This window comes from Ptychodera flava, chromosome 11, assembly GCF_041260155.1.
Source record: "Ptychodera flava strain L36383 chromosome 11, AS_Pfla_20210202, whole genome shotgun sequence".
In the NCBI taxonomy this organism is placed as follows: Eukaryota; Metazoa; Hemichordata; class Enteropneusta; family Ptychoderidae; genus Ptychodera; species Ptychodera flava.
In genome coordinates, this window is record NC_091938.1 from 23,017,051 (window position 1) to 23,149,904 (window position 132,854).

Sequence of the window (132,854 nt, forward strand, 5' to 3'; positions counted from 1 at the left end):
ACAAGCCGTATTTCATTATCAATATCTATAATAAGAAAAAAAGCGTTCAGTTGTACACCACCTTATCATATAAAGGCATAACTAAATCGTATATTGATGTCACCTAAATACATATTAACAGAACCTGATGACATATTGACACCACCTCATAATGTAAAGGCGCCTTTTATCATATATCAACATAACTTTTCCATATATTGATAATTTTTTTACAATATGTGCTTAGAATACTTAATCAGATATTGGCATCACTTAATTATATATTGACACAACCTTATCATATAGAGGCATTACTTACTCATATATCGATATCAGCTCATTATATATTAACAGTACCACATTTTGACATTACTTTATAATATAAAGGCGTCATATAATCATATATCAATATTACGTAATCATATATTTACATTTCCTTACAGTATAAAGGTAATATCTAATCATATATTCCTGTCAAGTATTTATATATTGACACTACGTAAACAAGTAAAGGCGTTTCATAATCATATATTTACTGTATAACAAAGATAGTACCTAAACATTGACAGTACCTAACCATATAAAAAGTTTCCAAATAACATGTTGATATTACTCTATAAAATAAATGTGACACTTAAAATATATATTGATGTAACGTAAGAATAGATTGGCATTGTCTTATAATATGATGAAGTCATCCCATCACATACAGCAAAGAAACCCAAGAAGGCATAACGGCATTCCATAGAAAACAATGACTGAGCCTTTGTTGAATTCAAATCTACAATACTACTGAATTCATCTGGCAAGCGTGTTAATCCAAAATAATATCAGTCAAAAGTACAGCATCATTCTCATAAAACAATCAAAACATCTCTGCTAAAACATGATAAAATTCATCGCCAAAATAGCCTGTATAATATACCGTAATTAAGGAGATAATTTCAATCAGTGGGCTGACCATGCATCCATTCCGAACACCAATGGGGCAAAAAAAAAATTATGTTTATACACCATTACAAGCACGCAATATTTGACATTCTCCTTTACAGCATGCAACATTTTAAACATGTTATCTTTATTACTTTTTTCAAAAGCACACAGATAAAATTCTGCTAAAAGCATGGGAAATTCAGTTGTGAATTTTCAGATAATACATTTCTCGGAAAGTCAAACTTAAGCTTTCAAGAACCGCTCTTTACAAACCACTTAACCAAACTAAACCTTCAAAATATTTAATTCATAGTGCACAAAATGTACATTTCAAATAGCTAAAAACCTATCATACCGTACCAAAACCACTGATGTGAAAAGTTCGTGTTTTTTTTCAAAAGAGTATTTAAGAATCCATTATTCACTCTCTATCCGGCGTCTTATTCTTACTGTCGTAGGTATTTTATTTCAAACACGAAACATCCACGTTCTGACCCGGTGCCGGGCAGCTCATCACATAAGAAGGCATCGAATGCTCGAATGCAACGTGAAATCGATCAATCATTTACTGTCAAAAACACCACATATTTGTCAGACAAAGTCAAATTGGAACGTGATGTAATGACATTTTGTGACACACCTGAATAAGAGTTTGCATTCGCATGAATATTAATAACTTTATGCAGGGTGGCCTGATTGTGTTGAACGACAGTAACAATTCACTACTATGTACAGATTAAGCAAAGAAGTAATTAGCGACTGAAACATTTGCCCAAACTTTTCTCACACGGAGCCTTTAGCCAGAATTTTCTTTCGAAGTAAAGAATAAAATACCTCGGGTGACAGAGAAATGTTTAATACTAGAGGAACGGATTACCAAAACCTTATTCGAAATTATCATTTTATATTGCTATCCATTTGTTTCTGGATCCCAATGATAACTCTACGTTAAAATACCAAATTTTCGATTTCGCTCTCAACAAGAAGATTGACTCCACAAGCCTTAATCAGCATTCTCCTTTTAAGCTCAAGTACATTTAACTAGTTCTCTATTATCTTTGCACTGACCGTCGTTTGTAAGGTACCAATGGCCCCATGTCTGCGCTCGTCCAATTTTGGCGTCAACTCCTACGATGTAGTTGTTTTGGATGACTATGGGCTTTGTAATCTCACGCAGTGTTGTATTCTTGTACCAAAGACCTGACACAAAATGTTTAAGAGGCAATGTTTTAACTTTCACGTGAGTCTTTTGTATAACCCTTTCAAGGATTAACATTTCGGAGTTGGGACCAGTCATCATGGCAGATCCGTTAACCTGTGTTTCCATGTACGCTCCAAATTTTCTGAACATGTCCAACCATACCCTTTTACCCGATGCAGTTGTATTTATGTATATGAATCCCATGGAAATCCCTCCTTCACCTAAGCTGTTTGGTGTCGACACTAAGTCAAAGCCTTGGCATTTGCTGATTAACGGAAGAGCGTCATCAAACCATACTGCATCAGATTCAATGACAGTGACAGGAATATTTCTCTGAAGTAAAACAACTACCAGCCATGTCCTCAAGAGAACGAACCGATAGTAACGAATCTCTCCGAAATACAACTTGAAACCTGTTTCAAAAGGTAGGAGTAACGATTGAATTTCGATGTTCAGTTTGGATAAACCATCCATTGCATCCTGATCTGTCGCTAGGAAGACAACCCGAGGCAACACTCCCATGCATTTGACGTTACATGCCCAGCTCTTGGTGAGGTTTAAGTAACCACGATTAAAGAATTGTAGGGTGACGAAGCCATACTGCTCGGCTATCTTCCTCGAAAGATGAACTAACGTAGAAACGAATTCCGACTGATCGAACAAGGTTTGATTGCCGATCACAAGTCTGTCCTCTGTAACCTGCTGCCTGTTTCCCGTCTGTTCAGCCTCCATTACGTTGAGTTTGTCCTCGCTACGGACTGTTGAGGATGTTGTCATATGATTATATGTTGATGAACCAAGTGAACGACCAGTGTGGTTACTAGTACTCTCACTGTTCAACAGCTGCGACGGTGTCTCATCATCAGCAGAATGTGTCTGCATCTGATCGCTCTTCGACAGACCATCACGATTTAAGTACATGTATGTACGATCTTCATCGGTAAGAAACAATTTTTCAGAAACTTCGTTTGTCGGCATATGATCGCTCTTCGATAGATGATTACGGTGTAAATATGTTTGATCTTCATCAGGAGGCAACAGTTTTGCAAAAACGTCGTCGAGTGAGGGTAGTCGATAAAGGAAAACAACTAGCATAAATACCATGAAATATTTTAACGTGCGGCGGAATATCATATTTGTGTTGATACTTGCTTAATCAACAAGCGTCTAGTGACGTTTTAGGTAATATGAGTCGGTCCTCCGATTGGTGTGACCACGATTGTACACGCAGGGGTTTAAACCCCGGGCACAAAAGACCTCCTACCTTATTAGAGATTCATAAGCAAATTGAGTGACAACTGGTAAAAGCTCAGCTTGCTGCTCCGTGGAAATCGCCGTAAACCAGCCTCAACTAAGCCATATTGAGGTTTTGAAACGGGGACGTCTGTTTTTTATAAACATGTCGGCCATTTAACTATCTATACTATGATACAGTTTTTCGAAAGAAAGGAAGGTTTTTCCTCGAAAATCGGCCGTAGACCATTGTTTAGCGTTGTTGGAAACGGCTTTTTCAAATATATGTCAATTAGTCTGCAAAGCGCAGAAGTGTAAATCGGTGCTTCGCAGGGTAATTGTTCCACTGTAGGTTACATTCATCGAATCAGCCCGCAAATTATTTTGGTGCCAGATTTGCTCTTGACAAAGGGGGTATTAACCAGTTGTACTCCCGGGTGGTACTGTCACGGAAAATATATACCCAAGCATGTTCTCAAAATCCCGGAAAAGCTGGAGTTTTTTGTTCATCGACTCTAGGCCCGTGAAAACACATGTCCAGTGCTACCAAAGGGCCAGGAGGTGCTATCAGTCATATGAGTACAAAAATTATTTAACGTCCATAAATGCAGATATTGTTAGTTTTATATTTGAAAAAAATTCATAGTTGTATCATAGACTACCATGTACAGTGAATCAACCTTTTCGGTGAAATTCCAAAAATCTAATTTCTTAAACACATATGCACTTGTAATCATCCTATTCTAATCAAGTACAAGTATGTCAATTTTCTATGTATGCACAAGTATATCAAGTTTGGCATTGGAAAAACACAATATTCAGAAACTTGTCATGGACTCCAAAGTATAATGAATCAACATTTTCAGTAGAATTTCAAAATCAAATTTCTTGTACACATAACATGCACTGGTAACATTCCTATTATAATCAAGTACCATTATGTTAATTATTCAAATTTTATACGCATATGTGCACATGTATAGCAAATTTTTCATTGGAAAAAATATATTCACAGTTTTATCATGGACTCTCATGTCTAGTTTATGAACATTTTCGGTGAAATTTAAATTTTTATATACATAATTATGTGTTTGCAGCTTTACTCAAGCAGTGGGGGTGTTATTAAGTCAGTAAGTATACAAATATGTAAGTAGCTGAAATAAAAATACAAAACTTCTTTGACTGCTGTGATTGTATAACCACTTTATATAGGAAGTGCAATTGTCTCTGGTCAAGTCCTTGTAGCTATATAAGCAAAACTGTGAAAGCTCAGATATGCAAATTACAAATTAGTTGACATGAAAATGCGAAATGACTCTCAATATTGTTTTAACCTGGTATTATCAATATACATAGTATGTTTTGTCAACTTTGATCAAATCCCGGTATATATCCCTAATTAGGAAAGTTCATTAAATATGCAAATTTGGAATAGGGTGAAGTAAAAATGTTAAATAACTTTCAATAATTATGTATCATAGTATGTTTAATTTACATAGCAAGTTCCGTCAACTTTGGTGGAGTCAATTCAGATATATATCCCTAATGAGGAAAGTTCATTAAATATGCAAACTGAGCTTGCTAATTTTGTTTTCTCTTAAGGGCGCGGGGTTATTTTCCTCTTCATCGCGATACATCGTATACCGAATGTGAAAAGTTATTGTTGTGGAATGAATCTATTCCGGACCAGAGTTTAACCGGACCAGAGTTTAACTCCCAGAAATAATACCATACATACATTTGAACGTCATTCGAACATTTGGATATTGCTCTTGGAAGTAGAACAAGAATTGCACAAACTAACGAAAATACCTGTCAAATACACTAAAGAAGCCTTAAAGGTATACAATCACCTGTAATCTAAATATGCCCATATATGGTAAAAGGGGCGTTCCTTGGTATTAAAAATGCCCATGTGAGGGCGCTGTTTTTAACAAGCGGTCACCCGCTTAAAATCTGCAATTGGTCAGATTTTCTCCTTCCATGGTAACTGTGGTAAAATTGGAACAGGTGACAGTATACCTTTAAAGGGAGAAGGTCGTCGAAACTGCGACTGTGTCTTTTCTTATTTATAAACAATGTATTTAATGAACAATATCTAAATACATCACGTCAACATAGCTGCAACATTCATTATATCTACTTTATAATAAGCATGTTTTAATTTTCATCAATAAATATACATTGGACACGGTGTTTGCAATGCCTTATGGGTCCCATGTTGTCATATTATGAATTGACAATTATAGGGAAAAAACTGAAACTTTCAAGACAATTTTCATTGTTTTGGTCCAGAAGATAAGTGCATTTTGTTCTCCTTCTCCCGTCCCCCAACCTATGGTTGTTAAAATACTACAATCAAGCTTACATCACGACGTATTGTGAATGATTTTAATGTTTTATCAAATGATTCTTGCCGGATTATGTCCAGTCGTGTTGACAGAACGCCAAACATTTCGACACACATAATTATAAGAATGTAGAATAAGGAGCTGCCAAATGATGGAAAACATCAACAGTTACAGGTAATATAGCTTCTAATTCGTAATTCATGTAAAAAATTGAAATAAAAATTAACCATGGGATATGTGCGTTTTGTTTCCTTTAGTTTCTCTTGTACGTCCGACATTAATATTAGCCTGTAATTTCTTGATAGAGTGTCTCGAAAATCGCCCTCGATATTTTAGTATTGGCTTGAAAATTCCATGGATTGAGAAGTGTCTGCAGCATAATTACTTCCGAATAAAAAATGTCATGTCATGCCGACATCTGCGGCGGATTGAAAATTAGCATATAATACTTGTAAATTGAAAAGAAATATTTCACTGTATCAGTAACTATCGCATAGCAACACACAGGTATAACAAAAAAAACAAAACCAAAAGCAAAAACTAATCCATAACAAATCGCAGCATACCTACTCACCACAAAGAAATGTCACTAAAGCAATTAAAAAATACAATTTTATTTGTATGCTAAAGTCTATTTAAATTGAAAAAAAATAATTCTATTTCCTATTTTCAATATAAGCGTATGATTTCCAAATCAGCATAATGATACTTGATAGCAGATTGCGGCCAACGCGATGTCTTGTTAATTCATCAGCCAGACGTAAATTGAAAACAGTAAATACTGACTAATTATTTCCAAGTTGGTGCAGGTGCAATGATATGCTGCTTTGCTAACGCAGGCATCAAAGGCGGTGCTTCGCAGGGTAATTGTTCCACTGTAGGTTACATTCATCGAATCAGCCCGCAAATTATTTTGGTGCCAGATTTGCTCTTGACAAAGGGGGTTATAAACCAGATTGTACTCCCGGGTGGTACTGTCACGGAAAATATATACCCAAGCATGTTCTCAAAATCCCGGAAAAGCTGGAGTTTTTTGTTCATCGACTCTAGGCCCGTGAAAACACGTGTCCAGCGCTACCAAAGGGCCAGGAGGTGCTATCAGTCATATGAGTACAAAAATTATTTAATGTCCATAAATGCAGATATTGTTAGTTTTATATTTGAAAAAAATTCATAGTTCTATCATGGACTACCATGTACATTGAATCAACCTTTTCGGTGAAATTCCAAAAATCTAATTTTTTGAACACATATGCACTTGTAACCATCCTATTCTAATCAAGTACAATTATGTCAATTTTCCAATGTCTATGTATGCACAAGTATATCAAGTTTGGCATTGAAAAACCACAATATTCAGAAACTTGTCATAGACTCCAAAGTATAATGAATCAACATTTTCAGTGAAATTCCAAAATCAAATTTCTTGTACACATAACATGCACTGGTAACATTCCTATTATAATCAAGTACAATCGTGTTAATTATCCAAGTTTTATACGAGTATATGCACAAGTATAAAAAATTTTTCATTGGAAAAAATATATTCACAGTTTTATCATGGACTCCCATGTCTAGTTTATGAACATTCTCGGTGAAATTCAATTTTTTAAATACATAATTTTGTGTTTGCAGCTTTACTCAAGCAGTGGTGGGGGGTGTTATGTCATGAAATTTTTATCATCTTAGAAGGGGACCATCACATTTTTGGTGCAATGGGTAGGGGAGTTCAGTTATTTTGACTGATGCACGGAAAGAAATTGCCGGCCCACCCCGGCCATAATAACTGAACGCTCCCTTAGCTCCATGCAAGAACCAACTGCGCAGAAATTGGGTGAAATATTGGCTGTCTATCGTATGCTAATAAGGCCAAAGTAATTAAATTCTTTGTTTAGTGTCCCCACCCGCCTAGGTTTTCAAGGTTTTCATGAAAAACACACAGTGTATTTGAATAGGAAATTTTAGGACATAACCGCTTAGCTTTTCTGAACTAAAATTTTTATACAATTTTTTATTTGATGCAATCAAATTACATTGTGTTAATTTTCTTTTGTGTGGTTTCCCATTTTGAGTGGACGCAAAACAAATAATTTTAATTACTTTGGCCTAAGTATAACTTTCAGCTTGAGCGGAGGTATAGAAATTTGCATAATTCAATAGGCTGCAGATCCTCGTTCTTAATGTAAACAAGCAATATGCCGGAATACACGTCGTTCGAGCGACTTGGTCGTGAAAATGGGCTCGAAAGCTCACAAATGTGATTATTTAATGCGAAATTGAACAAGCTATGAGGTAATGTACACTTTTGAGAGTAATTTCATCGTATCTATGCATGATAGAAATAAATACTAATTGACAACTGAATTCGTACGTTGCCATGATGGTTTATACCTCTCAGCTGTGTGCTATTTTTAGGCTGTGACCCGAAACACACTGATACAGGTCTTGAACAAAAATAATACTTGTTGTGTCAAACCACTTGCTATTGAACAAGGCTTGTGACAAGTTTCGTGAATTTCTGACAGTGCGCCAATATTTGCGGCATGATTTCACGATGCCATGTATTCGCTGTTAGGCCGCGTTCAAAAAAATGGATAGGGGGGGGGGGGGGCTGGAGGAATCGCGATTGAAATCTTATTTTTTTTCAGATCCCCCCCAATACCCTCGAAAATTTTCAAGTCCCCCTCAATACCCTCACAAATTTTCAAGTCCCCCCAAAAAAATTACCATATAGCCGCATATTTAATAGGAATGCACGCAGAGAAATAAAAACATGTAATGTGTCGTTCTGCTCGCAAATGTTCAACACTACCTCTTATCAGCAGGTTGTGGAGCCATATACCTAGGGCAAGTTCTGAAATTCTTAAATTGATTCATTTTTAAATGCATCAGTGAACTTTTTGGATTTTTCAGTCTAAGCCGACTTGAGTTTATCCAACTCTGGCCAGTCCATAATGGCACCAGCTGAAAATCACACAAAATGACAATCATGAGAGAGCATGAAAATTGTGTATTCCTAGCTACGTTTAACCAAATTGTGAAAAAATGAACACAGTGACCTACCGATTTTTTTTTTCAAAAGTGCAAGACATATACAACTTAGATGCCACTTATAAAATGTTTTACACAATTGACAATACTGGAAGGTTAAAATATTCCATGAAATTAATGTTTTAATCTCAGAAATTTTGGGTGTAATAATGGCAAATTTGATAAAAAAATAAAAGATTCCATTTAGTCACACATTTTTCCATTTAAATTAGAGTCTTTACTGTTCAAAGGTTTACTTTTGTGTTATTGGTACAATGAGATGTGAAAATTTCATTCACTGCATGAACTTGAAATGAATGGTTTTATATATTGATTTTAAGTGATTTCAGAAAAATGATTTTTCATCGTACATTTGTATAAGATCAAGTATGGTGACCCCATCTTTTTTCTCTAATATTTGATTGTTCTCATATGCCAGAATTCAAAAATCCATAAGTAACTGTTAGTCCCCTAGTCTTCTATGTGTTGCTCTCTTGCTGGATCTTGTGTACAAGTAGATGTATGTTTCACTGTCAATTGAGTGTCCTATGACCGAAACTCTTCTTAAACTACATCAGAGTCAGAGCTACATGTATCACTGTCACTGCCAGTATGTAGTAGCAGGGCAGTAGTTGTATTAACTTTTTATTTTGACAATATTTTTGTTCAGTTTATACAATTGTGTTCTTTTTCTACTCCCTACAGAATGTTGAGCTATCCAGTATTCAGCTTGCCAACACAGCCTACGTGTACCGTGCATTTGCATCATTCAATTATCACCAATATTTAGACAAACGGGCTTTGTTGATAAACTGAATATTGTGTTTTTCAGCAGCATGCTGTAGAGAGACACCAAGAAACTGTGTATGACACATTGCATAGAAATATTGAAAAATTATCAACACTTGTAGCTCCTTCCCATTACAAGGCCAACTTGTTCTACGAAAATTTAATGGCATTCATACATTTTTAGACTTTTTCGAGATTAAAGACATAAAATATGACAAAACGGTTCTAGATTTTGTTTAATTATTACAAACATTAGAACCATTGGACGACATCAAAAGGTTGGGAGTCAAAATATTTTCAGGTCCCCGCTATAGGCAGAGCAAAACTTTCAAGTCCCCCCCTCGACTACCCCAAAAATTTTCGAATCCCCTTAAATTCCTCCAGCCCCCCTTTTTTTGAACGCGGCCTTACCGTTCAAGGCCGATCGTACAGCCCAGTGTACGCGTGTACAGCGTACAACGCTATGGCACTGAGTTAATACGGCGAAACTCGGTCAACATTGACGAGTTGAAACACGGTAAATGAACAGTGATATACTACCCGTTACCAGTGAAAAGGAAAACTGTGACAAATCACGGTCACTCAAATCCACTCTTACAACGATACTATTATCTTGAAAGGCTGAGGGGTCAGTAAACCTAGACGTGGGAATGTCCGACCACCACATCCTGCATCGACTACAAACAGACACTGACAGTTGACAATGACCGCCGGAATACAAGAGAAGTCGGCCAGTACAGTATGCACCCAAGTAGAATATATGCTCCATAATAGTGTTTCTTTTTTTGAAGTCTCACTTAAGTTATATACTAAAGCGATCTAAATTTCGTTCATGAGATGAGCGTAATGTTTGCAAACTTCACAGATCACAGTTCAACGCACGTATGATATACACACATTAGGTAAAATTAAAGATGGCGGTGTATCGCGATCGTGGTAGCGAGTTTTGCAGCCTTCGTCATAGTTACACTTGAAGTTCGTTAAAAAGTCATAGGAGATGGTGAAGCAACTTAGTTAGGAGTCATCAAGCCATGAATTTTACTGAAGAAATGGCACAATGTTTGCCTGAACTTTAATTCGGTACGCGCGCGACCTGCAGAAGCACTGAGACAGACCGTACACGTTTCATCTGTTCCCTATGGCCACAGTGGAGTTAAATTCTTCGAAAATCTTGAATTTGGGAGAAAAGAGAAGCCAGAAATCGGGCGATTTGCATACAGTTGCATAAATTAACACTTCTTTTTCACGTAACTTACGACTGCTTGACAAGCTAAAACCATAGGGAACAGATGAAACGACCCTGGGGTGGGGAGGAGGGTTTTTTGTGCAACGGTTTACCTTATTTGATTTTATTAATTTTGACTGTGATATTTCAAATAAAGAGTTCGACTCCACACCGTCTGACTGCTTTATATATTACCGACAAGTCCTTATCTCCTTTCAAACTTGTGTATACACCACTGTAATTGCTCCGAAAACATTGCCAACTTGCTAATTCGCTGTCGGTATCAGCGGATTAAGTGATTGAGTCAACACCACAGCCGTCCCACACGCATTTTAATGCGTGTGGGACGGCTGTGGTGTTGACTCAATCACTTAATCCGCTGATACCGACAGCGGATTAGCAAGTTGGCAATGTTTTTCGGAGCAATTACAGTGGTATGTACACTGGTTGAAGAGGAGATAAGGAATTGTAGGTATTGAAAACACAGTCAGACGGTGTGGAGTCGAACTCTTTATTTGAAATATCACAGTCAAAATTAATAAAATCAAATAAGGTCAACCGTTGCACACAAAACCTCCTCCCCACCCCAGGGTCCTTTCATCTGTTCCCTATGCTAAAACGTGAACCCAACCAATATTTTAATCTTGGGTTAACAAATTAGTAAAAATTGGATGAATATTTGCAAAAAAAGTGATTTTGAGCAAATACGCTGTGTTAGGTGCAGCGCCCTCTGTACAGCCGTGAAGGTTCTGGCAGATCAGGTTTGACTGTGATGTCTTCGCTAGGTGCCGTAGGAATTTCCATGCACGATGCCTTTGTTTTGTTTCCCAAGATGTATTTTGTGCGTGTTTATTATTAAACTCTGATAATAGTTATCAACAACAGTAGAGCTATTCAACAGTGCACAAGTCAACTTCGAACTCCAGGTTTTCTTTCAACATCCACATTGCACTTGAGGCTTGCCCTACCTTGGCAAAATTACACCTGGAACCCATCATATTCATTCACCTGGTACTGCTATGACAAACACAGACTTGTCAAAGCAAATCGCTTCTGCTTCTCTGGATACATTTGTACACCGGAACAGGGTTTTTCGTTCGGACTTTGGAAAAAACACAAACCGGCAGTTTGTCGCAAAGGTAACTTGATTTTCAAATATGTTCAACTAGTTAAAAACATATGTAATGTCAAAAGATCACCTGACGTTTCAATGGTTGTATGTCTTCTGTGTAAGCAGTATTTATCTCAATCGATTAATTATGCTGACAGAAATTAGTTATTGACTGTGGTTATTGAAATTGTTTGTAGTTACCAGAAAAGTACGGTCATTTTGGTCTTTCACATGATCATCATCGTCAGTATAAGAGCTCAATAAACACGATTGGAACTAATTTGGAATAATTGGATTATCATATTTTTCAAATTTCTCAAAAATTTTCGGTACCCTTTAGCTGAATGTCTCAATATTACAAATTACTCAAAAAACAAGTGTGCATCGTAAGAAAATAGCAGATGAGCTTACATTTGCAGATTTTAAAGACATTACTTCAACATCCAATTAGTTCCAATCGCGTTAATAATAGACTTACGAACAAACAAATCTGTTCAGAAACATGAAAAAGGGCACACATTAGAACTAGCTTTCCGATAGCCTCAAGTCCGACGAGATAAAAAACTTTCAAGATCAGTGTTTTCTCTGCATGTTCACTGAAGTGGGCAATTTCTGCCCCATTCATCAAAATTAGGGGGCAAACTTGACATTTGAGGGGGCAGTATTTTTAATGCTTACTAATGACATTAAACAACATATCCTATCAAAACATGAACATAAAATGGCACTAGTATCCATGGAGACCGAAGCACAACTATGTCCTTTACTGTGTTTTCTTTTCGATGCGTACACTCCACGTTATGCACACGTCACCAAAATTGAATGACAGGCGATATTTTGTCTTTTCTGGGGGAATATTCTGAATAGAAATAACAGCAAATTCACAGTTCACTACACTATGCGTTTGAGTCACCATCATATGGGCGTATTTGCTTGTTGTGTTTTGTGCGCGATTTTCGCGCTGTCAGTAACTTTTAAAGGGCAGAAAGTGGCTCGAAATGCGCAATTTGCGCAATCGCGCAGTCGAGAGAAAACCCTGCAAGATTCGTTCAAATTTACAAAAAAGGTAATTTCCACCTTTGTTAAGCGCAATACGTTTTATAAGTTACTCACCGATCTGTATGTCCACTTGTAGCCTCCAAGGACCTGTACACCCTGACTATGAAAGTTTTTTTTTAATACTCCTGGTTGGATACGCTTCCGTGAGTTTCAAAAACGTCGATGCCTAGAGAATACTGTTTTCAACTACTAAGGCAACCCAGTAAGTCAAGCCTGCAGGTCAGGGATAGCGGTTTGGATCATACCATATTTCATAGCGAATTCGTTAACGTAGTACTGTAAACGAATACATGCAAGGCAAACGGCGATTGGTTGTTATACAAGAACTGTTTCTACCATATCATAATTGTGTCCAATGGAAATAAAAGAAATAAGCCCTTTCTGCGAGAGAAGAAAGGAAATGTTTTTAGGTGAAATGAGCCTCGGGATCAGATATTCGGACCATCAAAACCTTACAGTTTACCTTTGGCCTATATACATACACTAGGTGGGAGCCCCATTTTTAAGCTTGCGGAGTTCAATACATACACCACTGTAGTCACCAAGACCTCAGTAAATTACAAACCAAACAATTTTTGGTTGCAAGACAAAAGTCCGATTCTTAAAATAATATGGCCGGCACAGTGGAAATTTTGTCTTAGTAGGAAGAAAGAAGGCGCTGATTGCCCAGATCGTGATGACATCATCATCTCTTTGAACTTGACAGGTACGAAGCCACTGTCGTCAATTGGCAGTCCAGCAACTTCTATATGTTGTTTTTTGAAGTGAAGAAAAATATTACCAAAGCCTGTAGCAGTTGTCAACAATAATTGACGAGTAGGAGGATGATTTTGGTGTCAATAGGTGATCATTTGACTTTTCAATGCTAAAAAATCGTCTATACTGACATTCCAAGAACAACCCGAATTTTCCTCCTAATTATAACACTTAATGAGTTGGTTTTTTTCACTTTTTTCTTAGGTTTGTCAATCGCATGTTCTTGTTAGTTGCATTGTTCACATTAAAAACAAAAACACAAAAGTCATCAAAACGCACTACTATCCTCTAAAATATTTTCTTTTCGTCCAAGATAAAAGTCCTCTAAGTAGCTTAGACTAGTCGGACTGGACAACAAAACATTATGATTCTTTTACATTACAAAAGAGGTCATTACCATCTACGTTAAGAGCAATGACTATGATTTTTTTAAGTCACTCGCCAATCTGTTTGTCCATTTGTAGCCTCCTTGACGTGTACAACCTGACCATGAAGATATGCTTTGTACACATTGCTGGATACGCTTCCGTGAGTTCACAAATATCAACGCCCTGTAGAATACTGCTTTCAAAAAGTCATGCGAACACATCAAGTTTGCAAGGGGGTCAAGGGTACTGGTTAGGACAATACCGAATTTCAGAGCAAATTCAATACCCGTCACTATAAATGCACTCGTGCAAGGGAAACGGCAATTGGTTGTTTATACAATAACTCTTTCCATCCACGCATGAGAGTTTTGACCAATGGAAATAAGATATAAGGCCTTTCTCCGAGAGAAGAGAGAAATTTGGAATGTGCCTCGGGAACAGGTAGCCGTACTATCAATCAGAGTATTCTTTCGGCCAACATAAATACAAGTGGGGGCCCTGTGGCGTAAACGCAGTTTTCACCTGCTAATTAAGTTTTGTGAATTTTATTATTCCCTTCAGAAATTACTCAGTCTTTGCGGCCATTTTTAAATCCAGATATCAATAAAGGGCTGATTTGTTTCTGTACAATTAGAATTTGCACGGTTGTTAGTCCCTACTTTATCGGATTTTGAAAGAAAGTGATTGGAACTTTGCTGTAGGAAAGTAACAAAAGTTTAGTATTTCATTTTTGAGGCGCAAAGTACCTTTAAAGTAATTAGACTATGAATTTTGATAATAAGATTGTCATATGTATGAAAGGTATTACATCTCCTCCATGCTTTGTGGCAAAGTTTCACCAGTTTTTGTGTGTGATTTTTTCAAAGTCCGAACGACCCACCCAAGGTGAAAAAACTCCCTAATTAAATACCAAGGCTTCTGTACACCTGCTCAAAGTCTGTGGGCGAATAAATATGAAAACATAAAAATTGAAGTACTGAACATCAGAATACCGTCGCACTAAGTGGTAGGCTGTTTTGTAGATCATGAAGTGAACGCCTTGGCCAGCCAGCAACTGGGTAACTGCTCTAACTCTTCTGTAAATCACAAACCAAACAACTTTTGGTTGCAAAACAAAAATGCAAGTTTTGAAACCTCTGAAAATAATATGGCCGGCATCGTGAAAACTTAATCTTGGGTAAAAACAAGTTCTCTTTGAAATATCACAGGTACGAAACCATTGTTGTCAGTTTGGAGTCCAGCAACTTCATTAGTTGCTGTTGAAGTGAAGAAAAATTTCACTCGAACTTGTAGCTGCAGATGGGTTCATGGCTAACAATATATTAAAAGATTGTCAATTTATGCTTCACCGAATGCCACCACGCATTGACCAACATAGGGTTAAGCCAGGGATTAAACCGAGCGACTGTTAGAGAACGCTGCTCAATGTGTAGGTGGTCAATGTCCGAAGGTTTCCTTACTACCACTATGTTCAAGTTTAGTAGCGATATATTTCTGACACGCTCATAAAATTCGGTATAATGGGGTTTAAAGGGGGTTTCTGAGTTATAGATGTTGATGGCGCGAAATCAACGGGTTGCAGGTAAAATAAGAAGTCAGTATTAAAGTAGAAGTCACTTCGGCAACAAACAATGGATTCCCAATTTTTTCCAAAACATTTTAAACTTATTTAAGCTCATTTGTCGACTCTTTGTGTAAATACAATATTCGTGTTTTATTTTTTGTGAAGATTTAAAATTACCCATGGACTTAACACAGGATGATGCCATTTTGAATTTCAATTATCAGCAAAAAGATTTTTATTCTTACTTGAAAAGAGAATGGTTGAGAATTTCCCCGAAGAACGTTTGAACGTTTCTGTCACTTTCAATGCGCGGACTACCTTAATGAGACAAGGTAGAGAAAAGACAAGAAAACAGAGTTATCTTAACAATGAAACATCTGTTTCGTTCACTACATCCACTTGTGAATAATAAGGATACAGCTATAATGTTTGGTAAGATATTCAAGAAGAATCTTTTAGTCTTTTTAATTTTGTGAAGAACTTGAGAGAACTAGGGAATAACGTTCTGTTTCATTTGTCCTGTTGTCGTTGCATACCAGTCGGAGACATGCGGCCATAACTTGTCCAATAACATATACTGATTTTCATCTCCGTCGTCTTCTTAGACTTCTTAAATCCTACGCAGTCTGTTCATTAATTCCTCCTCCATTTCCCTTTCTTCAATTTCCTCCTCCAACGCGTCACTGTCAATTTAAGAAATAATGGAGTATTTTCTGTATTAGAAGACGGTCAACCGCATATACCTATGAGCGCGGGGCAAACTGTAGAATATTGCACCAACGGCAAAATTTGTTTGGAAACAAACTTGTAGCAGCGAAAATCACTTGTCATGTCAACAGACCACTTGATGTTTCAATTATCGTGTGCCTTTTTGTGTGAGCAGTGTTTGTCTCAATCTATTAATTAAATATATACTGAGATAAATTTTAGATTGACCATCTTATAAACATTGTATGTACTCACATAATCTCATCTACAACGTCCTCGCGCATGCCCGGGACTTCGTTCCTGGTTTGACCGTAAGCTTTCACCTCACCTCGCCTTCTCCGCCAACCTTCAGAGTCGCTTATAAGCAAGCTCAGCGTTAAAGCCAAGCAGAAAAGTAACGTCATTCTGGTCTTTCCCATCGTCATCAGCAGTGTACCATACCAATAGCTCTATCAAAGATCTTTGGAAAAACAAATCTGTTCAGAGACACAAAAAGCAAGGCACACATTAGGACGGGCCTTCGATCGCCTTATCGAACTGTTAATTGCAATTAAGGGACAAGGTAGTGTTGTAAAGTATACAGTCATGTTTCCTCTAAAATTGAGAAAGAAAACCAAAAACATACAACTTTAAATCGTTTATTGAGACACATGTATAGTGCATCTTTCTCTACTTAACAGATCATTTCTTCTGAAGCAGTTTGACTCCAAGGCCACAACCAAAGATATCACATGAGAACAGCCTGGGAATGGGAAGCGAGTCTGTGCCGACCCCGAGGTCATTTCACATGGTAACGACGGACCTACAGAACTCGACAATGAAAGGTTGATAAAAGAGGCAAGAATGCTAACCTACTCGATGAATCGCCTTTAACTTTACGTTTTCTTAAACGCAAGCGATAAGGTCACCATCATGGCGTACTACAGAATTCACTTTAGGGACTGCTAAGTTTCTGCAGCCGGGGGCGGTGGGCAGCCGGGGGCGGTGGATTCATAGGGGTGTCACCCTCTTTTTGACTTTTGTGATGGGATGGTCCCAATAGTCCCCATATTCTTGAAATGCTCAATAGCGGTGTGTTTTTTTGAATTGCAAGATGGCATCATATTTGCCTAAAATACATCGAACCAACCACGAATTTCATCATTCAGTTTCATTTTTCGGCGCGCCCTTTGTATGCTTTAGGCGCGTAACTGGAATATATATATATATATTATATATATATATATATATATATATATATATATATATATATATATATATATATATATATATATATATATATAATATATATATATATATATCGGCGCGCCCTAAGGGCGTAACTGGAAAATCACCATAGTAGCCACAAATTTCATCATTCAGTCACAGTTTTCGACGTGCCCTTTGCTCAGAGAAACAGAGTCGCAACGCTTGCATGCCTTTTGTTCCATGGTCGTATCTCTAGACTATTGGCTTTTCATTTAAAATGAGCTTCAAAGGTGTTAAACTTTTTGGAGGCTTTGTTTGTGGTCACGCGTGGTTTGTGGTTGATAATTACACGAGATTATGCGAAAAATACGACGAGATGGCATCGTACTGCCAGTCGCGTAGCAACCATAATTACTTTGTGAGCTCTCAGGCCAGAAACACTGCTTCACGCCAATCAAAACATAACACGCCAGCAGTTTCATAAACATGTCCTTCCTTGACGCACGTGTAAAAGACGGTATGACTGACCGTGAACCATTACATTACAGATACCTGGATGTTTGCAAATTTAAAGTCTGTTTTGTCAAAGTGCACCAACTTTTTGTTTTACCTTTGTCGCGGGTAGGGTCACCCTGTTTTCGAAAGTTGGAATGAGGCGGTCAGCCAGTTTTGGACGTCGGCAAAAAATAATCCACCAAGCATCCCCAGGCTGAACATACTGACAAGTCCCTTCGAATTTAGTTTCCTAGGAGAGCGAATTAGCGCAGAATAAAAACGCCAGTGCTATGACACCAAGCTTTGAATAGTAACTTGCATTCCGCCATTAGAATGCATTAAAGGGCCAGTATGTTTTTTTCGCTGTTTTTGTTTTGTTTGACAATCACATTTTCGTCTTCTACTTCATAAGAACATAACACCTACTCTGCAGTCCCAGAACTGAACTTCGACACGTGTAGAAAACACATAGTGTTTCAATTTGAATTCTAGTCAGGGCCAGAATTCACTTGTGGACAATAACAGCTAGCAGTCAACCCATGTACTGGCAGAGTACATGTTGATCTCATCTTGCTTTTGGAAATAAAACAAGAAACTCTTGACTTGCCGCGGACACTGTTGATCTCACCTTGCTTTTGGGAATAAAACAAGAAACTGTAGACGACTTTATAAACAAAAATAGAGAAAAAGTTATCAAACGGCACAGCTATCCTCTAAAATATGTTTTTTTGTCGAAGACAAGAATAAATCCACTCTGGGGAGCTTAGACAAATCTGACAACAACAACAACAACGACGACGACGACGACGACGACAAAACATGAAGATTCTTCTAATTTACAAATAAACGACTTCATTTCGAATTTTGACAAGCGCAATGATTTTAAAAGTCACTCACCGATCTGTATGTCCACTTCTAGTCCCCGCGACGTGTACACCCTAAGTATCAAGATTTGCTCTTAACTCCTGCCTGGATACGCTTCTGTGAGTTTCACAGACGTCAACGCCTTAAAATACTGCTTTCAAAAAGACAAGCGAATAATTCAAGCAGGTCATTCGGACAATACCACTTTTCAGAGCAAATTCAATACCTGTCATTGTCAATGCATCATGCTAGGGAAACGGTGATTGGTTATTCATAAAATAAGTCTTTCCACCGAATCAGAATGGCGTCCAATGGAAATAAAGAATAGGTTTTTCTCCAAGAGAATAGAAAAGTGTTTCGGTGCAATGTCCTCGGCGACCGAAATTAGAACCATCACGGTTTTACAGTGTACAGTGGCCTACATACCAATGGGCGAGGCGTCTTTTGATTTTTGTGGAGTAAATAAGGTTTTCACCGGGTTAGTTTTGTGAAAATCGGGATTTTTTTTCCCCTTAGAGATAATACAGGTATTTCGGCTATTTTGAATTGAAGATATCGATAATGGGGTTTCTCTAGTCCTAATTCCGTATAATTTGCATGATGAGCCCTGATTTTTATTGGATTTCGAAGGCGAGTGGTCGAGCAAAAGTTTAAGTCTTTCATTTTGACGGCAGAAATCACCTCACTAGACTTTGAACTTTAATGATAAAATTGTCATAAATATCATCGGTACTCTATTACTCAGACTATTACACTCCTATGCTTCGCGAAAAATAACTTCACCGATTTGTATATGTGTTTTTTTTTCAGTCCGAACGACCCTCCAAAGGTGTACAAACTCCCTAATTCAATACATACACCACTGTGGTCAACAAGATGTCTGTAAATTAGGAATCAAACAGCTTTCGGTTGTAAAACAAAAATGCAAAATTTGAAAATTGTGAAAATCTAACGATCGGCATCGTAAACTTTTGATAACATCAAGTTGCTGATTGGCCTGATCTTGATGACACATCCTCTCTTTGAAACATCACAGCTATACGAAGCCCTTGTTGTCAATTTGCAGTCCTGCAACTTCTATAATTGTTGAATTCCTGAAGTGAAGAAAACTTTCACCAACGCCTGTAGCTCCTGCTGGTCTGTCCACCTGCTGTTAGAGGGCGCTGTATATACTTTGGTGTTTCCGGTAATTCTCCTCTGTACCACAATTTTCAACGTTAGTGAAGTTTAAGTAAGTTTCTGACACGCGCATAAAACTCGATATAAAGGGTTTAAAAGGGGATTTCTCTGTTCACAAGTTTGTTTTTATTGTTAATGGGAGACGTTTAATACCATTTACAGTATCATGATGGAGATCGTTTACATTCCAGGTTACATCATATTTAGACAGTGTACATGACCATGAGCGAACGACAGTATAAGGAAGTGTCATGTAATAAGTTTGTGGTTCCGCTAATCATTTTGTGTAGAACGTTTGGGATCAGAGGTTATTGATGTTGTTATTGATATTTATGATAAGGGAAACTGATGACACTCATTGTTGTTCTTTACATTAGCCTCCTCTGAGTTCACCATGAAAATATTGAGCCCCCCCCCCCAAAAAAACCCCGCTTATAACCATGATTACATACGGCCTAGAGGGTCTAGAGGTATCAAACTGTGGTGTTTACAAAGAAGTTCTGATTTCTCGCAAACAAATGCAAATGATACATCCATACAATCAATAGCTATTTACTCGTCAGCAAGCAGTTGTCTACAATAATTGACATGTAGAAGAAATGATAAATAAATAAATAAATAAATATTTTATTTTTCACTAATTTTTTTTCTATACTGACATTCCTATAAAGAAACGTTACCTGAATTTTCCACCTAATTACAATTGAATTGTCTCATTCTCCCTTGCAACCTTGCAAAATGTACGAGAAAGCAAGTTTTCAGTTTCACCTTCGTCACTTGAATAAAAAAAAAACATTCCGGCAATATGTAATGTGTGTCATACGAAAATATCAAAGTTATATATCATTGTTTCACTAAACCAACGGGATGCGTGTGTATAGGAAGTCATTATAGGCCTATAAAGGGAGAAGACGTCCCGAGGACAGACATTTCGATTCTAACATTTTTACAAACCGTTTTTGATATGTCCCTTATCATGCTTATGTAGTCTTATTTGCAGGCTCTAAGAGTAACAAAATTTTAGCTGTTTTGTTTTTGTGAAAATAGAAAAATAATTTTACCTCGGAGTTAACACAACAATGATGGTCATTTTGAATTTCAATTATCGGCATATAGTTAATTTGTTCCTACGGTAGCAAACTTTGAACAATGATCCCTGATTTTCATTCTGAATTTCAAGAAAGAATAGTTGAAAGTGTCATTGAGGAAAGTTTGGGTGTAAGTTTAATTCTGTCACTTTCGAGGCTTGGAATACTGTCACCTGTAATCTAAATATCCCTATATATGGTCAAAGGGGTCATCCTTGGACTCAAAATGCCCATGTAAGGGCGCTGTTTTTAAAAGCGCCACCACCCGCTTAAAATCTGTGATTGGTTAGATTTTCTCTTTCCATGGTAACTGTGGTAAAATTGGAACAGGTGACAGTATACCTTTGATGAGACAACGTATAGAACAGACAAGAAAAGGAAGTTTACTTAATAATGAAACATCAATATACTTTAGGCAAGTCTGAGCACTAGCCGATATTTTTCGTTCAGCACATACAGCTTGTGAATTACAAAGATACAATCATAAAGTTTAGTAAGATATTTTAATAGAAATGTTTAGTTGTTCACTTTTGTGAAGAGTTTGAGAGAACGAGAGAATAAGATTTTGTTACTCTTGTCATGTTGTCTTGTATTACCTGTCGGGCCGTGCTGCGATAACTTGTCCAATCCAATTACATGTACGTACTGAAGTTAATCTCCATCGTCTTCCAAGGCACCTGCAGTCCTACGCATTCTGTTGAATAATTTCTCCTCCATTTATTTTTCTTTAATTATTCCGTCATTCAACTCGTCACCGCAAAATAGTGGAGTACTTTCTGTGTTAGAGGACGGTCAACCACACGTATTTACGCAAGACGAATTCCGGAAGATTGTGTTAATGGCAGGGTTTATTAGGAAAGAAACTATAAGCAGAGAACAACATATGCAACATGTCAAAAGACTTGACGTTCCAATCGTCGGGTATCTATCGTGTGAGCAGTATTTGTCCCAATCGATTAATTACTCTGGCAGAAATTTTTGATTGGTTATGCTAATCAATTTGTATTCACATAATCTTATCAGCAACTACATTGCGACTACCCTTGACTTCGTTGCTAGTATTAACTTTAAAAGTACGTCGCCGTCGACTTCCCTGCTAACCTTCAGAGTCGCTTATCAGCAAACCCAACGTCATAGTCAAACACAAAAGTAAGGTCATTTTGGTCTTTCCAAACATCATCGTCAACAGTGTACCAAACCAGTAGCTCTATTATAGATATATGGAGGAACAAATCCGTGCAGAGACGTGAAAAGCAAGTTTGTAGAGTTAATAAATTTGTTTACCGGCTTAGGTTTGTCAAAATCGGGAATTTTATTTTTCCCTTAGATATAACACAGCGATGGTGGCTATTTTGAATTTCAGATATCGATAAAAGAGTAATTTATATCTCCACTACCAATTTGAGCCCCGGTTTTTATATCAAATTTTGAAAAAGAGTGGTTGAAAGTGCGCTTGAGGAAAGTTTGAGCAAAAGTTTAAGTGTTTCATTCTCGAGACGCAAATGACTTCAATTAAACTTTGAACTTTAAGAGGAAAATTGTCCTAAATATGATAGGTACTCACTCTGTTATTTAGAGGAATAGAGATGCACGGTCAGAGTTCAGAACTTTACATTGATTGTATGCAGCACTCAGCTTTATGCTGTTATTCTAGGTATTAAAGAAGAGGTCAAAATATAATTCACACATATCGTTTTTTATAGAATGGCCATACAGAAGAATTGATTATTCTGATCAAATTTCAAAAATGTAAAAAAAATCAACAATCATACCAAATTACGATTTTTAAGTTATAATGTCTTGATGTAAAGTCTAAAAAATCAAGTATTACACAGAAAAAAAAGATAATGAATCAGTACAGCAAACACATCAGACACACACAAAATAATTAGTCAAACATCAAGCATGAAAACACGAAGCACTTTTGCAATACATCAGAATTATTTATGTGACGTTATCGATCATTTTCATTTATTTATTTACTTGACTTGGTGTCTCAGAATACTGGAATTCAAACGCAGTGAATGATAGTGTAAACTATTGTATTATTACAAATTCTGAAAATTCAATGTGCTGCTTCATTTATTGCTCTACAACATCAAAGATGATAAAGATATGATGATCTTGTAACCAGACATGTAACATCTCCGACATGCACTGCATTGTAGATTGGTATTATGACTTTCAAAAGGTGTCGTATGAGAACTTTTCTGGAAAATGTAGCTCTGAGGCCAAATAAGATTTGTTTCAGGTCATTGATATTTGCCAGGCGTAGGACGATGATCCGTGTTTTTTTTTGTTTTTTTTTCCAGACATTTGTTGGGGAGGGGATGAGACTGTTGCCGGAATAATTATTGTATTTCTCCATCGACTGAAGAATGCTTCCCTCTCCTCTGAGAAGTGTATGTTACGAATCAAAATAGTTGGTGAATGTCTGATATATTTTATGTGACCTGTCGGTCATGCGCGCAAGTGATGCACCCTAATGGTGTTTTCTCTCGTTGTCCGAATACAAGTTTCCATATTCCTGTACTATACCTTCACTGATTTTGATCATAATTGCCCGGTATCTATACTCATTGAGCTGCATTATTTTCCATCTGTACAAACTGGATGTAAAAAACAAACAAAACGAAACACTGATATAGAGTCCTGGATAGGAAATAGAATTGCTTTCACAATATCCAAAGCACTTGCTGGAAAGATATTTAGACTGAAAACATTGCCAAGACATTTGAGAACATGAATGAAACACAGCAGTCATGATCAACTGATATGGCTGACAAAACGAGCTTCAATTTTAAAAAAAAATAATATGCAGTCCGCCAAGGAGGAACTTTTCTACTTGTCAGAAACAAGTTGGTTGATTGGCCACTGAGACCATAGTGGCATCGTCAACTCTTCGAAACATCACATTGCCACTAAATTCAATATGCAGGCCTGCAACTTGTTACTTGTAATCTGTCAAGAACCTCTATGTCTTTATGGGTTCTTAATGACGACGACGACGACGACGACGACGACAACAACAACAACAACAACAACAACAACAACACTGCCCTCCAGCATTCTTCATAGACTGAAAGATCTGTCGCTGGAGGGCGAGAGTAGAGAGCGCCCTCGGGCGATAGATATTTCAGTCTATATTCATCAGAGTGAAATATAATATATAGCGCTGTAAAGTTTAAGATTCGGCTTTGTCCCGAACTTTTCTCTCGATCAAATCTTCAGAATTTTCAATGTTTTTCATTCACGCGAAAATCAGACAACGCTCGATATGTGTATTAACATGCGGAGATAAAGGCCTAGAAGCAAATTATGCCGGTTTTAATTTTCAGGGGCAGCCAACTGGCCAATTTTGAGTTTACATACAAAATATACAATTCTTATATAACGTATCTTGAATAAATCAAAATTTTAAAGTTAGTGTGAACTCTGCTTGCGACGTCCTCCCGCTGCGATCTGAATTATTTTGCGTCGCTCAACTAGATGACTCTCTTCACCTCCCACCAGGAAATCTCACTGCTTCCCCTAAAACACGGTCCCTCTGTCACCGGCGACAGAGGGCCTCTGTCACTGGTGATAGAGGGACCGCGCCGAAAACAAACTATCTGTCGCACTGTCGCCCACGAGACTCCCACATTATACCCGTTTCATAAGCTAGGCACTTCACCGCCCTCTCTTTGCCACCACGCACTGACGACTACAACGCATTTTCACTGTATGTACCCGCCACCATGTTTCGAATATCCATGCCGAAAAAACCGCGCCAGTAAAAATCTACGGTGAGCATTGCTATTTATCACCAGATCATCGGCAGTCGAATGGGGCCAAAAGGCTGAGCTTCGTTGGAACGGAGATATACCATGAATAAGTGATTCCGTAGTTAATCTTTACGGCCCTGATACGGCTTTTGCGGCCCGAGGTCGTCACGGTACGGCGGAAGGGCCCGAGCGTGTGAGGGCCCGTACGCCGTACGACCAAGGGCCGCAAAAGTCGTATCAGGGCCGTAAAGATTTTATCATATACATTATGAAATGGTAAATATGTAGGCCTAGTTTACATAATATTTAACATTGGTTGGGAGATAAAAATGCGTGCGATATCAAAAATTCATCGCGATTTGTGTCAGTTTTTCAGAAATACGATAGCCGCTTCCCGTCGCGGATTGACATACATAATGACGTAATTTGTTTACCTGCAGAATTCTAGAAAGTGCAAAGCAACATCCGTTCTGTACGTGACCAACAGGGTGCGTTTGGGCGTACCGTTCTCGTCAGGAGAACATCCGACGAGGGCGAGCTTCCGATGGCTGTTCTTGTTCTTGACGACCAAACGACACGGCCTCGCTTTGGCTGAACTTGGTACAAATGTAATTATAGCCACGGCAACAGACAACTGTCACGAAGGAGATTCTGTTTCTACAGTGGTAGGCCTAGCGCTATATTTTAATCATCGTTCATACACAAGCTTTGCCCCACAGTTGCGAGTGGAGTGATACATACCGGCCGCCGCGTACTATGCATATAATTAGATATTATTCCCTAATATTTTTCTTCGTTCAGCGAAGGAAAATACGAGTGACGTAATGACCGTGTCACCACGAGTCGGAGACGAGTGGTGACACGGTCATTACGTCACGAGTATTTTCCGAGCTGAACGAAGAAAAATATCAGGGAATAATATACTTATCACATGCACAAGCCAAGAATTCGTTATTTTTTGCAAAATAAAATAAGTTTTCCATGACGATTCCGTGTTTAAACTTTTGAACTACTTTAGGAATAAATATCAGTACGCCGTGCACAAGTTGTCGATCATTTCCAGTCGTCCGTCGTGTGCGTTAGCGCTCACGTTCGTTCGTGTGTGGAGCAAATGACAGCTCTCGGTCTACACGTAGGCAAAGTAGGCAAAGTTATACTCTATTTCAAAGATAGCATAGTCCTAGAATTTTATCACAGACGAAGATACGCTATTTTTCGGGAACAAATATCGACTGAATCTCGACGGCGCGAACACTGTAAACGTCGCGCCTGACCCTGTTTGCAATGCGTACGGAACCCACGGTATACGCGACCAGCTTCAAGTTCGTTGTTTCCGCAAATTATTCACGTAATTCCTTCGGAATATACAGGCGGTACACTCTTGTGTTTACATTGTTCGGATTAGTAATGTCGTAGTCTGTGAAAATATCGATTTCATTACATGACTTTTGATCGTGGGAGAAACATCGGCCGCCATGTTGTTTGTGTACATATTTACGAGCACAAAGAAGATCGACAAAAAAAAGGTCCGACGCACCAAAATTGATGACATAGACGCGGGTTGTCGTGACGTAGAATGACCAGAGAATAAATCCCGTATTTTTTGTTCGGAGACGACAAACTTGGCTTGTGCATGTGATAATAATTATTATATGCATAGTACGCGGCGGCCGGTACGTATCACTCCACTCGCAACTGTGCTTTGCCCAAATATTTCGTTGAAGACGTTCGTTGTATTTGTACAATAGTTTACTCTCGAAAATTTTCGACAACACTCCAACACGAAAAGCATCACATGTTTGGAAAGATCAAACTTGTAATAATAATTCACCTATCTCGACTTGTATCCCGAGACGTTTTTCATACGATAGCAACATAGCACTAACATTTTCATTTTCGCGCGGCTGGCTTCCGCCATCTTGTTCTCGTCTGCTCCCGGTACAGACCAGGGTTGTGTTCTCTACGTTCTCGGAACGAAGATCGGCTATTTCCGGAAATGTACCGAAGAGAATCGAGCTCGCTCGGCATATCCCAGTAGGCCTACCGTTCTTGTGTTGAGAACAGTGCGCCCAAACGCACCCACAGAGATCAAGGCTGAAATCGAGGTGTTAGAAGGGCAAAAGCGTGTTGTCAGTTTCTGGTAACTTATACTGAACAGGCACGCACTTAGTATAAACAGGATTTCACCAGAATTTAGAAATAAAAGACGATGTCACCTGCGCGGCTCCACTGTCGCCACGTGCAACTACGATATGAGCGAGCAGACGTTTTCCTACAATCTCCACCGCAGAGTTCTTATCGGCGTGTCTTTCCCACAATTCCTTGCGCTGTCGCCGATTATTAGCGTACGCGCGATAAGAACTCTGGTTCGAGAGTAGTTTTCCTAATCTCACGCTGGCTTTGTGTACGAATGGAACGTTTGCGGATAGCAACACGCGTAGTAACCAGAATCGAAATAGTTCAGAAATGCACGCGATTGCCCATATTTGGGCACCGGGCCTGGGCGTGATACGTAAAAAAAATGCACGGATCTGAGGGCGCTTTCTCCCATAGCTTTACACAGGCACGTGAATGGGGGTATATGATAAAGGATGTTGACGACCGACAATCGCAAACATGCTACGGAGCAACCCAGGAAACGAGAGATATGCCATACCCTGACGGAAAATTCAAAAAAAACGTCGTTTCCTCCCAGAAGATCTATTATTGCTACTTCCTGTTTCGGTTTCAGGCTGTCCATTGTCAATTTCTTCAAACGATACTCGATGGAATCAAGCATCTTCTGCACTGTTTTCTTTTCATTTCATGTTGTCGGACTGTCTGAGATCAACGCAGCGGACAGTATACTTCAAATGAAACATTTCTGGATGAATGAAACAATTATTCAGTCCAGTTCAAAAGGGTCTTTTTAGACGTTCCGCATATTAGCTGCAATTATTGTAACCTTGGTTGGCCGTGGGGCTTGGGCTTCTATCGTGCTGCTCGCCTGCCCTTGGTTAGGGCAAGGCGCGAGCCGCACGACAGAAGCCCAAGCCCAAAGGCCAACCTAGGCTACAATTATTGCAGCTATCTGCATATATACATGAATGATTGCTCTTTCATGTAGTGAGTTTTCGAAGCTTTCTATTGGATAGCGTGCTGGTTCTAGCCAGACTTTATACCAGAACCTGCGGTTACTCGCAGCTCCGCCGCAAGTGGCACAAGACCACTAATTTACTTCCTGGTTCGTTACCCGACGAAGATCGTCCGGGTTAAAATACTGAAAATAGTGCCAATCTGTCCAAATCAAGAGCTTTGATAAAGTTTTAAAGGTTAGACCATGAGCTTATGGTGTTTTAGTGAGAGCAGCATGAACTCCATTCAAAAATCACATCAGCTTTGCAGACAGTGGTATGATTGAACTGAAATCTGTTGAGTTGTGAGACCCACTTTATTTGTATCAATTGGCCTTGAATTTTGCAAAATCATCACTGGGGGCGCTATTTTGACCTCTAGCTCAAAATTTCCGTGGACTTGCCCACACGAAATTTTGATCAGTGTACAAGCTAAAGCTGATTATACACCTGTCAATGGGATTTGGGCCGCTGAATGTTCTAAAGTAGGAAAATTTAACTCAACGCTACCATGGTCGCCTATGGGAAGTGAATTAGTGATCTTGTGCCAAGTGGTGCACTTCGTGCGCCCACAGACAAATAGTATGGAGACTTGAAACCTTGCATGCCATTTGTTCCATGGTCGTCTCGGTAGACTTGGCTTTTCATATTAAAATGAGCTTCAAAGGCGTTAAACTTTTTGGAGGCTTTGTTTGTGGTTGATGATTACACGAGATTATGCGAAAAATACGACGAGATGGCATCGTACTGCCAGTCGCGTAGCAACCATAGTTACTTTGTGAGCTCTCAGGCCAGAAACACTGCTTCACGCCAATCAAAACATAACACGCCAGCAGTTTCATAAACATGTCCTTCTTTGACGCACGTGTAAAAGACGGTATGACTGACCGTAAACCATTGAGTAAGGGAGCATTCGTTATTTACGGGGAGGGGGCGGCGGTGGAAATCAGGGGGGTTGACTTTTACAAAACCGCTTTTTAGGGGGGTCAAATTTTACAATCAATGATTGAAGGGGGGTCAAATTTTACAAAGGTTTGAATTGAGTTATGGAAAACAAAATTGACTTTGGAATTTCACCGAAATGTTGCTTGTGTAACCGATGTTTCGAGGCGACAGAATAATAACCGACCGAAGCTCAGCCAAATTTATTTCTCTAATTGGAGTCTCTAATGGACTTATCGTATGGCTTTAGAGGTAAACATAGCTCAAAACCGTGGCTTATCAATTTGGTAAGCAATTTACTTCACCAAATTGATAGTGGCAATCCTACAATTGGAATTTTTATAGACTTTACAAAGGCTTTCGACACAATAGATCATGGAATTTTACTTTCAAAGCTGGAGCATTATGGGATAAGAGGAAAGCCCCTTAACTGGTTTGCAGACTATTTACAAAATCGCACTCAGTTTGTATGACTGTGCTGATGGTATCAATTCTGAAAATATGCCAATCATTTGTGGTGTTCCACAGGGTTCGACACTTGGCCCAACATTGTTCTTAGTTTATATATAAATGATTTGCCAAACGCATCTAACTACTTTGATTTCCGTCTCTTTGCGGACGATAGTAATATTTTTCACACATTTCCAGATAAGACAAGAACAATAGACCTTTCCATTGTCAATGATCATTTCAAGGAAGTCGTTCTATGGTGTGATGCAAATAAGCTGACTATAAATATAGGGAAAACAAACTACATAATTTTTCATGGCAAACGCAAAGTTATTTTCACATCGGGTGCTCTTATGATTCGAGATCAAGTTGTAAATGAGACTGAAAAAGCCTCCTTTGTTGGTGTAATCTTGGAAAAACACTTATCATGGAAAGACCATATCGATTATGTAGAGAATTGTGTTCGTAAGAAATCTGGAAATTTACTCAAATTAAGAAATGTAGTATCCCAGCACATTCTTGTTTTACTTTATAAATCTTTCATTCAACCAAACATTATGTATGGTTTAGAAGCATGGGGAAGTACTTATTCTTCCTATCTACAGACCATTTTAAATGTACAGAAAATGTGTGTACGTATTATGACATATTCTGGCTTCAGAGATCCGTCATCTCCATTGTTTAAGGAACTTTGTGTTCTCGACATTTATAAGCTTCATAAACTTGGCATAGGAAGTTTTGTTTTCGATTTGTACAATGGGAACCTTCCGCATCATCCTAGTAAATATTTACAGTTGATTGAACATGGCAGAAATACAAGATTTAATCAATATGGAAATGTATCTATTCCCAAAAAATGCTCACAGCTGCAGGTCAATTTTCTATTAAATATGTAGGTGCAAAGCTATGGAATAAATTACCAATACATTTGAAAACCCTTACATCGAAATATCGGTTCAGGAAAGGTCTGAGACAATACCTTGTTGATAAAATGTAATTTATTCACCATAATACCTTGGCAATTTCTTGAAAACTTGATTACGCTGCTCATGTATCCCTTCTTTTCTTGTGTGTTTTAAATTTATCATGTAAAGAATCTGTTAGCCCTCAGTATTGTATTACGTGCAAAATAATATTTGAGGTGGAGCCAAACTTGACGAGCGAAAAGCTACTTTTTGGACTCCAAAATTGCCATTTCAGTGTTGTGCTTTGTAGTTCGGATAATTATAAGTAATTTAAGTATATATATATATATATATATATATATATATATATATATATATATATATATATATATATATATATATATATATATATATATATATATATATATATATATATATATATATATATATATATATATATATATATATATATATATATATATATATATATATATATATATATTGCTTCAATGGCAATAAACATGAATGAATGAATGACAATACATAAACTGAATGGACTTATCGATTCCTGTTTAATTGGAAGATTTTGGCTTATATTTTTACCTACTGCTGGAGACAGTTTTGTCTGCGGGAAAGATGTAAGCACAGCCGACATATTTCTGATTGTGCTAATGCACCGACTGCAGCAGTTCGGGCTTTCGAAACGCTTCTTGATGAATGGACAGCGTCCCCTAGCCTCTAACTATTATGACTGGATGAAGAGCCGAGAGACGTGCGCAAAGGTGCTACCAACATTTGATTTCCAGTCACAACAGTCTCCCGCTGTCTGACATGGCCATCTCTCTTACAAACTGTTAAATCAAGGTTACACCATAGCAAGACTTGTCTCTACATTCAAACGCTTTTTTGGCAGGTATCGCAAGCTGGTAGATAAATACAATACCTGTCTTCGGCAAATGATTTCTGATGGCATCGGTGACATTGGCCTTAGTTGGTGACCACTACCTATCTGACTTACAGATTGATATATGGCGGGTGCCACATGTGGGGCAGGATGCGCTTACTATTTTCGAAACACCTGACATCACTTCTTGGTCTTCTGGCCAGAGGTACATATATCTTTCTTTCATGAATATGACTTTGATGTGTACCGTCTATTTACTGTCTGTTCTGTGCTGTTTTGTGTCTATGTTTACAACTATTGTCTTACGAATTCTGACCTAATGTCATTGGATTATGGATTGGTATGATTGTGATTATTTTATTAGCCTTAAAACCGGATCACCGAATTCGAATATGTATCATCTTTTTAGTAATACCATATTACCGAACAATCGGTGACATTTCGTGGCCAAACAATAGGCCTATATGTATGTCGAATAGACATATCGACATATATGTTTATTGCTAAAATGTCATTTTCCTTTCTATCAAGTACTTCTAAAGGAAATGCCAAGGCGTATATGCTGTGGCCATTTAATTATTTCATTTATTCCGTTTGAATTTTACGAATACGTATATCAGTTGGTCCAGACATGTGAGTTAAGGGACTGGACAGAAATATCATAAGGATGGGCCGTTGTTTCCTTTTGGGTGGGTCGCAATTTTCGCCCAAGCATTTTTGAAAGGTCATGAAATTTCACGCATGCCTTTGGGGGGTCATCGTTTTTGCGCACCTCTCGCAACTATAAGCAGACAAGATGTGACTGACATAGTGTTTGTCTCAAGATTGCCTAATCACAATACAGTGGAATCTATCTGGTAAACTAATAACAATTTCTTCCTACAAAACAAGCTATATCTATACATGTACATATGTTTTATAATTTATGTAACGTAATTTGTTTGAAGTTAGAGGTTAAAAATACATGCAGGGCTTTCATTAAAGTTTTGATCAACAGGCGAAAAAGAAATATCAAGAGGCTAGTGTTGCAGTGACCATAGACAGTCTCCCCCTCTACTGTCCATGCAGTGATTTACAGTCACTGCGGGCGATGACCAAAGGTCAATCGGCAGCAGGGGGAAGAGCTCGAGAGAAGGGATGTGCCCTCCTCTCGAAAGGGGTCCTTGAGATTTGGTGTTTTTAGAGACTATTTTGAGCCCTTCTGTACACGTTTTGAAACACTTTAAGGATTTTCATAAGTTAGTTTTATGTTAGATTTTAGAGTAATTTTGAAGCTTTCTGATTGGTGGTGAGTTTTAGAAGCTATCTTAACTTTACAATTGGTACAATCCAAAAACTCTGTAATTGAAAGTGAGTTGGTAAAATCAGTCTGAGCCCAGTTCCTCTTGCTGCGTGATTGCAACACAGATTACATTGATTTTAATACTTAGCCAGCTACACATTACACACAGGAACACATTCACAAAAAGACATATTTACTCAGTGTTTAAAATAATTTTTTCTTTCTTTTCTGCTATTGTCTTAATTCATACATTTTTATCATAATCATTAAAATCGTTTCCAATTTCTTCATGTATCAGCTGTAAGGTTTTTCTAGAGCAGTTATTTCCTACCGCAATTTTGCTACGTTGTCTTCGCTTTGGATTCCTATATCTAAAATACTTCTGATACTAAAAATCAAAAATTAACAAAATACGCATGCAATTGATCGTACTCATAGTTTATTAATTTCTTCATAAAAACACAAGATACTACAAATTACGGCAAACGAAATCCAATCCTGTATGGCCGATGAAGATCGGCTTTGCTCGTTCATGTAATCGTAACAACGTTGAAAATTTCAGCGAATCAGAGTAGCCGATACATGTCGGGGTGTAAATGAACAAGACTATTGCCTAATCGTTTATGAAAGTGGGTAAAAGAAGCGATCTGGGCATAATTTCAACCGGCGGTCGTCCTGCTTTCAAGCGCCGAAAATTCGCCGCCTGACGACTTTAAATGAAAGCCCTGACATGTGTGTGTACACTCGAAACCTGATTTTTGTATTTCATAGACAATGTTCATTCACAGTATATGGTAGTGTATGAAGAAACTATGAACATATTTCCAATATAAAACTAGGAATATCTGTGCATTTATAGACGTTTTTATGCACTTGGTAATAATAGGGTGGTTACAAGTACATATGAGTACAAGAAATTTGAATTTGGAATTTCACCGAAATGTTGATTAACTATACATTGTAGTCTATGAGGAAACTATGAATAAGTTTTTTCCAGTACAAAAGGAGCTAAATCTGTGTATTTATAGACGCACTATTATTGATAATAATTAGACTAGGGTGGTTACAAGTGCATGAGTGTGCAAGAAATTTGATTTTGAAATTTCATCGAAATGTTGATTCACTATACATCGTAGTCTAAGAGAAAAGTATGAATAATTTGTCTCAATACAAAAGTAGCTAAATCTGTGTATTCATAGAAGCTTGATTTATGTACTTGATCAGACTAGGGCGGTTACAAGTGCATGTGTGTGTGTGGAAGAAATTTAATTTTGGAATTTCACCAAAATGTTGATTCACAATACATTGCAGTCTATGAGGAAACTTTGAATAATATTTTACGATACAAAACTAGCTAAATCTGTTCTTTTAAAAATGTTTGACAATTGTTATAAATGTACTTGATGAGAATTGGGTGTTTGACAGAGTACCAGGTAAATGTGAACAACAAACAAGATATTTGAATTTTCCCAAAGTGATTAATTGTAGGGGTCTAGAAGTATTCTTTGATTCTTTGAAAGTTCAAAGGTCAAATGAGAAATTATATGTCAATTAAGATATCAATTATATGGACTGTGACACGCAGAAGAAGGGTTACTGATTTTTGCGCATGAAAGTTGTCGAGGGTCACTCGTTTTCTTGCAAATGATTTTGAAGGTTCACCATTGTCATTTTAAAAACACCGCCCCTACTCTGTAATTTCTGTACAGTCCCTAATGCAAGTGATAGTGTGAATTCGGTATTTCGGCTTTTAGCCTCATAGAATTATCTTTTGGCAGAATTCCGCATTGGATTTGGCGGGGATTTGGCAGAGGCGTTTATTTGTTGCTATGAGATTCGTTGACAACGTGGCAATAAGTTTATGTCAGAATGCACATAATGTTGAAATATGTCTCAATGTTAAGGATTTATACAATTTTATGTTACGAGAGTCTTGCTGGTGACGGTATCTGCGTTCGCATAGTCGTTATTTGTAGTTTCTTTGCGGATGGTTTTACTTGAAGCTATTTCAAAATTTAAATTTGATTAGTCACAACATCAGCCAGTTAGGGCTTGTATTGTACAAGTAATACTGTGGATGCCATGCGTCCGGCATCTTTCCCTCCGGCCTTCAACCAAACCTTATAATATAAAATTTGCAGTTGTCGGGGAATACTATTTTTTGCCGTCACATATTGAGGAATCTGCCAACAAATTTTCGATAATGATGTCGGATTATCATTAATTTTGAAGATTAGCATTATTGTGGTATAAGGTTACCATAAACGTCACTACGCGCAATTTTATTTTACAATTAATGACGTAATCGTAGCTCACATGTCGCCAACAATTTACTGTTGCGAAACAGACATTCAGCCACAATGTACGCGTGCAAGCTACGTCATCGCATAATGACGAAAGCTTGCGACAAACATTAATGTGTTTTCACTAAAATTTAATACTATCTGTTGTCAAAGTATCTCTCCGCATCACCGCTGCAACATCATCTTGCTTCGATCGACAAGATGCAGTCCCGCGGCTCTAAACTCCTGTCACGTGTAAGCACGATCGCGAAATGATCAGTGTACTCTTTATAGGGAACGAGCACAATTAACGGCAAGGAATGAACAGAAAATGAGGTGGCGCACAGAAAAACTATTTGTTCAACTGTCAAGAGGGAGCCTTTGAAGTTTCATAATCCAGAGAGTACCATGAGACGGGACTTGAAATATTCACTAAATTCATACTGATAAATCGCACTGTAGGCCTATGGGCAGAAAAATATTCTTTGATAAACCAGTTTCTTAAGGTTACCTAACGGGACAGCCGTGTTTTAATGACTGGTGATCATAAATAGTTTGTGCATGTAAGCACTCTTATGTTGACAAAGTGTAGGCATGAGAAACGACGAAAAGAGTTGAATATCATGGTTCTACTGAAAAGGTAGACAAGGGGCTGGGGAAAATCGTAATCTAGCATATAAGCTTACAGGGCTTTCATTTAGAGCCGTCAGGCGGCGATTTTTCGGCGCTTGAAAGCAGGACGACCGCCGGTTGAAATTATACCCAGATCGCTTCTTTTACCTACTTTCATAAACGATAAGGTAATAGTCTTTCTAAAAACTGAAAAGAAAACATAACAAACGCGATGAACTGTGCGAGTAGATGACATACTCTATTCTCGCTGAGTTACTTCCGGGTTTATCGCTCAACTCCTTGCTCAACTCGGGTCTCATGCTTGTCCTCCGTGTATCAAATCATGAGATGTACAATCTATGTATTGTTTTCGCTGAAATTTTCAACGCAGTCAATTAGTATAGCTTTTCAGAAAAGCATCGTGAAGGCATCGTCAATATTATGTAGTGTTACGATTACATGAACGAGCAAAGCCGATCTTCATCGGCCGTACAGGATTGTATTTTGTTTGCCGTAATTTGTAGTATCTTGTGTTTTTATGAAGAAATCAATAAACTATGAGAACGCTCAATTAAATGCGTATTTTGTTAATTTTTGATTTTTTTAGTATCAGAAGTATTTCAGATATAGGAATCAAAAGCGAGGACAATATGGCGAAATTGCGGTAGGAAATTACTGCTCTAGAAAAAATTTACAGCTGATACATGAAGAAATTGGAAACGATTTTAATGATTATGATAACAATGTATGGATTAAGACAATAGCAGAAAAGAAACAAATATTATTTTAAACACTGAGTAAATATGTCTTTTTGTGAATGTGTTCCTGTGTGTAATGTGTAGCTGGCTAAGTATTAAAATCAATGTAATCTGTGTTGCAATCACACAGCAAAAGCAACTGCACTGATTTTACCAACTCACTTTTGTACCAATTGTAAAGTTAAGATAGCTTCTAAAACTCACCACCAATCAGAAAGCTTCAAAATTACTCTAAAATCTAACAAAAACGTACTTATGAAAATCCTTAAAGTGTTCAAAACGTGTACAGAAGGGCTCAAAATAGCCTCTAAAAACTCCAAATCTCGAGGACCCCCTATCGAGAGGAGAGCACATCCCCTCTCGCAAGCTCTTCCCCTGCTGCCGATTGACCTTTGGTTATCGCCCGCAGTGACTGTAGATCACTGCATGGGCAGTAGAGGGGGGAAACTGTCTATGGTCACTGCAACACTAGCCTCTTGATATTTCTTTTTCGCCTGTTGATCAAAACTTTAATGAAAGCCCTGACATATAACTAATTTTGTACTGAATTTCTTAATGTGTTGCCCATACACTCCAATGTATAAAACAACGATATTTTTGCTGAAATTTCACTATATAAATTACTTCTAATTTATCTTATTCTAGGTTAAATTTACAGCAATTGTTTAACATTCAAATGCACAGATTCAGTTAGTTTTACATTTAAATCAATGTGGGAAAGGAGATGTGGTGACAGCTGTTAGATTCATTTAGCAAATTATATTTAATCACATGTTAAAAAATATGTCTAATGTGTGAGGTAAGGCTTCTTTTTATTGAGTAATTACCTAACACCGAGAATGTCGACAAACTCTAAGCGAATATTCACTATTTACCGTTACATGATGTTGCTAAGATTAAAGTAATCTAGCAAATGTAACTAGTTTTGTACTGAATTTCTTTATAGGTTGCCCTACACTCCAATGTATAACACATCGATATTTTTGCTGAAATTTCACGATACAAATCACTTCTTATCGTCTTATTCTAGGTTTAATTTACAGCAATTGTCTTACATTCAAATGCACAGATTCAGTTAGTTTTACATGAAACATGTAAATTCAATGAAGGAAAGGAGATGTGGTGACAGCTGTTAGAATCTTTTCGCAAATAAAATGTTAAAAAATATTACTAGTGTGTGAGGATATGCTTATTTTTATTGACCTTTTACCGAAAACCGAGGATGTCATGCGCCCTTTGCTCACCTCGTCGATAAACTCGCAGCGAAATTTGACTTTTTAGCGTTATACGCTGTAGCTAAGATTAAAGTAATCTAGCACATGTAACTAGTTTTTACTGAATTTCTGTAAAGGTTGCCCAAACACTCCAATGCATAACACATCGATATTTTTTGATGAAATTTCAATATAAAAATCACTTCTTATCACCTTATTCTTGGTTGAATATACACCAATTGTCCAATATTCAAATGCATAGATTCAGTTAGTTTTACATCTAAACTCAATGTGGGAAAGGAAATGTGGTAACAGATGTTCGACTCTTTTCGCAAATAATCTTAATCACATGTTAAAATATATTACTAGTGTGTGAGGATAGGCTTATTTTTATTGACTAATTACCTGACTCCTGGTGAAAACTGACTATTTAACCTGATATGATGTAGGTAAGATGTACGTAGTTTGGCTAAATGTCAGTTCCACAAAAGTGAATGGATACGTGTTGAAAAATGTGTGTTGAAAGTATTAACAAAAATGGGAACTCAATGCCATGGTTTAAGACGCTTAGCGTATCGTACAATTTCATATCGTTTCATGCACTTTTGTCAACTTTGAACAAGCATTATGATTTGGAAAGAATGAGACCCCCACATGACTTGCGCATGGACCTCTTTTAAACTCCAGCGTATACAACCTGATATGACCAATCGGACGAGCACCATCCCTGTTAACTTCGCGTGTGTCATAATAGCTTAAACGTCATTCGACACTTGTTGAAGCAGGTATCAACACAAAAATGATATTCCACCGTACGTTAAAGTGCTTCGTAGTCTTCATAATAGCTGTTGTCCTTATCGACTATCCTCACTCTACGACGTTTTTGCAAAACTGTTGCCTCGCGATGAAGATCATACATATTTACAACGTAATCAATTATCGAACAGCGATCCGATGCCGAAAAACGACGTTTCTGAAAAACTGCTGCCTCCCGATGAAGATCATACGTACATGTACTTAAATCGTGATCGTCTGTCCAAGAGCGAACAGATGCCGACATATTCTACTGATGATGAGACACCATCGCAGCTGTTGAAAAGTGAGAGTACTAGTAACCACACAGATCGTTCGCTTGGTTCATCAACATCTCATCACAAGGCAACATCCTCAACTGTCCGTAACGAGGACAAATCCGATGTAATGGAGGCTGAACAGACGGGAAACAGGCAGCAGGTTACAGAGGACAGACTTGTGATCGGCAATCAAACCTTGTTCGATCAGTCGGAATTCGTTTCTACGTTAGTTCATCTTTCAAGGAAGATAGCCAAGCAGTATGGCTTCGTCACCCTACAATTCCTTAATCGTGGTTACTTAAACCTTACCATGAGTTGGGCATGTAACGTCAAGTGCATGGGAGTGTTGCCTCGGGTTCTCTTCATAGCAACGGACCAGGATGCAATGGATGGTCTATCCAAACTGAACATCGATATTCAAGTGTTACTCCTACCTTTCGAAACAGGTTTCAAGTTGTATTTCGGAGAGATTCGTTACTATCGGTTTGTTCTCTTGAGGACATGGCTTGTAGTTGTTTTACTTCAGAGAAATATTCCTGTCACCGTCATTGAATCTGATGCAGCATGGTTCGATGACGCTCTTCCGTTTATAAGCAAATGCCAAGGCTTTGACTTCGTGTCGACATCAAACAGCTTAGTTGAAGGAGGGATTTCTACGGGATTCATATACATTAATACTACTGCATCGGGTAAAAGGGTATGGTTAGATATGTTCAGGAAATTTGGAGCGTACATGAAAACACAGGTTAACGAATCTGCCATGATGAGTAGTACCCACTCCGAAATGATAACCCTTGAAAGGGTTATACAAAAGACTCACGTGAAAGTTAAAACATTGCCTCTTAAACATTTTGTGTCAGGTCTTTGGTACAAGAATGCAACACTGCGTGAGATTACAAAACCCATAGTCATCCAAAACAACTACATCGTAGGAGTTGACGCCAAATTGGGCGAGCGCAGACATGGGGCCATTGGTACCTAACAACGACGGTCAGTGCAAAGATAATAGAGAACTACTTAAATGTATTTGAGCTTAAAAGGAGAATGCTGATTAAAGCTTGTGGAGTCAATCTTCTTGTTGAGAGTGAAATCGAAAATTTGGTCTTTTAATGTAGAGTTTTCATTGGGCTCCAAAAAAAATGGATAGTGATATAAAATGATAATTTCGAATAAGGTCACCCGAGGTATTTTATTCTTTATTTCGAAAGAGAATTCTGGCTAAAGGTTCCGTGTGAGAAAAGTTTGAGCAAATATCTCAGTCGCTAAGTACGTATAATACGTTTGCTTAATCTGTACATAGTAGTAATTTGTTGCTGTCGTTCAACACAATCAGGCCACCCAGCCAAAAGATATTTACATTCATGCGAATGCAAACCCTCATTTAGGTGTGTCACAAAATGGCAATACGTCACTTTCCTATGTGACTTTGTCTGACAAATATGTAGTGTTTTTGAGAGTAAATCATCGGTCGATATCACGTTTGTGAAGACCTCAAAGTGGTCCTCTACTTCAAAGTGGTCCCCGTGGTAATAATTGAACTTAATTTTTATGCGGTCCAGGGATTTTACATTCATATATTTGCATAAGGTTGTTGATTATGCCAATACTAATCTGTTATTTTGGTCCTTTTTGATATATGCACTCTCTTTTATTACTTTTTCAAAATTTCGATGCATTTTACCATGCGAAATCCAGCCCAAACTGCACGTCAACTTTTTCACCTGGTTAGGGTGTCTCATATTGGCATCATGGGAGTTTGCGCTGCAAACGGTCAAGTCCTGGTACCCAACCGATCACTGTACGGATATGCGGATGTCCATGCCTACTGTTACGTGCAGAGAAAACGAACAAAAAGGGTGAACTCAGCAGTTTCCGTTTAAACAAAATTTATTACGAAAATAAATCTAATTGCTAAGTCAGGGATAGAGTACAAGCTTTAAAAGTGTACAGACTACTTATCTCAGCTGGGACGGCGAAGCTCCAGTCTCAGAGTTGTAACAGTCAGTTGGGTGAATGAACAGTCCTTTGGCTTACAGGCTTGAAGTTGCACAAAGTCCACAGTATAAATCCAGCGTTGGCAGTGAAGGTCTTGAAAAGTCTTGAGAATGACTACTGCTGGGTTTCCAAACACATGTAGTAACACACAAGAGGCACGATCCCAAAAGTCTGACTGGAAGTTGTGCACGTCCCTTTTATACCCATGTGCTTACATAAAGGCATATAAGAACAATCTAGAACTTTAATTGACATGCTAATTACTGTTCTAAAGTTATCTCTCCTACACAACTAATTAACTTTCCAGAACATTCCAAACATGACTAATTGAATTCAAGGTTGTGAGGTCATTAAGGGCAGTGACCTTGAGAATGTTCTAGACTAATTGAACTCAGGTCATGATGAGTGTGGGGAAAATGACCTACATAACACACCCCCTCTTCAAAAAAGAAAATTTTTCAAAGAAAAATCTTTCTTTTACAAATGAGATTTAAAAGTGTGAACAACAATAAACTCTAAATACGAGAGAGACAGTCTGTAATTAAATTGTCTCTGCCTTTGATATGTCTAATGTCAAGATTAAACTCCTGTAACATTAAACTCCATCTCAGCAATCTCTGAGTTTTGCCTTTTAATTTCTGCAGAAAAACAAGAGGGTTGTGATCAATATAAACCACTATTGGCTGATTTGAAGAAGTAACATAAACTTCAAAATGCTGTAAAGCTAATATCAAAGAGAAACACTCTTTTTCTTTTTCAATTGTAGAGTAGTTTCTCTGGGATTTGTTAAATTTGCGTGAAAAATAGCAAACAGGATGATCTATACCATGACTATCCTCTTGCAAGTTGGTATTGGAAAACTTGAAATGGCACTGAATTTGGCATAAAGTATGCATGGCAAAGTCCAGTTATTTTTATTGAGTTCTATAAAGTCATTGTTCGGCAAATACTTGGCTTCCTCTTGGAGATATTCCGTTTTCGCTGGATTCAGTCTGTCTGGATGTTGTTCCACTGGATTACTGTCGCAGACTTTTGTCCTCGTTGGAATATCTTGGAGCAAATGTTCATGGATTGGTTCTTTCAGCTGTTGTTGTTCTGGCTGGAGGTGTGCCAACTTTGTAGACTCCAGATTCTCCAGGATTTCTGAGTTCTGAAGCTTACCGAGCCCAGCTTTGAGTTTAGAGTATTTTCACTCAAGTCAGTTTCAGTATCACTATCTTCATAATGGTTTGAACTGACTGCACTGACAGGCTTTGTTTTAGTAGGATTATCCCTATCCAAATATGGCTTAAGCATATTTATGTGACATAGCTGTTTTTGTTTTCGCCTGTCAGGTGTTATTATGATGTAATTTAAATCGCTCAATTTTTTATCAATTAGATATGGCCCAAAGTAACGAGCATGGAGTGGTTTGCCAGGAACCGGAAGTAGAACAAGAACTTTTTGACCTGGTTCAAACTTCCGTTTTGAGGTGCTTTTATCATATTTGATTTTCATTGACTGCTGAGATGACTCAAGATTTTCTCTGGCTAATTCACATGCTTTAGAGAGTTTTGTACGAAAATCTGACACATATTGCAAAATATTCAGACAATCATCATCGTCTGATAGGAATTTCTCTTTAACGAGCTTAAGTTGGCCACGGACTGTATGTCCAAATACAAGCTCAAATGGGCTAAAACCAAGAGACTCTTGAATTGACTCTCTAACAGCAAAGAGCAGAAAATGAATTCCTTCATCCCACTGCTTCTCTGTGTCAAAACAGTAGGTCCTAATCATTCAAAGTTTGATGAAATCGCTCAAGAGCACCCTGACTTTCTGGATGATAGGCGGATGACCTATACTGTTTAATGCCTAGCTGATCCATTACTTGTTGAAAAATACCAGACATAAAGTTGGAGCCTTGATCGGACTGGACACATTTAGGGAGGCCGAATAAAGTGAAAAATTTGACTAAAGCTCTCACTATAGTCTTCGCCTTTATATTTCTCAGTGGTATGGCTTCGGGGAACCGAGTTGATGTACACATAATTGTCAACATGTACTTATTTCCTGATCTTGTTTTTGGTAGGGGCCCAACACAGTCTATTAGTATCCTACTAAATGGTTCTTGAAATGCAGGAATTGGCTGTAAAGGGGCCTTTGGAATGGTCTGATTTGGCTTTTCTACCATTTGACATGTGTGACAAGTTTTACAGAAATGTGCTACATCCTGCCTGAGATTAGGCCAATAAAAGTGAATGAGAATTTTATGATAAGTTTTCCTGACTCCTAAATGACCAGCCCAGGGGGTTTCATGGGCTAGGCGCAATATTTCATCACGGTAGGGCTTTGGAACCACAATTTGATGTTTTATAGCCCAATCGTCATCAACCAAAACGTCTGGAGGTCTCCATTTACGCATGAGAATACCAGATTTTGTATAATAGGAAACAGAGCTGCCTGAAATTTTATCTTCATCATCTACCCTGTCAAACAAAGACAAAATATCTTGGTCTTTGTGTTGTTCTGCAATGAGATTTGATCTAGAAAATGTCTGACTTTGGTTAGCAGAAGTTTTACTGGAAGTTTCAAATCCACGAGGGATAACGGAATGCTCCGTGTCAAACACCTGACTGAGAAAGTCAACATCTGTGACATTATTTTTGAGAGTATTTTGATTCTCGGAAGTTTTCTTTGACATGACTCGAGTAATAGCACATGAAGGGAAAAGGCCGGGAATGTCTTCCTCTATTGGCTCTGGATTTTGATCTAAACTAGGATTATCAGTCACAAGTGGATTAGTAATGACCTTGTCCCCAGCAAGGTCGTTTCCAAGAAGAAGGTGAATCCCTTCAAAAGGCAAAAAAGGCCCAATACCTAAAGTCACAGGTCCAGAAACAAAGTCCGAAGACAAATAGACATTATGGAGAGGAACAGGAATAAAGTCATTGCAATCTACTCCCTTAATAAGAACTTTAGAAACTGAAAATGACTTTTCAGAAAACAGCAGGGTATCTGTCAACAAAAGAGACTGGAAAGTATCTCTTAAAATTTTGACAGGGACAGGGGAAGAGAAATCACTAGAAAAGTGATATAAAACCATCATGAATAAATTGTTTCGAAAATACCCATAATGCTATCTTGAGAAGAATTGACCTTGACCTCATTAATTGGGGATGAGAGGGATTTAACCTCAGAAAATGTGTTGCACACATTATTAGACTCTAATTGAGTTGATGAAGAAATAAAGCCGGTGGGCTTAGATCCACTTTGACCACTTTGACCTTCACGTTTTCTTTTCAATTTGAAACAATCTGACATTAAATGGCCGTCTTTCTTACAATAATTACAAGAAAGTGTACCGAACTGTTTGTCAGAAGGAGATTGAGACTTGGGATCTGATGATGTGGGAGTGTTACTTGAATTTTGTGAACTGTTGTCCTTTGATTTCCTACTCTCCTTTGAGAAATTCTTGGATGAAAAGGAGGAGTTAAATTTCCCTGCATTGTTTCTGTATGAAAAGGACTGGGATGGTTTGCTGAGAAATGAAGATTTGTGGGTCAATGAATAATCATCGGCCAAACGTGCAGCAACCTCCAATGTATCTGCCTTTTGTTCATTGATAAACGTCTTGATGTCACTCCGGATGCACCTTTTAAATTCCTCAATCAAAACAAGCTGTCGTAATTTTTCATAATTCTGACTGACCATTTCAGAAGAACACCAACGATCAAACAGTTGTTCTATTGTTCGAGCAAATTCAACATAGGTTTGATCCTTCGCCTTCTCACAATCCCTAAATTTCTGATGGTAAGCTTCAGGCACCAATTCATAGCCCTTGAGAATTAATTCCTTTACAGAATCATAATCTGAAGCCTGCTCTACTGACAACTGAATGTAAAATTTACCCACCAAAGCACTCTGCAAAAGCATAGACCAGGACTCCTTAGGCCAATTCAGACTCCGAGCAATTTTCTCCAAATGAAGGAAATATTTATCAACATCCTTTTCTTGGAAAGGGAGAACTAACCTGAAATGCTTAGTTATGTCAAAACTGTCTGAAGGGAAGAATTTTCCTGACTGTCCAAGCTCTAAACGTCTCATTTCTAACTGTAGTCGATGTTCTTCTAATTCTCTTTCCTTTTCTTTTTCCTCTCTTTCTTTCTCCCTTTGTCTTTCTTCCATTTGCAACTGTTCCTTTTCTAATTCCAATTTCTTAAGCTCCAAATCTGCCTGTATTTCTAATGCTAATTTTTTGAGTTCGAAGGAAGACTCAGGCTCATAATAATTAATGGCAGACTCCTCAAAATGGCCAGAATTAACTAAATGTTTTGCAATCTTGAACTGTATTTCTCACTTGCGCATAGATCTTTTAACTTCTACTTTAAGGAAATCGGCCAGTGCGATGAGGTTGTCTTTTTTGAGGGACTCAAATGCGTCCTGATAAAGGTCATCCATAAATTCGTCTGGCTTGAATTCCGCCATGATTGAATTTCGCTGAGTTCACAGTATACAGTAGTTTTGAAAAGGCAGGCAAAATGTCGTCAAACGGCTCAAAATATTCGTCTCCCGGACGAGCCCCCAATTTTGTTACGTGCAGAGAAAACGAACAAAAAGGGTGAACTCAGCAGTTTCCGTTTAAACAAAATTTATTACGAAAATAAATCTAATTGCTAAGTCAAGGATAGAGTACAAGCTTTAAAAGTGTACAGACTACTTATCTCAGCTGGGACGGCGAAGCTCCAGTCTCAGAGTTGTAACAGTCAGTCGGATGAATGAACAGTCCTTTGGCTTGCAGGCTTGAAGTTGCACAAGTCCACTGTATAAATCCAGCGTTGGCAGTGAAGGTCTTGAAAAGTCTTGAGAATGACTACTGCTGGGTTTCCAAACACATGTAGTAACACACAAGAGACACGATCCCAAAAGTCTGACTGGAAGCTGTGCACGTCCCTTTTATACCCATGTGCTTACATAAAGGCATATAAGAACAATCTAGAACTTTAATTGACATGCTAATTACTGTTCTAAAGTTATCTCTCTTACACAACTAATTAACTTTCCAGAACATTCCAAACATGACTAATTGAATTCAAGGTTGTGAGGTCATTAAGGGCAGTGACCTTGAGAATGTTCTAGACTAATTGAACTCAGGTCATGATGAGTGTGGGGAAAATGACCTACATAAAACTACCAGTTTAAACCCCACCTTAACCAATATCTGAGTGAGTACCAGCTCAAACAGTCATTAATTTCAACCTTGTTGCTCGACGTTATATTTCATACTCGCACACAGGCGTTCTGTTTACTGGGTAGTTTGTATATGTGCAGTTTATGCTACGTTCCCGATGTACTGTTCCGCAGCCTTATCACCTACGGAACAGAACGTCGGAACGTAGCATAAACCACACTTATACAATTACAAACTACCCAGTAAACAGAGTGCCTGTGTGCGAGTACTGATTGTCTTCATCAAAAATGAAATTACACTGAGTGAACTTGCACAGAAACATCTCACAATGATGACCCTGCGTACGATGTTGTGTGTTTTCGGCGTTATATAACGCAGATCTGGAACTGCTGTACCTCTCTCGGTGGCAGGGGGGGGGAGGTACTTGTTCAGAGAGGTGATAGGGACGTGCGGCCGCAGGTATAAAACCCAGGACCCATTTTAGACCTAAACTCGTTATTTTAGGACCCATTTTAGATCTTTATGACCTTTGACCCAGGTCAAAAGTCATAGCGTCAAAGCCTACTACTGTAAGCTTATACTGCATGCAGAGCTATGTTGTTGCTGGCCAAGCCATGATTCCGAAAAACATGAGGAAATACTAAAACATTTTGTGAAAGAAAATCCCTTTCACTCTTACCAAATTTTGGTCCAGCTACTACAAATTATCAGTTATCTGCAGTTACAGTCTGACTGGTCATTTTTTTTTTGAAATTACAATTCACAACACTGCTTGAAAACAAATAATACCTACTGTATTAGCATGGAGTTTTGCCTGTATTTAAGCTGAAGAGTGCATATACAGATGAATACAGTCAATAATCCATTGTTTGTATTCAGCAAGCGTGTATTCATGTGGATTCACATGAATTCACGTGTATTATTCTATAATACATTCGAACCCACAACATACGGCATCAGTCGCCTAGCTGAGAGGCCACAGACAGAACCACTCGGCTAAATGTCCACTCCCAAAAAAGAGTGGTTCAATAGCCGGCTAAGTTATTACATTTTTCTGACTGAGACCGCTCAACACGTTGTAGAGTTCGTGAAGCACTCACGCACGCATGCTCACTATCATACATCGCACATACACTCGTCTGTAAAGCAACACTACTTCATATGGCCATGGTCGACCTGTCTGTCATGAATAATACTAGGAGCAGTAGAGCCACTTTGTTGGGCATTTTCTATTGGGCAAAATCTGCCATATGTAGAGTTCTGACAAATCAGCGACAATGTTTTAGAACAAATTCCATATTTTCTTTGGCTTAAGCCAGAGGGTCTCTTTAATGGTTCCCCTGCCACAGAAAATATATCGATGCTTATAGAGTGCAGCTCAGAACTCTGCTAGCGAGACGAGAACAGATTGTTGAAATTTGTTTTTGTGTGGCACTCAAAAATCAACCCAATTTTAGACCTTGGTTTATGGTGGAATTGATCCCCCAATTTTGGACCAAGTTGCTGAAATACCCGTCCCTTTGGGCGGCGCGTATACATATTGGCAAGTAATGGATGTTACCCCCTGACCCGTCTTTGCCAACTTAGATTTGTTTTACCTGTCCGTGGTATTTTTGGGGAAAGGGTTTTAAACACACTTTGTAATGAATTTATGATGATAGCTGAAGAATATAAATATACTCCAACACCCGACCCTGGCCCACGGGCCCACTAAGCCCCAGGGCTGTATCGTGCACGCATAGGAAAGGAATTTAGCTGCATAGAGTAGCCCATGGGCCGCGGCCGGCTTTTTCGGTCGTTTTGACTCAGTACAACACGACAGGAAAGGTCGACGCACTGCTATTGGTAATTGTACAGTTGTGGTGAGGGAGCCGTTATTGTTTGCGGCGTTGGAGTCTGAGGCTCTCTATTGTTTTACGGGCTGTGAGAATCTCCCTGGCTTTATTGGACGTGTTTAGTTACCCCCCTCCCTAATAATTACACTTTGATGCCTAAAAGTAAGATGAATGTTTCTAGAAACCCGCACTGGCCAACTCACAGGTGCTTTGAATTGCCAGTGTGGTATAAACAAAGAGATACGCCGCTATTTGTTGGCCATGTGTCACTTGTGATTGGAAATGAAATTCATAATTTTTCTATATGAATAAAGAGTGATCTGTACGGATTAGTTGCATGGCTGCCTAAGTGAGATATAACAGTACGATAGGGTTGTTGGGTGTTACCTTATATGATCTCATGTTGTCCTCCTCAGTAATTTTGAATTTTTGTCAGGCATTTCATGCCCTAATAAAAATTATTTAATTACATATCAGGACTAATGTAAATGTATATTGAACACTTCAAGGTTCTGTTGGTAAACCCTAAACATTTTTTAGCATTTTCAATGAATTCAAATGAATTATTAGAATTTTACTGAATGTGAGATTCTGGCAACACATACTTGAAAATGCAAATTAAAAAAATACAAAATTAGAGACCTACCAATTCTAATAATTTAATTTAATTTTTATTGTAGGCTGGAGTATCATGGGATGAGATCACAGAAGACGGGAAATGGTATGTATAATTTTGTCTATAAAATATTTGAAAAATCTCACTAAGACAGTGTGTATATATTGTCACCTTATCATTGAACATAACAATGCTGTATTTCTTGTTAAAATTATTTACTAACTTTATCTCACAGGAATGATGGAAATCAAGAAGATGGGCAAGCTGCAGAAAGTGTGACATCAGGTCTCATTTAAAAAGATATTGGTACATAGTGAATAGTTGTGTTTGATGTTGAGTAATTTTTAGAGGTTATTACCCAATATCGCCTGTTCCTGTGTCGTATCAGCATGAGTGTCATTTGTGCTGCGTCAGACACGAGACGAAGTCGAGTGTCTGACGCAGCACAAATGACACGAATGCTGATACGACACAAGGAACAGGCGATATGTGGTAATAACCGATTTATCATATACCCATGCCCATAATTTTAGGGATTTTCTACTAATAGAACGAAAAACCTTAAATTTTGAGGCTTTACTTTATTACGCCTTGCGCATAAATATCAGAATGTTTATGTGAACAGGCTTCATTCATAAAGTATACGACCAAGATGTCAACATCACGCGCGATATCGCTGCAAGTCGTCCATATCTCAATGAAACCCAAGAAGAAAGACAACGGGATACAAAAATCGTCATACAGAAGGAACATTTTAAGGTGCAATATGCTATTACAATAGACATCAAATTAGGTCCAATAATAGTTATCATGCAAGGTAAACTATGAAATTTACCAGGTCCAAGGAACATATAGATGATGACAAAGGCAATGGGGCCATCTTGAACCACGAAATAGTGGTGGTACCAGGTGTCCGGAATGGGTAAGCGTACCCTGCCAGCTAGCTGCACCCGTCAAGATTGACCAAAAGCGACAAATTCATTGTTATTTGGTGAATTCACCAAATTACTTTTGTGAGTCAAAATTTGGTATGCTGTCACTCATCATTTGAGAAACAGACAGGTCATATTTGGATACAACATCTCCGTATCTACCGTAGAACTTCTTAAATGATTTCACTAATCTACTTTCTGAGAATCCTTGCCTCACTAACTTTTGAGCTAATAGGCTGTGTCTAACTCGAAAGTCTTCATATGAATGGCATGCTCTACTGTATCTGAGGAGTTGTGAAATATACACACCATAAGCTGGAGATGATGGTATATTGCTCGACAAAAAGGGAAAGTTTATGATTTCAAAATTGAAATCGTCTCTTTTGTCATACAGCTTAGTATATAGTGTATTATGTCTAATTTCAAACAATACATCTAGGTATGATGCCAGTGTAACCGTTCAAAAACTGCTCAGCTTTAAATCTATCCTGATTTCGATCGTTGTATGGCACGGAGCTCGCGCTGAGAGGGGACGCCATTTTGTTAGTTTACCTTTAGAGTTGCCATGTCAACAGTCGTCGCGCGCGCGACATCGCTGTCACTACCTGTTCGGTGGAGACCATGCACAGTGCCGGCGTCGTGCGAACGGCAGAATGTTTGCTAGAACTTGACCAAAAAAATACCATAGGAAAACATTTCAAGACTCAACGTGATATTTCCGTATTTTGCAACCAGAAATACCCGTGTTCCTCGAAGCCCTTCAAGTTTTTACGTCGGCGACATCGCTTAGCAGGCGGGGAGCGGCAACCATTTTGTTGTTTACGTTGTTTACCAACAAACTGCTAATGTTGTTCGGGAAAACTCTAAAACTGATGACGTTCATCGTGCATATCTCGACGTTTACCGTGAAATATCACCCCGACGGCTGATATTTTACGGTGAACGTCACTAGGATGTAGCAATATGGGCATGGGTATATGATAAAACAATATATATCTAGTGTGAGAGCACTGTGATATTTATCGTGATAAACCATCAGCAGAAGTGTAAAACAATGCTGCTGTTGATTGACTTAGTGCCAATGCTCATTGTTCAAATCGTGAACATCAAATACTCAATAACCGCAGCACCACCATTGTAGTACTTGGTGCACTAGTGCTCCTAGGGATGGAGATGTGAATTAGTTCAAATGAAAATGTCAGTTTTCAAAATATGATAATGAGGTAAAAAAATGTGGTACAAAACAAAGAAAATCCAGCAAATGCTAAAACTCTGTAACCGCAGTCTAGATTTTGTTGAAACTGTATGCAGGATGTTTATGGTGAATTTCGTCAGTATTGCGGTGAAATTTTTAATTTTTTTTGAGGGGCCATTTTTCCTGATTTGGTCAATTTTCCTCTTAAAGCACTTGTCTATAGCCTTGAACACTGGTATGCATGATCCTAGGGTTGGTCTGTGTCAGATTTTCGAAGTTGTGGTGAAATTCTCATTTGTGTATTTTGCAGAAATGTTTTCCCATTTTTTGTTAAAAAATGTTTTTGTCTTAACGTCCTTGTTGGATTGCTTTGAAACTTAATACTCTTGACCCTAGGATTGTTTTGTATTAGATTTCTTAAATTGTGGTGAAATTTTCAATTTTTGTATTTTTTTTTCATTTTTGGGCAATTCCTTTTTGTTGGGTCCAAAATAATTTTCTTTGAATAAATGTTCTGATTGCTTTGAAACTTGTTTTGTATGAATCTAGAGGCAACCTTGGTTGAGTATCTTCAAATTTTGGTGAATATTTTCATATACGCATTTTTTGCACAACTTTTCCCATGTTTGGCCAAAAATCATTTTCACTAAAATCCCTCTTCCGATTGCTATAAAACTTTGTATGCATGTGTCACAAAAAGTTATTCTCCACAAAGCACAGTAAGACTGTATCGACCATTAGGTAATGTGCTTTCATTTTTGTGAAATTGATGCCCTTTATCTCATTTTTCCGGTTATTGAAAGTAGTTATTTTACTTTATAAAGAAAAACTGTTCTTGTGCTTTACTCTACTGTTAAAATGTATGTACAGTCAAATAATTTTTTTGGCTAAATAATGCTTAACATCTATTTGTGTGTGTGTATAAGATTGAGTTTATAAGTCAGAGTAACTAGGATTATTCTACATTTCTACTGATTTATCAAACATTTGGCATTGTATTGAAAAAATACATATGACTCCAAAATGTCCATAAAGGTGTCCACAGAAAATCCGCTTGAATATATTCTCCATCCGCTATGTTCAGTTTCTTTTTATGTAAATAAAAGAATGTGTTGACTTGAAAAATGTAGTATGCCGGCTGTGAAGTATCAGGTGATAATAGGACTATAGAACACTTCATTGATTTTGTTCAACCTTTAGTATTGAATAAAGAAAATCAGTTTGACTCCAAAAGTGTCCTTTTGAACTCAGAGTGGTCCCCGGGAAATTCGAAATTCGAATGATTGTACACACTGTCTGCTTTATTCATTTTCTTTTGCGACATGAAGCAATGTTCTAACTTGAAAAATGTAACATGCGACCTGTGAAGTATCAGGTATTAATAGTACTGTAGTACACTTCCTTTGATTTTTGTCAACTTTTAGTTTTGAATAAAGAAAATCAGTTTGACTCCAAAAGTGTCCTTTTGACCTCAAAGTGGTCCCCGGGAAATTTGAATGATTATACACTATGTCTGCTTTATTCAACTTCTTTTGCGTTTTGTCAACTTTTAGCATTGAATAAAGAAATTTAGTTTGACTCCAAAAGTGTCCTTTTGACCTCAAAGTGGTCCACAAGACTTGGGATGATTTTACACTTTCTCTGCTGTATTCAACATCGTTTATGTTAAAGAAAGAATGTTTTGATTTTAAATTGAATATGCGACCTGTGAAAGTATCAGGTATTAATAAGACAAGAGTACACTTCCTTTTTCGTCCAACTTTTAGTATTAACACGATTGGAACTAATTGGGATGATCGGATGAAGAAGTAATGTCTTTTAATCTACAAATGTAATCTCATCTGCTTTTCTTTTTACATTACATACTTGTTTTTATGAGTAATTTGCAATAATTCAACATTCAGCTAAACGGCACCTTACACTTTTGAGAAATTTGAAAAATTTAAAACTCCAATCATCCCAAAATAGTTCCAATCGTGTTTATTTAATAAAGAAAATCAGTTTGACTTCAAAAGTGTCCTCTTGACTTCAAAGGTGTCCCCTGAAAATTAGGATAATTTTACTCTCCGTCTGCTGTATTCAACTTCTTTTAGGTAATGTATTACAATCGCGTCACTTTCTATGGTAGGTATTGGATATCTTTGTAAAAATATATAAAGAAAAATAGCCCCTAAAAATTGGCCTCGAGCCCTATTCAGGTGTATTTCATATTCGTAGCACAATGCTGAGGCGTATAGATCGCATTCGTGTCAAGGGATTTCGCTTCAGAACCGCTGCTAATCTGTTCATTGACGTTTTCCGTAGTTTATTACGACACCAATCAGTTTTTTTACTTACCTCGCAAAATAATGAAACAGCTTAGTCTTTGAATTAATGAATATGTACCTACTTTATCTCTGACTATCTATGACTCATCTCCTACTTCTGTTAATTATGTCGAATGTGGCAACATCTAATTTCAGCCGTTTTTAAGAGCCGTCGACTGTTTCTGCTCGGTTCTGAACTTTGCCAGATCCAAAGTATTCAATACGTTTTACGCGAGAGGGCAAACGCTGCAGAGTTCGTGGACGTCGGCTCACGGGAAAATTGTTGAAAATACATCTTTATATTATCGAGGTAGCTAGCAGAAGTAGACAACGGGTCGTGAACCGACCAGTGTCATAGTACCGGTCGAAATAAACTACCACAAATGTCTATGGGCTGGCTTGTGGCGATGAATTTTGACCGCGGACGCGATTGATACGCCACAGCACTGCTGCAAATTGTATTTCATATCCGTTTATGTATTTAAGAGCAGCAATTAGAATGACTGCCAAATGTCGATATGACTTCAAATGAGTCATTTTATAGATAAGTCATGATTGATATGGACACTAGCCCTTCCCATTGTTAATTCTGTGGTTAGCCCTTATTTTGTACATTTTTTCCCAACTTTAGGTATTAAATACTAAAAGGGCAGCTGATATTACATCAGAAACGTCCATGTGACAACAAAAGCACCCATTATACGGTAGGTGTCGTCAGACTTGAGTTTAACCCCCTATCTTCCCGGACATTAAGGATAGGGACCACTTTGAAGTCGGGGACCACATTGAGGTCTTCACACACGTTGCATTCGAGCACTCGATGCCTCCTTATGTGATGAGCTGCCCGGCACCGGGTCAGAACGTGGATGTTTTGTGTTTGAAATAAAATACCCTACGACATTAAGAATAAGACGCCGGATAGAGAGTGAATGATGGGTTCTTAAATACTCTTTTTGAAAAAACACACGAACTTTTCACAACAGTGGTTTTGGTACGGTATGATAGGTTTTTATATATATATATACATTTTGTGTAGTATGAATTTGAATTTTAATATTTTGGAGGTTTAGTTTGGTTAAGTGGTCTGTAAAGAGCGGTTCTTGAAAGCTTAAGTTTGACTTTCCGAGAAATGTATTATCTGAAAATTCACAACTGAATTTCCCATGCTTTTAGCAGAATTTTATCTGTGTGCTTTTGAAAAGAGTTATAAAGGTAAAATGTTTAAAATGTTGCATGCTGTAAAGAAGAATGTCAAATGTTGCGTGCTTGTAATGGTGTATAAAAATAACATTTTCCTTGCCCCATTATATTGGTGTTCGGAATGGATGCATGGTCAGCCCACTGATTGGAATAATCTCGTTAATTACGGTATATTATACCGGCTATTTTGGCGATGAATTTTATCATGTTTTAGCAGTGATGTTTTGATTGTTTTATGAGGATGATGCTGTACTTTTGATCAAATCCCGGAATATATCCCTAATTAGGAAAGTTCATTATGCAAATTTGGAATAGGTTGAAGTAAAAATAGTAAATAACTTTCAATAATGTTGTATCATAATATGTTTAATTTACATAGCAAGTTTCGTCAACTTTGGTGGAGTCAATTCAGATATATATCCCTTATGAGTAAAGTTCACTAAATATGCAAATTGAGCTTGCTAATTTTTTTTACTCTTAAGGGCGCGGGTTATTTCCATCACAACTGTACATGCAATACGAGCAGATCTCTATTAAATTCCTCTCCAGAGGAATAGCAATAGCAAACACGGTCAACCGTAGGCGTATGTGTGTAGAATATTATTCGCGTGGAGACCATTAAATTAATTTAACTCCGTTCGAAAGAAAGTTAACTTGAAAAAAGAGTTCAGACAGCATGAGACTGTGGTGGTTTGAAGTCGAATGTGGATGGCACTATTGTGCACATCTCTGGGCTCTTCATCTTGTCATAATAGTCCCAGGCTAGGGGGCGCTGTCCATTCGTCCAGAAGCGTTTTGCCAGCCCGCACGGCTTCAGTCGGTGCATTAGAACAATGGGAAATATGTCGGCTGCGTTGATATATTTTCCGCAGAGAAAACTGTCTCCTGCAGGAGATAAATAAACGAAAATCTTCAAATTAAACTAGGAATCGGTAGGTCCATACAGTTTATGTATTGAAAGGAGCACTTGAATCGGAAGGTTTTAAACCTGAAAATTTTCTTCAAATTTCCTTAGTGTAATTTTCAACCATTTTTATTATTAATTGTCAAGAATCAATATCAAAGGTCTCCGTTCAAAAATAATGACTAGAGAAATAAACAACTTAAAAAGCTAGCGATACCTTAAATCAAAAGTGAACACTGTGTTGACTTAAAAAGGGATATAAAAACTTGTCTTTCTTAAAAACAAAACGCTACAAATTTCAATTGGAAATGGGTGAATACAAGCAGCAGAAGAGAGTATTTTACCTTAAAAGTTTTAGCGTCCCAAATACTATTCCCGAGGCACACTACCATTACAGGTATAGCCGTTGTATGTTCTGATGTTTTTCAGCATTTTTTCCTAGAACAGCGCCAGTACTTCTCCCATAAGCATATCAAAACATAAAATCTTAAGAACGTCGAAATGTAAAGTATTTTCCTCTTCATCGCAATACATCGTATACCGAATGTGAAAAGTTATTGTTTTGGAAAGAATCTAGTCCGGACCAGAGTTTAACTGGACCAGAGTTTAACTCCCAGAAATAATACCATACATACATTTGAACGTCATTCGAACATTTGGATATTGCTCTCTGAAGTAGAACTAGAATTGCACAAACTAACGAAAATACCTGTTTAATACACTAGAGAATATATACAATCACCTGTAATCTAAATATGCCCATATATGGTAAAAGGGGCGTTCCTTGGTATTTAAAATGCCCATGTGAGGGCGCTGTTTTTAAAAAGCGGCCACCTGCTAAAAATCTGTGATTGGTCAGATTTTCTCTTTCCATGGTAACTGTGGTACAATTGAAACAGGTGACAGTATACCTTTAAAGGGAGAAGGTCGTCGAAACTGCGACTGTCTTTTCTTATTTACAAACAATGTATTTAATGAACGATATCTAAATGCATCACGTCAACATAGCTGCAACATTCAAATGTTATCATCTACTTTATAATAAGCATGTAATAAGCATGTTTTAATTTTCATCAATAAATATACATTGGATACGGTGTTTGCAATGTCTTATGTCTTCTTGCACGTGAAAGGAGTTTGGTGCCGCGGGGCTGCATCTTGTCGAGGCAGACTCGGACGACGAGGCAGCCGTGATGCGGAGAGATAATTTGACAACAGATGGTGTTAAATTTTAGTGAATACACGTTACTGTTTGCCGTAATCTTTCATCATTATGCGATGACGTGGCTTACACACGTACATTTTGGCTGAATGTCTGTTTCGCAACAGTAACAGGTTGAGAGCTACGATTCTGTCATTTATTTTACAATAAAATTGTCCGTAGTGAAATTTATCGTAATCTTACACGACAGTAATCCTAATCTTCAAATGATAATCCAACTTCACTCGCGAACATTTGTTGGCGGATTCATAAACATGTGACGGCTAAAAATAGTATTCCCCGTTTAAGATACTGCAAATTTTAATTAAAGGGTTTCTTTTTCTAGCAATTGTGCTTACATGTGCTGGTATGTAGATATGCCAAATAATAATAGACATATAAGACGATCTTGACCGACATGTACTTCAATTCCTACAACTAGTCTCTTCGAATCTTTATTTTAGCATTTACAGCATGTGTGGTACATTTTAAGGCCACTCATTTGTTAGAATATTAAACCTAATAATTTAAATGCGGAGTAATCTGGGAAATGTGACTCTAGTCTCACATGTTGAAATAAATTCGGTTCCAACTTTTGCTATCGATCGAATGTTCGATATGTACAATCAGGTTATCCATTGAAAATGACGACCCCTGCGGAACTAAAGCTCCCAAAACGTGCCCGCTGCCAATTTATTGTGAAGTGGGCGACTGATGCCGTATGTTGTGAGTTCATACCCGATTGAAAACCTGTCGTATTTTCTACCCTGGGTTGATAGCTGTGCTGGTGGACAGAATTGTCCCCGAGACTATCTTTCGCCCAGTTTAAGCGATGTATTCATTGCTTCGCTTCCATTAAGTTTGTGTGTGCGATTTGTGATAGTAATCGTACGTGTACAACGTGTGGAGCGGTCGCAGTCAGAAAAAGGTAACAACTTAGCCGGTTATTGAACCACTCTCTTTTGAGAGTGGGGATTTAGCCGAGCAGTTCTGTCTGTTGCCTCTCGCTAGGTGACTGATACCGTATGTTGTGAGTTCAAACCCGATTGAAAATAAGCCGTATTTCATTATCAATATCTATAATAAGAAAAAAAGCGTTCAGTTGTACACCACCTTATCATATAAAGGCATAACTAAATCGTATATTGATGTCACCTAAATACATATTAACAGTACCTGATGACATATTGACACCACCTCATAATATAAAGGCGCCTTTTATCATATATCAACATAACTTATCCATATATTGATAATTTTTTTACAATATGTGCTTAGAATACTTAATCAGATATTGGCATCACTTAATTATATATTGACACAACCTTATCATATAGAGGCATTACTTACTCATATATCGATATCAGCTCATTATATATTAACAGTACCACATTTTGACATTACTTTATAATATAAAGGCGTCATATAATCATATATCAATATTACGTAATCATATATTTACATTTCCTTACAGTATAAAGGTAATATCTAATCATATATTCCTGTCAAGTATTTATATATTGACACTACATAAATAAGTAAAGGCGTTTCATAATCATATATTACTGTATAACAAAGATAGTACCTAAACATTGACAGTACCTAACCATATAAAATGTTTCCAAATAACATGTTGATATTACTCTATAAAATAAATGTGACACTTAAAATATATATTGATGTAACGTAAGAATAGATTGGCATTGTCTTATAAATATGATGAAGTCATCCCATCACATACAGCAAAGAAACCCAAGAAGGCATAACGGCATTCCATAGAAAACAATGACTGAGCCTTTGTTGAATTCAAATCTACAATACTACTGAATCAATCTGGCAAGCGTTTTAATCCAAAATAATATCATTCAAAAGTACAGCATCATTCTAATAAAACAAAACATCTCTGCTAAAACAGGATAAAATTCATCTCCAAAATAGCCGGTATAATGTACCGTAATTAACGAGATAATTCCAATCAGTGGGCTGACCATGCATCCATTCCGAACACCAATGGGGCAAGAAAAATATTCTGTTTATACACCATTACAAGCACGCAATATTTGACATTCTCCTTTACAGCATGCAACATTTTAAACATTTTATCTTTATTACTTTTTCAAAGCCACAGATAAAATTCTGCTAAAAGCATGGGAAATTCAGTTGTGAATTTTCAGATAATACATTCTCGGAAAGTCAAACTTAAGCTTTCAAGAACCGCTCTTTACAGACCACTTAACCAAACTAAACCTTCAAAATATTTAATTCATAGTGCACAAAATGTACATTTCAAATACCTAAAAACCTATCATACCGTACCAAAACCACTGATGTGAAAAGTTCGCGTTTTTTTTCAAAAGAGTATTTAAGAATCCATTATTCACTCTCTATCCGGCGTCTTATTCTTACTGTCGTAGGTATTTTATTTCAAACACGAAACATCCACGTTCTGACCCGGTGCCGGGCAGCTCATCACATAAGAAGGCATCGAATGCTCGAATGCAACGTGAAATCGATCAATCATTTACTGTCAAAAACACCACATATTTGTCAGACAAAGTCAAATTGGAACGTGATGTAATGACATTTTGTGACACACCTGAATAAGAGTTTGCATTCGCATGAATATTAATAACTTTATGCAGGGTGGCCTGATTGTGTTGAACGACAGTAACAATTTACTACTATGTACAGATTAAGCAAAGACGTAATTAGCGACTGAAACATTTGCTCAAACTTTTCTCACACGGAGCCTTTAGCCGGAATTTTCTTTCGAATTAAAGAATAAAATACCTCGGGTGACAGAGAAATGTTTAATACTAGAGGAACGGATTACCAAAACCTTATTCGAAATTATCATTTTATATTGCTATCCATTTGTTTCTGGATCCCAATGATAACTCTACGTTAAAATACCAAATTTTCGATTTCGCTCTCAACAAGAAGATTGACTCCACAAGCCTTAATCAGCATTCTCCTTTTAAGCTCAAGTACATTTAACTAGTTCTCTATTATCTTTGCACTGACCGTCGTTTGTAAGGTACCAATGGCCCCATGTCTGCGCTCGTCCAATTTTGGCGTCAACTCCTACGATGTAGTTGTTTTGGATGACTATGGGCTTTGTAATCTCACGCAGTGTTGTATTCTTGTACCAAAGACCTGACACAAAATGTTTAAGAGGCAATGTTTTAACTTTCACGTGAGTCTTTTGTATAACCCTTTCAAGGATTAACATTTCGGAGTTGGGACCAGTCATCATGGCAGATCCGTTAACCTGTGTTTCCATGTACGCTCCAAATTTTCTGAACATGTCCAACCATACCCTTTTACCCGATGCAGTTGTATTTATGTATATGAATCCCGTGGAAATCCCTCCTTCACCTAAGCTGTTTGGTGTCGACACTAAGTCAAAACCTTTGCATTTGCTGATTAACGGAAGAGCGTCATCAAACCATACTGCATCAGATTCAATGACAGTGACAGGAATATTTCTCTGAAGTAAAACAACTACCAGCCATGTCCTCAAGAGAACGAACCGATAGTAACGAATCTCTCCGAAATACAACTTGAAACCTGTTTCAAAAGGTAGGAGTAACGATTGAATTTCGATGTTCAGTTTGGATAAACCATCCATTGCATCCTGATCTGTCGCTAGGAAGAGAACCCGAGGCAACACTCCCATGCATTTGACGTTACATGCCCAGCTCTTGGTGAGGTTTAAGTAACCACGATTGAGGAATTGTAGGGTGACGAAGCCATACTGCTCGGCTATCTTCCTTGAAAGATGTACTAACGTAGAAACGAATTCCGACTGATCGAACAAGGTTTGATTGCCGATCACAAGTCTGTCCTCTGTAACCTGCTGCCTGTTTCCCGTCTGTTCAGCCTCCTTTACGTTGGGTTTGTCCTTGCTACGGACTGTTGAGGATGTTGTCATATGATTATATGTTGATGAACCAAGTGAACGACCAGTGTGGTTACTAGTACTCTCACTGTTCAACAGCTGCGACGGTGTCTCATCATCAGCAGAATGTGTCTGCATCTGATCGCTCTTCGACAGACCATCACGATTTAAGTACATGTATGTACGATCTTCATCGGTAAGAAACAATTTTTCAGAAACTTCGTTTGTCGGCATATGATCGCTCTTCGATAGATGATTACGGTGTAAATGTGTTTGATCTTCATCAGGAGGCAACAGTTTTGCAAAAACGTGGTAGAGTGAGGGTAGTCGATAAAGGAAAACAACTAGCATAAATACTATGAATATTTTAACGTGCGGCGGAATATCATATTTGTGTTGATACTTGCTTAATCAACAAGCGTCTAGTGACGTTTTAGGTAATATGAGTCGGTCCTCCGATTGGTGTGACCACGATTGTACACGCAGGGGTTTAAACCCCGGGCACAAAAGACCTCCTACCTTATTAGAGATTCATAAGCAAATTGAGTGACAACTGGTAAAAGCTCAGCTTGCTGCTCCGTGGAAATCGCCGTAAACCAGCCTCAACTAAGCCATATTGAGGTTTTGAAACGGGGACGTCTGTTTTTTATAAACATGTCGGCCATTTAACTATCTATACTATGATACAGTTTTTCGAAAGAAAGGAAGATTTTCCTCGAAAATCGGCCGTAGACCATTGTTTAGCGTTGTTGGAAACGGCTGTTGCCTTTTTCAAATATATGTCAATCAGTCTGCGAAGCGCAGAAGTGTAAATCGGTGCTTCGCAGGGTAATTGTTCCACTGTAGGTTACATTCATCGAATCAGCCCGCAAATTATTTTGGTGCCAGATTTGCTCTTGACAAAGGGGGTGATAAACCAGGTGGTACTCCCGGGTGGTACTGTCACGGAAAATATATACCCAAGCATGTTCTCAAAATCCCGGAAAAGCTGGAGTTTTTTGTTCATCGACTCTAGGCCCGTGAAAACACATGTCCAGTGCTACCAAAGGGCCAGGAGGTGCTATCAGTCAATTATGAGTACAAAAATTATTTAACGTCCATAAATGCAGATATTGTTAGTTTTATATTTGAAAAAAATTCATAGTTGTATCATAGACTACCATGTACAGTGAATCAACCTTTTCGGTGAAATTCCAAAAATCTAATTTCTTAAACACATATGCACTTGTAATCATCCTATTCTAATCAAGTACAAGTATGTCAATTTTCTATGTATGCACAAGTATATCAAGTTTGGCATTGGAAAAACACAATATTCAGAAACTTGTCATGGACTCCAAAGTATAATGAATCAACATTTTCAGTAAAATTTCAAAATCAAATTTCTTGTACACATAACATGCACTGGTAACATTCCTATTATAATCAAGTACCATTATGTTAATTATTCAAATTTTATACGCATATGTGCACATGTATAGCAAATTTTTCATTGGAAAAAATATATTCACAGTTTTATCATGGACTCTCATGTCTAGTTTATGAACATTTTCGGTGAAATTTAAATTTTTATATACATAATTATGTGTTTGCAGCTTTACTCAAGCAGTGGGGGTGTTATTAAGTCAGTAAGTATACAAATATGTAAGTAGCTGAAATAAAAATACAAAACTTCTTTGACTGCTGTGATTGTATAACCACTTTATATAGGAAGTGCAATTGTCTCTGGTCAAGTCCTTGTAGCTATATAAGCAAAACTGTGAAAGCTCAGATATGCAAATTACAAATTAGTTGACATGAAAATGCGAAATGACTCTCAATATTGTTTTAACCTGGTATTATCAATATACATAGTATGTTTTGTCAACTTTGATCAAATCCCGGTATATATCCCTAATTAGGAAAGTTCATTAAATATGCAAATTTGGAATAGGGTGAAGTAAAAATGTTAAATAACTTTCAATAATTATGTATCATAGTATGTTTAATTTACATAGCAAGTTCCGTCAACTTTGGTGGAGTCAATTCAGATATATATCCCTAATGAGGAAAGTTCATTAAATATGCAAACTGAGCTTGCTAATTTTGTTTTCTCTTAAGGGCGCGGGGTTATTTTCCTCTTCATCGCGATACATCGTATACCGAATGTCAAAAGTTATTGTCGTGGAATGAATCTAGTCCGGACCAGAGTTTAACCGGACCAGAGTTTAACTCCCAGAAATAATACCATACATACATTTGAACGTCATTCGAACATTTGGATATTGCTCTTGGAAGTAGAACAAGAATTGCACAAACTAACGAAAATACCTGTCAAATACACTAAAGAAGCCTTAAAGGTATACAATCACCTGTAATCTAAATATGCCCATATATGGTAAAAGGGGCGTTCCTTGGTATTAAAAATGCCCATGTGAGGGCGCTGTTTTTAACAAGCGGTCACCCGCTTAAAATCTGCAATTGGTCAGATTTTCTCCTTCCATGGTAACTGTGGTAAAATTGGAACAGGTGACAGTATACCTTTAAAGGGAGAAGGTCGTCGAAACTGCGACTGTGTCTTTTCTTATTTATAAACAATGTATTTAATGAACAATATCTAAATACATCACGTCAACATAGCTGCAACATTCATTATATCTACTTTATAATAAGCATGTTTTAATTTTCATCAATAAATATACATTGGACACGGTGTTTGCAATGCCTTATGGGTCCCATGTTGTCATATTATGAATTGACAATTATAGGGAAAAAACTGAAACTTTCAAGACAATTTTCATTGTTTTGGTCCAGAAGATAAGTGCATTTTGTTCTCCTTCTCCCGTCCCCCAACCTATGGTTGTTAAAATACTACAATCAAGCTTACATCACGACGTATTGTGAATGATTTTAATGTTATTATCAAATGAATTCTTGGCCGGATTATGTCCAGTCGTGTTGACAGAACGCCAAACATTTCGACACACATAATTATAAGAATGTAGAATAAGGAGCTGCCAAATGATGGAAAACATCAACAGTTACAGGTAATATAGCTTCTAATTCGTAATTCATGTAAAAAATTGAAATAAAAATTAACCATGGGATATGTGCGTTTTGTTTCCTTTAGTTTCTCTTGTACGTCCGACATTAATATTAGCCTGTAATTTCTTGATAGAGTGTCTCGAAAATCGCCCTTGATATTTTAGTATTGGCTTGAAAATTCCATGGATTGGGAAGTGTCTGCAGCATAATTACTTCCGATAAAAAATGTCATGTCATCTGCGGCGGATTGAAAATTAGCATATAATACTTGTAATTGAAAAGAAATATTTCACTGTATCAGTAACTATCGCATAGCAACACACAGGTATAACAAAAAAAACAAAACCAAAAGCAAAAACTAATCCATAACAAATCGCAGCATACCTACTCACCACAAAGAAATGTCACTAAAGCAATTAAAAAATACAATTTTATTTGTATGCTAAAGTCTATTTAAATTGAAAAAAAATAATTCTATTTCCTATTTTCAATATAAGCGTATGATTTCCAAATCAGCATAATGATACTTGATAGCAGATTGCGGCCAACGCGATGTCTTGTTAATTCATCAGCCAGACGTAAATTGAAAATAGTAAATACTGACTATTTCCTATTTCCAAGTTGGTGCAGGTGCAATGATATGCTGCGTTGCTAACGCAGACATCAAAGGCGGTGCTACGCAGGGTAATTGTTCCACTGTAGGTTACATTCATCGAATCAGCCCGCAAATTATTTTGGTGCCAGATTTGCTCTTGACAAAGGGGGTTATAAGCCAGATTGTACTCCCGGGTAGTACTGTCACGGAAAATATATACCCAAGCATGTTCTCAAAATCCCGGAAAAGCTGGAGTTTTTTGTGTCCAGCGCTACCAAAGGGCCAGGAGGTACTATCAGTCATATGAGTACAAAAATTATTTATGCAGATATTGTTAGTTTTATATTTGAAAAAAAAATTGTTCATTGTTTTCTCATAGACTACCATGTATGGTAGAATCAATATTGTCGATGAAATTCCAAAATCCCATTTTTTGAACACATATGCACTTGTAACCATCATATTCTAATAAGTAAAATTATGTCAATTATAGCCAACGTCTATATATGCCCGAGTAAAGTATAATTGGCATTGAAAAGAAAAAATATTCAGAGTTTTGTCATAGATTCCCATGTTTAGTCTGTGAACATTTTCAGTGAAATTCCAAAATCAAATTTCTTGTACACATAACATGCACTGGTAACATTCCTATTATAATCAAGTACAATCGTGTTAATTATCCAAGTTTTATACGAGTATATGCACAAGTATAAAAAATTTTTCATTGGAAAAAATATATTCACAGTTTTATCATGGACTCCCATGTCTAGTTTATGAACATTCTCGGTGAAATTCAATTTTTTAAATACATAATTTTGTGTTTGCAGCTTTACTCAAGCAGTGGTGGGGGGTGTTATGTCATGAAATTTTTATCATCTTAGAAGGGGACCATCACATTTTTGGTGCAATGGGTAGGGGAGTTCAGTTATTTTGACTGATGCACGGAAAGAAATTGCCGGCCCACCCCGGCCATAATAACTGAACGCTCCCTTAGCTCCATGCAAGAACCAACTGCGCAGAAATTGGGTGAAATATTGGCTGTCTATCGTATGCTAATAAGGCCAAAGTAATTAAATTCTTTGTTTAGTGTCCCCACCCGCCTAGGTTTTCAAGGTTTTCATGAAAAACACACAGTGTATTTGAATAGGAAATTTTAGGACATAACCGCTTAGCTTTTCTGAACTAAAATTTTTATACAATTTTTTATTTGATGCAATCAAATTACATTGTGTTAATTTTCTTTTGTGTGGTTTCCCATTTTGAGTGGACGCAAAACAAATAATTTTAATTACTTTGGCCTAAGTATAACTTTCAGCTTGAGCGGAGGTATAGAAATTTGCATAATTCAATAGGCTGCAGATCCTCGTTCTTAATGTAAACAAGCAATATGCCGGAATACACGTCGTTCGAGCGACTTGGTCGTGAAAATGGGCTCGAAAGCTCACAAATATGATTATTTAATGCGAATAGAACAAGCTATGAGGTAATGTACACTTTTGAGAGTAATTTCATCGTATCTATGCATGATAGAAATAAATACTAATTGACAACTGAATTCGTACGTTGCCATGATGGTTTATACCTCTCAGCTGTGTGCTATTTTTAGGCTGTGACCCGAAACACACTGATACAGGTCTTGAACAAAAATAATACTTGTTGTGAATTTCTGACAGTGCGCCAATATTTGCGGCATGATTTCACGATGCCATGTATGCGCTATTAGGTCGCGTTCAAAAAATGGATGGGGGGGGGGGGGGCTGGAGAATCGCGATTGAAATCTTATTTTTTTTCAGATCCCCACTCAATACCCTCGAAAATTTTCAAGTCCCCCTCAATACCCTCACAAATTTTCAAGTCCCCCCAAAAAAATTACCATATAGCCGCATATTTAATAGGAATGCACGCAGAGAAATAAAAACATGTAATGTGTCGTTCTGCTCGCAAATGTTCAACACTACCTCTTATCAGCAGGTTGTGGAGCCATATACCTAGGGCAAGTTCTGAAATTCTTAAATTGATTCATTTTTAAATGCATCAGTGAACTTTTTGGATTTTTCAGTCTAAGCCGACTTGAGTTTATCCAACTCTGGCCAGTCCAATGGCACCAGCTGAAAATCACACAAAATGACAATCATGAGAGAGCATGAAAATTGTGTATTCCTAGCTACGTTTAACCAAATTGTGAAAAAATGAGCACAGTGACCTACCGATTTTTTTTTTCAAAAGTGCAAGACATATACAACTTAGATGCCACTTATAAAATGTTTTACACAATTGACAATACTGGAAGGTTAAAATATTCCATGAAATTAATGTTTTAATCTCAGAAATTTTGGGTGTAATAATGGCAAATTTGATAAAAAATAAAAGATTCCATTTAGTCACACATTTTTCCATTTAAATTAGAGTCTTTACTGTTCAAAGGTTTACTTTTGTGTTATTGGTACAATGAGATGTGAAAATTTCATTCACTGCATGAACTTGAAATGAATGGTTTTATATATTGATTTTAAGTGATTTCAGAAAAATGATTTTTCATCGTACATTTGTATAAGATCAAGTATGGTGACCCCATCTTTTTTCTCTAATATTTGATTGTTCTCATATGCCAGAATTCAAAAATCCATAAGTAACTGTTAGTCCCCTAGTCTTCTATGTGTTGCTCTCTTGCTGGATCTTGTGTACAAGTACATGTATGTTTCACTGTCAATTGAGTGTCCTATGACCGAAACTCTTCTTAAACTACATCAGAGTCAGAGCTACATGTATCACTGTCACTGCCAGTATGTAGTAGCAGGGCAGTAGTTGTATTAACTTTTTATTTTGACAATATTTTTGTTCAGTTTATACAATTGTGTTCTTGTTCTACTCCCTACAGAATGTTGAGCTATCCAGTATTGAGCTTGCCAACACAGCCTACATGTACCGTGCATTTGCATCATTCAATTATCACCAATATTTAGACAAACGGGCTTTGTTGACAAACTGAATATTGTGTTTTTCAGCAGCATGCTGTAGAGAGACACCAAGAAACTGTGTTTGACACATTGCATAGAAATATTGAAAAATTATCAACAGTTGTAGCTCCTGCCCCATTACAAGGCCAACTTGTTCTACGAAAATTTAATGGCATTCATACATTTTTAGACTTTTTCGAGATTAAAGACATAAAATATGACAAAACGGTTCTAGATTTTGTTTAATTATTACTAACATTAGAACCATTGGACGACATCAAAAGGTTGGGAGTCAAAATATTTTCAGGTCCCCCTATAGGCAGAGCAAAACTTTCAAGTCCCCCCCTCGACTACCCCAAAAATTTTCGAATCCCCCCTTGAATTCCTCCAGCCCCCCCCCCCACTTTTTTTTTGAACGCGGCCTTACCGTTCAAGGCCGATCGTACAGCCCAGTGTACGCATGTACAGCGTACAACGCTATGACACTGAGTTTATACGGCGAAACTCGGTCAACATTGATGAGTTGAAACATGATAAATGAACAGTGATATACTACCCGTTACCAGTGAAAAGGAAAACTGTGACAAATCACGGTCACTCAAATCCACTCTTACAACGATACTATTATCTTGAAAGGCTGAGGGGTCAGTAAAACCAGACGTGGGAATGTCCGACCACCACATCCTGCATCGACTCCAAACAGACTACTGACAGTTGACAATGACCTAATACAAGAGAAGTCGGCCAGTACAGTATGCACCCAAGTAGAATATATGCTCCATAATAGTGTTTCTTTTTTTGAAGTCTCACTTAAGTTATATACTAAAGCGATCTAAATTTCGTTCATGAGATGAGCGTAATGTTTGCAAACTTCACAGATCACAGTTCAACGCACGTATGATATACACACATTAGGTAAAATTAAAGATGGCGGTGTATCGCGATCGTGGTAGCGAGTTTTGCAGCCTTCGTCATAGTTACACTTGAAGTTCGTTAAAAAGTCATAGGAGATGGTGAAGCAACTTAGTTAGGAGTCATCAAGCCATGAATTTTACTGAAGAAATGGCATAATGTTAGCCTGAACTTTAATTCGGTACGCGCGCGACCTGCAGAAGCACAGCACTGAGGCAGACCGTACACGTTTCATCTGTTCCCTATGGCCACAGTGGAGTTAAATTCTTCGAAAATCTTGAATTTGGGAGAAAAGAGAAGCCAGGAAATCGGGCGATTTGCATACAGTTGCATAAATTAACACTTCTTTTTCACGTAACTTACGACTGCTTGACAAGCTAAAACCATAGGGAACAGATGAAATGACCCTGGGTGGGGAGGAGGGTTTTTTGTGCAACGGTTTACCTTATTTGATTTTATTAATTTTGACTGTGATATTTCAAATAAAGAGTTCGACTCCACACCGTCTGACTGCTTTATATATTACCGACAAGTCCTTATCTCCTTTCAAACTTGTGTATACACCACTGTAATTGCTCCGAAAACATTGCCAACTTGCTAATTCGCTGTCGGTATCAGCGGATTAAGTGATTGAGTCAACACCACAGCCGTCCCACACGTTAATGCGTGTGGGACGGCTGTGGTGTTGACTCAATCACTTAATCCGCTGATACCGACAGCGGATTAGCAAGTTGGCAATGTTTTCGGAGCAATTACAGTGGTATGTACACTGGTTGAAGAGGAGATAAGGACTTGTAGGTATTGAAAACACAGTCAGACAGTTTGGAGTCGAAAGCTGTATTTGAAATATCACAGTCAAAATTAATAAAATCAAATAAGGTAAACCGTTGCACAAAAAAACCTACTCCCCACCCCAGGGTCCTTTCATCTGTTCCCTATGCTAAAACGTGAACCAACCAATATTTTAATCTTGGGTTAACAAATTAGTAAAAATTGGATGAATATTTGCAAAAAAAGTGATTTTGAGCAAATACGCTGTGTTAGGTGCAGCGCCCTCTTACTGCCACTTGAATCACTCTTCTTAAGGGTGAGGTTCTGGCCGATCAGTTTTGACTGTGATGTCTTCGCTAGGTGCCGTAGGAATTTTCATGAACGTGCCTTTGTTTTTGTTTCCCAAGATGTATTTTGTGCGTGTTTATTATTAAACTCTGATAATAGTTATCAACAACAGTAGAGCTATTCAACAGTGCAAAGTCAACTTCGAACTCAAGGTTTTCTTTCAACATCCACATTGCACTTGAGGCTTGCCCTACCTTGGCAAAATTACACCTGGAACCCATCATATTCATTCACCTGGTACTGCTATGACAAACACAGACTTGTCAAAGCAAATCGCTTCTGCTTCTCTGGATACATTTGTACACCGGAACAGGGTTTTTCGTTCGGACTTTGGAAAAAACACAAACCGGCAGTTTGTCGCAAAGGTAACTTGATTTTCAAATATGTTCAACTAGTTAAAAACATATGTAATGTCAAAAGATCACCTGACGTTTCAATGGTTGTATGTCTTCTGTGTAAGCAGTATTTATCTCAATCGATTAATTATGCTGACAGAAATTAGTTATTGACTGTGGTTATAGAAATTGTTTGTAGTTAACAGAAAAGTACGGTCATTTTGGTCTTTCACATGATCATCATCGTCAGTATAAGAGCTCAATAAACACGATTGGAACTAATTTGGAATAATTGGATTATCATATTTTTCAAATTTCTCAAAAATGTTTGGTACCCTTTAGCTGAATGTCTCAATATTACAAATTACTCATAAAAACAAGTGTGCATCGTAAGAAAATAGCAGATGAGCTTACATTTGCAGATTTTAAAGACATTACTTCAACATCCAATTAGTTCCAATCGCGTTAATAATAGACTTACGAACAAACAAATCTGTTAAGAAACATGAAAAAGGGCACACATTAGAACTAGCTTACCGATAGCCTCAAGTCCGACGAGATAAAAAACTTTCAAGATCAGTGTTTTCTCTGCATGTTCACTGAAGTGGGCAATTTCTGCCCCATTCATCAAAATTAGGAGGCAAACTTGACATTTGAGGGGGGCAGTATTTTAATGCTTACTAATGATATTAAACAACATATCCTATCAAAACATGAACATAAAATGGCACTAGTATCCATGGAGACCGAAGCACAACTATGTCCTTTACTATGTTTTCTTTTCGATGCGTACACTCCACGTTATGCACACGTCACCAAAATTGAATGACAGGCGATATTTTGTCTTTTCTGGGGAATATTCTGAATAGAAATAACAGCAAATTCACCGTTCACTACACTATGCGTTTGAGTCACCATCATATGGGCGTATTTGCTTGTTGCCATTTTTGTTAAGCGCACTACGTTTTATAAGTTACTCATCGATCTGTATGTCCACTTGTAGCCTCCAAGGACGTGTACACACTGACTATGAAAGTTTGCTTAGTACTCCGAGTTGGATACGCTTCCGTGAGTTTCAAAAACGTCAATGCCCAGACAATACTGTTTTCAACTGGGCATCTCAATAAAACAAGCCTGCAGGTCAGGGAGGGCGGTTCGGATCATACCATATTTCATTGCGAATTCGTAAACGTAGTACTGTCAATGAACACATGCAAGGCAAACGGCGATTGGTTGTTATACAAGAACTGTTTCTACCATTGTGTCCAATGGAAATAAAAAATGAGTCCTTTCTCCGAGAGAAGAAAGGAAATGTTTTTAGGTGAAATGAGCCTCGGGTCAGATATTCGGACCATCAAAACCTTACAGTTTACCTTTGGCCTATATACATACCACTAGGTGGGAGCCCCATTTTTAAGCTTGCATTAAAATAATGCGTGTGGGACGGCTGTGGTGTTGACTCAATCACTTAATCCGCTGATATCGACAGCGGATTAGCAATTTGGAAATGTTTTCGGAGCAATTACAGTGGTATGTACACTGGTTGAAGAGGAGATAAGGAATTGTAGGTATTGAAAACACAGTCAGACGGTGTGGAGTCGAACTCTTTATTTGAAATATCACAGTCAAAATTAATAAAATCAAATAAGGTAAACCGTTGCACAAAAAACCCTCCTCCCCACCCCAGGGTCGTTTCATCTGTTTGCCAAGCTAAAACGTGAACCCAACCAATATTTTAATCTTGGGTTAACAAATTAGTAAAAATTGGATGAATATTTGCAAAAAAAAAGTGATTTTGAGCAAAATACGCTGCGTTAGGTGCAGCGCCCTCTTACAGCCACCTGAATCACTCTTCTTAAGGGTGAGGTTCCGGCCGATCAGTTTTGACTGTGATGTCTTCGCTAGGTGCCGTAGGAATTTTCATGAACGATGCCTTTCTTTTTGTTTCCCAAGATGTATTTTGTGCGTGTTTATTATTAAACTCTGATAATAGTTATCAACAACAGTAGAGCTATTCAACAGTGCAAAGTCAACTTCGAACTCAAGGTTTTCTTTCAACATCCACATTGCACTTGAGGCTTGCCCTACCTTGGCAAAATTACACCTGGAACCCATCATATTCATTCACCTGGTACTGCTATGACAAACACAGACTTGTCAAAGCAAATCGCTTCTGCTTCTCTGGATACATTTGTACACCGGGACAGGGTTTTTCGTTCGGACTTTGGAAAAAAAACACAAACCGGCAGTTTGTCGCAAAGGTAACTTGATTTTCAAATATGTTCAACTAGTTAAAAACATATGTAATGTCAAAAGATCACCTGACGTTTCAATGGTTGTATGTCTTCTGTGTAAGCAGTATTTATCTCAATCGATTAATTATGCTGACAGAAATTAGTTATTGACTGTGGTTATAGAAATTGTTTGTAGTTAACAGAAAAGTACGGTCATTTTGGTCTTTCACATGATCATCATCGTCAGTATAAGAGCTCAATAAACACGATTGGAACTAATTTGGATAATTGGATTATCATATTTTTCAAATTTCTCAAAATGTTTGGTACCCTTTAGCTGAATGTCTCAATATTACAAATTACTCATAAAAACAAGTGTACATCGTAAGAAAATAGCAGATGAGCTTACATTTGCAGATTTTAAAGACATTACTTCAACATCCAATTAGTTCCAATCGCGTTAATAATAGACTTACGAACAAACAAATCTGTTAAGAAACATGAAAAAGGGCACACATTAGAACTAGCTTACCGATAGCCTCAAGTCCGACGAGATAAAAAACTTTCAAGATCAGTGTTTCTCTGCATGTTCACTGAAGTGGGCAATTTCTGCCCCATTCATCAAAATTAGGAGGCAAACTTGACATTTGAGGGGGGCAGTATTTTTAATGCTTACTAATGATATTAAACAACATATCCTATCAAACATGAACATAAAATGGCACTAGTATCCATGGAGACCGAAGCACAACTATGTCCTTTACTATGTTTTCTTTTCGATGCGTACACTCCACGTTATGCACACGTCACCAAAATTGAATGACAGGCGATATTTTGTCTTTTCTGGGGGAATATTCTGAATAGAAATAACAGCAAATTCACCGTTCACTACACTATGCGTTTGAGTCACATCATATGGGCGTATTTGCTTGTTGCCATTTTTGTTAAGCGCACTACGTTTTATAAGTTACTCATCGATCTGTATGTCCACTTGCAGCCTCCAAGGACGTGTACACCCTGACTATGAAAGTTTGCTTAGTACACCTAGTTGGATACGCTTCCGTGAGTTTCAAAAACGTCAATGCCCAGACAATACTGTTTTCAACTGGGCATCTCAATAAAACAAGCCTGCAGGTCAGGGAGGCGGTTCGGATCATACCATATTTCATTGCGAATTCGTTAACGTAGTACTGTCAATGAACACATGCAAGGCAAACGGCGATTGGTTGTTATACAAGAACTGTTTCTACCATTGTGTCCAATGGAAATAAAAAATGAGTCCTTTCTCCGAGAGAAGAAAGGAAATGTTTTTAGGTGAAATGAGCCTCGGGATCAGATATTCGGACCATCAAAACCTTACAGTTTACCTTTGGCCTATATACATACCACTAGGTGGGAGCCCCATTTTTAAGCTTGCAGAGTTCAATACATACACCACTGTAGTCACCAAGACCTCAGTATATTACAAACAAAACAATTTTGGTTGAAGGACAAAAGTCCGATTCTCAAAATAATATGGCCGGCACAGTGGACATTTTGTCTTGGGAAGAAAGAAGGCGCTGATAGCCCAGATTGTGATGACATCATCATCTCTTTGAACTTGACAGGTACGAAGCCACTGTCGTCAATTGGCAGTCCAGCAACTTCTATATGTTGTTTTTTGAAGTGAAGAAAAATATTACCAAAGCCTGTAGCAGTTGTCAACAATAATTGACGAGTAGGAGGATGATTTTGGTGTCAATAGGTGATCATTTGACTTTTCAATGCTAAAAAATCGTCTATACTGACATTCCAAGAACAACCCGAATTTTCCTCCTAATTATAACACTTAATGAGTTGGGTTTTTTTCACTTTTTTCTTAGGTTTGTCAATCGCATGTTCTTGTTAGTTGCATTGTTCACATTAAAAACAAAAACACAAAAGTCATCAAAACGCACTACTATCCTCTAAAATATTTTCTTTTCGTCCAAGATCAAGATAAAAGTCCTCTAAGTAGCTTAGACTAGTCGGACTGGACAACAAAACATTATGATTCTTTTACATTACAAAAGAGGTCATTACCATCTACGTTAAGAGCAATGACTTTTTTAAGTCACTCGCCAATCTGTTTGTCCATTTGTAGCCTCCTTGACGTGTACAACCTGACCATGAAGATATGCTTTGTACACATTGCTGGATACGCTTCCGTGAGTTCACAAATATCAACGCCCTGTAGAATACTGCTTTCAAAAAGTCATGCGAACACATCAAGTTTGCAAGGGGGTCAAGGGTACTGGTTAGGACAATACCGAATTTCAGAGCAAATTCAATACCCGTCACTATAAATGCACTCGTGCAAGGGAAACGGCAATTGGTTGTTTATACAATAACTCTTTCCACCGCATGAGAGTTTTGACCAATGGAAATAAGATATAAGGCCTTTCTCCGAGAGAAGAGAGAAATTTGGAATGTGCCTCGGGAACAGGTAGCCGTACTATCAATCAGAGTATTCTTTCGGCCAACATAATACAAAGTGGGGGCCCTGTGGCGTAAACGCAGTTTTCACCTGCTAATTAAGTTTTGTGAATTTTATTATTCCCTTCAGAAATTACTCAGTCTTTGCGGCCATTTTTAAATCCAGATATCAATAAAGGGCTGATTTGTTTCTGTACAATTAGAATTTGCACGGTTGTTAGTCCCTACTTTATCGGATTTTGAAAGAAAGTGATTGGAACTTTGCTGTAGGAAAGTAACAAAAGTTTAGTATTTCATTTTTGAGGCGCAAAGTACCTTTAAAGTAATTAGACTATGAATTTTGATAATAAGATTGTCATATGTATGAAAGGTATTACATCTCCTCCATGCTTTGTGGCAAAGTTTCACCAGTTTTTGTGTGTGATTTTTTCAAAGTCCGAACGACCCACCCAAGGTGAAAAAACTCCCTAATTAAATACCAAGGCTTCTGTACACCTGCTCAAAGTCTGTGGGCGAATAATATCAAAACATAAAGATTGAAGTACTGAACATCAGAATACCGTCGCACTAAGTGGTAGGCTGTTTTGTAGATCATGAAGTGAACGCCTTGGCCAGCCAGCAACTGGGTAACTGCTCTAACTCTTCTGTAAATCACAAACCAAACAACTTTTGGTTGCAAAACAAAAATGCAAGTTTTGAAACCTCTGAAAATAATATGGCCGGCATCGTGAATACTTAATCTTGGGTAAAAACAAGTTCTCTTTGAAATATCACAGGTACGAAACCATTGTTGTCAGTTTGGAGTCCAGCAACTTCATTAGTTGCTGTTGAAGTGAAGAAAAATTTCACTCGAACTTGTAGCTGCAGATGGGTTCATGGCTAACAATATATTAAAAGATTGTCAATTTATGCTTCACCGAATGCCACCACGCATTGACCAACATAGGGTTAAGCCAGGGATTAAACCGAGCGACTGTTAGAGAACGCTGCTCAATGTGTAGGTGGTCAATGTCCGAAGGTTTCCTTACTACCACTATGTTCAAGTTTAGTAGCGATATATTTCTGACACGCTCATAAAATTCGGTATAATGGGGTTTAAAGGGGGTTTCTGAAGTTATAGATGTCGATGGCGCGAAATCAACGGGTTGCAGGTAAAATAAGAAGTCAGTATTAAAGTAGAAGTCACTTCGGCAACAAACAGTTGGATTCCCAATTTTTTCCAGAACATTTTAAACTTATTTAAGCTCATTTGTCGACTCTTTGTGTAAATACAATATTCGTGTTTTATTTTTTGTGAAGATTTAAAATTACCCATGGACTTAACACAGGGATGATGGCCATTTTGAATTTCAATTATCAACAAAAAGATTTTTATTCTTAACTTGAAAAGAGAATGGTTGAGAATTTCCCCGAAGAACGTTTGAACGTTTCTGTCACTTTCAATGCGCGGACTACCTTAATGAGACAAGGTAGAGAAAAGACAAGAAAACATAGTTATCTTAACAATGAAACATCTATTTCGTTCACTACATACCACTTGTGAATAATAAGGATACAGCTATAGTGTTTGGTAAGATATTCAAGAAGAATCTTTTAGTCTTTTTAATTTTGTGAAGAACTTGAGAGAACTAGGGAATAACGTTATGTTTCATTTGTCCTGTTGTCCTTGTATACCAGTCGGTGCCATGCTGCGATAACTTTGTCCAATTACGTGTGCTAATTTTCATCTCCATCGTCTTCTAAGACTTTTTTTAAGTCTTACCCAGTCTGTTCATTAATTCCTCCTCCATTTCTCTTTCTTCAATTTCCTCCTCCAACGCGTCACTGTCAATTTAATGAAATAATGGAGTATTTTCTGTATTAGAAGACGGTCAACCGCATATACCTATGAGCGCGGGGCAAACTGTAGAATATTGCACCAACGGCAAAATTTGTTTGAAAACAAACTTGTAGCAGCGAAAATCACTTGTCATGTCAACAGACCACTTGATGTTTCAATTATCGTGTGCCTTTTTGTGTGAGCAGTGTTTGTCTCAATCTATTAATTAAATATATACTGAGATAAATTTTAGATTGACTATCTTATAATCATTGTATGTACTTACATAATCTCATCTACAATGGCCTCGCGCATGCCCGGGACTTCGTTCTTGGTTTGACCGTAAGCTTTCATCCCACCTCGCCTTCTCCGCCAACCTTCAGAGTCGCTTATAAGCAAGCTCAGCGTTAAAGCCAAGCAGAAAAGTAACGTCATTCTGGTCTTTCCCATCGTCATCAGCAGTGTACCATACCAATAGCTCTATCAAAGATCTTTGGAAAAACAAATCTGTTCAGAGACACAAAAAGCAAGGCACACATTAGGACGGGCCTTCGATCGCCTTATCGAACTGTTAATTGCAATTAAGGGACAAGGTAGTGTTGTAAAGTATACAGTCATGTTTCCTCTAAAATTGAGAAAGAAAACCAAAAACATACAACTTTAAATCGTTTATTGAGACACATGTATAGTGCATCTTTCTCTACTTAACAGATCATTTCTTCTGAAGCAGTTTGACTCCAAGGCCACAACCAAAGATATCACATGAGAACAGCCTGGGAATGGGAAGCGAGTCTGTGCCGCCCCCGAGGTCATTTCACATGGTAACGACGGACCTACAGAACTCGACAATGAAAGGTTGATAAAAGAGGCAAGAATGCTAACCTTCTCGATGAATCGCCTTTAACTTTACGTTTTCTTAAACGCAAGCGATAAGGTCACCATCATGGCGTACTACAGAATTCACTTTAGGGACTGCTAAGTTTCTGCAGCCGGGGGCGGTGGATTCATAGGGGTGTCACCCTCTTTTTGACTTTTGTGATGGGATGGTCCCAATAGTCCCCATATTCTTGAAATGCTCAATAGCGGATGGTCAGTGTGTTTTTTGAATTGCAAGATGGCATCATATTTGCCTAAAATACATCGAACCAACCACGAATTTCATCATTCAGTTTCATTTTTCGGCGCGCCCTTTGTATGCTTTAGGCGCGTAACTGGAATATAATATAATATATATATATATATATACACACACATATATATATATACATATATACATATATATATATATATATATATATATATATATATATATATATATATATATATATATATATATATATATATATATATATATATATATATATATATATATATATATATATATATTGCGCGCCCTAAGGGCGTAACTGGAAAATCATCATAGTAGCCACAAATTTCATCATTCAGTCATATTTTTCGACGTGCCCTTTGCTCAGAGAAATATAGACAGAGTCGAACGCTTGCATGCCTTTTGTTTCATGGTCGTATCGGTAGACTATTGGCTTTTCATTTAAAATGAGCTTCAAAGGTGTTAAACTTTTTGGAGGCTTTGTTTGTGGTCACGCGTGATTTGTGGTTGATAATTACACGAGATTATGCGAAAAATACGACGAGATGGCATCGTACTGCCAGTCGCGTAGCAACCATAGTTACTTTGTGAGCTCTCAGGCCAGAAACACTGCTTCACGCCCAATCAAAACATAACACGCCAGCAGTTTCATAAACATGTCCTTCCTTGACGCACGTGTAAAAGACGGTATGACTGACCTTAAACCATTACATTACAGATACCTGGATGTTTGCAAATTTAAAGTCTGTTTTGTCAAAGTGCACCAACATTTTGTTTTACCTTTGTCGCGGGGAAGGGTCACCCTGTTTTCGAAAGTTGGAATGAGGCGGTCAGCCAGTTTTGGACGTCGGCAAAAAATAATCCACCAAGCATCCCCAGGCTGAACATACTGACAAGTCCCTTCGAATTTAGTTTCCTAGGAGAGCGAATTAGCGCAGAATAAAAACGCCAGTGCTATGACACCAAGCTTTGAATAGTAACTTGCATTCCGCCATTAGAATGCATTAAAGGGCCAGTATGTTTTTTTCGCTGTTTTTGTTTTGTTTGACAATCACATTTTCGTCTTCTACTTCATAAGAACATAACACCTACTCTGCAGTCCCAGAACTGAACTTCGACACGTGTAGAAAACACATAGTGTTTCAATTTGAATTCTAGTCAGGGCCAGAATTCACTTGTGGACAATAACAGCTAGCAGTCAACCCATGTACTGGCAGAGTACATGTTGATCTCATCTTGCTTTTGGAAATAAAACAAGAAACTCTTGACTTGCCGCGGACACTGTTGATCTCACCTTGCTTTTGGGAATAAAACAAGAAACTGTAGACGACTTTATAAACAAAAATAGAGAAAAAGTTATCAAACGGCACAGCTATCCTCTATAAAATATGTTCTTTTTGTCGAAGACAAGAATAAATCCACTCTGGGGAGCTTAGACAAATCTGACAACAACAACAACAACGACGACGACGACGACGACGACGACGACGACGACAAAACATGAAGATTCTTCTAATTTACAAATAAACGACTTCATTTCGAATTTTGACAAGCGCAATGATTTTAAAAGTCACTCACCGATCTGTATGTCCACTTCTAGTCCCCGCGACGTGTACACCCTAAGTATCAAGATTTGCTCTTAACTCCTGCCTGGATACGCTTCTGTGAGTTTCACAGACGTCAACGCCTTAAAATACTGCTTTCAAAAAGACAAGCGAATAAATCAAGCAGGTCATTCGGACAATACCACTTTTCAGAGCAAATTCAATACCTGTCATTGTCAATGCATCATGCTAGGGAAACGGTGATTGGTTATTCATAAAATAAGTCTTTCCACCGAATCAGAATGGCGTCCAATGGAAATAAAGAATAGGTTTTTCTCCAAGAGAATAGAAAAGTGTTTCGGTGCAATGTCCTCGGCGACCGAAATTAGAACCATTACGGTTTTACAGTGTACAGTGGCCTACATACCAATGGGCGAGGCGTCTTTTGAAGTTTGTGGAGTAAATAAGGTTTTCACCGGGTTAGTTTTGTGAAAATCGGGATTTTTTCCCCTTAGAGATAATACAGGTACTTCGGCTATTTTGAATTGAAGATATCGATAATGGGGTTTCTCTAGTCCTAATTCGGTATAATTTGCATGATGAGCCCTGATTTTTATTGGATTTCGAAGGCGAGTGATCGAGCAAAAGTTTAAGTCTTTCATTTTGACGGCAGAAATCACCTCACTAGACTTTGAACTTTAATGATAAAATTGTCATAAATATCATCGGTACTCTATTACGCAGACTATTACACCCCTTCTATGCTTCGCGAAAAATTACTTCACCGATTTGTATATGTGTGTTTTTTTTCAGTCCGAACGACCCTCCAAAGGTGTACAAACTCCCTAATTCAATACATACACCACTGTGGTCAACAAGATGTCTGTAAATTAGGAATCAAACAGCTTTCGGTTGTAAAACAAAAATGCAAAATTTGAAAATTGTGAAAATCTAACGATCGGCATCGTAAACTTTTGATAACATCAAGTTGCTGATTGGCCTGATCTTGATGACACATCCTCTCTTTGAAACATCACAGCTATACGAAGCCCTTGTTGTCAATTTGCAGTCCTGCAACTTCTATAATTGTTGAATTCCTGAAGTGAAGAAAACTTTCACCAACGCCTGTAGCTCCTGCTGGTCTGTCCACCTGCTGTTAGAGGGCGCTGTATATACTTTGGTGTTTCCGGTAATTCTCCTCTGTACCACAATTTTCAACGTTAGTGAAGTTTAAGTAAGTTTCTGACACGCGCATAAAACTCGATATAAAGGGTTTAAAAGGGGATTTCTCTGTTCACAAGTTTGTTTTTATTGTTAATGGGAGACGTTTAATACCATTTACAGTATCATGATGGAGACCGTTTACATTCCCAGGTTACATCATATTTAGACAGTGTACATGACCATGAGCGAACGACAGTATAAGGAAGTGTCATGTAATAAGTTTGTGGTTCCGCTAATCATTTTGTGTAGAACGTTTGGGATCAGAGGTTATTGATGTTGTTATTGATATTTATGATAAGGGAAACTGATGACACTCATTGTTGTTCTTTACATTAGCCTCCTCTGAGTTCACCATGAAAATATTGAGCCCCCCCCCCCCAAAAAAAACCCCGCTTATAACCATGATTACATACGGCCTAGAGGGTCTAGAGGTATCAAACTGTGGTGTTTACAAAGAAGTTCTGATTTCTCGCAAACAAATGCAAATGATACATCCATACAATCAATAGCTATTTACTCGTCAGCAAGCAGTTGTCTACAATAATTGACATGTAGAAGAAATGATAAATAAATAAATAAATAAATATTTTATTTTTCACTAATTTTTTTTCTATACCGACATTCCTAGAGAAACGTTACCTAAATTTTCCACCTAATTACAATTGAATTGTCTCATTCTCCCTTGCAACCTTGCAAAATGTACGAGAAAGCAAGTTTTCAGTTTCACCTTTGTCACTTGAATAAAAAAAAACCATTCCGGCAATATGTAATGTGTGTCATACGAAAATATCAAAGTTATATTTCATTGTTTCACTAAACCAACGGGATGCTCGTGTGTATAGGAAGTCATTATAGGCCTATAAAGGGAGAAGACGCCCCGAGGACAGACATTTCGATTCTAACATTTTTACAAACCGTTTTTTATCTGTCCCTTATCATGCTTATGTAGGCTTATTTGCAGGCTCTAAGAGTAAACACAATTTTCGCTGTTTTGTTTTTGTGAAAATAGAAAAATAATTTTTACCTCGGCGTTAACACAACAATGATGGTCATTTTGAATTTCAATTATCGGCATATAGTTAATTTGTTCCTACGGTAGCAAACTTTGAACAATGATCCCTGATTTTCATTCTGAATTTCAAGAAAGAATAGTTGAAAGTGTCATTGAGGAAAGTTTGGGTGAAAGTTTAATTCTGTCACTTTCGAGGCTTGGAATACTGTCACCTGTAATCTAAATATCCCTATATATGGTCAAAGGGGTCATCCCTTGGACTCAAAATGCCCATGTGAGGGCGCTGTTTTTAAAAAGCGGCCACCCGCTTAGAATCTGTGATTGGTTAGATTTTCTCTTTCCATGGTAACTGTGGTAAAATTGGAACAGGTGACAGTATACCTTTGATGAGACAACGTATAGAACAGACAAGAAAAGGAAGTTTACTTAATAATGAAACATCAATATACTTTAGGCAAGTCTGAGCACTAGCCGATATTTTTCGTTCAGCACATACAGCTTGTGAATTACAAAGATACAATCATAAAGTTTAGTAAGATATTTTAATAGAAATGTTTAGTTGTTCACTTTTGTGAAGAGTTTGAGAGAACGAGAGAATAAGATTTTGTTACCCTTGTCATGTTGTCTTGTATTACCTGTCGGGCCGTGCTGCGATAGCTTGTCCAATCCAATTACATGTACTGAAGTTAATCTCCATCGTCTTCCAAGGCACCTGCAGTCCTACGCATTCTGTTGAATAATTTCTCCTCCATTTATTTTTCTTTAATTATTCCGTCATTCAACTCGTCACCGCAAAATAGTGGAGTACTTTCTGTGTTAGAGGACGGTCAACCACACGTATTTACGCAAGACGAATTCCGGAAGATTGTGTTAATGGCAGGGTTTATTAGGAAAGAAACTATAAGCAGAGAACAACATATGCAACATGTCAAAAGACTTGACGTTCCAATCGTCGGGTATCTATCGTGTTAGCAGTATTTGTCCCAATCGATGAATTACGCTGGCAGAAATTTTTGATTGGTTATGCTAGCTTATCAATTTGTATTCACATAATCTTATCAGCAACTACATTGCGACTACCCTTGACTTCGTTGCTAGTGTAACGCCCCTCCCTGTAGAGATTTTATCTTGAAGCGTCCTCACGTGGCCAAGACGTGTGAAGGTCATTGACTCAGATCGTACGAGAAGCAGATAAGAGATAGTGTGATAGTTTAATTAATTATTGGTTAAGATTTCATTGAGAACAATCGAAAATGGTATATTCCATGGTGTGATCTTATTTAATCTTAAGAAACAATCAAAGACTGGCGGAAAAATTACCACGTGATAACTTTTGTAATTATGTAAGTTTGAAGATTTATTAACTTTGTAGAGAGCTTAGACTAGAGACTTGAGATCAGACCGTTGACGGTGAACGACACGGTCGCCATCTTGCAATAAAGTACAAGGTTGTGTTACAATCTACATCTTGGTGTGTCGGCTTCAGTTACTGAAAGCATTACGATCCAGGCTGGTACCTCTCAACTCGTAATTCCCCTAACTACGAGCGCAACAATTTGGTGGAGAATCCGGGTATACTGAAGCAGCACGTATATAGGATTCTGAGATCTGGTGGTGGAGTCAACGAGGGGCGTGTACGAGAGATGGCAGACCCGGCTGAAGGACCACTGAACCAGCAGCACGAGCGACTGTATGGTGATATGTAGGCGGTTGATCGAAGATGCACCGCAGCGGATGAAGGTGAACTATGACCGGAGAGACGAAGGCGACTTGCAGACATGGACGCGTGCTGGACGTCCGAGGTAGGCAATGTGACATTATTAATGTTGGTGCTACGTCATGCCTCGAAGATACACCGGACGAGAGAGTGGTCGTCTACAGAAATGGCTCAAGAAGTTGGTAATGTGTGAGAGTTTAGAACAGATACGACCAGCCAATGTCAGCGATGCTTGTGGTTCACCTTCCAGTCAGCTTTGCAATACACGGACTGATTACGTGACGAATGAACTGACAATCATAAGAAGCAGAATTTCGGAATACACCCACCCATAAAATGCGACGACAACGTACAAAATGCATGACTTTTCAGTTTTGTTGATTGTATTTTCTGGTATTTTGAAAACCACTCTTTTATTAGGATAATTCTCTGGACTTGTATGCAAACGAGGCGTCTTTCTTTTTGAAGTGTTGTTTTGTTTTGTTTTGATGAAGTTGAAGTTATGTTGTTGTTAGAGAAGTAAGTTTAAGGAGTGTGGATGTTTTGTTGTGTATCTCCCCTCAGTTGGCTAGGAATGCCAGTGCTAGTGATCCGTAAGTGATACAATGGTCCTTAGTTTTGACCGATGGCCTGAGGAATTGAGTTTCTGGAGATAGAGCGATAGTGAGGTTTATCGCGTTTTATTTTGGAGTTTTTAGAGTTGTTAATGATGTTTTGTGTTGATGTTTTGCTTTTGTTTTTGTTGTTTTTATGTTTTATGAAGATTTTGGAGATAGAAAGAGCCCCGAATGTTGGCACGGAAGTTGCTATTTGCTACAGTCTAGTGATGCCTAACGGTCGTTACTATGGTTACCTTGAACCTTTGACCGTGATATCAGAATACACCAAGCAAAATTACGTCATCCTTCTCAATGTCCACCCCCTTCCAGTTAATCCACCCTTTCACACAAATTAAAGAAAATTTTCATTGATATTTGACACGATTTTCAAATGATTTTCGTCGATTGTATTTTATGTAGAATAGTTGAACTTTGAGTTTGTAGTTTGATGTATTTTAGTGATTTTATTAGTATTTTGTCAGTATTTTAGATGCGTTAATGTTAGTCTGTAATTTTGTAGGTGCACGAATAATGAGTTTATGCTAACTTGTAAAATATGTGATTTATGCGTATTTTAACCACACTGCCTTACGATTAATGTATTTTTTTTATTTTAAGTAGATTGCAATTGTCCGCTATCGCCATGCTTCGTCACTCGTTTTGACCAGCGAGGACGCTGGTTATAAAAAAGGTGGGAGAGTGTAACGCCCCTCCCTGTAGAGATTTTATCTTGAAGAGTCCCTCACGTGGCCAAGACGTGTGAAGGTCATTGACTCAGATCGTACGAGAAGCAGATAAGAGAAATGTAGCGCGCAAACAAATTCCTTAAGACTCAAAATTATTTGTCTGCAACTACTATGCAATAGTCGTCTACAACTGATATTCCGTAATGCGTTCCCTCTTAAATAAGACGAAGCAAATATCCGATCTAAGTTTCACGTGGTTTATTCGAATATAGGCATGTCTTCCAGACTGAGAACAACAAATTCTCTGAGTAGAATGTTGTACTACAAACGTTGAGAACGTTTGGGAACGTTTGGGAACGATTAACTGAAAACAAATCAAAACAAAAGGATACAGGAAGTGAGAACTAAACTACGTTCACACTATGACACAGGAAGTAAATACTTTCTTTGACCAGGAAGTAAATACACTCTATGACACAGGAAATTAGAAACAGGAAGTAACTAACAGGAAGTAATACTCCCTCTAAGATGACTCAGGGGTCAAAGGTCATAATAGGTGGGGTGGTCACATGACCCACCTCAGTAAACGCCCTCTAACGGTGACTGAACGTTTACTTTCGTTGACAAGATCTCATTTGCATAAAAGCAACCCTGACTGAATTAACAATTAGCTGCTTTGAAACAATCACTAACTCAAAGATGCATAAGAATACAATCACTAAATCTACTTCAACTAAAAGGTCTCAAAAGGTTGTACTATAAACGTAATCAGAGTCGTTGAATGTGTCCATTATAGCATTCATTGTTCGCATACTTCAATAAGGTCCTTCGCCTTTTGTTAGGCACACGTGCTCTTAGAGTCTCACAATGGAATAAGGCTATTCAATGTTCCTTCAAGAATGTCTGCTTTAAAGTCACAAAAGAATCAACTGAATTGCTTACCGATTTTGTGTAGGGTTGTATAAGACTATCACATCAACAGGTTCAAAGCTGTTTCATCAAAATGGTCTTTACAAGCAATCTTGGCGAGAACTATAGCCGGTCACTTTCAGAGACATGTCCACTCTCTGAAGGTCTAACTTAAAGTGTCTAAAAGCACGCTTGGAATGGCTGCATGTGCGCAGTGCGTAATACAAAAGATAAACATTTAAAGTACGGAAGTTGATGATGACTCATGACTTTGAATTTGAACTATGGCCAAATAAGAGGATGTTGATTTTGACCGTAACATTCCGGTCCCCTAATTGTGTAGATGTGACTCGGAACAATTATAAATCCAATATTCTAAACTGGTCAAAATTCAATCTAACTAAACAAACATGAATAATATACTGTTCATATATCACTAATAAAAAAGATTAAAGTTCTTAGCTGTTCTTGTGTCCTTCAGACGAATCTTCAATGGCGTCGGCCTCCAGGAGCACACACAACTTATCCACTGGACGTCGTAGAGTAGTCGTTCTGGTCTTGACTTCTGCAAACCTGACGAGTCCCTTCTTGTCTTTCATCACTTCGGTGATTCTGCCCATGGACCAGGAGTTCCTCGGCGCTGTGTTGTCGACGATCAACACCACATCTCCAACGTTGAGGTTTCTTCTGATCTCGAGCCACTTCTGTCTCTCTTGTAGCAACGGGAGATATTCTTTCATCCATCTCTTCCAGAATATATCTGCCAGGTACTGCACTTGTCTCCATCGACGGCGTACGTAGTTGTCATTCTTCTGAAACAAGCCGGGTGGCAGGGCCTGTTTTGGTTTCAGCATCAACAGGTGGTTGGGTGTTAATGCCTCTAGATCGTTCAGATCTTCTGACAGCCTGGTGATCGGTCGGCTGTTAATTATGGCTTCCACTTCGCAGAACAGCGTTCGGAGTGCTTCATCTGACATGCGAAGTGGTTGTTCTTTGAGCAAGGAAAAGATGATTTTCCTTATGGTTCTGATGTGACGCTCCCATACTCCTCCAAAGTGGGAACCTGCTGGGGGGTTGAATTCCCATTTGATGTCTTGTTGGTGGAGCATCTCAGCTATCTTCTCTTGGTTCCATCTCCTGATACTTTCCTTCAGCTCTTTGTCGGCTGCGACAAAGTTAGTCCCGTTGTCTGATCTGATGGACCTAACTTGTCCTCTTCGTGCTATAAATCTTCTGATGGCGTTGATGCACGAATCTGTATCTAATGAGCAGGCTACTTCTAAATGTACCGCACGAGTCGCCATACATGTGAAGATCGCTCCATACCTCTTCTCAGTGACACGGCCACGTTTGACCTCCAGTGGTCCGAAGTAATCTACACCTGTGCGAGTGAATGGTGGCTCTTCGGGGGTGATGCGGTCCTTAGGTAGGTCTGACATCTTCTGCTCACAAACTTTCGCTCTATATTTTCTACAGATGACACATTTGGTTACGAGGTTGCGGATTGCTGTAGGCGCCCGTAGAATCCAATATTTCTCTCTTAGCTTCGCCAGCATCGAGTTCCTTCCAAGATGTCCGACTTCTTTGTGGGTTTCTTGGAGTATGATTGTTGACACTGGTGAGTCTTTAGGCAGCACTATCGGGTGCTTGCTGTCTGGTGACACTGAGGCACGTTCCAGGCGTCCGCCAACTCGTATTATTCCTTTATCCAAAATTGGGTCCAGCTTATATAATGGGCTGTATCTCCTGACTTGCTTCTTTCGTTGTAGGAGTGCCATTTCATCCGGAAAATGCTTTCGCTGCACATACTTCATGATTGCATCTTCTGCCCTTTGCAGATTCTCTAGTGAAACAGGTGGAATTGTTGTTTCACAACTCTTCTGGCTAGTATCTGCGTTGGTGTCTTCATCACCTTCCTTTCTTTTGCGGCATTTATCTTGAAGGTTTTTCTTCGCTAACAGGAACCATCCGACTATTTTCTTTAGTTTCATCATGCTGGAGTAGCGTAGTAAGATCTTCTCTACCCCAAACTCTTGCTCTACTAGTACGGTGCTGTACACGGATGCTTCCCGCTTGACTTCTGGGTCTTTATTACCTAGCGCTCTGGAGATGTCCTGTTGTGTAGGCCATTCACTTTCTCGTTTCCACAGGAAATCTGGTCCTCGCAGCCATCTTTTGTTTTGCAGGAACTTGTCTACCGTTAGTCCCCTAGATGCGTCGTCTGCTGGGTTGGCTTTTGTGTCGACGTACTTCCACTGTTTACTATCCGAACCTTCACGTATAATGTTGATCCGGTTGGCTACGAAGGTGTGGAATCGGGATGTTTTCATTGGCGCAGTACTTAATCACTGATGTGCTGTCTGTCCAGAAGTATACCTTGTCGTTCTTAATGTCGAGTTCTTCCTCCAACATTCTGTTCATTCTCACGGCCACTGTAGCTGCTGTCAGCTCCAGGCGTGGGATGGTAATTTTCTTCAGTGGTGCAACCCTTGCTTTTCCCATAAGGAAGGCGCAGTGAATTCTTCCGTTTTCGTTTATGAGTCTGATATACGATGCAACACCGTATCCATATTCACTGGCATCAGAAAAGTGATGTATTTCACGTACCTTGACTTCGCCAAAGTCTGCTGGTTTGTAGCACCTCTGAGTTGATACGTTTTCTAGTTTTGGAAGATCTGATAGCCATCTTAGCCATTTCTTCCGATCGTCTTCTTTGATCTTTGCATCCCAGCCAATACCTCTACGACACAAGTCTTGAAGTAATATTCTTGCGGGTAGGATGAACGGAGCTGCGAGTCCAATGGGATCGTATACTGAGCTGATAATTGATAGTATGCCTCTTCTCGTTGGAGGCCGGCTTTCAATGTTGATCTGGAATCCTATGGTGTCTGACTCGACCGACCATGAAGTACCTAGGGCACGCTCTACTGGTAGCAGTCGTATTCCAGCTTCAGGTCTTTGATTTCCTTAGCTCTTTCTTCTTTTGGTATAGTCTCCAATACTTCACGGCTGTTGCTCACCCACTTTGTTAGACGGAAACCGCCTTTCTTGCAAGCAGCAGTCAGATCTTGCGTCAACTCGATTGCCTTCTTTGCACTTTCTACCGACTTGAGGCAATCATCTACGTAGAAGTCTCTCTTTATTGTTTTGACAACTTCCTTGTTGAATAGGTGGCTGTTGTCGTCGGCCATCTTGTGTAGTGCTGTGTTCGCGCAGCTCGGGGATGATACTGCACCGAACAGGTGAACCATCATTTTATAGACTCTTGGAGGGCTTTCTATGTTTCCATCTGGCCACCACAATAGAAGCGTAGACAGTCACTGTCCTCTTCTCTAACCTTTACCTGGTGGAACATAGCCTCTATGTCTGCCATTAAAGCGATTGGTTCCTGTCGAAATCGTAATAACACTCCTAGTAGATTATTCGTCAGATCCGGCCCTTGTAGTAATAGGTTGTTCAACGACACTCCTTGGAACTTTGCTGAACAGTCAAAGACAACGCGGATCTTCTCTGGTTTCTTCGGATGATACACTCCATGGTGGGGTATATACCATACCTTTCCGTCGTCTCGATCTAACTCGTCGTTAGGGACTCGTATTGCGTATCCCTTCTCATTATGTCTGCCATGAACTTCTGGTAGTCGGCATGGAACTTTGGGTTGTTTCTCAACTTTCTTTCCAGGCCTTTAAATCGTTGTAAGGCATAGTGCTGATTGTCCGGCAGTCGAACTCTTTCATTTTTGAATGGAAGTCCCATTTTGTAGTGTCCGTCTACTAGCTCAATGGTTTTGTTTACTTTCTGCATGAACTTCTTGTCTTTTTAGGAGATGTCCCTTTTGTCATCTATAATGCGCTCAGGAAAATCAAGGTCAATGGAATGTCACACTAACCTGTCTAGTTTATCCAAATCTTCCATATCCTCTACGGCAACAACTTCTGTTCTGTAGCTGGGAGGATGTTGTCCTTGTTCGTTCAATCTGACTACGTGCCAGGGGATCCATCCTACGCGTGTTCTGCATGCGTGAGGGGTTGAGTCCGGACCACGTATTGTTTCCAGAGGGGTAAATACTGCTGTTTCTCCGGTACCTATCATCAGTCCTATTTCGGCATCTATTCTTGGAAGCCTTATATTCTTCAAATGCGGCCATCTCATGAGATCCTCTTGACGGGGAATGTAGTCTTCAGAGACGCCTATCTCTGGTTTAGTGTATACTGTTTTCAGCTCTACCTGTGGCTCTGAACAGTCTAGGTTGTAAACTTCTATGCCCGTGACTTTGTCGCAGGTGTGGCTGCCTAAGCCGTTCACTGTATTTACCGTCAGCTTTGTCTTTCTGCCTGTGGCTCCAAGTTTTCTCTGTAACGCTTCTGTGCAGAATGATATGACACTACCTGTGTCCAGAAAGGCATAAGTCTGTACCATTCTATTTGAGCCTTTCAACTTCACCTTGACAGGGATAATAGTCAGCAGGACCTTGCAGTTATCATCATCACCACCGGTGTCATCGTCTGCACCACCGGTCCCCATAAAGGGCTGTACTTGGTCCACCTCTGCCGTGGTGCAGTGTACTGCGACACTCTCCGTCTGTACTGGTCTCTTTGAATCCTCATCTTTATCAGTTGTCGGTCGACGATCCTGATGTAGTACTGTTGGATGTTTTCCTTGGCATTTGGAGCATTTAGCTTTCTGCTTGCATTGTCTACTCCGGTGACCAGGTTTCAGACAGCCAAACATACACCTTGGTTTCTCAGAAAGTTAACAGTATCTTCTTGACTGGCTGCAATCAATTGTTCACAACTGTCGAAAGAATGATTGTTATCTTGGCAGTGTAGGCATGGTTTCTGTTGAGCCTTGTTTGGTTTGGAGGTCGAAGTGTTGCTCTTCTTGCTCCCTTGGTTCGTCTTCTTTTCTGCGCTTGTAACACTAGTGGCGAAAGATTGTTCCACTTTGTCTGTACCTCTCTTCTTTTTCACTGGATTGTCGAGACTCCATTGCTTGTCTACTGTAGTCCGGGCATGACAGTCTGCTTGCTTCGGACTTCACCAGATCGACGAGGTCTTCAAATCTTACTCTTTTCTTGGCTTTGCGTATCTTCGCTGTGCGTTTACTCCAAGAATCTTGAATAAAGTAAGGAAGCTTCTTGACGATCCGTTTCATATTTTCTGAATGTTCTAGTATTTCTAGACCATCAACGCATCGGGTTGCTGTCTTACATCGATTCAAGAAGATGGCGAACTTGTCTAGCGAGGCAACGTTGTCTGGCTTGATTGGAGGCCAGTCCAAAACCTTCCTCAGGTAGGCGTTGGCTATCTTGTGTGGATCACCATAGCGCTCTTCCAGCTCCTCCATGGCACCTTGATATGCTTCACTTGCATCTATACCCGCATACCCTTGAACTATTTCATGGGCTGTGCCTTCCGTGAACTGTCTCAGCAGAGTGAGTTTATCTTTATCATCTTCGGCAGTCGGTACTAGTTTGGTCTCAAACTCATCTATGAATGATCTGTACTCCATGATGTTACCGTCAAACTTCTTTATCACTGTGGACATCTTCTTTATTGCTCTGATCATGGCCCACTGTGCAGAGTCACGTGTCGTCTTACTCATGTTACTGCCACTGCTTCTAATGGAAATTCTGGAAGCTGCTACACTGACTTCTTCTTCTAAATCATCCGCCTCACTGTCATTCTCCCTTTCTATTGTAGGAGTTTCCTTCTTATACACTCGTACTGGTGTTGTGGTCTTTCGTGGTTTTGTTCTGGACACAATGGATTTGTCCTCCAGTGGTTCAGTCTTAATATTGATGGCGATATCGTCCTCAAATTCGTCACCAAAAAACTTATTCAGAGATCTAGCTCTAGCATCGGCTACGGCAATCTTCGTGTCAAGTTCATGTTGCTCCTCCTTGAGTTGAAGCTCATGTCTTGCCATGGCCCGCTCCATTTCTTGCCTCTCCCGGTGTTCTTGGAGTTGAAGCTTATACTTAGCACGCTCAATCTCTTGTTTCTTCTTGAGCTTAGCTGACCTTGCCAGCCTTTTCAGCTTTTCAGCCTTTTCCCTTTCATCTGCGAGTTTGGTGGCTGAGAGTGCACTGTGGCTCGTATGATGGCTGACCCCACTCTGGCTGCCAACTACAGACGGCTTCGGTGTGCCGACTTGAGAGACACTATCTTCTGGTCCTACATCCTCTTGTGGATGAATTGGTGTGGGGTTCACAATTGGTGTTGGGTTCGCTTCCTGTTTGCTCACCCATGCAGTGGTGTCTTTAAAGAAGGTCCCAAAAACGTCTTCGACATCGGCCAGCCAACGAAGGCGTTCGTCTGGCACCTGATCCTTTGGGAGTAAACTTTCGTATTCATAGCACGTGTCTGCAAAGACTTGATGCAGCTCCTTCCACACTTCAAACTTCAGTTTGACTGTGAATAGGTCTGCCTTATCAGCGATGAGGTCTTGTATTTTCGTGGACTTTTGGGTTAGCGAATTCGCTGTTTTCTCTAAGAAGCCACCTTTAGTAGATAACTCATACTTAAGTCCTTTTTCGGACAGTGTTCTGTCACGGCCGCTACGCCTGGGTTCTTGCAATTCCTTTTCAGGTGACGAAGTTCTTGATTTCTTTTCTTCGTCTTCCATGGTTTGACTTAGGTGAATATCACAAGTCCGATACGAAATCGTTAATGAGAAATGTAGCGCGCAAACAAATTCCTTAAGACTCAAAATTATTTGTCTGCAACTACTATGCAATAGTCGTCTACAACTGATATTCCGTAATGCGTTCCCTCTTAAATAAGACGAAGCAAATATCCGATCTAAGTTTCACGTGGTTTATTCGAATATAGGCATGTCTTCCAGACTGAGAACAACAAATTCTCTGAGTAGAATGTTGTACTACAAACGTTGAGAACGTTTGGGAACGTTTGGGAACGATTAACTGAAAACAAATCAAAACAAAAGGATACAGGAAGTGAGAACTAAACTACGTTCACACTATGACACAGGAAGTAAATACTTTCTTTGACCAGGAAGTAAATACACTCTATGACACAGGAAATTAGAAACAGGAAGTAACTAACAGGAAGTAATACTCCCTCTAAGATGACTCAGGGTCAAAGGTCATAATAGGTGGGGTGGTCACATGACCCACCTCAGTAAACGCCCTCTAACGGTGACTGAACGTTTACTTTCGTTGACAGGATCTCATTTGCATAAAAGCAGCCCTGACTTAATGAACAATACGCTGCTTTGAAACAATCACTAACTCAAAGATGCATAAGAATACAATCACTAAATCTACTTCAACTAAAAGGTCTCAAAAAGGTTGTACTATAAACGTAATCAGAGTCGTTGAATGTGTCCATTATAGCATTCATTGTTCGCATACTTCAATAAGGTCCTTCGCCTTTTGTTAGGCACACGTGCTCTTAGAGTCTCACAATGGAATAAGGCTATTCAATGTTCCTTCAAGAATGTCTGCTTTAAAGTCACAAAAGAATCAACTGAATTGCTTACCGATTTTGTGTAGGGTTGTATAAGACTATCACATCAACAGGTTCAAAGCTGTTTCATCAAAATGGTCTTTACAAGCAATCTTGGCGAGAACTATAGCCGGTCACTTTCAGAGACATGTCCACTCTCTGAAGGTCTAACTTAAAGTGTCTAAAAGCACGCTTGGAATGGCTGCATGTGCGCAGTGCGTAATACAAAAGATAAACATTTAAAGTACGGAAGTTGATGATGACTCATGACTTTGAATTTGAACTATGGCCAAATAAGAGGATGTTGATTTTGACCGTAACAGAGATAGTGTGATAGTTTAATTAATTATTGGTTAAGATTTCATTGAGAACAATCGAGAATGGTATATTCCATGGTGTGATCTTATTTAATCTTAAGAATCAATCAAAGACTGGCGGGAAAATTACCACGTGATAACTTTTGTAATTATGTAAGTTTGAAGATTTATTAACTTTGTAGAGAGCTTAGACTAGAGACTTGAGATCAGACCGTTGACGGTGAACGACACGGTCGCCATCTTGCAATAAAGTACAAGGTTGTGTTACAATCTACATCTTGGTGTGTCGGCTTCAGTTACTGAAAGCATTACGATCCAGGCTGGTACCTCTCAACTCGTAATTCCCCTAACTACGAGCGCAACACTAGTATAAACTTAAAAAGTACGTCGCCGTCGACTTCCCTGCTAACCTTCAGAGTTGCTTATCAGCAAACCCAACGTCATAGTCAAACACAAAAGTAAGGTCATATTGGTCTTTCCAAACATCGTCAACAGTGTACCAACCAGTAGCTCTATTATAGATATATGGAGGAACAAATCCGTGCAGAGACGTGAAAAATAATTTTGTAGAGTTAATAAATTTGTATACCGCTTAGGTTTGTCAAAATCGGGAATTTTATTTTTTCCTTAGATATAACACAGCGATGGTGGCTATTTTGAATTTCAGATATCGATAAAAGAGTAATTTATATCTCCACTACCAATTTGAGCCCCGGTTTTTATATCAAATTTTGAAAAAGGTTGGTTGAAAGTGCGCTTGAGGAAAGTTTGAGCAAAAGTTTAAGTGTTTCATTCTCGAGGCGCAAATGACCTCATAAGGTTACCTAACGGGACAGCCGTGTTTTAATTACTGGTGATCATAAATAGTTTGTGCATGTAAACACTCTTATGTTGACAAAGTGTAGGCATGAAAAACGACGAAAAGACTTGAATATCACGGGTCTACTGAAAAGGTAGACAAGGGGCTGGGGAAAATCGTAATCTAGCAGATAAGCTTACAGGGCTTTCATTTAGAGCCGTCAGGCGGCGATTTTTCGGCGCTTCAAAACAGGACGACCGCCGGTTGAAATCATGCCCAGATCGCTTCTTTTATCCACTTTCATAAACGATTAGGTAATAGTCTTTCTAAAAACTGAAAAGAGAACATAACAAACGCGATGAACTGTGCGAGTAGATGACATACTAGCTATTCTCGCTGAGTTACTTCCGGATTTATCGCTGAACTCCGGGCTCAACTCGGGTCTCATGCTTGTCCTCCGTGTATCAAATCATGAGATGTACAATCTATGTATTGTTTTCGCTGAAATTTTCAACGCAGTCAATTAGCATAGCCTTTCAGAAAAGCATCGTAAAGGCATCGTCAATATTATGTAGTGTTACGATTACATGAACGATCTTCATCGGCCGTACAGGATTGGATTTTGTTTGCCGTAATTTGTAGTATCTTGTGTTTTTATGAAGAAATTAGTAAACTATGAGAACGCTCAATTAAATGCGTATTTTGTTAATTTTTGATTTTTTTAGTATCAGAAGTATTTCAGATATAGGAATCCAAAGCGAAGACAATGTGGCGAAATTGCGGTAGGAAATAACTGCTCTAGAAAAAACTTACAGCTCATACATGAAGAAATTGGAAACGATTTTAATGATTATGATAACAATGTATGGATTAAGACAATAGCAGAAAAGAAAGCAAATATTATTTTAAACACTGAGTAAATATGTCTTTTTGTGAATGTGTTCCTGTGTGTAATGTGTAGCTGGCTAAGTATTCAAATCAATGTAATCTGTATTGCAATCACACGGCAAAAGCAACTGCACTGATTTTACCAACTCACTTTCAATTACAGAGTTTTTGGATTGTACCAATTGTAAAGTTAAGATAGCTTCTAAAACTCACCACCAATCAGAAAGCTTCAAAATTACTCTAAAATCTTACAAAAACTTACTTATGAAAATCCTTAAAGTGTTTCAAAACGTGTACAGAAGGGCTCAAAATAGCCTCTAAAAACACCAAAATCCCGAGGACCCCTTTCGAGAGGAGAGCACATCCCCTCTCGCAAGCTCTTCCCCTGCTGCTGATTGACCTTTGGTCATTGCCCGCAGTGACTGTAGATCACTGCATGGGCAGTAGAGGGGGAAAACTGTCTATGGTCACTGCAACACTAGCCTCTTGATATTTCTTTTTCGCCTGTTGATCAAAACTTAAATGAAAGCCCTGACATATAACTAATTTTGTACTGAATTTCTTAATGGGTTGCCCACACACTCCAATGTATAAAACAACGATATTTTTGCTGAAATTTCACTATATAAATTGCTTCTAATTTATCTTATTCTAGGTTAAATTTACAGCAATTGTCCAACATTCAAATGCACAGATTCAGTTAGTTTTACATTTAAATCAATGTGGGAAAAGAGATGTGGTGACAGCTGTTAGATTCATTTAGCAAATTATATTTAATCACATGTTAAAAAATATGTCTAATGTGTGAGGAAAGGCTTATTTTTATTGAGTAATTACCTAACAACAAGGATGTCGACAAACTCTGAGCAAATATTCACTATTTACCGTTATATGATGTTGCTAAGATTAAAGTAATCTAGCACGTGTAACTAGTTTTGTACTGAATTTCTTTATAGGTTGCCATACACTCCAATGTATAACACATCGATATTTTTGCTGAAATTTCACTATACAAATCACTTCTTATCGTCTTATTCTAGGTTTAATTTACAGCAATTGTCTTCCATTCAAATGCGCAGATTCAATTAGTTTTACATGAAACATGTGAATTCAATGAAGGAAAGGAGATGTGGTGACAGCTGTTAGAATCTTTTCGCAAATAAAATGTTAAAAAATATTACTAGTGTGTGAGGATATGCTTATTTTTATTGACCAATTACCGAAAACCGAGGATGTCATGCGTCGGGCGCCCTTTGCTCACCTCGTCGATAAACTCGCAGCGAAATTTGACTTTTTAGCGTTATACGCTGTAGCTAAGATTAAAGTAATCTCGCACATTTAACTGTTTTTACTGAATTTCTGTATAGGTTGCCCAAACACCCCAATGCATAACACATCGATATTTTTTGATGACATTTCAATATAAAAATCACTTCTTATCACCTTATTCTTGGTTGAATATACACCAATTGTCCAATATTCAAATGCATAGATTCAGTTAGTTTTACATCGAAACTCAATGTGGGAAAGGAAATGTGGTAACAGATGTTACTCTTTTCACAAATAATCTTTATCACATGTTAAAACATATTACTAGTGTGTAAGGATAGGCTTATTTTTATTGACTAATTACCTGACTCCTGGTGAAAACTGACTTTTTAACCTGATATGATGTAGGTAGATTTACGTAGTTTGGCTAAATGTCAGTTCCACAAAAGTGAATGGATACGTGTTGAAAAAGTGTGTTTGAAAGTATTAACAAAAATGGGAATTCAATGCCATGGTGTAAGACGCTTAGCGTATCGTACAATTTCATATCGTTTCATGCACTTTGCGAGTGGCCTTTGCGAGTGGACGAGTGACCCTGTGAAGAGTTTGTTTACAAATGTCAGATGGCGGGATTCACAAGCATAAACTTTCCCATGGTTTGCGTTGATTGCCTTGTTGCCAGATAGCTGAAATTGTATTCACTGACAGTATAAAATTTACGTAACGGTTAACGGTTGAATTTAGTGGTTGTGGGGTCACGGGGTCACTCGTCCACTCGCAAAGGCTTTCGGGAGTAAAAAAGCTATTCAAAATGGCGAAGTGGCAATGCAAGTGCGAGTACTCGCCGGACAGTTAATTATCGCCCATAACTGGCAGATTTTTTGAAATAAATGCTGTAACCAGAGTAAAGATTAGAAAGTTTGAAGGTATTTCCGACCGGTCGATGTATTTTTTGGGGGGTAGATGCTTTATTTCGTTTGTTTCGGGCCACCGGTCGATTTTTCCGCGTCATACCTTGGGAATATTAATTATACAGTACCGAGGTTCGGCCTTCGGCCTCACGTCAGTCACTTTCCATCCGACGACGATGTACGAAACATTCCGTACGCCTGTGGTCCATGGCATACCAGTTTAAACCCCACCTTAACCAATATCTGAGTGAGTACCAGCTCAAACAGTCAGTAATTTCAACCTTGTTGCTTGACGTTATATTTCATACTCGCACACAGGCGTTCTGTTTAGTTTACTGGGTAGTTTGTATACGCGCAGTTTATGCTACGTTCCCGACGTTCTGTTTCGCAGCCTTATCACCCACGGAACGGAACGTAGCATAAACCACACTTATACAATTACAAACTACCCAGTAAACAGAATGCCTGTGTGCGAGTACTGATTGTCTTCATCAACCAGATATGAACTGAAAATGCTCACGTGTTTCATTATATATTGCATTTATGTGCAAGTTTGAACCTTTGCTACATGCTTTGCTACATTTAAAGTGTTATGATCAACACAATGAATTTCACCACAGATCAATTCTAAAGGTCATTAAGTATTCAAATATGTAATTAGCTGAAATAAAAATAACTAATTTCTTTGAGTACTGTCATTGTATCACAATATAGCATGTGTAATTACCTTTGGTCAAGTCCTTCAAGCTCTATATGCCAAACCGTGAAAGATTGTTAGCTATTTATGCAAATTATGAATTAGCTGACATGAAAATGCAAAATGACTTTCAATACTGTTATAACCTGGTATAATGATCAATGTACACAGCATGTTTCGCCAAATTTTATCAAGTAAATGCCAGTATATATCCCTAATTTGGAAGGTTCATTAAATATGCATATTGGGAATTGGCTGAAAAAAATGTCAAATGACTTTCAATAATCTTGTATCATAGTATCTTTAATGTACATAGCAAGTTTTGCCAACTTTGGTCAAGTCAAAACAGATAAATATCGCTAATAAATGCGGGATATCGGACCGCAGGCGGGCGAAGATTGCATTATAAGCGCGCCAACCCAAACTCACTGCATGGACATCACATTTACGAAATCGAAGTCCAAAGTCAACTACGTCATTGTTAGAATAAGAGAGGTTTTCCATCACACGGGAGCATACCACCACAAATTTTGCACAGATGGCGTTGCACTGGCATTGAAAAAGGGTGCATGGGAGCATGGGAACGCGGGCAGTTTCCCTCGCTGTGGGTAGGAAATGCATTGAGCAAGACACACTTCCGGGTTCGCAAAAAAAACGAGGATCCCATTTACGGGGCGCTCAAATATAACTATTTGCTGTGATACATAGCAGAGGCGTATATGTTTGTGATGCTGAGAATAACATCAGTAAATAAATGATGGGTTTTAAAAGTTGACGTTTTTTGTGATGAAACAGACTTCTGAAGGTAGCTCGCTTGGGGAACACGTCATCCCGGCCGCTGTCCGCTTTGACCCCAGTAATTCACACTGGTTTTGGTCGGCCCCAGGTACCCAAGTCACTTCGACCCCGTCACACTTTTGCCTACATGTCCACGGAGACGATTCAACATGTTCCACAACAAAGCCAAGACAAAAATTGAAAATATCAATAAAATGGCTTCACAAAGGCTGAAATACACGATACTCGATGAAGTATGAAGTTTATGAAATGAAATCAAAATTGACAACACAAGTGTTTGTCTCGGGTAATACCACTTGAAGTTGTTTTTTTCCATACAGTGCAGTATTTGTCAGTGACAAATTAATCTTTGCAATACATTTTTTTGCGATGAGCTGGAAATTTGATTAATATCGAGTTAATGTACATAAATATTCCGTTATGTACTGGGACACGTTTATTTTCTCGATCCGCTATCTGCGGACTACGTGCTGAAGTACATTGACTGTTCATGTCAACGATCGTTTCTCCCTCTGCAGAGTTTCTGTATCCCGTTCAACAACGCTGTACCTCGATCACACGATAGTGACGCTATGTAGCTGTGCAGTATTGAAACTTATCATAAAATGGCCACCTCGTCTAACAGTAACACGTATTGTCGGGATTATCGTACGGAAAAAAGACTGCAAAAGTAAGACTTATGAATCTTCATCAGAATTGAACACATCATGATTGTACACGAGTATCAACCGTGAATGCACGTTGAGCTCGGCAGTTACACAAGCATGGTACGCTACATGCATAGCCCTACGAGTATGGCGACAGTGTCCGGCTTTGGCTACGCCGCCTACCGGAGGTGGGAGGCGGCGTAGCCAAAGCCGGACACTCTCGTCATACTCGTAGGGCTAGCTACATGCACTGCCGCGATGCCGATCGTATGCATTCCAAGGCCTATCCGGAATTTGTTTCACAAACAACCTCAAAGGAGAGCAAACATACTTCTATGGACAGTGACGAACACGTTTCTTGGCGAAGCAAATTCAAAACAGTGCAGAAGTACATGAAGTAGGTCATGGCCTTGGACTCTGTGCACGAACCTGATTGGACACTTCAATACCTTTGACCCAAAGTTATTATTCATCAGCACTTCCATGCCATGAGGCTAGGTAGAGAACGTATGTACTCATTTCTGGCGATCGAACAGCGAGGGAAACAATCAATTACCAAGGATAAAGCTAATTTGCTAAACGATATTTTATCTTGAATAGTGAGTTGAATGAGTAATAAAATATCATATTTTTAATGTTCAATACGAGGTTGAAACACGGAGGGACCGTGGTTGAAACCAGTGCTATCCAGCTGTAGCCAACCTGGACAAGCACATTTCACAGCGCCCTCAAACAGTCGATTGTTTTCACTTGTCATACGCGGCGTAACAGAAAAATTAAAACTTTCATAACTTCATTAATATCCAAGCCACGCCCACCAAAACCTTTTCAGTTCTAGCCATTTGAATTCTGAAGATGTCTACCAAATTTGACTGAAATACGTTCAGCCGTTTTTGAGAAAATGGACCAACAGACAGACAGACAGACACACAGACAGACAGACATCGCTGCGACATATGCTCACGTGTTCACACGTGAGCAAAAAATGAAATTACACTGAGTGAACTTGCACAGAAACATCTCACAATGATGGTCCTGCGTACGATGTTGTGTGTTTCCGGCGTTATATAACGCAGATCTGGAACTGCTGTACCTCTCTCGGGGGGGGAGGTACTTGTTCAGATAAGTGATAGGGATGTGCGACCGCAGGTATAAAACCCAGGGCCCATTTTAGACCTAAAACTCGTTATTTTAGGACCCCATTTTAGATCTTTATGACCTTTGACCCAGGTCAAAAGTCATAGCGTCAAAGCCTACTACTGTAAGCTTATACTGCGTGCAGAGCTATGTTGTTGCTGGCCGAGCCATGATTCCGAAAAACATGAGGAAATACTAAAACATTTTGTGAAAGATAATGCCTTTCACTCTTACCAAATTTTGGTCCAGCTACTACAAATTATCAGTTATCTGCAGTTACAGTCTGACTGGTGTTTTTTTTTTTATATTACAATTCACAACAAACCTCGCTGTTCGTCTGTATGGCAATACTACTTCATATGGCCATGGTCGACCTGTCTGTCATGAATAATACTAGGAGCAGTAGAGCCACTTTGTTTGGGTATTTTCTATTGGGCAAAAATCTGCCATATGTAGAGTTCTGACAAATCAGCGAAAATGTTTTAGAACAAAGTCCATATTTACTTTGGCTTAAGCCAGAGGGTCTCTTTAATGGTTCCCCTGCCACAGAAAATATATCGATGCTTATAGAGTGCAGCTCAGAACCCTGCTAGCGAGACGGGAACAGATTGTTGAAATTTGTTCTTGTGTGGCACTCAAAAATCAACCCCATTTTAGACCTTGGTTTATAGTGGAATTGATCCCCCAATTTTGGACCAAGTTGCTGAAATACCCATCCCATTGGGCGGCGCGTATACATATTGGCAAGTAATGGAAGTTACCCCCTGACCTGTCTTTGCCAACTTAGATTAGTTTTACCTGTCCGTGGTATTTTGGGGGAAAGGGTTTTAAACACACTTTGTAATGAATTTATGATGATAGTTGAAGAATAGAAATATACTCCAACACCCGACCCTGGCCCACGGGCCCACTACGCCCCAGGGCTGTATCGTGCACGCATAGCACAGTCCCTTGGTGGGCTATTCAGCTTTGGAACTATTCGCCCCATAGACGAGTGTACAGAAGCGAGAAACAACCCAAGTCTGGAAACAGAATGGCTATAAAAACCACGCCATGTCACATTCCGTGTCCGATTTCACTGTGAAAATTAGCAAGTTCATCTATCATGCAACCGTCGATCGTTCCCTATCATTCTAAAATTTCATACCTGATACTTTATCTGATTCAAAAACACTCGTTTCGTGTGATTTCGGCCGAATTCGACGGACACCTCGCCAAAACCTGGGGGTGAGCAACATTCCGGTCACCTCTTGGGTACCTCCACTTTACTGACGTTGGCGTCGCCTACCCATGAGGGATGACTGGAATGTTGCTCACGCTTATGTTTTGGCCAGGTGTCTCTCGAACTCGGCCGAAAATCACAGGAAATGAGCATTTTGTAAGTAGATGAAGTATCAGGTATGGATTTTCGCGTGATTTTCGGCCGAGTTCAGACGACACGTCGCCAAAACATAAGGCATGAACAACCTTCCAGTCACCCCTCATGGGTACGCGGCGCTAACGTCAGTAAAGTGGAGGTGCCCAACGTCCACTGTGAGGTGACCGGAATGTTGCTCATGCTTATGTTTTAGCGACGTGTCCGTCGAATTCGGCCGAAAATCACACGAAACGAGCGTTTTTGAAGCAAATTAAGTAACAGGTATGAATTTTGAGAATGATAGGGAACGATCGACAGTTACATGATAGATGAACTTGCTAATTTTCACAGTGAAATCGGACACGGAATGTGACATGGCGTGGTTTTTATAGCCATTCTGTTTCCAGACTTGGGTTGTAGTCCAGTCATTTTAGGCCAAAAAGGGGGTAACCCACCACAAATTGCAACAGAATTTATTTTTTCACCATTCATCTCAGAAAAACCCATATAAAAACATATCAAAAGTCTTCCAAAATCCGAGGAGTGGAAAACCGCCTAATTTGCATAAATCCAAAATGGCCGCCCCGGTATTATAGTTTCAACGCTTTTGGCCACTTACTGCCCAATATTGGTCCGATTTTAATAATTGTTTTTTTATTTCCATATACCTTGTACATTCCCTTCATATTTTAGACATTTTTACAATAATTCCATCGTTATTATTTACAAAACAGGAACATGAGTCCGAATTTTACTGTAAAACAATAGTATTCTCACACACTATGTCTTGTAATCAATACTTGTTTTATTTTATATGATACAAATGTCTGTAATGTGAAATAAATAAATAAATAGATAAATAGATAGATAAATAGATACATAAATAAATAAATAAATAAATAAATAAATAAATAAATAAATAAATAAATAAATAAATAAATAAATAAATAAATAAATAAATAAATAAATAAATAAGAAAGACAAGGAAGACAAAATTATTCATCAGTTGTTGATCGTCTTTGCTAGTAAAGGAAAAGCAACTCCACTTCATATTTGGGTTGTTTGCGTTTTGTGTGTGATATTGTGTATAATATAAGTGTATATCATGTTTGGCTGTTTTGTGTAAAATGTTGCTCAGCCATGGCGAGACGTACCCGTAATCTACGTGTATTGTGTTTTTCCGCACTGGAGCGGAGAGATTGCTGTGACACTACGATACTTTGGCGCTACGTTTCGAAAACAGAGTTTTCTGGGGTACACACATGGAGATAGGTTCGGATTAGAGCGAGACAGAATGGCCGGAGACAGCTTTGTATTGAGTCTTAGTATGACCAAGTTCAAAGATAAAAAAGGAAAACATAAACAAGAATCATACAATGACAAAAATAACGAAAAGTCACAATAGAACAAAATTGAGCACTGCATCAAACAACTCAGATTCATTAAGAACGTATCGACACACAAACTCACCAACATTGAAATCAACGTACTTAGCAAAGGCTTAAAATTCATTCCCACAACAAATCGTCCTAACAGAATCCACCTGTTATAGGGGAAATAAAATATACATTCCGAAAATGAGACTCTGATATATCATGAGACACAGACCGTACAACACCCAGTCAAAATGAACTCGAAATGGATCCCACATACAACCGAGAACACAAAACTAGGAAATTATTTGGAAGCAACAAAATTGGCTATTGTTAACACACACCTATTCGAAACACAAAAAAAACCTCATGACACGTGCAGAACAAATAGTGTTCAAAACGCTATAAAAAAACAAGAAGATAACCATCAAACCGTTTGATAAAGGACGGGGGACAGCCATTTTAAACACTGATGATTACATAGATAATGTCAACTTAACGATCAACAATACTACACAAAATTGGCAACAGATGACACAAAAAATACAATAGAAGACATACGGTACACAATCTCATAACAGAAATGTACAATGAAAAACACATTGACCATCACACATATGAATATTTGAATCCAGTCGATAAAAAATAAGAACGCCACTTTGGTACCTTCTACCGAAAATACACAAAGTGCCGCCACCAGGAGCTATGTTCGTAGTACGGGCAATCATAATTGGATGCTCCAGTTTAACATTTCACATATCAGAATTCATTGACCATTTTCTCAAACAAATCGTCAAGAAAGAACCAACATATATCAAAGACAACAGACTTAATACAGAAAATTGAGACAATCAAAGTTCCGGCCAAAGCAACACTAGTAACACTGGATGTAATTTCCATGTACACGAATACACCACATGATGAGGTAATTGAATCAATCGGCAGAGCATTAAATCAGGAAAGATCATCAAACAGTTACATAATCAAGCAACCACCAACGAAACACATGATAGCTCTTCTAGAAGTAATCTTAAAAAAAACAACACATTCGAATTCAACGATGTATTCTACTGTTAAATATGGGGATGATCGATGGGGTCCCCATCTTCTCCAGAAATAGCATATATTACATTTCATGAGACAGAAACGAGAATAATACAGAAACAAAAACAACAAATGTCGACCTAGCTGAGGTTCAGGGACGATGTTTTTCTGATTTTCATCGGAACATAACACGAACTCAATGAATTCATATCAAACATCAACAAAATGCATCCTACTTTCAATTTTTCGTTTGAAAGCTCCTCTCAAGAAATCACATATTTAGACCTATCTACAAAGGTCGTCGATACAACAAAGAGAATATTCTCGACATCAACACACACACAAAGCCAACAGATACATTTCAATTCTTACAAAGAAACTTATGCCATCCGGCAGCAACATTCAAAGGTCTGATCAAAGGTGAATCATTACGATACATCAGAACATGTAACAACGAAATCGATTTTACACAAAAAGTCACACAATTTAGTGAAAAATTACAAGACAGACAATACAAAAAAATGAAATAGAAAGCATTATCAGAGAGACAGATCATAAAAGCAGAAAAAGACTGCTTGAACAACAAAAAGAAAGAAAAAACGCCACCAACAATACCAACATATAGCCCGTACATAGAAACGACAAAAATCAAACAAGCCCTGACAGAAAACTGGAGTGAACTTGAAAAATACAAAACACTAAAAAAACTGTTCCAAAACCAACCTATAATCGCATATATTTATTAGAAGGAACAGAAATATAGGTGACACATTTATAAGCGCCAGATTTCACAAAACTACAATACAATACTCAATAGCTCAAACTCAGGGTCACACGAACCTACACAAACCAAACGAGATCAAACTGTAAACATTCTAGCTTCCCTACTTGAACAACAAACGTAAGTGGAACAACGTATTACCAAATTAAAAAATCTAACAATCAATCTATTGGTCTCACCAATCAAAAATGAATTTTAAGTGGCTGATGAAGAAAAAGTCTGTTTTCGAAACGTAGCGCCAAAGGATCATAGTGTCACAGCAATCTCTCCGCGCCAGTGCGGATTAACACAAGACACGTAGATTACGGGTACGTCTCGCCATGGCTAAGCAACATTTTACATACAACAGCCAAACATGATATACACTTATATTATACACAATATCATTCACAAAACGCAAACAACCTAAATATGAACGATGTGTGGAGTTGCTTTTCCTTTTCTACCAATACTATTTAATTCCAATGTGATCTGTACACTTTCCAGGAGACTTTAAACCCCCTCTCCCTTTGCTTGGCTCTCCCGCGCTGGCACACGTTGTCAATTCAGCCGCGGCTGTTTATCTACAATTTGGGTAAAATAAACAGCATTTGGGAAACTGGTAATTTTACAATTACCAGCTAGTATTGAACCTCATGTTGAGTTTCACAACTATGGTGACAACCAGTGTACCCTTGTAACACAATATCAACACACTAGATATACTATACTAGACTTCAAACCAGGTTGACTGTGTTTGATATGAATAAACCGCCCACTTTTTATAGGACGAATGTTCTAAAAAATGCGTAAGTTCAGCCGGTGGCTTTTAATGTGAAATAGGGAATAGGTTATTGGCAAATTAACAACCAAAATTAAAATGGATACATATTCTGTATTAGTTATACTGAGATTGCTTTCAATTTTATTTATATATTTCACACCATATACGTTAGCATCTTGCAAAATTAGACCAGTATTGATTGGAAGGTGAAGTGTGTTTGTGTACCATTGTTTTACCCTGAAATTCAGACTTGTGTACCTGTTTTATTAATAACTACAATTGGAAATGCCCTAAAAATGTTGGAAATTAGAAGAGAATGTACAATTTATAAGAAAATAAAAAAAATATTGTCCAAATCGGACTGATATCGCGCAATATGTGGTCATAAGTGTTGATTCAATAATACCGGGGTTGGCCATTTTGGATTAATGCAAATTAGGCATTGTTCCACTCCTTGTGTATTTATTTATTTACTTATTTACTTATTTATTTATTTATTTATTTAACATTACAGACATTTGCACCTTATAAAATCATGAAACAAGTATTGATTAGAAGACATAGTATGTGAGAGTACCATTGTTTTACAATTATGTTCCTGTTTTGTGAATAAAAAACAATGGAATTTTTGTAAACATGTCTAAAATATGATGAAAATGTACAAGGTACATGGAAATAAAAAAAATTACCAAAATCGGACCAATATTGGGCAGTAAGTGGCCAAAAGCATTGAACCTATAATACCGGGGCGGCCATTTTGGATTTATGCAAATTAGGCACTTTTCCACTCCTTGGATTTTGGAAGACTTTTGATGTGTTTTTCTCTGGGGTTTTCTGAGGTGAGTAGTGAAAAAATAAATTCTGTTGCAATTTGTGGTGGGTCATTTCATATTTTGACTGGACTGTTGTTTCTTGCTTCTGTACACTCGTCTATGGGGCGAATAGTCCAAAAGCTGAACAGCCCACCAAGCGACTATGCGCATAGGAAAGAAATGTAGCTGCACAGAGTAGCCCACGGGCCGCGGCCGGCTTTTTCGGTCGTTTTGACTGAGTAAAACACGACAGGAAAGGTCGACGCACTGCTATTGGTAATTGTACAGTTGTGGTGAGGGAGCCGTTATTGTTTGCGGCGTTGGAGTCTGAGGCTCTCTATTGTTTTACGGGCTGTGAGAATCTCCCTGGCTTTGGTGGACGTGTTGAGTTACCCCTTCCCTAATAATTACACTTTGATGCCTAAAAGTAAGATGCATAATTCTAGAAACCCGCACTGGCCAACTCACAGGTGCTTTGAATTGCCAGTGTGGTATAAACAAAGAGATACGCCGCTATTTGTTGGCCATGTGTCACTTGTGATTGGAAATGAAATTCATAATTTTCCTGTATGAATAAAGAGTGATCTGTACGGATTAGTTGCATGGCTGCCTGAGTGAGATATAACAGTACGATAGGGTTGTTGGGTGTTACCTTATATGATCTCATGTTGTCCTCCTCAGTAATTTTGAATTTTTGTCAGGCATTTCATGCCCTAATAAAAATATTTAATTACATATCAGGACTAATGTAAATGTATACTGAACACTTCAAGGTTCTGTTGGTAAACCCTAAACATTTTTTAGCATTTTCAATGAATTCCAGTGAATTATTAGAATTTTACTGAATGTGAGTTTCTGGCAACACATACTTGAAAATGCAAATTAAAAAAAAACCAAACTTACAGACCTACCAATTCTAATAATTTAATTTAATTTTTATTGTAGGCTGGAGTATCATGGGATGAGATCACAGAAGACGGGAAATGGTATGTATATTTCTGTCTATAAAATATTTGAAAAATCTCTCAAAGACAGTGGGTATATATTGTCACCTTATCATTGAACATAACAATGCTCTATTTCTTGTTAAAATTCATTACTAACTCTTTCTTTCATCTCACAGGAATGATGGAAATCAAGAAGATGGGCAAGCTGCAGACAGTGTGACATCAGGTCTCATTTAAAAAAATATTGGGACATAGTGAATAGTTGTGTTTGATGTTGAGTAATTTAACAATAATATATCTAGTGTGAGAGCACTGTGATATTTATCGTGATAAAACATCAGCAGAAGTGTAAAAGAATGCTCCTGTTGATTGACTTTGTGCTAATGCTCATTATTCAAATCGTGCACATCAAATACTCATAAACCGCAGCACCACCATTGTAGTATTTGGTGCACTGGTGTTCTTAGGGATGGAGATGTTAATAAGTTCAAATGAAAATGTCAGTCTTCAAAATATGATAATGAGGTAAAAAAAGAAATGTGGTACAGAAGAAAGAAAATCCAGCAAATGTTAAAACTCTGTAACCGCAGTCTAGATTTTGTTGAAACTGTATGCAGGATGTTTATGGTGATTTTCGTTAGTATTGTGGTGAAATTTTTATTTTTTTTGAGGGGCTATTTTTCCTGATTCGGTCAATTTTCCTCTGAAAGCACTTGTCTATAGCCTTGAACACTGGTATGCATGATCCTAGGGTTGCTCTGTGTCAGATTTGTCGAAGTTGTGGTGAAATTCTCATTTGTGTATTTTTGCGGAAATTTTTTCCCATTTTTTGTTAAAATATGTTTTTCTCTTAACGTCCTTGTTGGATTGCTTTGAAACTTAATACTCTTGACCCTAGGATTGTTTTGCATTAGCTTTCTTAAATTGTGGTGAATTTTTCAGTTTTGTATTTTTTTTCATTTTTGGGCAATTCCTTTTTCTTGGGTCCAAAATAATTTTCTTCGAAGTAAATGTTCTGATTGCTTTGAAACTTGTTTTGTATGAATCTAGAGGCAACCTTGGTTGAGTATCTTCAAATTTTGGTGAATATTTTCATATACGCATTTTTTGCACAACTTTTCCCATGTTTGGCCAAAATTGTTTTCTCTGAAATCCCTCTTCCGATTGCTATGAAACTTTGTATGCATGTTGCGAGGGGTAAACATAGTTAAGTATACACACTGTGGCCTGCTACATCAAATCAAATGAGAGCGAAGTGTCATTGATGCTGTTTTCCATTTTTTGATCAAAAAATATCTTTCTCTAAACACTACTCGTCTCATACCTCTGGCTGATTTGTTCTCACGGATAATCTTACTGTGATGTTCAAATTATAATAATATTTTCAATTTTGTATTAGCAGTAATGTAGCTTTTTTGACATTTGTGAAATGTGCTTTCAAAGGTATCCATCTTCATCAACATATGTGTCACAAAAAGTTATTCTCCACAAAGCACAGTTGGACTGTATTGACCATTAGGTAATGTGCTTTCATTTTTGTGAAATTGATGCCCTTTATCTCATTTTCCCGGTTATTGAAAGTAGTTATTTTACTTTATAAAGAAAAACTGTTCTTGTGCTTTACTCTACTGTTAAAATTTATGTACAGTCAATTTTTTTTTTGGCTAAATAATGCTTAACATTTATTTGTATGTGTGTGAATAAGATTGACTTTATAAGTCAGAGTTACTAGGATTATTCTACATTTCTGCTGATTTATCAAACATTTGGCATAGTATTGAAAAAATACATATGACTCCAAAATGTCCATAAAGGTGTCCACAGAAAATCCGCTTGATTATATTCTCCATTCGCTATGTTCAGTTTCTTTTAATGTAGATAAAAGAATGTGTTGACTTGAAAAATGTAGTATGCCAGCTGTGAAGTGTCAGGTATTAATAAGACTATAGTACACGTCCTTGGATTTTTGTCAACTTTTAGTATTGAATAAAGAAAATCAGTTTCTTTGCGTGAAAACGCAATAATACAGATAAATTCACACTAATGAGTTGCCTGTATTATAGAATAATACACGTGAATTCACATGAATCCACATGAATACGGGCTTTCTGAATACAAGCAATGGATTCTTGACTGTATTCATCTGTATATGCACTATTCAGCTAAAATACAGGCAATAATCCATGCTAATACATTAAGTATTATTGGGTTTTCATGCAGTATCAGTTTGACTCCAAAAAAGTCCTTTTGACCTCAAAGTGGTCCCGAGGACTTGGGATGATTTTACTCTCTCTCTGCTGTATTCAGCATCGTTTATGTTAAAGACAGAATGTGTTGACTTGAAAAATGTAACATGCCGCCTGTGAAGTATCAGGTGATAATAGGACTATTGTACACTTCATTGATTTTGTTCAACCTTTAGTATTGAATAAAGAAAATCAGTTTGACTCCAAAAGTGTCCTTTTGAACTCAAAGTGGTCCCGGGAAATTCGAATGATTGTACACAATGTCTGCTTTATTCAACTTCTTTTGCGTAATTGAAGCAATGTTCTAAACTTTTAGTATTGAATAAAGAAAATCAGTTTGACTCCAAAAGTATCCTTTTGACCTCAAAGTGATCCCCGGGAAATTTGAATGATTGTACACTCTGTCTGCTTTATTCAACTTCTTTTGTGTTTTGTCAACTTTTAGTATTAAATAAAGAAAATCTGTTTGACTCCAAAAGTGTCCTTTTGAGTTCAAAGTGGTCCCGAAGACTTTGGATGATTTTACACTCTCTCTGCTGTATTCAACATCGTTTATGTTAAAGTAAGAATGTTTTGATTTTAAAATTGAATATGCGACCTGTGAAAGTATCAGGTATTAATAATACAAGAGTACACTTCCTTTTTCGTCCAACTTTTAGTATTAACACGATTGGAACTAATTTGGGATGATTGGATGAAGAAGTAATGTCTATTAAATTTACAGATGTAATCTCATCTGCTTTTCTTTTTACATTGCACACTTGTTTTTATGAGTAATTTTCAATATTTCAACATTCAGCTATACGGCACCTTACACTTTTGAGAAATTTGAAAAATTTAAAAATCCTATCATCCCAAAATAGTTCCAATCGTGTTTATTGAATACGACAATCAATTTTACTTCAAAAGTGTCCTCTTGACTTCAAAGGTGTCCCCTGAAAATTCGGATAACTTTACGCTCCGTCTGCTGTATTCAACTTCTTTAAGGTAATGTATTACTTTAATCGCGTCACTTTCTATGGTAGGTATTGGATATATTTGTAAAAATATATAAAGAAAAATACCACCTAAAAATTGGCCTCGAGCCCTATTCAGGTGTATTTCATATTCGTGGCACAATGCTGAGGCGTATAGATCGCATTCGTGTCAAGGGATATCGCTTCAGAACCGCTGCTAATCTGTTCATAGACCTTTTCCGAAGTTTACTACGACACCAATCAGTTTTTTTATTTACCTCGCAAAATAATGAAATAGCTTAGTCTTTGAATAAATGAACATGTACCTACTTTATCTCTGACTATCTATGACTCATCTCCTACTTCCGTTAATTATGTCGAATGTGGCAACATCTAACAGCCGTTTTTAAGAGCCATCGACTGTTTCTGCTCGGTTCTGAACTTTTGACAGATCCAAAGTATTCGATACGTTTTACGCGAGAGGGCAAACGCTGCAGAGTTCGTGGACGTCGGCTCAGGAAAAAATGGTTGAAAATACATGTTTATATTATCGAGGTAGCTAGCAGGAGTAGACATTGGGTCGTGAACCGACCAGTGTCATAGTACCGGTCGAAGTAAACTACCAACTAAACTATGGGCTGGCTTGTGGCGATGAATTTTTGACCCGCAAGTGCGACTGATACGCCACAGCACAGCTGCAAATTGTATTTCATATCCGTTTATGTATTTGAGAGCAGCGATTAGAATGATTTCCAAATGTCGAGTCATTTTATAGATAAGTCATGATTGATATAGACACTAGCCCTCCCCATTGTTAATTCTGTGCTTAGCCCTTATTTTGTACATTTTTTCCCAACTTTAGGTATTAAATACTAAAATAGCAGCTGATATTACAAAAAGCGCCCATTATGCGGTAGGTGTCATCAGACTTGAGTTTAACCTCTATCTTCCCGGACATTTAGGATGGGGACCACTTTGAAGTCGGGGACCACATTGCATTCGAGCGCTCAATGCCTCCTTATGTGATGGGCTGCCCGGCACCGGGTCAGAACGTGGATCTTTCGTGTTTGCAATAAAATACCTACGACAGTAAGAATAAAACGCCGGATAGAGAGTGAATAATTGGTTCTTAAATACTCTTTTTGAAAAAACACACGAACTTTTCACAACAGTGGTTTTGGTACGGTATGGTAGGTTTTTAGATATTTGAAATGTACATTTTGTGTAGTATGAATTAAATATTTTGAAGGTTTAGTTTGGTTAAGTGGTCTGTAAAGAGCGGTTCTTGAAAGCTTAAGTTTAACTTTCCGAGAAATGTATTATCTGAAAATTCACAACTAAATTTCCCATGCTTTTAGCAGAATTTTATCTGAGTACTTTTGAAAAGAGTAGTAAAAATAAAATGTTTAAAATGTTGCATGCTGTAAAGAAGAATGTCAAATGTTGCGTGCTTGTAATGGTGTATAAACAGAATATATTTTTCTTGCCCCATTGGTGTTCGGAATGGATGCATGGTCAGCCCACTGATTGGAATTATCTCATTAATTACGGTATATTATACCGGCTGTTTTGGCGATGAATTTTATCCTGTTTTAGCAGAGATGTTTTGGTTGTTTTATGAGAATGACGCTGTACTTTTGACTGATACCATTTTGGATTAACACGCTTGCCAGATGGATTCAGTATTGCAGATTTGAATTCAACAAAGGCTCAGTCATTGTTTTCTATGGAATGCCGTTACTGCCTTCTTGGGTTTCTTTGCTGTATGTAATGAGATGACTTCATTATATTATAGGACAATGCCAATCTATTCTTACGTTACATCAATATATATTTAAGTGTCATATTTATTTTATAGAGTACTATTAACATGTTATTTGGAAACATTTTTTATGGTTAGGTACTGTCAATGTTTAGGTACTATCTTTGTTATACAGTAAATATATGATTATGAAGCGCCTTTGCTTATTTACGTAGTGTCAATATATAAATAATTGACAGGAATATATGATTAGATATTACCTTTATACTGTAAGGAAATGTAAATATATGATTACGTAATATTCATATATGATTATATGACGCCTATATATTATAATGTAATGTCAAAATGTGGTACTGTTAATATATAATGAGCTGATGTCGATATATGAGTAAGTAATGCCTTCATATGATAAGGTTGTGTCAGTATATAAATTGGTGATGCCAATATATGATTAAGTATTTTAAGCACATATTGTAACAAATTACCAATATATGGATAAAGTTATGTTGATATATGATAAAAGGCACCTTTACATTATGAGGTGGTGGTAATATGTCATCAGGTACAGTTAATATATGTAAATAGGTGACATCAGAATACGATTTAATTATGCCTTTATATTATGAGGTGGTGTCAATATATCATCAGGTACTGTTAATATATGTAATTAGGTGACATCAATATACGATTTAGTTATGATTTTATATGATAAGGTGGTGTACAACTGAACGCTTTTTTCCTATTATATATTGATAATGAAATACGGCTAGTTTTTAATCGGGTTCGAACTCACAACATACGGCATCAGTCACCTAGCGGAGAGGCAACAGACAGAACCGCTCGGCTAAATCCCCACACTCAAAAGAGAGTGGTTCAATAACCGGCTAAGTTGTTACCTTTTTCTGACTGCGACCGCTCCACACGTTGTAGAGTTCGTGAAGCACTCACGCACGTACGCTCACTATCACAAATCGCGCGCACAAACTTAATGGAAGCGAAGCAATGAATACATCGCTTAAACTGGGCGAAAGATAGTCTCGGGGACAATTCTGTCCACCAGCAGAGCTATCAACCCAGGGTAGAAAATACGGCAAGTTTTCAATCGGATTCGAACTCCCAACAGACGGCAATCATATATTTACATTTCCTTATAGTATAAAGGTAATATCTAATCATATATTCCTGTCCAGTATTTATATATTGACACTACGTAAATAAGTAAAGGCGCTTCATAATCATATATTTACTGTATAACAAATATAGTACCTAAACATTGACAGTACCTAACCATATAAAATGTTTCCAAATAACATGTTAATAGTACTCTATAAAATAAATGTGACACTTAAATATATATTGATGTATCGTAAGAATAGATTGGCATCGTCTTATATTATGATGAAGTCATCCCATCACATACAGCAAAGAAACCCAAGAAGGCAGTAACGGCGTTCCATAGAAAACAATGACTGAGCCTTTGTTGAATTCAAATCTACAATACTACTGAATCAATCTGGCAAGCGTGTTAATCCAAAAAGGTATCAGTCAAAAATACAGCATCATTCTCATAAAACAATCAAAACATCTTTGCTAAAACAGCATAAAATTCATCGCCAAAACAGCCGGTATAATATACCGTAATTAACGAGATAATTCCAATCAGTGGGCTGACCATGCATCCATTCCGAACACCAATGGGGCAAGAAAAATATATTCTGTTTATACACCATTACAAGCACGCAACATTTGACATTTTTCTTAACAGCATGCAACATTTTAAACATTTCATCTTTATTACTCTTTTCAAAAGCACACAGATTAAATTCTGCTAAAAGCATGGGAAATTTAGTTGTGAATTTTCAGATAATACATTTCTCGGAAAGTTAAACTTAAGCTTTCAAGAACCGCTCTTTACAGACCACTTAACCAAACTAAACCTTCAAATATTTAATTCATACTACACAAACTGTACATTTCAAATATCTAAAAATCTATCATACCGTACCAAAACCACTGTTGTGAAAAGTTCGTGTGTTTATTTCAAAAAGAGTATTTAAGAACCCATTATTCACTCTCTATCCGGCGTCTTATTCTTGATGTCGTGGGTATTTTATTTCAAACACGAAACATCGACGTTCTGACCCGGTGCAAGGCAGCTCATCACATAAGAGGGCATCGAGCGCTCGAATGCAACGTGATATCGACCGATGATTTACTGTCAAAAACACTACATATTTGTCACACAAAGTCAAATTGGAACGTGATGTATTGACATTTTGTGACACACCTAAATAAGAGTTTGCATTCGCATGAATATCAATAACTTTATGCTGGGTGGCCTGATTGTGTTGAACGACAGTAACAATTCACTACTATGTACAGATTAAGCAAAGACGTAATTAGCGACTGAAACATTTGCTCAAACTTTTCTCACATGGAGCCTTTAGCCAGAATTTTCTTTCGAAGTAAAGAATAAAATACCTCGGGTGACAGAGAAATGTTTAATACTAGAGCAACGGATTACCAAAACCTTATTCGAAATTATTATTTTATATTGCTATCCATTTTTTTCTGGATCGCAATGATAACTCTACGTTAAAATAGCAAATTTTCGATTTCACTCTCAACAAGAAGATTGACTCCACAAGCTTTAATCAGCATTCTCCTTTTAAGCTCAAATACATTTAAGTAGTTCTGTATTATCTTTGCACTGACCGTCGTTTGTTAGGTACCAATGGCCCCATGTCTGCGCTCGCCCAATTTTGGCGTCAACTCCTACGATGTAGTTGTTTTGGATGACTGCGGGTTTTGTAATCGCACGCAGTGTTGTATTCTTGTACCAAAGACCTGACACAAAATCTTTAAGAGGCAATGTTTTAACTTTCACGTGAGTCTTTTGTATAACCCTTTCAAGGATTATCATTTCGGAGTGGGTACTACTCATCATTGCAGATCCGTTAACCTGTGTTTTCATGTACGCTCCAAATTTTCTGAACATGTCTAACCATACCCTTTTACCCGATGCAGTAGTATTAATGTATATGAATCCCGTTGAAATCCCTCCTTCACCTAAGCTGTTTGATGTCGACACGATGTCAAAACCTTTGCATTTGTTGATAAACGGAAGAGCGTCATCAAACCATACTGCATCAGACTCAATGACAGTGACAGGAATATTTCTCTGAAGTAAAACAACTACCAGCCATGTCCTCAAGAGAACAAACCGATAGTAACGAATCTCTCCGAAATACAACTTGAAACCTGTTTCGAAAGGTAGTAGTAACACTTGAATTTCGATATTCAGTTTGGATAAACCATCCAGTGCATCCTGATCCGTTGCTATGAAGAGAACCCGAGGCAGCACTCCCATGCATTTGACGTTACATGCCCAGCTCTTGGTGAGGTTTAAGTAACCACGATTGAGGAATTGTAGGGTGACGAAGCCATACTGCTTGGCTATCTTCCTTGAAAGATGAACTAACGTAGAAACGAATTCCGACTGATCGAACAAGGTTTGATTGCCGATCACAAGTCTGTCCTCTGTAACCTGCTGCCTGTTTCCCGTCTGTTCAGCCTCCTTTACGTTGGGTTTGTCCTCGCTACGGACTGTTGAGGATGTTGTCATATGAATAGATGTTGATGAACCAAGTGAACGACCAGAGTGGTTACTACTACTCTCACTGTTCAACAGCTGCGATGGTGTCTCATCATCAGCAGAATGTGTCGGCATCTGATCGCTCTTCGACAGACGATCACGATTTAAGTGCATGTACGTATGATCTTCATCGGGAGGCAGCAGTTTTTCAGAAACGTCGTTTTTCGGCATCTGATCGCTCTTCGATAGATGATTACGTTGTAAATATGCATGATCTTCATCAGGAGGCAACAGTTTTGCAAAAACCTCGTAGACTGAGGATAGTCGATAAAGGAAAACAACTAGGATAAATACCACAAAACATTTTAACGTGCGGCCGAATACCATTTTTGTGTTGATACTTGCTTCAACAAGCGTCTAATGACGTTTTAGGTAATATGAGTCGGTCCTCCCATTGGTCAGACCACTATTGTACACGCAGGGGTTTAAACCCCGGGCACAAAAGACCTCCTAACTTATTGGAGATTCATAAGCAAATTGAGTGACAACTGGTAACAGCTCAGTAACAGCTTGCTGCTCCGTGAAAATCGCCGTAAAGCAGCTTTAACCAAGCCATAATGAGGTTTTGAAACGGGCACGTCTGTTTTTATAAAAATGTCGGCCATCTAACTATCTATACAATGATACAGTTTTTCGAAAGAAAAAAAGATTTTACTCAAAAATCGGCCGTAGACCATTGTTTAGCGTTGTTGGAAACGGCTGTTGCCTTTTTCAAATATATGTCAATCAGTCTGCGAAGCGCAAAAGTGTAAATTCTCCATTTGCAATGAAAAGGAATCAATTACACTGCGTTAAATACAACAACTTGTATAGGATGGGATAGTTTATCCTGCGTACGTGTACGCCTGAATCTACTGAAAATACTCACGTGTTTCATTATATTGCAGTTGTGTAAATTTAAACGTTTGCCACATGTTTGCAACTTAATTCAACTTGTTATGATCAACAACATGAACAATATTCATCAAAGATTAATTATAAAGTCAGTAAGTATACACATATGTAAGTAGCTGAAATAAAAATACAAAACTTCTTGGACTGCTGTGATTGTATAACCACTTTATATAGAAAGTGCAATTGTCTCTGGTCAAGTCCTTGTAGCTATATAAGCAAAATTGTGAATGCTCATTAGATATGCAAATTACAAATTAGTTAACATGAAAATGCGAATTCACTCTCAATATTGTTTTAACCAGGTATTATCAATATACATAGTATGTTTTGTCAACTTTGATCAAATCCCGGTATATATCGCTAATTAGGAAAGTTCATTAAATATGCAAATTTGGAATAGGTTGAAATAAAAATGTTAAATAACTTTCAATAATGTTGTATCATAGTATGTCTAATTTACATAGCAATTTTTGTCTACTTTGGTGGAGTCAATTCAGATATATATCCCTAATGAGGAAAGTTCATTATATGTGCAAATTGAGCTTGCTAATTTTTTTTTCTCTTAAGGGCGCGGGTTTTTTTCCTTCACAACTGTACATGCAGTACGAGCAGATCTCTATTTGGGCTAATGTGCAGCACTGAATAAGCTGTTATCCAATTGGGTAGCTGAATCTTACCAATATAATTAAAACAGTACAAATAGACTCCCTAAGTCGCTGTGAATAGTGACAATGGACCAATCAGAGAAAGAGCTTATCCAATGCTGCATATCAGCAGCTCTATTTAGTTCCTCTCAAGAGGAATAGAAAGGGCAAATACGGGCAATCGTAGGCGTATGTGCGTAGAATTTTATTTGCGTGGAGACCATTAAATCAATTTAACACCGTTCGAAAGAAAGTTAACTTGAAAAAAGAGTTCAGACAGCGTGAGACTGTGGTGGTTTGAAGTCGAATGTGGATGGCACCATTGTGCACATCTCTGGGCTCTTCATCTTGTCATAATAGTCCCAGGCTAGGGGGCGCTGTCCATTCGTCTAGAAGCGTTTTGCCAGCCCGCAGGGCTTCAGTCGGTGCAGTAGAACAATGAGAAATATGTCGGCTGCGTTGATATATTTTCTTCAGAGAAAACTGTCATCTGCAAGAGATAAATAAAACAAAAATCTTCAAATTAAACAAGGAATCGGTAAGTCAATTCAGTTTATGTATTGAAAAGAGCACTTGAATCGGAAGTTTTAAAACCTTAAAATTTTCTTCAAATTTCCTGAGTGTAATTTTGAACCATTTTTATCATTCATTGTCAAGAATAAATATCAAAAGTCTCTGTTCAAAAATAAGGACTAGAGAAATAAACAACTTAAAAAGCTAGCGATACCTTAAATCAAAAGTGAACACTGTGTTGACTTAAAAAGGGAAATAAAAACTTGTCTTTCTTAAAAACAAAACGCTACAAATTTCAATTCAAAATGGGTGAATACAAGCAGCAGAAGAGAGTGTTTTACGTTAAAAGTTTTAGCGTCCCAAATGCTATTCCCAAGGCACACTACCATTACAGGTATAGCCGTTGTATGTTTTGATGTTTTTCAGCATTTTTTCCTAGAACAGCGCCAGAACTTCTCCCATAAGCATATCGAAACATAAAATCTCAAGAACGTCGAAATGTAAAGTATTTTCCTCTTCAGTGCGATACATCATATACCGAATGTGAAAAGTTATTGTTGTGGAATGAATCTAGTCCGGACCAGAGTTTAACCGGACCAGAGTTTAACTCCCAGAAATAATACCATACATACATTTGAACGTCATTCGAACATTTGGATATTGCTCTTGGAAGTAGAACTAGAATTGCACAAACTAACAAAAACACCTGTTAAATACACTAGAGAAGCCTTAAAGGTATACAATCACCTGTAATCTAAATATGCCCATATATGGTAAAAGGGGCGTTCCTTGGTATTTAAAATGCCCATGTGATGGCGCTGTTTTTAAGAAGCGGTCACCCGCTTAAAATCTGTGATTGGTCAGATTTTCTCTTTCCATGGTAACTGTTGTAAAATTGAAACAGGTGACAGTGTACCTTTAAAGGGAGAAGGTCGTCGAAACTGCGACTGTGTCTTGTCTTATTTATAAACAATGTATTTAATGAACAATATCTAAATGCATCACGTCAACATAGCTGCAACATTCAAATTTTATTATCTACTTTATAATAAGCATGTTTAATTTTCATCAATAAATATACATTGGATACGGTGTTTGCAATGCCTTATGGGTCCAATACGAGTCGTGAGCGTAGTTCCGAAAACCACTCTTATAATCGTGGTTGTTGTCATATTATGAATTGACAATTATAGGGATAAAACTGAAACTTTCGAGACAATTTTCATTTTTTGGTCCAGAAGACAAGTGCATTTTGTTCTCCTCCCCCCGCTCCCCAACCTGTGGTTGTTAAAATACTACAATCAAGCTTACATCACGACGTATTGTGAATGATTTTAATCTTATTATCAAATGAATTCTTGGCCGGATTATGTCCAGTCGTGTTGACAGAACGCCAAACATTTCGACACACATAATTATAAGAATGTAGAATAAGGAGCTGACAAATGATGGATAACATCAACAGTTACAGGTAATATAGCTTCTGATTCATGTAAAAAATTGAAATAAAAATTTACCATGGGATATGTGCGTTTTGTTTCCTTTAGTTTGTCTTGTACGTCCGACATTAATATTAGCCTGTAATTTCTTGATAGAGTGTCTCGAAAATCGCCCTCGATATTTTAGTATTGGCTTGAAAATTCCATGGATTGAGAAGTGTCTGCAGCATAATTATTTAAAAATGTCATGTCATGCCGACATCTGCGGCGGATTGAAAATTAGCATATAATACTTGTAAATTGAAAATAGATATTTCAATAGGGGGAGAACTGTATCTGTAATTATCGCATAGCAACACACAGGTATCACACACAAAAAAAAAAGTGAACCAAAACCAAAACCAAAACCAAAAACTAATCCATGACAAATCGCGGCGTACTTACTCACCAAAAGAGATTTCAATAAAGCAATTTTGAATTATAATTTTATTTGTATGCTAAAGTCTATTTAAATTGAAAAAATTAAATTGAAAAAAAATTATATATTTCCTATTTTCAATATAAGCGTATGATTTACAAATAAGCATAATGATACTTGGTAGCAGATTGCGGCCAACGCGATGTCTCGTTAATTCATCAGCCAGACGTAAATTGAAAATAGTAAATACTGACTATTTCCTATTTCCAAGTTGGTGCAGGTGCAATGATATGCTGCGTTGCGGTTAGGGTAATTATTCCACTGTAGGTTACATTCATCGAATCAGCCCGCAAATTATTTTGGTGCCAGATTTGCTCTTGCCAAACACTGCATGAAAACGCAATAATACAGATAAATTCACATTAATGAGTCTACTGTATTATTGAATAATACACGTGAATTCACATGAATCCACATGAATACAGGCTTGCTGAATACAAGCGATGGATTATTGACTGTATTCAATGACATCTGTACATGCATTCTTCAGCTAAAATACAGGCAATAATCCATCAAAATACAATGAGTATTATTGGGTTTTCATGCAGTGAAAGGGGGTTATAAACCAGGTTGTACTCCCGGGTGGTACTGTCATGGAAAATATATACCCAAGCATGTTCCCGAAATCCCGGAAAACCTGGAGTTTTTTGTTCATCGACTCTAGGCCCGTGAAAACACGTGTTCAGCGCTACAAATGGCCATGAGGTGCTATCAGTCATATCATGAGTACAAAAATTATTTAACGTACATAAATGCACAGATATTGTTAGTTTTATATTTGAAAAAAAAAATCATAGTTCTATCATAGATTACCATGTACAGTGAATCAACCTTTTCGGTGAAATTCCAAATATCTAATTTCTTGAACACGTATGCACTTGTAACCATCCTATTCTAATCAAGTACAATTATGTCAATTTTCCAACTTTTATACGAGTATATGCACAAGTATAGCAAATTTTTCATTGGAAAAAATATATTCACAGTTTTGTCATGGACTCCCATGTCTAGTTTATGAACATTTTCGGTGAAATTCAATTTTTTTATATACATAATTATGTGTTTGCAGCTTTACTCAAGCAGGGGGGGGGGGGTGTTATGTCATGAAATTTTTGTCATCTTAGAAGGGGGCCATGCATTTTTGGTGCAATGGGTAGGGGAGTTCAGTTATTTTGACTGATGCACAGAAAGAAATTGCCGGCCCACCCCGGCCATAATAACTGAACGCTCCCTTAGCTCCATGCAAGAACCAACTGCGCAGGAATGGGGTGACGTCAAAAGTGGGCTGTATATCGTATGCTAATAAGGCCAAAGTAATTAAATTCTTTGTTTAGCGTGCCTACACGCTTAGGTTTTCAAGGTTTTCGTGAAAAACACACAGTGTATTTGAATAGGAAATTTTAGGACATAACCGCTTAGCTTTTCTGAACTAAAATTTTTATACAATTTTTTATTTGCTGCAATCAAATTACATTGTGTTAATTTTCTTGTGTGTGTTTTTCAGCCGCTTAGACGCGTTCATTTTCCCATTTTTAGTGGACGCAAACATGCAACGGAGCAACCCAGTAAACGAGAGATATGCCATACCCTGACGGAAAAATTCACAAAAACGTCGTTTCCTCCCAGAAGATCTATTATTGCTACCTCCTATTTCGGTTTCAGGCTGTCCATTGTCAATTTCTTCAAACGATACTCGATGGAATCAAGCATCTTTTCTTTCATTTCATGTTGTCGGACTGTCTGAGGTCAACGCAGCGGACAGTATACTTCAAATGAAACATTTCTGGATGAATGAAACAATTATTCAGTCAAGTTCAAAAGGGTATTTTTAGACGTTCCGCATATTAGCTGCAATAATTGTAACCTAGGTTGGCCGTGGGGCTTGGGCTTCTATCGTGCGGCTCGCCTGCGCTTGGTTAGGGCAAGGCGCGAGCCGCACCGTGACGACAGAAGCCCAAGCCCCAAGGCCAACCAAGGCTACAATTATTGCAGCTATCTGCATATATACATGAATGATTGCTCTTTCATGTAGTCAATTTTCGAAGCTTTCTATTGGATAGCGCGCTGGTTCTAGTCAGACTTTATACCCTAGAACCTGCGGTGTACTCGCAGCTCGCGGCTCCGCCGCAAGTGGCACAAGACCACTAATTTACTTCCTGGTTCGTTACCCGACGAAGATCGTCCGGGTTAAAATACTGAAAATAGTGCCAATCTGTCCAAATCAAGAGCTTTGATAAAGGTTTTAAAGGTTAGACGATGAGCTTATGGTGTTTTAGTGAGAGCAGCTTGAGCTCCATTCAAAAATCACATCAGCTTTGCAGACAGTGGTATGATTGAGCTGAAATCTGTTGAGTTATGAGACCCACTTTGTGTGTATCAATGGGCCTTGAATTTTGCAAAATCACCACTGGGGGCGCTATTTTGACCTCTAGCTCAAAATTTCCGTGGACTTGCCCTCACGAAATTTTGATCAGTGTACAAGCTAAAGCTGATTATACACCTGAATGTTCTAAAGTAGGAAAATTTAATTCAACGCTACCATGGCCGCCTATGGGAAGTGAATTAGTGATCTTGTGCCAAGTGGCGCACTTCGTGCGCCCACAGACAAATAGTATTACGAGATTATGCGAAAAATACGACGAGATGGCATCGTACTGCCAGTCGCGTAGCAACCATAGTTACTTTGTGAGCTCTCAGGCCAGAAACATTGCTTCACGCCAATCAAAACATAACACGCCAGCAGTTTCATAAACATGTCCTTGCTTTGACCAGAGTCCCTCCACAATTGGTGGAGGGACTGTGCTTTGACGCACGTGTAAAAGAAGGTATGACTGACCGTAAACCATTGAGTAAACAAAGACTTTCAAATTTGGTTCAAACACAGTCATTATATATTCATAAAAATATGAGAGGAATTTTTAAAACAGTAAAACTCACTTTCCTGAAGCTCAAAACACTCCCGTTTTCGCCAGCACGTCAATTCCGCTCAGCACCACACGACAACAACAACACAAACTTTGCCGAACATACTTTCGCTTAACAATTGGCGAAAGTCCGAAAATTATCGAAGGATGCATGGTCGGCACTCTTAGGAAAAGAGAGGCGAGAGCAACCTGAGGTGAGGCGAACATGGATGGGTCACGTAACCGCTTCACGCCTTAAACAATACCCATTGCCACTCTGTCCATGTTTGTCTGTGGTGCGCCGGACAAAAGCAGACACAGGTCAGTTTAGTGCAGGTTATTAGTGCAAAGCGACTGGAATACAGACAGCAGCATCAAAGCGACATCGACAAAAGTTCCACTGTGATTAGAGATTTTCCACAGCTGTAAAATTTACAGTTCATCGCTTCATTACATTTACAGTAGACGCATTATTTACAGTGCTGGGACATGCATAAAGGCACTACTGCATTTTAATCTGTTACCGGTTATCGTTCCAGACTTCAGGGCTTTTGCAACGTGGCTAGCAACAAAGGTTTACTTTGTTCATATATACCCCACATGTCGTTGTGAGCATATGGTCGCCTATTTACCTTCATAAGCGTAGTGTAGATTCGTAAAACTGATCTTTTCATATTTTGATCAAGCACTGTGGTCACACGGCCGGAATTCAAATGATGCTTTAAGTTGTATTGTGACGTTTTGGTTTATAAACACTTTATTAATTTACAAAGAATGTCTTTCACTAAGGCTGTGTTCGCAAAAACGGAGGGGGGACGGAAGGAATTCAAGGGGATTTGAAAAATTTCGGGGTAGTAGAGGGGGCTTGAAACTTTTGCTCTACCTATGGGGGAACTTAAACAATTTTTGTGTTCCTTTTAGTGGTTAATTTTCCGAATCCAAGGTTTGGTAGGTAATTCGATGAATTATAGAGCGATAGAGATAGAGCGTGTTCAGCTGAGATTTTGTAGATATTTACCAGGTGTTAACAGCAATGCTTGTACTTATGCTGTCCTTTGGGAATGTGGAAGATTGTCACTATGTTGTATTTACCATAAAAGATGTATTGTGTACTGGATAAAACGCCTGGAAATGAGAAACAACAGACTACGAGAGGCTATGTTATAGTCTCGTAAGAAAACTAGATGATGCAGGCAGAACCACATGGACCACCCACATCCAAAAATCTTTTCAAATATGGCTTTGGTGTGGTCTGGATAGAACAGCAAGTTGTGGATAAAAACCATTTTTACACCTTTTCTCACAAAAGAATAAAAGATTGTTACCGGCAAGAATGGCACATCAAAATAACAGATTCACCTAAATTAAGCCTTTATTGTAAATTTAAATCACTGCTTGAGCCGGCAAAGTACCTGAGCTATCTTAACAGTATTCATAAGATTACTTTTTCAAATTTCCATTTTTCTAGTCATAAACTGAATGTTGAAAGATTAAGGCATCTAAGACTGTCTCTTCAACAAAGATTGTGTATGCATTGTAAAAGCGTAAAAGAAGTTGAACTTGTAGAAAACAAATTTCGCTTTGTGTTCATTTGCCCGCTTTAAAATGATATAAGAACAAGGTATAGATGCACATCTTTGATAACATATCCATCTAATGGAAAACTTGTTCGTTTTTTATCTTCGCGAAGTATTAATGAGATCCAACAGTTTGCTATTTTACGGGCAAAAGCTTTAAAGACGAGACGAACGTGTAGCAGATTTAATTTAGTTTGTAAAACTTAGTTGTATTTCATTATGTAGTGTCAAAATATGTACTTTTGAGACATTTGTATAGTGATCAGTTTGTCACTGACCATCTTCCCTTGTATTTATCTTTCATCGAATTATACGATGGGCTGAGGCCTTGTACTGCAATAAAGAACTACGAAAGAGAATGCTGATTAAGGCTTGTGGAGTCAATCTTCTTGTTGAGAGTGAAATCGAAAATTTGCTATTTTAACGTAGAGTTATCATTGGGGTCCAGAAACAAATGGATAGCAATATAAAATGATAATTTCGAATAAGGTTTTGGTAATCCGTTGCTCTAGTGCGAAACATTTTCTGTCACCCGAGGTATTTTATTCTTTACTTCGAAAGAAAATTCTGGCTAAAGGCTCCGTGTGAGAAAAGTTTGGGCAAATGTTTCAGTCGCTAATTACGTCTTTGCTTAATCTGTACATAGTAGTGAATTGTTACCGTCGTTCAACACAATCAGGCCACCCAGCATAAAGTTATTGATATTCATGCGAATGCAAACTCTTATTTAGGTGTGTCACAAAATGTCAATACATCACGTTCCAATTTGACTTTGTGTGACAAATATGTAGTGTTTTTGACAGTAAATCATCGGTCGATATCACGTTGCATTCGAGCATTCGATGCCTCCTTATGTGATGAGCTGCCTTACACCGAGTCAGAACGTGGATGTTTGGTGTTTGAAATAAAATACCTACGACATTAAGAATAAGACGCCGGATAGAGAGTGAATAATGGGTTCGTAAATACTCTTTTTGAAAAAAACACACGGACGTTTCACGACAGTGATTTTGGTACGGTATGATAGGTTTTTGAGATGTACATTTTGTGCAGTATGAATAAAATAGTTTGAAGGTTTAGTTTGGTTTAGTGGTCTGTAAAGAGCGGTTCTTGAAAGCTTAAGTTTGACTTTCCGAGAAATGTATTATCTGAAAATTCACAACTGGATTTCCCACGGTTTTAGCAGAATTTATCTGTGTGCTTTTGAAAAGAGTAATAAAGATGAAATGTTTAAAATGTTGCATGCTGTAAAGAAGAATGTCAAATGTTGCGTGCTTGTAATGGTGTATAAAAAGAATATTTTCTTGCCCAATTGGTGTTCGGAATGGATGCATGGTCAGCCCACTGATTGGAATTTTCACCGGCTATTTTGGCGATGAATTTTATCCTGTTTTAGCAGAGATGTTTTGATTGTTTTATGAGGATGATGCTGTACTTTTGACTGATACCTTTTTGGATTAACACGCTTGCCAGATGGATTCAGTAGTATTGTAGATTTGAATTCAACAAAGGCTAAGTCATTGTTAAGTTTTCTATGGAATGCCTTTACTGTCTCCTTGGGTTTCTTTGCTGTTGTGATGAGATGACTTCATTATATTATAAGACAATGCCAATCTATTCTTACGTTACATCAATATATATTTAAGTGTCGCATTTATTTTATAGGGTAATATCAACATGATATTTGGAAACATTTTATATGGTTAAGTACTGTCAATGTTTCGGTACTATCTTTGTATTATACGGTAAAGTAAATATATGATTATGAATTAAACGCCTTTACTTATTTACATAGTGTCAATATATAAATACTGGACAGGAATATATCATAAGATATTACCTTTATATTGTAAGGAAATGTAAATATATGATTACGTAATATTGTTATATGATTATATGACACCTTGATATTATAAAGTAATGTCAAAATATGGTACTGTAAATATCGATATATGGGTAAGTAATATGATAAGGTTGTTTCAACATATAATTAGGTGATGCCACTATATGATTAAGTATTTTAAGCATACATTTTAACAAATTATCAATATATTATTAAATTATGTTTATATATGATATGGTAACGTCTTTATATTAAGAGGTTGTGTCAATAGATCATCAGTTACTGTTAATATGTAATTAGGTGACATCAATGTACGATTTAATTATGCCTTTATATGATGAGATGGTGTCAATATATGATCAGGTGATGCAAATATATGATTAAGTATTGTCAACATATGATTAGCTATCGCCTTTATATTGTGACATTTTATCTAGGTAAAGCAACTGAACGCTTCTTACGAACTCAGAGATCGGAGTCAGAGATGGAGGAAATCAAGGAGTGTCTACTGTGCGATAAAATAATAACGTTGTATTATTTTTCTCTGTTTCATCATGACGTCATTTAAGCTCTACACTTCGGAGTAACTCTATTCCAACGGCACACATAGACCATGTATATGTGACACGTAAAATTATTGCTGTTCTTGAAAATACAATGTGAACTACACCAACGCATTATGACTGGCTATTAGAGAACTTTTTAAAGTCAATGACAACTGAAAACGATCCATGCAATCTTCAGATTGTATGACCACAAAACATGCCAATATTGTAATTCCTTTGGGAATTCGATTTTTCATCTTCTGCTAAATAGATATCTTAGTCAAGAGTGTTAACTCGTTGGGTTAAGAAAAATGGAGAAAAACTCAACTTAAGAAAATGTTCGAAATTAAGAGGAATAACACAAAGTCAAAAATGTTGCACTGCATTCCGGGCTATATCTACATAACTGCAAATATAAAATAGGCGGCAAGCAGCATTGATGGGTATCTATTTCCATCCATTATGTGTACTGAACTTATTGAGAATTGTCTCAGTGTCAAAGTACTTTGCAGCGTTCTCGAAGCTACAGATGTGATACTTGTACCACTAAATACCAGAGCTGTATCTGTTTTAGTCGCAGAGATAGTGAAAGTAAGGTAAATGTCTTGAATGGTCGTTGCAAACTTTGGGGAAAATAGATAGTGTTTGGTAGATGTGCTGTACAAATAGTCCAGTCATTTTAGGCCAAAAAAGGGGGTAACCCACCACAAATTGCAACAGAATTTTTTTTTCACCATTCATCTAAGAAAAACCCATATAAAACATATCAAAAGTCTTCCAAAATCCGAAGAGTGGAAACCGCCTAATTTGCATAAATCCAAAATGGCCGCCCCGGTATTATAGTTTCAACGTTTTTGGCCACTTACTGCCCAATATTGGTCCGATTTTAATATTTTTTTTATTTCCATATACCTTGTACATTCCCTTCATATTTTAGACATTTTTAAAATAATTCCATCGTTATTATTTACAAAACAGGAACATGAGTCCGAATTTTACTGTAAAACAATAGTATTCTCACACACTATGTCTTGTAATCAATACTTGTTTTATTTTATATGATACAAATGTCTGTAATGTGAAATAAATAAATAAATAGATAAATAGATAGATAAATAGATAGATAAATAGATAGATACATAAATAAATAAATAAATAAATAAATAAATAAATAAATAAATAAATAAATAAATAAATAAATAAGAAAGAAAGACAAGAAAGACAGAAAGACAAAATTATTCATCAGTTGTTGTTCGTCTTTGCTAGTAAAGGGAAAGCAACTCCACTTCATATTTGGGTTGTTTGCGTTTGTGTGTGATATTGTGTATAATATAAGTGTATATCATGTTTGGCTGTTTTGTGTAAAATGTTGCTCAGCCATGGCGAGACGTACCCGTAATCTACGTGTCTTGTGTTTATCTGCACTGGAGCAGAGAGATTGCTGTGACACTACGATACTTTGGCACTACGTTTCGAAAACATAGTTTTCTGGGGTACACACTTGGAGATAGGTTCAGATTAGAGAGAGACAGAATGGCCGGAGACAGCTTTGTATTGTGTCCTAGTATGACCAAGTTCAAAGACAAAAAAGGAAACACATAAACAAGAATCATAGAATGACAAAAATAACGAAAAGTCACAATAGAACAAATTGAGCACTGCATCAAACAACTCAGATTCATTAAGAACCTATCGACATACAAACTCACCAACATTGAAATCAACGTACTTAGCAAAGGCTTAAAATTCATTCCCACAACAAATCGTCCTAACAGAATCCACCTGTTAGAGGACTAAAATATACATTCCGAAAATGAGACTCCGATATATCATGAGACACAGACCGTGCAACACCCAGTCCAAAATGAACTCGAAATGGATCCCACATAAAACCGAGAAACAAAACAGAAAAATGAGAACACAAAAACTAGAAAATTATTTGGAAGCAACAAAATTGGCTATTGTCAACACACCTATTCGAAACAACACAAAAACAACATGACACGTGCAGAACAAATAGTGTTCAAAACGCTATCAAAAAACAAAGAGATAACCATCAAACCGTTTGATAAAGGACGGGGGACAGCAATTTTAAACACTGATGATTACATAAGAGAATGTCAACTTAACGATCAACAATACTACACAAAATTGGCAACAGATGACACAAAAATACAATAGAAGACATACCGGTACACAATCTCATAACAGAAATGTACAATGGGAAACACATTGACCATCACACATATGAATATTTGAATCCAGTCGATAGTAAAATAAGAACGCCAGTTTGGTACCTTCTACCGAAAATACACAAAGTGCCGCCACCAGGAGCTATGTTCGTAGTACGGCCAATCATAAGTGGATGCTCCAGTCCAACATTTCACATATCAGAATTCATTGACCATTTTCTGGAACAAATCGTCAAGAAAGAACCAACATACATCAAAGACAACAGACTTTATACGGAAAATTGAGACAATCAAAGTTCCGGCCAAAGCGACACTAGTAACACTGGATGTAATTTCCATGTACACGAATACACCATATGATGAGGTAATTGAATCAATCCGCAGAGCATTAAATCAGGAAAGATCATCAAACAGTTACATAATCAAGCAGCCACCAACGAATCACATGATAGCTCGTAGCTCTGCTAGAAGTAATCTCAAAAAAACAACACATTCGAATTCAACGATGAATTCTACTGGCAAATACAGGGATGCTCGATGGGGTCCCCGTCTTCTCCAGAAATAGCAGATATTACATTTCACGAGTCAGAAACGAGAATAATACAGAAACACAAACATCAAATATCGACCTGGCTGAGGTTCAGGGACGATGTTTTTCTGATTTTCTTTCTTATTTTCATCGGAACACAACACGAACTCAATGAATTCATATCAAACATCAACAAAATGCATCCTACTTTAAATTTTTCGTTTGAAAGCTCCTCTCAAGAAATCACATATTTAGACCTATCTACAAAGGTCGTCGATACAACAAAGAGAATATTCTCGACATCAACACACACACAAAGCCAACAGATACATTTCACTTCTTACAAAGAAACTTATGCCATCCGGCAGCAACATTCAAAGGTCTGATCAAAGGTGAATCATTACGATACATCAGAACATGTAACAACGAAATCGATTTACACAAAAAGTCTCACAATTTAGTGAAATATTACAAGACCGACAATACAAAAAAAAAATGAAAATAGAAAGCATTATCAGACAGACAGATCATAAAAGCAGAAAAAGACTGCTTGAACAACAAAAAGAAAGAATTAACGCCACCAACAATACCAACATATAGCCCGTACATAGAAACGACAAAATCAAGCAAGCCCTGACAGAAACTGGAGTGAACTTGAAAAGACGAAACACTAAAAAACTGTTCCAAAACCAACCTGTAATCGCATATATTTATTAGAAGGAACAGAAATATAGGTGACACACTTATAAGCGCCAGACTTCACAAAAACTACAATAGCTCAAACTCAGGGTCACACGAACCTACACAAACACAACGAGATCAAACTGTAGACATTCTAGCTTCCCTACTTGAACAACAAACGTAAGTGGAACATATTACCAATTAAAAAAATCTAACAATCAATCAATTGGTCTCCACAGCAATCTCTCCGCGCCAGTGCGGATTAACACAAGACACATAGATTACGGGTACGTCTCGCCATGGCTAAGCAACAATTTACATAAAACAGCCAAACATGATATACACTTATATTATACACAATATCATTCACAAAACGCAAACAACCCAAATATGAACGATGTGTGGAGTTGCTTTCCCTTTACTACCAATACTATTTAATTCCCATGTGATCTGTACACCTTCCAGGAGACTTTAAACCCCCTCTCCCTTTGCTCGGCTCTCCCGCGCTGGCACACTTTGTCAATTCAGGCGCGGCTGTTTATCTACAATTTGGGTAAAATAAACAGCATTTGGGAAACTGGTAATTTTACAATTACCAGCTAGTATTGAACCTCATGTTGAGTTTCACAACTATGGTGACAACCAGTGTACCCTGGTAACACAATATCAACACACTAGATATAACTAGACTTCAAACCAGGTTGACTGTGTTTGATATGAATAAACCGCCCACTTTTTATAGGACGAATGTTCTAAAAAATGTGTAAGTTCAGCAGGTGGCTTTTAATGTGAAATAGGGAATAGGTTATTGGCAAATTAACAACCCCCCAAAAAATGGATACATATTCTGTATTAGTTATACTGAGATTGCTTTCAATTTTATTTATATATTTCACACCATATACATCAGCATCTTGCAAAATTAGACCAGTATTGATTGGAAGGTGAAGTGTGTTTGTGTACCATTGTTTTACCCTGAAATTCAGACTTGTGTGCCTGTTTTATTAATAACTACAATTGGAAATGCCCTAAAAATGTTGGAAATTAGAAGAGAATGTACAATTTATAAGAAAATAAGAAAATTATTGTCCAAATCGGACTGATATCGCGCAATATGTGGTCATAAGTGTTGATTCCATAATACCTGGGGCGGCCATTTTGGATTTATGCAAATTAGGCATTGTTCCACTCCTTGTGTATTTATTTATTTACTTATTTACTTATTTATTTATTTAACATTACAGACATTTGCACCTTATAAAATCATGAAACAAGTATTGATTAGAAGACATAGTGTGTGAGAATACCATTGTTTTACAATTATGTTCCTGTTTTGTAAATAAAAACAATGGAATTTTTGTAAACATGTCTAAAATATGATGAAAATGTACAAGGTACATGGAAATAAAAAAAATTACCAAAATCGGACCAATATTGGGCAGTAAGTGGCCAAAGCATTGAACCTATAATACCGGGGCGGCCATTTTGGATTTATGCAAATTAGCACTCCTCGGATTTTGGAAGACTTTTGATATGTTTTTCTATTGGTTTTTCTGAGGTGAGTAGTGAAAAAATAAATTCTGTCGCAATTTGTGGTGAGTCATTTCATATTTTGACTGGACTAAATCGATCCGGCCGGCTGAAGTTGTTCGCACCAGTTACGCACACACGGCAGACATAACCATCCGAGTTCAGAATATAGTGCGTGCTGTGTTGCACTTAAATGACATGTTAAAGGTTGCTAGTTTGGTGTGACTGTTTGACATTTAGCAAGTAATATACTTTTAAACGATTACTAAATAGATAAAACTTCAAATCATGGCCCGCCACCTTCGCTACTAATTTGCATAAATGAATCGTGCCCTCAATCCTGCAATAACTGAAATAGTTGCGATTATTCGTGGTCCAATACCGATCAGTATTCAACAAAATCAAACCTCTAGCCATAGTTTCTTGAAAAAAGACTTTACGTATAAACATTTTTGCCGATATAATACTAGGTGAATGCCAACAGTTATATTCTTATATTCGCTTGGGAGTATTTGAACCAATGATGGTGCTAGGTCGACGTCGTGTCAAGGATATGGACAAGTGTAAACTGTTCTTTTATATTTCAACGAGACATACTCATTTACTCATTTTTAGCTCACGTGTGTAAACACGTGGGCTATTGTCATAGCGATGTCTGTCTGTCTGTCCGTGTGTGTGTGTGTGTGTGTGTGTGTTAGTGTGTGTGTGTGTGTGTGTGTGTGTCTGTCTGTCTGTTTACACGATAACTCAAAAACGCCTGAACGGATTCAAGTCAGATTTGGTACACAGGTACCATATGCTACTTGCAAGAACTGATTAGATTTTGGTTAGTGTGGCTTGCATATTAATGAAGTTATGCAATATCGTTTTTTTCCTTACAATGGTTTCCCTATGGAGACGGTAATGACCGAGTAGACATACATCAAGAAATACTGCACAAAATTTCATGAAACTTTTCACAGATAACAATCTCAGAACATTATGATGGTACTGTGAGTGTCATGTCAATTACCTTCTCATTTGCATATTTAATGAACTTTTGTTATTAGTGAGATAACTCTGAAATTCCTGTACCAAACTTGATGATACTTGCAACAAATATTGATCTGATATATATCTAATTATACTTTGAAGCATTGGGCAGTGTCAAGTTAATAAATAGGTCATTTGCATATTTTATGAAGTTTTGTAATTAGTCATATAACTCCAATATAACTCGACCAAATGTGATGAAATCTGCTGCAGATACTGATCTGACCGATATCTAACTGTAGTGTAAAGCATTAAGTAGTGTGAAATTAATTAAGGGTTCATTTGCATATTTAATGAAATTTGTAATTAGGTATATAACTCTGAAATTACGGCACCCAAGTCTTTGAAATTGGGTACAGATATTGTTTTGATAAATATCTAATTGTACTGAGAAGCATTTGGCGGTGTCAAGTTAACAAATAGGTCATTTGCATATTTTATGAAGTTTTGTAATTAGTGATATAACTCCAAAATAACTGCACCAAATGTGCTGCAGATACTGACCCGACAGATATCTAATTGTGGTGTAGAGCATTTACTTGTGTGAAGTTAATTAAGGGTTTATTTGCATATTTAATTAACTTTGTAATTAGTGATATTACTATACAATTACAGCGTTAAATTTGATGAAACTTGCTACAGATGTTGATCTGATAAATAGCCAATTGTACTGAGAAGCATTGAACAGTGTCAAGGTAATAATTAGCTCATTTGCATATTTCATGAAGTTTTATAATTAGTCATATAACTCGGAAATAACTGCATCAAATGTGATGAAAACTGCTGCATATACTGATACGACAGATATCTAACTTTATTGTAAAGCATTTAGTAGTGTAAAGTTAATTAAGGGTTCATTTGCATATTTAATAAACTTTGTAATTAGGTATATAACTCTGAAATTACGGCACAAAATTTTGTGAAACGTGCTACAGACATTGATTTGATAAATATTCAATTGTGCTATGAATCATTGAATAGTGTCAAGTTAATTTAGGGATTATTTGCATATTTAATGAACTTTGTAATTAGTGACATTACTCTAAAATTACTGCATTAAATTAAATAAAACGTGCTACAAATGTTGATCTGATGGATATCTAATTGTCCCATGAAGCATTGAGCAGTATCAAGTTAATTAACAGCTCATTTGCATATTAAATAAAGTTTTGTAATTAGTGATTAAAATCTGAGAGTACTGTGCAATGTTGAAAAAAACCTGCTTCATATAGTGATAACATATATCTTATTGTTCTGTGAAGCGCACTACTATTAATGAACCTGTTGTAAAACACGTGAGCATATTCAGTTCATATCTGGTTCATCCATAGTTTATAACGAGGATGCTCCGTAGAAAGCATGGAAATTAGCGTTAGAACATCCTGGTTTGAGTATCGTCTACAAACAACTTATTGAAGTCAGACAAAGTAATAGATGGGATTCGCCTAGTGAGGGCGATTTTCAAGACACGTTATCAAGAATTGACAGACTGATGTCAGA

General features: G+C 37.8%; 5 protein-coding genes and 3 long non-coding RNA genes across 10 annotated transcripts; 1 reads left to right on the forward strand and 7 right to left on the reverse strand.

Moving 5' to 3' along the window:
• Positions 1-12,506: 12,506 nt before the first annotated feature.
• LOC139143853 (uncharacterized) lies at positions 12,507-19,024 on the reverse strand. The gene is made up of 3 exons (XR_011554678.1): positions 18,888-19,024; positions 16,563-16,783; positions 12,507-16,282 (listed from the first exon to the last, which is right to left on the reverse strand). It is a non-coding gene; the product is annotated as an uncharacterized lncRNA (long non-coding RNA).
• Positions 19,025-58,757: 39,733 nt separating this feature from the next.
• Positions 58,758-59,909, reverse strand: LOC139144421 (uncharacterized). Its single transcript, XM_070715123.1, has one exon. The coding sequence runs from the start codon at positions 59,907-59,909 to the stop codon at positions 58,758-58,760; it is 1,152 nt and encodes a 383-aa protein (XP_070571224.1).
• Positions 59,910-74,799: 14,890 nt separating this feature from the next.
• On the reverse strand, positions 74,800-80,665 carry LOC139143855 (uncharacterized). 2 transcript variants are annotated; one of them, XR_011554680.1, is made up of 4 exons: positions 80,648-80,665; positions 77,811-77,928; positions 75,411-75,631; positions 74,800-75,129 (listed from the first exon to the last, which is right to left on the reverse strand). It is a non-coding gene; the product is annotated as an uncharacterized lncRNA (long non-coding RNA). The 2 variants fall into 2 exon arrangements; XR_011554679.1 differs by lacking the exon at positions 80,648-80,665 and having other exon boundaries at positions 77,811-77,945.
• Positions 80,666-82,111: 1,446 nt separating this feature from the next.
• On the reverse strand, positions 82,112-86,845 carry LOC139143854 (uncharacterized). Its single transcript, XM_070714435.1, has 2 exons — positions 83,957-86,845; positions 82,112-83,378 (listed from the first exon to the last, which is right to left on the reverse strand). Exon 1 carries the CDS (start codon positions 86,251-86,253, stop codon positions 84,382-84,384), a length of 1,872 nt encoding a protein of 623 aa, XP_070570536.1. The 5' UTR covers positions 86,254-86,845; the 3' UTR covers positions 82,112-83,378; positions 83,957-84,381.
• Positions 86,846-87,200: 355 nt separating this feature from the next.
• On the reverse strand, positions 87,201-88,654 carry LOC139144422 (uncharacterized). Its single transcript, XM_070715124.1, has 2 exons — positions 87,813-88,654; positions 87,201-87,606 (listed from the first exon to the last, which is right to left on the reverse strand). Exons 1-2 carry the CDS (start codon positions 88,652-88,654, stop codon positions 87,201-87,203), a joined length of 1,248 nt encoding a protein of 415 aa, XP_070571225.1.
• Positions 87,853-91,709, reverse strand: LOC139143856 (uncharacterized). The gene is made up of 2 exons (XM_070714436.1): positions 91,427-91,709; positions 87,853-90,848 (listed from the first exon to the last, which is right to left on the reverse strand). Exon 2 carries the CDS (start codon positions 90,548-90,550, stop codon positions 88,844-88,846), a length of 1,707 nt encoding a protein of 568 aa, XP_070570537.1. The 5' UTR covers positions 90,551-90,848; positions 91,427-91,709; the 3' UTR covers positions 87,853-88,843.
• A 3,771-nt stretch (positions 91,710-95,480) lies between these two features.
• On the forward strand, positions 95,481-107,929 carry LOC139143857 (uncharacterized). 2 transcript variants are annotated; one of them, XR_011554681.1, is made up of 3 exons: positions 95,481-95,591; positions 105,931-105,971; positions 106,109-107,929. It is a non-coding gene; the product is annotated as an uncharacterized lncRNA (long non-coding RNA). The 2 variants fall into 2 exon arrangements; XR_011554682.1 differs by lacking the exon at positions 95,481-95,591 and adding an exon at positions 95,633-95,823.
• Positions 107,930-113,573: 5,644 nt separating this feature from the next.
• LOC139144423 (uncharacterized) lies at positions 113,574-114,725 on the reverse strand. The gene has a single exon (XM_070715125.1). It carries the CDS (start codon positions 114,723-114,725, stop codon positions 113,574-113,576), a length of 1,152 nt encoding a protein of 383 aa, XP_070571226.1.
• Positions 114,726-132,854: the final 18,129 nt, after the last annotated feature.

Coding starts and splice junctions, on each gene's coding strand:
- LOC139144421 (XM_070715123.1), bottom strand. CDS start 59,909: ATGCCGACAAACGAAGTTTCTGAAAAATTGTTTCTTACCGATGAAGAT.
- LOC139144422 (XM_070715124.1), bottom strand. CDS start 88,654: ATGTTTGGCTGTCTGAAACCTGGTCACCGGAGTAGACAATGCAAGCAG. Junction 87,607..87,812: donor GATTTGGATAAACTAGACAG/GTTAGTGTGACA, acceptor AACGATTTAAAG/GCCTGGAAAGAAAGTTGAGA.
- LOC139143856 (XM_070714436.1), bottom strand. CDS start 90,550: ATGGAAGACGAAGAAAAGAAATCAAGAACTTCGTCACCTGAAAAGGAA.
- LOC139143854 (XM_070714435.1), bottom strand. CDS start 86,253: ATGAAAACATCCCGATTCCACACCTTCGTAGCCAACCGGATCAACATT.
- LOC139144423 (XM_070715125.1), bottom strand. CDS start 114,725: ATGCCGAAAAACGACGTTTCTGAAAAACTGCTGCCTCCCGATGAAGAT.